This window comes from Sciurus carolinensis, chromosome 19 (assembly GCF_902686445.1).
Source record: "Sciurus carolinensis chromosome 19, mSciCar1.2, whole genome shotgun sequence".
Classification (NCBI taxonomy): Eukaryota; Metazoa; Chordata; class Mammalia; order Rodentia; family Sciuridae; genus Sciurus; species Sciurus carolinensis.
The window spans coordinates 5352347-5496525 of NC_062231.1; the positions used below are offsets into that span (position 1 = coordinate 5352347).

At 38.5% G+C, this 144179-nt stretch overlaps 2 protein-coding genes and 1 pseudogene across 2 annotated transcripts; 2 read left to right on the plus strand and 1 right to left on the minus strand.

The window, feature by feature from the left end:
* Window positions 1–23158: 23158 nt before the first annotated feature.
* On the plus strand, window positions 23159–24061 carry LOC124971154 (vomeronasal type-1 receptor 90-like). Its single transcript, XM_047534939.1, has one exon. The coding sequence runs from the start codon at window positions 23159–23161 to the stop codon at window positions 24059–24061; it is 903 nt and encodes a 300-aa protein (XP_047390895.1).
* An 11323-nt stretch (window positions 24062–35384) lies between these two features.
* On the plus strand, window positions 35385–107802 carry LOC124971155 (ankyrin repeat domain-containing protein 46-like; annotated as a pseudogene).
* A 6989-nt stretch (window positions 107803–114791) lies between these two features.
* On the minus strand, window positions 114792–121071 carry LOC124971156 (zinc finger protein 738-like). Its single transcript, XM_047534941.1, has 2 exons — window positions 121039–121071; window positions 114792–115014 (listed from the first exon to the last, which is right to left on the minus strand). The coding sequence occupies exons 1-2, from the start codon at window positions 121069–121071 to the stop codon at window positions 114880–114882; spliced, it is 168 nt and encodes a 55-aa protein (XP_047390897.1). The 3' UTR covers window positions 114792–114879.
* Between the last annotated feature and the right edge of the window lie 23108 nt (window positions 121072–144179).

Consider the following 144179-nt stretch of genomic DNA (forward strand, 5'->3'; position numbering starts at 1 on the left):
ATGTCCTCACACCCATGTTTAGTAGAGGTGGACATGACTGGGGATAGTCAGAAGCTTCCTTTACATTTCTCAACCTGATTTAGCAAGAAAGAAGTTCTCATTTTGGTTGCTAGGGTAGAATGGTGAGGGCCCTGCATGACTGAAATCCAAGGTTCTCACACTAACTGTGGTTAAGCTGGAATCTGCAGTAGGTGGAGAAGATACCTTCAAACACAAATGTGGCTCATGTACCTTCCATGATGGGTTTTGTCTTTAATGACAACAAACTGCTTCAGATTCAAGCATAATTTAGGAGAGAGACATGAAGACATGGACAATAATGGGGTCTAACTGAAGACCCACTGATTTTGATGGGGTAAAAGTTATGACAAAGAGAAATCTGCCTCCCTCAGGAAGAAGATTTTTAACCCATCATTATGACCAAACACACCAACTCCATTAGTCATGAATTATTCCATCCCTCCACATTTCCTTTCCTCCTTCTTTCTTACCTCCCACCATTGCTCCATGTGTGGATTTCTGCCTAGGAAAAGATGTCCCACATAATTTCTCCATATTTTCTTCTCAAAACCAAGCCTTTTAAAACTAAAAATGTGCTGTTAGGCATGTTCACTGATATTGGGGTATCATTACACAGAGTTCTTTCATTAGGCAGATTTGAAGATGTAAATATAACATTAGTTAGTTTTCTCAGTTTGCTTTATTTTATGATAGGCCATGATAATTTTGGGTCAATAGGAGGATACCTACATTAGTTTGCCTATGAATCCTATGCAAATAACAACCCAGGCTTCTCTGACTTTGGAAAATGAGAGCTGCACACAAAGAGTTTTCATCCAGATGCTTATTGTTTAGCATTGTCTGAGAAGGGATGAAGTACATTTCCTATATACCTCAAATAACCTTTCTTACTCTCCTTTGGGAGAACTCCCATCCCTGTCAAGGAGCCCTCCTATGCATGTCAGATGACCCTCTCTACAAACACCAGGGAACCCTAACTTCTCACTCAGAAAGCTCTTCCTATGTACCTCAAAGACCTCCTATGTACCTACAAACCTAAGAAAGCCCTCCCTCCATTCTCACATCAATTGCTCAACCTAAACACCTCTGAAACCCTTCCTACAAAGCTCAGAGAGTGATCACTACCTGAGAGATCCTACACTAAAAAACAGAGTTCTACCTACACACCACAGTACTCATTCCACACCTCAGAAAGTGCTCCCTTCAACACCAAGTTGTTCTCTCTACCCAACTCAGAGAAGTTCTCTACCTCAATGTCCATCCATATGCAACTCACTGAGCCCTCTCTACTCACCTCAAAGTGCCCTCCATAAATACCTCAATGAACCCTACCTAATTACCTCAGGTGGCCCAACCACAGACATCAAGGAGCCCTCTGAAACACCATATAGAACCCTTCTACACATGTCATAGAGACCTCACTACATGGCTCAGAGGCCTGTCCTTACAAAGCTCAGAGACCCCTCCCAATGCAACTACAGGGTGCCTTCCATACACATCTCAGTGATCACTAATTATCTCAAGATCAACTTTACACACCTTAGAAAGAAGTCCCTACAATATTCAGTGAATTCTCATTCTACTCTTTGTAAACCCTCACCAGACACCTCAGAGCAACCTATTGCTCACCTATAAAAACCCTCACTACACCTTACAGTGCCTTTCCTACTCAAAACAGAGTCCTTCACAATACACCTCAAATAGCCCTCCTAACTCCCCTTAAGGAGCACTCCTACTCACATCAAAGGGCCCTTCTACACACTTCAGATGGCCCAGCCTACATACCTCTGTGAGCCCTCACTACACACCTCAAGAAACACTCCCTTCACACCTCAGAGAGTCCTTCCTACATACCACAAAGTCATCTCCCTACATGCCTCAGAAAGTCCTCCCTAATCACATCAACTACTGTTCCCACACATCCCTGGAGTTCTGTCAACACACCTCAGAGAACCATCCCTACCCACATAAGAGATTCCACACGACAAAACAAAGAGGGAACACCCTACTCATCTCAATGAGTCCTACCGACACGCCACAGAGAGGAATCACACCTCAGAGAGCCATCCCTTTGACATCACTATCTTCCACATTCATCTCAGAGGATTCTCACTACTCACTGCAGATGTCCCTCCACCACCCAATCATTGAGCCCTTTCCTCTCTACTCAGATTGCCCTTCTATACACCTCAGGGGGTTCTCCCTAATAATTGCAATTGGCCCTCCCACACATTTCAGCCCTTTAACACACCTCATAGAATCCTTCTACACATATTATAGAGCCTTCCCTACTTAACCTAGAGCCTCTTCCCTACAAAGCAGAAATTCCTCCCAATATGCCTTAAAGTACCCTCCCTATGCATCTCTGAATGCCCTCCCTACTCACCCCAATGGCATGCCCTACACACCTCAGTGCATCCTCAACTCTTTGCAAGCACTCACTAAATATCTCAGAATGCCCTTCCACTCACCTCAGAGAACCATCACACACCTCAGAGTGCCCTTTCTACTCACCACAGGCCTTCTCTATACACCGCAAATAACCCTCCCTACACACCTCAGGGGGCATGTCCTCTCATCAAAGAGCCCTCCTACACACCTCATAAAGCCATCCTGCATACTTCAGATGGCTCTCACTACATACTTCAGTGAGCCCTCCATATACATCCCAGGAAACCCTACCTTCACAACTCAGAGAACATAGACCACAATCAACAGAGAGCCCAAACTGTTCATTGGAGTATCCTTCCTGAACACCACGGAGCACATTCACTTCAAACTTCAGAAATCCCAATCTTCACATTACAGGGAACACTCTCTACACACCTCAGAGATTCTATAATACAATGTACAGGGAGCCCTCCATACTCATCTCAGGGACTCCTACCTACACACCACAGATCCCTCCCTTCATATCTCAGAGAGGCCTTTCTAAACATCCCACAAGGCCATTCACACATATGCTAGAGATGCTTCCTCTGCACATCATTGTGCAATCCCTACACACCACAGAAAGCCCTTCCTACCCACTTCAGGAAGCCTAGCTCTACATCTAAAAGAACTCTTCTTTCACACCTCAGTTTTTCCTCTTTACTCATCTCAGAAATCTCTCCCTACTCACACTGGATGGTTGTATCTACACACTGTGCTGACCACAGAGGTCTTCCCCATAAAGCCCAAATAGTCCTCCTTAATCACCTTAGGGAACATTCCCACTCACATCATGGAGCCCTCCTACACATCTTAGATAGCACCCCATACACACCTCACAGCATCTCTAATACATATCTCCAACAAAACTCCCTACAACCCTCAAGAGCCCTTTCTATTATATACAGAGGACATCCTTATACACCTCATTTAACCATCCTTAATCACTTAAGGGTGCACTCCCACTTAGGTTCCCTCCTTCACACCTCATAAAGACCTCATACAGACCTCAGAGAACCCTCCATACACACCTCAGAGAGGCCTCCCTGCAACATCTGTGTGTCCTCCTTACTCATCTCAGAGAACCCTCACTACTCACCTCAGAAGTCCCTTTGAACACAAATCACTGAGCCATTTATACACACCTCAGTGCATCCTCCATATACTCCTCAGAGAACCATTCCTAATAAATTTTGGGGGCCCACCAACACATGTCAAGGAGCCCTGTGACACACCTCATAGAACCCTACTACATGTCATAAAGCCCTCCCTACACTGCTAAGAGACCACTCCCTTCAAACCTCAACAGTCCCTGCCTACACACCTCAGAGTGCTCTCCCTACACATTCCAGAAAGCCCTCACTACTCCCCTCAAGACCAGTCTATATGCACCTCACAAAGATGTCCCTACACACCTCAGTAAGTCCTCAATTGATTCATTTGCATCCCCTCCTGACACACCTCACAGAGCTCTCCCTTCACAACTCAAGAGTGCCCTTCCTACTTATTTTAAGGAAACTTACCTACACACCTTAGATAGACCTCTCTACTCACAAGTGCCCTCCCTTCACGCCTCAGAAAGCCTCTGCACTCTCACCAAGTACTCTTCCTCAGAGGATCTTAAAAAAGACACAGCAAACTTGCTTTACAACTCATTGAGCAATTCTAAACACCTTGAATTGCCCACCCAATACACACCAGCAAGTCCTTCTTTCACAATCTCAGAAAACCTTCCACAAAAACCTCAATGTCCTTCCTACAAAACTAAGGAAACACTAACTACATATCTCAGATAGACACTACTCACCACAAATCCCTTCCTGCACACCACCAAGGCACTTACTGACGCAGACCAGAGAGTGATTGCAATACCCCTTTGAGTGCCCTCCCTGTGCACCTCAGAGATTCCCTCTACTCTCTCCAAAGAACCCTCCCATCACACAGAGTGGGATCTACCTACTAATCTCAGAGAGATCTCACGACTGTATTCAGGGGCTCTTTTTACACAACTGACATGGCGGTCTTACTTAGTCAAAACACCCTCCTACACCCTCACAGATTTCTCCCACACACCACATAGAGACCTTCTTGAGTAACTTTGATACTCTAAACTACAAAACTCACAGTGCCCACCCTAACTTATCTTGGAGAGTCCTACTACACACCATAGAGTGTCCTCCATTCAACATCTGTGTCTTCCCTACTCATGTCAGAGAACTTTCTCTACTCACCTCAGAAGTCTCACACTGAGCACTTTCTTTTCACCTTAAACAACTCTTGCTATACACCTCAGTGAACACTCCTTAATCACAAAAGCCCACCCACGCACACCATAGAGCCATCCCTACACAACACAGAGGCTCCTCACTACAAACCTCAGAAATCCCTCAGTACTCACCCCACGAGCAGTCCATAAACACCTCAGAAATGTACTGACACACCTCAGTGAGTTCTACTTTTACTCCTTTGCCTGTCCCTGGAACACATCAGAGTGCCCTTCTCACCTCAGACAACACACACTACACCTCAGAGAGCCACAGAGGTCTTCCTTATGCACCTCAAATCCCTCCTTACTCACCTTAGAGAGCACTCCCTCTCACCTCATAAAGTGAAAACCCTCAGAACACACAACACACAGCCTCTCTACACACCTCAGGTGACCCTCCCACTCACTTGAAGAAGCCTCCAACACACCTTATAGAGCCATTGTAAGCACATCATTGAGCCCTCCCTCCACAGCTCAGAGAGTGCTTCTCCACATTGCATAGAGCCTTCTCTACCCAATTCATTGACCCTACACTACAAAGCTCAGAGAGCTCTCTATACTCATCTCAAAGACTCCCAACTATGAACTACAGAGCCCAATTCACACTTTAGAGAGCCCTTCCTATGCACTTCACAGGGCCATCCATATACACCCTAGAGAGGCTTTCTCTCTACCTCATTCAACAATCCATACACACTTCAGAACGTCCTTCATGAACACCTCAAATACACCTCCATATACACCTCAGAAATACCTGCCTACTCACTTCAGTCGCCATTGATACACACATCTGGAGACCTCATTTAACACCTTAGACAGCCCTTTTGTCTCACCACACAGGGCTTTCCTACATATTATGAAAACCTCCCTTACTCACTTTAGGGAACACTCCCACAGACTTTGAGAACTTCTCCTATACACTTCATAATGCCCTGAATCACACTTCAAAGTGCCCTCCCTACAGACCTCAGAGAGCCCCACTACACACCTCAGAAAACCCTAAATTCACATCTCAGATAATACTACTCAGCACAAATCCCTCTCTGTACCAAACAAGAGCTGTAGGCACAGCTCAAAGAACCCTCGTGATATTCTTTTGAGAGCCTTCCCTGAACACCTCAGAGATTTCTTCTACTATCCACAAAAAACCCTTCCATCAAAACTCAGTATATTCTCCCTACTCACCTCAGAGTGATCTCATTAATCACTTCACTGGGCCCTTTCTATACAACTCAGATAGCAATTTTAGTTAAAAAACCCTGACAACTCAAAACATGCCTCCCACACACCTCAGAAAACCTACACTACAAAGCTCACTCAGCCTTCCCTACTCAGCTCAGAGATTCCTAAAAACAAAAAACAGTGCCTTCCCTTCACATATCACAGAGCCCATCCTACACACCATGCACATCCATACACATCCTAGAGATTCTTCCTACACACCTCATTGAGCAATCCTTCCACTTCTCATAAGGTCATTCCTACACACCTCAGAAAGCCCTCACTGCAAGTCACCCACAGTGTCTCTACAAACCTCAAAATATCTTCCCTTCATATTTCAGATAGCCGTGTTACACACCTCATACAGCACTTTTTTTTTTACATCTCAGTATATCACATTTAATCATCTCATAAATCTCTCACTACTAACTTTAGAGGGCAGTACCTACATACGGGAATGAGTCCTTTCTACTACTGCAAAGTGTCCTCCCTACACACGTGAGAGAGCCCTTTCTACTCACCACTGAGGTCTTCCCAGTACACCTGAAATAGCACTCACCTAAAAGTGCACTCTCACTTACATCAATAAGTCCTCCTACACACCTCATAAAGCACTCCTAAGCACTTCAGTGAACTCTCCTTACATACTCAGTTTGCCCTAACTTTACACCTCATACAGTCATTCCTACACACCTCAAAGCCACCTCTGTACACACCTCAGAAAGCCCTCCCTATTCACATAAAGAATCTTCATACATACTGCAGAATGCCATCCATACACACGTTAGAGACAATACATCCACACCACAACCATCCCTCTAACCTGACAAAGCCCTCTCTACCTCAGAGAATCCTCACTACACGTCACACACAACCTCTCAACACAACTCAGAAAACACTCATTTCACACTTCAGAAATCCCTCTTATGTACCTCATAGAGTCCTCCTTTCACACTGAAGTGTGTTCTTTTGACTAATCTCAAAATTGTCTGTCTTCACATTAGATTATTGTCCCTACACACTTTGTATGTTCTTTATAGTCATCTTTCATTGCCCACACTATACAACATGAGTTCTCTTTTCACACCTCATATAACCTTCAATAGAAATCTCATGATGCCCTTTATACACACTTCAGAAAACCCTAAGTACACATTTAAGTTAGCCCTCACTACTCCCCAATAACACCACTCTGCCTATCACTGAGAGCTCTTTCTGTACTTCTCAGAGAGCACTTCTGATACTCCTTTGAATGCCCTTCTTGAACATCTAAAAGATTTCCTCTACTCTCCTCAAATTGTCCTCCCATCACAATTTAGGGTGTTCTTCATACTCATCTTAGAGATATCTCACTACTCACTTCAAATGATCCTTTCTGCAGTCTCACTTCTTCAAATACCCTCTGACACCCCTCAGATTCCCCTGTACACCTCATTCAGAACTCCATACAAACCTCAGAGAGCCACCCCTACCCACCTCAGAGAACCTACAGCACAAATCTCAGGGGGCCCTCCTTACTCAACTCAGAGGGGACTACCTACACACCACAGAAAGATCTCCCTCCACATCTTAGGGAGCTCTCCCATCAACATCTAAATGTCCTCCCTACTCATCTCAGAGAACTCACTACTCACTACTCACCTCAAATATCCCTCCATAAACAACTCACTGAGTCTTTTCTACCCTCCTAAGACAGCCATCAATACACACCTCAGTCAGTCCTCCTGAATAACACCAGGGAACCCTGCCACACACATCAAGGAGTCCTCTGACACACCTCATATAGACCTCTGACCCATGTCATAGAGTCCTCCCTACACACCTCAAAGGCCCATCCCTAGGAATCTCAGAGATGCCTCCTGACACACCTCAGACTGCCCTCCCTAAATATCTCAGAGAGCCCTCACTACTCACTCTAGAGCAGTACCTAAATACCTCAAGCTGATGTCCCTACATACCTTAATGAGTTCTCACTATTCTCTTTTACAAGTCTTCCTAAAAACCTCAGAGTACCCTACAAACACTCAATCTAAGAGAATCCTCACTACACCTCAGAGAGCCCTTTCTACTCACCAGAGGCATTTCCTATACACCACAAATACCCCTCTTTTCTCAACTTAGGGAGCACACCCACTCACATGAAGGAGCCTTTTACACACCTCATATAGCCCTCCTACACACTTCAGAGTGCTCTCCCTACATAACTAGGCAAGCCATCCCTACACACTTCAGGAGACTGTCCCTTCACACCTCAGATAGCCTTTCCTAGACACCCCAAAAACATCTCCCTACACATTTCAGAAAACCCTCCCTATTCACATCAATCACTATTTCTGCACACCTCTGAAGCCCTCCCTGCACACCTAAGAGAACCATCCCCACCCATCTCAGAGATCCTATACTACAAGACAGAACCAGACTATTAATCACACAGAGTCCTCCCCCCACACGTCAGAAAGCACCTTCTACAAAATTTGTGTGTCCTCCCTCCTGCTATCAAGAGACCTTCCTATACACACTGAAGACCTTCCATCTAATCTTTCAGATGCTTCCTCTGCAGCATATTGAGCCATCCCTACACACCTAAGAAGGCCTTTTCTACAGACCTCAGAGAATCCTAGGTATCCATCACACAGAACCTCTCTACACACCTCACAAACCTTCCCTTCAGACTTCAAAAAACTCTGTAACACAACTCATAGAACCTTTCTTGCAAACCTTAGTGTGTTCTCCATACACATCTCAGTTCTTTCACTATTCACATTAGTGGGTGATCCCTATGCAGCTCATTCTTCCTTTCTACCACCCTGCATGCATGCCCTTGGGAACTCTTTCTGCACACTTCACAGTGTGCACCTCAGAGACTTATCCCTACAAAAATATGTGAAAAAATTCAATATCATAAAAAAATTCAACTCAGGAAATTAAAATCAAAATGCCACCAAGATTTCATCTCCAATTATAATTCATTAATATAAATAATAATCAATGAGGGTGTATTATTCAGAGTTCTCTAGAGGAGCAAAATCAACAGGGAGTATGATTGTAAAAAGGATATTTATTAGATTGGCTTGCAGAACCAGAAGCTGGATAGTCCACAATGACCATCTTCAGGCTAGATAGCTGGAAGAATGAGTAACTGTGCTGTCTAAGATGCAGAAGTCCCAGAATAAGAAGGATCAACAGTGCTACTCTAGTCCAAGACCAAAGCTTCTGGAAACTCCCTGGAGAACCACTGACAGAGTCTGCTTTGGGAGAGTGAAGAAGCAAGAGTCCAAGATCCTCAGATGATTGAAGCAGAGTTGAGCTTGCATCTGCATCTGCTTCCTTGTTCTTCCAACTTTTATTCCATCCAAGCCACCATCTTTTGGGGCAGTTCTTCCCATGCTTCAGGAGGGTCTCCACTTTTGTTCACATCCCACACTCCAATCATTCCTAGACACACCCTCATTGACACACCCACAAGCTTCTTAATCATTGGTATCTCTTAATCCAACCAAGTTGACAATTCAAATTAACCATTACAGTGGGCAAACATACAGATAAAAGGGAATATAATATGCTCTTGTCAATAAGTATGTTCACTTATTGGAAATCAGTATAGTGATTTCTCAAAAGACTTGGAAAGGAATTACCACATGACCCCACTACATCCCTACTGGTATTTATCCAAAAGATCTAAAGTCAGCATACTGTAGCAGTGTGCCAGGAACCTCTCACCCCAAAGTAGAGGCAAATAGTTGTGGAATGGGTTTGGATAAATTTGATGTGAGGATCAGAATGAGAGTAACTGGAGCTGTCAACCTGATGGGGACATAATCCCAATCAAGATTACTCTCCAGATGTGTTCAGGGAACTTAGAGAAAGTTTGGAGTCCAGGTCTCTCAGGACTGCTCTTATCCACCAGACAAGAAAGTAAAATTAAGAGACAAGTGATGTGCTCCACTGGGGAACTAGAGTTCTCTGTTGTTCAGTGCGATCTTGTCATCTTTTCACAGACATTATAATTACAGGACTGCAGAGACAGGACTTAAAGACATCCTTTCCTTAAAACATATAGCAGTTTGGACTCCTCTCAATGCACAGAGTCCTCCCCTGCCGCAGCCATCTGGGTAAGTGTCTCTGTGTCTTCAGATGCTGAATTAGTATGTGGGTAGGTCCTAGAAAGGCTATGGAAGGAGGTAATTTGAGGATACTAGTAAGTTTTCCTATAGATGTGAAGGAGACATGAGATCCAACATCCTCCTCAGCCCAGAGGACTGTACTCTGTACAGTACAATGAGGACATATTCTCTAAGAATGTCTGCTTCTTTAATTTAGATTCTCCTAAAATTAGTCAATTTTTTCATAGTAAATATTAGTTTTATTTTTTCATTGTTTTAAATGTGATACTTCTACTGACATAACTTACATATGAAATGTCACTTACAGGTTTTAAACAATACTTATTTGTATATATATTGTCAGGGAAGAAATCAGTTTTAATGTTACCTAAAATTTTGCTTCTGTCAAATTCATAACCCAAATGGAACTATTATGTGGCTTCTATAGTTTGAGTGATTATAAGTTTTAAAATCTTTAGAAGGAAATGAAGTTCCATGTTCAAACCTCATTTTATAAAAGGGAATATCACTTTGCTATAAACTATCTACTTATATTTTCTTGTGAATTCTTAGGATTCAACTTAAATTTACAAATTAAAAATTCCCTGATCCTGTACTCTATCAGTTAGGAAATATCAAATGAGAGATTCATGATGACAGGCTTTTGAAGTACATTAATCATTTTTAAAAATCAAATGAACATGCTGCTAGTTTCTGATTCCTGGATCTAAAACACACAGGAATATAATTCCCAAGTTTGGAGAACATTTTCATTAGTCCTTTAACTTTTGGTTTCTAAAATAAATATATATACCCTTTCCAATTTCTGTCACAATGCCTGAATCTGATTTTGGTTAGACAAACATGTAAGTCAGTTGAATCCCTTCCTTCCCTGGTCATTGGACTTAACTTTCACATTTTTTTCCCAAACTCAAATTTTCAAATCTTTAGCATGAACAGATATGTGTGAACCTATCTCCTCTTCTTGTCACTAAAATACAAAGAACAAGATGACCACAGAAAAGCCAAAGCTGTTGAGCAGAAAAGCAGGACTTGAATTGTACATCACTACAACAATCAGGGAGATGGACATCCCTACAGGGTTTTTGGGGTTTCCCAGTAATGACAGCTTGGGGTCTTCAAAGCACCATCTCGGAGGTTTCCTGATTCTTTACTTTAAAAGAACACTTTCATTTCTAGTAGATTTTTCTCAGGAGAAATTTAAAATAGTGGTAATATATCATAGCTGTAAGTGTGAACCCAGAATTGTACCTTACAACACTGACAATTTACAAACACAACAGACAGTTCTCACCTCTACTTCTCACACATGGCTGCCATTCATTTGGCCAAATATTGTCCAGGGTTTTCCTCATGATATTGCTGGAGGTTTTGTACTTCACAGCAGATGTTCCACAGGACTGACAGCTGCTGGGTGATGGTTTTGCCTTCCCTAAGGTGCCATCCATTTCTCCCTAATGCTGTCCATAGACTCCCAGCATAAGTAGTGCCACAAGGTAGAGGGTGCTGCCTCCATGAACCTCAGACCCAAACTCATTTGCATGAACCTTGAGTCTTTCATAAAGACTCACAAGTTATAATAATTTAAATGGCCAGCAATTTCTAGCTTTACATTATTTTCCAACTTAGAATGTTTCAAAACATCCTTTGAATTCCTAAGCTCACAGACTCACCCAATAAAAGTCTACCTAATATTACCTTATTTTGAGTAGTAACTTCAAATATAATGTGTAGTTTGTATTTATATGAAAGTAAGGATATTACATTCTTTCAAACAATCCTTGGCACACTATATCAGGTTTACTTTATCTTCCTCTTTATTACAGCATAGATATTCAATGGAGATGCATTTATGCTTTTTAAAGTATCCTAAAGATGCAGGGAGACCAGAAACTAGTAGAAGAAACTTAAGTTTGTAGTAAAATAAAACATACTATTTTTCATTGGTTGGCATGGTGATATTAGAATACACAACCACAGGCTCATTTTTCTGGTGATGGTTTGTTACTCTTTATGTCAGAAAATATTGCTTCTTCATATCTGATGGATCTGGAATTTCAATATTCTCCTAGTTGATTTTGTACCTTTAGAATTCTTTAATCATAATCATTGATAAAGCACTACAGCACTAGAATTTTCCATAAGTAGTTTCTTCTTTTATGTAGATACATTGTTTTGCAATTTTAAAAATATATAACTGATGCAAAGAGACAGTGAACTAGTAGAATAAGTTTAAATTTGTGATCAAGTAAAAGATATTTTATGACAAGGCTGAGTCCTATTACAGACAACTGTAGACTCATTTAAATGGACACAGCTCACATCCACCTCTGTTATAAAACTTTGTTTTTGATACCTAAGAATTCTCTAGAACTCTGTATTTCTCTCACCTATTCTATGAGCATTACAATTATTTTTACTAATGAGTGATCATAGTGAAATTGAATAGAATTTAAGAATTTTCAGTAAGTAGAATGAATCTGACATAACTTTCCTCACACATATATGAAAACACCACAATAAATCTCACCATCAAGTACATCCAAAAGAATTGGTTCCTAATTACCATAAGTTATATTCCATGCTTGAATAACCATATCAAAATGGATTCTACTGTTATGTATATCTATAAAGAACTAATAATAAAAGTTTTTGCTTAAATATATTAATGTTCCTAAAGTGAAAAGTTCCTTTGTTATAAGTTCAGTGAATTTTCTGCAGTAAAGAAGAGCAGTTTACAATAGTCTAGAGAAAAAATGTGTTTGTTTTTTCATAAGAAATATATTCCAAAATATTTTCAACCACTCCTTTCACCCAAATCTTGAGTGATAATGTTATGAGTTGAAAACTTCCATCACAAACACATTTTGCAAGTAGTTTCAATCCAGTCAATGGATGATCACAGAGTTCTCATTTGCATGTTTTTTAAGGTAAATAAAGCAAGCTCCTCAGGAATCTGTGTGATTTAGAAGGAGGAGAAACTGGTAATTAGATATAATAGTGGAATGTTTTGTGACCTAGTTTGCAAATATCTAAATACAGCCATTGACAGGAAGATGACTTTAAGTTTGGAAGCATGAGGATATATCCTACAGGAAACTCAAAGACCTGGGTGTTTCTGGATCTGAGTGTATATACTGTAAGAGGAGTCACATAAGGAAAGTTATATGAAGACTATTCCAATATTCCCCAAACAGAAGTCTTCCACTTGTTCTTAACCTTGTTCATGGGGGACAAGTGTTGGGTCGTGGATATATTGTTGCAGTGTGACAGGTTGTATTTTACATGTCCTGATACCAAAATTTTGATTATAGGCTTATAATACTTAGTTAACCTCAAAGTAAATATTTCCTTGCACTTAACATAAGTGTGTGTGTGATCTTTTCCTTTGTGTGTCCCCTGAGAAGTCAAATGACTGGTTAGTTTCTAGCTAAACGCCCCACTTTCCTGCTTTCTGCATAATGTGACCTAGATTTCATATTAGTTTTCCAGCTAATTTCAGTCTGGTGTTTTCACAGTGCCCAACCTAGTTTTTCATCTTCTAACCCTGCAACACTGTTTTTTGGCATAATGATGCATGATTTTCTGATCAATATTATGTACTCCACAAAACACACAAGCTCCTTGGGTAGTAAATATCCAAATAGCAAAAAGTAATGTTAGCTCCACCTGTCTGTGGATTAAACTTTTCAATGAAAAGTATCTGAAGACCTCATCCTGATGATATACACTCCAAAATGGGATATTTGTATTCCCCTAACTGAAACTCTGTTTCTGGTTTTGGGAGGTTTTTTTTGTATTGTTCTGTTTTCTTGTGGTGCTGGGGATTGAACTCAGGGACTTGTACATGTAAGGCAAGAACTTTGCTAACTGAGCTATTTCCTCAAACCTATTGTGTTTCTCAGTATTAATGTTTATGACTTTGCCTTGGCTTTAAAAGCATGTTTATTATGGACTTAATAATTCTGCCTTTCATCAGAGGTACTTGGATAAAATTTGAGAGTATAATAAACCACTAAATCATTTATTATATCATTCTTAGCATTGATATGGAGATTCAGAAGGGATTTACAACCACACTCACAGTGTTGTACAGATCAAAAATTTCAAGTCTTGAGTTAAAGAGATTCAGCAAAATGCCAGGATTAGAGCCATGACCACGTTATTTAATGTGATGTTTATCAGGTACCCACAGAACTCTGGATCCATCAAAGATTAGCTGAAGGACACTTGATGTAAGTTCTCACTTCTGAGCAAATAAACTTATTTTATGGCATTACTACTACCAAGAGGTGGAAGAAATTTTTCATTTTCCACAAATAATGCATGTTGGCACTCATGCATTCAAACTGAAAATGTTGATCACACAGAAGTTGAGAGCAACTCATTAGAAAGGGAATGAGAAAAATGGTGGGTAAGGAGTGCCAAAAAGAGTGTAGAGGGGAATAAAACTCTTAGGTTTTATAGCATAATAGGATGATTACTGTGTATAAGAATTACTTACACAATTCATAATAACCACAGCAGAGTTTTCAGGTTTCAAATGTAAAAATGATAATATTTCAGAGGATGGGGATTGCTCTGATTTGATCACTACATATTGTTTTTTTTTAATTGTAAACAAATGGGATACATGTTGTTTCTCTGTCTGTACATGGCGTAAAGGCATACCATTTGTGCAATCATAAATTTACATAGGGTAATATTGTTTGATTCATTCTGCCATTTTTTCCCTTCCCCCCTCCCCTCCCACCCCTCCCCTTCATCTATACAGTCCTTCCTACCTCCATTCCTGCCCCCCTCCCTAAACCCAACTCCAACACCAACACTAACCCTTCCCACCCCCCATTATGTGTCATCATCCACTTATTAGCGATATCATTCTTCCTTTGGTTTTTTGAGATTGGCTTATCTCACTTAGCATGATATTCTCCAGTTTCATCCATTTGCCTGCAAATGCCGTAATTCTATCATTCTTTACGGCTGAGTAATATTCCATTGTATATATATACCACATTTTCTTTATCCATTCATCAATTGAAGGACATCTAGGTTGGTTCCACAATCTGGCTATTGTGAACTGAGCAACTATGAACATTGATGTGGCTGTATCTCTGTAATAGGCTGATTTTAAGTCCTTTGGGTATAGGCCAAGGAGTGGGATAGCTGGGTCAAATGGTGGTTCCATTCCAAGTTTTCTAAGGAGTCTCCATACTGCTTTCTAGAGTGGCTGCACTAATTTGCAGCCACACCAGCAATGTAAGAGTGTACATTTCTCCCCACATCCTCGCCAACACCTGTTGTTGCTTGTATTCTTGATAATCGCCATTCTAATTGGGGTGAGATGAAATCTTAGGGTGGTTTTGATTTGAATTTCTCTTATTACTAGAGATGTTGAACATTTTTCCATATGTTTGTTGATTGCTTGTATATGTTCTTCTGTGAAGTGTCTATTCATTTCTTTAGCCCATTTGTCAATTGGATTATTTACATTCTTGGTGTAGAGTTTTTTGAGTTCTTTATAGATTCTGGAGATTAGCGCTCTATCTGAAGTATGATTGGCAAAGATTTTCTCCCACTCTGTAGGCTCTTTCATCACATTGCTGATAGTTTCCTTTGCTGAGAGAAAGCTTTTTAGTTTGAATCTATCCCAGTTATTAATTGTTGCTTTTATTTCTTGTGCTATGGGAGTCCTGTTGAGGAAGTCTGGTCCTAAGCCGACATGTTGAAGCTCTGGACCTACTTTTTCTTCTATAAGATGCAAGGTCTCTGGTCTGATTCCGAGATCCTTAATCCATTTTGAGTTTAGTTTTGTGCATGGTGAGAGATATGGGTTTAGTTTCATTCTGTTGCATATGGATTTCCAATTCTCCCAGCACCATTTGTTGAAGAGGCTATCTTTTCTCCATTGCATATTGTTGGAACCTTTGTCTAGTATGAGAAAATTGTATTTATTTGGGTTTGTGTCCGTGTCCTCTATTCTGTACCATTGATCCACCTTTCTATTTTGGTACCAATACCATGCCGTTTTTGTTACTATTGCTTTGTAGTAGAGTTGAAGATCTGGTATTGCGATACCCCCTGCTTCACTCTTTCTGCCAAGGATTGCTTTAGCTATTCTGGGTTTTTTATTCTTCCAGATGAATTTCATAATTGCTTGCTCTATTTCTGTAAGGTACATCATTGTGATTTAATTGGAATTTCATTGAATTTGTATAGCACTTTTGGTAGTATGGCCATTTTGACAATATTAATTCTTCCTATCCAAGAAAATGGGAGATCTTTCCATCTTTTAAGGTTTTCTTGAATTTCTTTCTTTAGTGTTCTGTAGTTCTCATTGTAGAGGTCTTTCACCTCTTTTGTGAGATTGATTCCCAAATACTTTATTTTTTTCGAAGCTATTGTGAATGGGGTAGTTTTCCTAATTTCTCTTTCTGAAGATTCATCGCTCATGTATAGAAATGCCTTAGATTTATGTGCATTGATCTTATATCCTGCTACTTTACTGAATTCACTTATGAGATCTAACAGTTTTCTGGTGGAATTTCCTCTAAGTACACCATCATCATCAGCACATAGGGATAATTTGAGTACTTCTTTTCCTATTCGTATCCCTTTAATTTCTTTGGTCTGTCTAATTGCTCTGGCTAGAGTTTAAGGACAATATTGAATAGAAGTGGTGAAAGAGGGCATCCCTGCCTTGTTCCAGTTTTTAGAGGGAATGCTTTCAGTTTTTCACCATTTAGAATGATATTAGCCATGGGCTTAGCGTAGATGGCCTTTACAATGTTAAGGAATGTTCCCACTATCCCTATTTTTTCTAGTGTTTTGAGCATGAAGGGGTGCTGTATTTTATCAAATGCTTTTTCTGCATCTATCGAAATAATCATGTGATTCTTGACTTTAAGTCTATTGATATGGTGAATGACATTTATTGATTTCCTGATGTTGAACCAACCTTGCATCCCTGGGATGAAACCCACTTGATCATGGTGCACTATCTTTTTAATATGTTTTTGTATGCGATTTGCTAAAATTTTGTTTAGAATTTTTGTGTCGATGTTCATTAAGGATATTGGTCTGAAATTTTCTTTCCTTGATGTGTCTCTGTCTGGTTTAGTTATCAGGGTAATATTGGCTTCATAGAATGAGTTTGGGAGAGTTCCCTCCTCTTGTATTTTCTGGAATACTTTGAGAAGTATTGGAATGAGCTCTTCTTTAAAAGTTTTGTAGAACTTGGCTGAGAACCCATCTGGTCCCGAACTTTTCTTTGTTGGAAGGCTTTTGATGACTTCTTCTATTTCATTACTTGAAATTGGTCTATTTAAATTGTGTATGTCCTCCTCGTTCAGTTTAGGCAATTCATATGTCTCTAGAAACCTGTTGATGTCTTCGAAATTTTCTATTTTGTTGGAGTATAGATTTTCAAAATAGCTTCTAATTATGTTTTGTATTTCAGTCGTGTCTGTTGTGATATTTCCTGGTTCATTCCGAATTTTAGTGATTTGGGTTTTCTCTCATCTTCTCTTTGTTAGTGTGGCTAAAGGTTTATCAATTTTGTTTATTTTTTTGAAGAACCAACTATTTATTTTGTCAATTTTTTGTATTGTTTCTTTTGTTTCAATTTCGTTGATTTCAGCTCTGAGTTTAACTATTTCCTGTCTTCTACTACTTTTGGTGTTGGTCTGTTCTTCTTTTTCTAGGGCTTTGAGCTGTAGTGTTAGGTCATTTATTTTTTGAGTTTTACTTCTTTTATTAAATGCACTCCATGAAATAAATCTTCCTCTAAGTGCTGCTTTCATAGTGTCCCAGAGATTTTGATATGATGTTTCTTTATTCTCGTTTACCTCTAAGAATTTTTTAATTTCCTTCCTAATATCTTCTGTTATCCATTCATCATATAGTAGCATATTGTATAATCTCCAGGTGTTGGAGTAGTTTCTGTTTTTTACTCTTTCATTAATTTGTAACTTCAATCCATTATGATCTGATAGAATACAAGGTAGTGTCTCTATCTTCTTGTATTTGCTGACATTAGCTTTGTGGCATAATATATGGTCTATTTTAGAGAAGGATCCATGTGCTGCTGAGAAGAAAGTGTATTCGCTCTTGGTTGGATGGTATATTCTGTAAATGTCTGTTAAATCCAAATTATTGATTGTGATATTGAGATCTATGGTTTCTTTGTTTAATTTTTGTTTGGAAGATCTGTCCAGTGGTGAAAGAGGCGTGTTAAAATCACCTAGTATTATTGTGTTATGGTCTATTTGGTTTCTAAAATTGAGAAGGATTTGTTTAACATACATGGATGAGCCACTGTTTGGGGCATAGATGTTTATGATTGTTATATCTTGCTGATTTATGCTTCCCTTAAGCAGTATGAAATGTCCTTCCTTATCCCTTCTGACTAACATTGGCTTGAAGTCCACATTATCTGAAATGAGGATGGATACTCTAGCTTTTTTGCTGAGTCCATGTGCATGGCATGTTTTTCCCCATCCTTTCACCTTTAGTCTATGGGTATCTCTTTCTATGAGGTGAGTCTCTTGCAGGCAACATATTGTTGGATCTTTCTTTTTAATCCAATCTGCCAGTCTATGTCTTTTGATTGATGAATTCAGGCCATTAACATTCAGGGTTATTATTGAGATATGATTTTATTCCCATTCATTTGGTTCATATTTAAAATTTTTGACACATCTTGGTTCCTCCTTTATTTGACAGTTCCTTTAGGACAATTCCTCCCTTTGCTGATTTGCTTCTTTGTTTTTTATCTCTTCCTCATGAAATATTTTGCTGAGAATGTTCTGTAATGCTGGCTTTCTTTTTGTAAATTCTTTTAGCTTTTGTTTATCATGGAATGATTTTATTTCATCGTCAAATTTGAAGGTTAGTTTTGCTGGGTATAAGATTCTTGGTTGGCATCCATTTTCTTTCAGAGCTTGAAAAATGTTGTTCCAGGCCCTTCTAGCTTTTAAGGTCTGGATTGAAAAATCTGCTGATATCCGTATTGGCTTCCCCCTGAATGTAATTTGGTTCTTTTCTCTCACAGCCTTTAAAATTCTGCCTTTATTTTGTATGTTAGGTATTTTCATTATAATGTGCCTTGGTGTGGGTCTGTTGTAATTTTGTGTATTTGGAGTCCTATAAGCCTCTTGGACTTGATTTTCCATTTCATTCTTCAGATTTGGGAAATTTTCTGATATTATTTCTTCAAATAGATTGTTCATTCCTTTGGTTTGTTTCTCTAAGCCTTCCTCAATCCCAATAATTCTCAAATTTGGCCTTTTCATGATATCCTATAGTTCTTGGAGATTCTGTTCATGATTTCTTACCATCTGCTCTGTTTGTTCAACTTTGTTTTCGAGGTTAAATATTTTGTCTTCAATATCTGAAGTTCTGTCTTCCAGGTGTTCTATCCTATTGGTTATGCTTTCTATGGAGTTCTTAATTTGGTTTATTGTTTCCTTCATTTCAAGGATTTCTGTTTGTTTTTTTTTCAATATCTCTAACTCTTTATTGAAATGATCTTTTGCTTCCTGAATTTGCTCTGTTAACTATCGATTGGTGCATTCATTCAATGCCTGCATTTGCTCTTTCATCTCATCATTCAATGCCTGCATTTGCTCTTTCATCTCATCGTTTGCTTCCCTAATCATTTTAATTATGTACATTCTGAACTCCCTTTCTGTCATTTCTTCTGCCATGCTGTCGTTGGATTCTATTGATGTAACATCTAGATTTGTTTGGGGCATTTTCTTCCCTTGTTTTCTCATATTGTTCAGGAATCAGTGGGTCATTAAGATATTGCAGATTTCCTCTATCGACTTATAATGTCCCTGAAGATTGCTAGTATATCCCCTCTTATCCTTCAGTAGCCTGAAGTCTTGGAGGAGGTTGATAATGCAGAGCTCCACAAAGAAGCTGCCTCTCTAGGGGTGGTGACCCTCAGGTGGCGTATATTCACTGCTAGTGGGCAGAGGTGCCTCCACTTGTTGACCAATGTTCATCCAATGGGGAACTAGACTGCGGGCTGAGGCAAGGCCTGTTTGTGCCTGTGTCTCTGGTTTTACCGTCCCTGTGGGAAAACCTCCCCCGGCCAGGAAGACTCACTCGGTGGGGACGTCTCGCTGGTCAGTTCCCCTCCTAGAGGTTCCCCTCAATCTACAACTACCACCTGGGCTGGGCTTTCTTCCTCTGCAATGATCCCAGGGGCCCGGACCTATGTCCTGGGCCTGGGAGCCTCACCCTTCGCAGGGGAGTCTCCTTAGACTGCCTCTCCCAGAGAATCTGCCCGCTGCCCTGGAAACTTCGCTCCGCCCCTAGGCGTGTCTCTGTGCGGCTCTTCCAGCAAGAAGCCACCTAGCTCCTGGGACCCTGCTCTGCACCAATCACCTGGCTATGCAGCCCCTCCTCTGAGCCACCACCTGGAGCCCCGTACAATAGCTCTTAGACCCAGAGACCCGCCACACACCTCCTCCTCCGGACAGCCGCCCGGTTTCTGATGCAGTCACTAGGAGCCCAAGTGACTCACTTCGGGTCTCCTCCTCCCGCCAACCACCCGTAGCCCTAGGCAGTCACTCCAAGTCCAAGTGACCCGCCCTGTTCCTCCTCCTCCTCCTTGGGGTAGCCCCCCAGGTGTTCAGGAGTGGTGGCTCCGAGACCAAGTGACTCACCACACTCCTCCTCCAGGCAGGCCACCGGTGTTCAGGAGCTGTTGAGTGCAATCAACTCACCACTCGCCTCCTCCTCTGGCAACCACCTGTGGCTCTGATGCAGTCACTCCTAAACCAAGCATCCCACCGCTCTCCTCCTCCAGGCAGGCCACCAGTGTTCTGGAGCAGTTGTTCTGAGTTCAAACAGCTCACCACACAGCTCCTCCTCTGGCAACTGCCTGTGGCTCTGATGCAGTCACTCCTAGGTCAAGCAACACGCCGCGCTCCTCCTCTTCCTCCGGGCAACCCCCCGTTGTTCAGGAGCGCTCGTTCTGAGTTCAAACAGTTCACCACGCAGCTCCTCCTCTGGCAACCGCCTGTGGCTCTGATGCAGTCACTCCTAGGTCAAGCGACCCGCCGGGCTTCTCCTCTTCCTCCGGGCAACCCCCTGGTGTTCAGAAGTGGTCGTTCTGGGTCTAAACAGCTCACCACGCAGCTCCTCCTCAGGCAGCTGCCGGGAGCCCCAGTGGTTGCTCTGAGTCCAAGCGCTGTGCTGAGCCGTCTCCTCTACGATGATCCCAGTTGTCCGTGTTTACCGCTCCAGTGGGGGGAGGGGCGTCTTGCCGAGCAACTCCACTTCACAAATTCCCTGCATTCCGGGGCTACCGCCCCATCCGTGATGCCTCCCCAACAGGAGAGACTCACCCGGCGGCTTTGAGTTGGTCCCAAGTCTCTCACTATCTCCTCTTTTGAATCTTGCGTCTTGGAGCAACGTGAAATGCAGCCACCCTCTAGTCCGCCATCTTGGCCCGCCCCCGATCACTACATATTGTATACCCATGTTAAATTATAATGCTGGGTTCCATATCCAAGAACACTTAGTAAATTCCAAGTAAAAATTAAAAGAAACAAAATGAACAATTCAGTATTTTAATCAAGTATCTATATCACCTCCAATTTTTAAAACATATCTCATGTTCATGAATATTTAACTTTTCTGGTTTCTCTTAATAGCTTGCTTTAGAGATGTACATTTTCCAGAGAATCATGAAATGATTTAGCCTCACAAGCATGATTTTCTGATTACTATTGTGTTTTAATATGTAATTATAAGTGAATTAAAATGTGTCTACTCTTTCACCCACTTGAATTAAAGCATGAAAATGTCCCATTGAGGAAATATTTTATCAGTATATCAAAATCAAAGTTTCTGTATCAAGTTTGTTCTTGGGACACTAAACTGGAGAGCTGCTTATTTAGAAGAGGAGAAAATTGGGACTCCTTAGGAACTAAATCTTTTAGTCTTTGATCAAATGTTTTTTCTTTCATGAAAACCTTACAATAGAATGATTCTGAAGCTATTTGAACTGTGACTTTAATTACCACTCTCATTACAGATGACTGAGGAGAAAACATTAGGATATATTCCTAGGAATATTTGACAACTGGACTTGGCTCACTTAGGATAGTTATTGTGGTGATTATAATAACAGGAATCTAAGATGTAAAGCTGCAGTGATTTAAACACAGTCCTAAAATACCACCAAAGGCCTTTCTACACATGTTCCTAAGATGTTCTAACATGATGGAGATGAATTGAAGCAGCAACAGAAGAAGTAATTATTAAAATAATTAAATTAAATCTCCCAAGTCAAAGGTATGAACTGTATGATTTTAAACATAATGGCCAACCTGTCTATAGATGTTCTTATATGCCAAAAGCATTCATTATATCTTTCACACATAATAGGTCTAGAAGATAGGTAATATGACTGCCCATATTTCAGAGATGAGATAATAAGATTTATCATCACATTTGAACTCAAAGGAAGATCATGAAGGAAAATTCAAACAATGTCTTAGAGGGCATGCTTCTCAATGCTGGATCAGTTGATGTATTAAAGATATTACATCTGGTTATAAGCCAGAATAAAGAGATTACTAAAATAATACCCTTATGTGTACACCTATGTCATTGAGATCCATTTCTTGAGAGGGTTAGAATTGTCTGCATTTGTGCAATCCTCCCTATTACATTCACCAAAATTGTAGAGATTTCATTATGTACCTGGTGCTTAATCAAGAAGAGAAAGATGAAAACCGAGTAAGACACTACCCCAGAAAACCTCAAGATGAGATTATACCCCAGAACTGTTTTCAATGGAAAAAAGGTCATTCTGAGTGAACAAGAAAGCTGAGGCCCAGTGAGAGCCCAATAATCATTACATCTTCCAAAAATGATTTGGTGATAATAGGAAAGTAGTGCCTCAAGAGTGTCAGAGAGCCTTGAGTGCTGAAGTGAGGAAAGGTTGTGTGAGGGTGAATCCACACATTTCCTGTTGGTAAGACTAGAGACTGAGATTGATGAAGATGATACTATTTGAAATAAAGACTTTCTCTTTCTTTTCTCCTAAGATATAATGTGATTCTTTACCCAAAAGATGAAAAGGACCAAACAACTATATGATTTTATTAGCATAAGAAATGCATTTTTTTCTGAAGTGGGCATTGGGATCTCAGCCAACACCATCCTTCTTCTCTTCCACATCTTCACATTCCTTCTCCAGCACAGGTTCAAGCCCATTGACTTGATCATTGGTCTCTTGGCTCTAATCCACCTAGGGATGCTGATAATCATGGGGTTCATAGCTACAGATGTTTTTCTGTCTCACAATGTTTGGGATGGCATAAAATGTAAATCATTACTCTACTTGTACAAGTTTTTGAGGGGCCTCTCGATTTGTGCCACCTGCCTGCTGAGTGTCCTCCAGGCCATCACCCTCAGTCCTAGAAACTCCTGCTTGGCAAAGTTTAAACACAAATCTCCACATCAGATCCTGTGCTCCCTTTTGTTCCTGTGGGTCTTCTACATTTTCTTTAGTGCTCACTTCTCATTCTCTTCTACTGACATCCACAATGTGACTTCACATGGTCTTGAATTTATTACTGAATCCTGCATGATTTTACCAATGAGTTACTTCCTCAGGCATTTATCTTCCATATTAGGTGCATTGCGGGATGTCTTTCTTATAGGGCTCATGGGGCTCTCCAGTGGATACATGGTGACCCTCTTAACCAGGCATAAGAGGCAGTGCCAGCACCTTAACAGTACCTGCCTTTCTCCAAAAGCATCCCCTGTACAGAGGGCCACCTGGACCATCCTGCTTCTCATGTACTGTTTGGACTGCATCTTCTCATCCTCAAGATTTACATGGAACAACGACCCTGTTTGTAATTCTATCCAGATAATGGTTGCCAATGGCTATGCCATGACAAGTCCCTTCCTACTCCTCTTTAATGAAAAACATATTATTAACTTACTGAAACCTTTTAGGGGAAGATAGCACATATTTAACTGAGTGATGGATAAGATCTTTTAATGTGCCAATACACTGGCTTCTGAATCACAGCATAGAATATATGCTCTCTGGAAAGTCCATATGAAGATATGCATGTTTTCTTAAATCTGTTTACCTTGAGAAATGTGAATAATAAATATGTCAGAAAAATATCAACCATGTACCTTCTTATATAACACAAGGACACAACATATCTGCTTAGTGTCAGTGATTTCTTTGAAGTCAGTGTCACTTTTAAGGCATGGGTTAGCCACTTATAAACACATTGAGAGTATACAGCTCTTTTATATAAGTGCTTCAATGAGAAGTATTATATGCAGCTAAATATGTCAATTTTTATTGCCACCAATTGCCACCTGATACTTCAAATGTCCTTTATGTTGATCTGGTAAAAATAATCAAATGCAGGGACTCAAGTTATCTTATGTACACCAGTGCTTATAGTAGCATTACTAAAAATAGCCCATGTTGGAAACAGCTCAATACCCAAAAGCATATGAATGTGTATACAAAACATGGTCTGATCACACCATGGAATATTATTCACCCAGTAACAGAAAAATACATGACTGAAGGAGTAACTCCTGAACCTTGAAGACATTATTGCAACTAAACTGTCAGTCACAAAAGAACCAATGCTGGGGTTGTGATAGTGACTCAGTGGTCAAGCACTTGCCTACCACATGAAAATAAATAAAATAAAGGTATGTGTCCATCTACAACTAAAAATATTTTTAGGAAAGAACCCACATTGTAAGACTCTAATATAAAAGGTTAAAATTAGAGTAGAAACTTTTACAGACTGAAAATAAAATAGCAGTTACAAGGGGATGAGAAAGGGGATCAATGAGGAGTTCATATTTGAGAGATGCACAGGATTAGTTTGGGAAGAAGAAAAAGTATTGGAGATGGATGAAAATTGTTTTCATAATAGGATGAATGTGCTTTCTGCCTCTGACCTTTAGACTTAGAAATGATCAAAATGGTGAATTTTCAGTTCTGTGCACCTTGCCATAATAAAACATGCCCAGTCCTTCAATATATTAAAGAAAATATGATGATAGAAGGGGAATCACCACATGTTCTCATTCATTTATATAAAGCAATAAGTAAATCTAGTAGAACAAATGGAAGAGTGGTCACTAGGGAAGGTGAAGAGCAGGGACAGTATTGGAACAAAGAGTTCAGTGAGGGGGCCCCAAGAACAGAGCAGAGGGATCACTTCTGGTAATTCTTTAGCACATGAAGGGAACTATGGGTCAAAGTGACATAAAATGTGTTTCCAAATGAAACTCCTGATACTTAAGAATAATTAACATGGGATTGAATTGGTTGTAAAGTCTTGTACTCTGCAGCTAACATAGCTGTGGTAATTTGAATTAACCATTATCCTAATGATTTGTTCAAAGTTTTTAAATGGTATCCTTATAAGTGTGATTGTGATAATTTTGGAGTATTGCATCCGAAATAATTGTATCTTTAAAAATTTGTCACATTATTTCTTTTTTCTCTAAGCTTTTAAATTTTTGTGAAATGAATATTATTGTTTGTTTTGGTGCACTATATCATTTAATTGGACCAGCAAAATCTTTTCTTAAACTGAAAAACATAAAATAAAATAATTTTTAAAAATTTTAAAAAAGAATAATAGTTGAGATAGAAATACTTATTACTCTAATCTGATTACTGCAACATTTATGTGCACTGAATTACCATAATGTACCCCCTAAAAATGCTCATAAAAATAGAATGTAAATGATATTTTTTAAAGATAAAATAGAATATAAAGTCTTGAAAAAGTGTTTTCAATGGCCTTATAAACTACTCTGAAAACAAACTTGCTAAAATAAAAAGAAATACACATGTCCTGATTCCAGGATGCCAAAATACATTTTTCTAACAGTTTTAAGGCATTTCATTGAATTTTGTCCAAAACTTACTTTATTTATTCATTTTTTTGACCAGGGAAGGACTCAGCAGTGCTTAATGAATGAGTCACATTCCCAGCAGTTTTCATTATTCATTTTGAGACAGGGTCTCAATAACTTGCTTAGACTCTGGTTGAGTTTTTTGAGGTTGGTCTCAAGTTTGCAAACTTCTTGACCAGCCTCCTAATTCACTGGTAATACAGGTGTGTGTCACCTTGAAATCTACCCAAAAAAGGAGGAGAAATTCTTCTTATGGATTAACTTAAACAGCAGTCTGTGTGGCTCAGTCTTTCAAGGGTGTGTTACCTTAGGTGTAAGAGTGGTCCACTTTACCTTTGAAATATATGCCTTAATGCTTCTTTTTTTCTTTTTTTCTTTTAACTTATTTTTATTGTAAACAAATGGGATATATGTTGTTTCTATTTGTACATGGAGTAACAGCATACCATTTGAGTAGTCATACATACACATAGGATAATGATGTTTGATTCATTCTGTTATTTTTTCCTTTCCCCCATCCCTCCCACTGCTCTTCTCCCTCTATACATACCCTCCTTCCTCCATTCTTGCTCCCCTCCCACCCCCCATTATATGTCATCATCCGTTTATCAGTGAGATCATTCGCCTTTTGGATTTTTGAGATTGGCTTATCTCGCTTAGCATGATATTCTCCAATTTCATCCATTTGCCTGCAAATGCCATAATTTTATCATTCTTCATGGCTAAGTAATATTCCATTGTATATATATATACCACAGTTTCTTTATCCATTCATCAATTGAAGGTCATCTAGGTTGCTTCCACCATCTGGCTATTGTGAATTGAGCATCTATGAACATTGATGTAGCTGTATCTCTGTAGTATGCTGATTTTAAGTCCTTTGGGTATAGGCCAAGTAGTGGGATAGCTGAGTCAAATGGGGGGTCCATTCCAAGATTTCTAAGGAATCTCCACACTGCTTTCCAGAGTGACTGCACTAATTTGCAGCCCCACTAGCAATGTGTGAGTGTACCTTTTTCCCCACATCCTTGCTAACACCTATTGTTATTGTATCCTTGATAATCGCCATTCTAATTGCAGTGAGATGGAATCTTAGTGTAGTTTTGATTTGCATTTCTCTTATTACTAAAGATGGTGAACATTTTTTCATATGTTTGTTGATTGCTTGTAGATCCTCTGCGAAGCATCTGTTCATATCCTTAGACCATTTGTTGATTGGGTTATTTCTAGTCTTTGTAGAGTTTTTTGAGTTCTTTATATATTCTGGAAATTAGTGCTGTATCTGAAGTGTGCATGGCAAAGATATTCTCCCACTCTGTAGGCTCTCTCTTCGCATTGCTGATAGTTTCCTTTGCTGAGAGAAAAGTTTTTAGCTTGAATCTATCCCAGTTGTTGATTCTTGCTTTTATTTCTTGTGCTATGGGAGTCCTGTTAAGGAAGTCTGATCCTATGACAACAAGGTAAAGATCTCTCGCCCTATGTGCAGGGTGAGAGATATGGGTTTATTTTCATTCTGTTGCATATGGATTTCCAGTTTTCCCAGCACCATTTGTTGAAGAGGCTATATATTCTCCATTGCATATTTTTGGCACCTTTGTCTAGTATGAGAAAATTGTATTTATTTGGGTTTGTGACCATGTCCTCTATTCTGTACCATTGATCTACCTTTGTATTTTGGTGCCAATACCATGCCATTTTTTTTACTATTGCTTTGTAGTATAGTTGAAGTTCTGGTATTGCGATACCCCCTGCTTCATTCTTCCTGCTAAGGATTGCTTTAGCTATTCTGGGTTTCTTATTCTTCCAGATGAATTTCATGATTGCTTGCTCTATTTCTGTAAGGTACATCATTGGGATTTTAATTGGAATTGCATTGAATCTGTATAGCACTTTTGGTAGTATGGCCATTTTGACAATATTAATTCTGCCTATCCAAGAACTTGGGAGATCTTTCCATCTTCTAAGGTCTTCCTCAATTTCTTTCTTTAATGTTTTGTAGTTTTCATTGTAGAGATCTTTTACCTCTTTGGTTAGACTGATGCCCAAGTATTTTTTTTTTTGAGGCTGCTGCAAATGGAGTTGTTTTCCTCATTTCCCTTTCAGATTTTTCATCACTTCCATATAAAAAAATCTTTAGATTTATGCGTGTTGATTTTATAGCCTCCCATTTTTCTGAATTCATTGATGAGGTATAGAAGTTTTCTGGAGGAATTTTTTGGATCCTCTAAATATAGAATCATGTCATCAGCAAATAGTGACAGCTTAAGTTCCTATTTTCCTATTCATATCACTTTAATTTCTTTAGTCTGCCTAATTGCTCTGGTTAGAGTTTCGAGGACAATGTTGAATAGAAGTGGTGAAAGAGGACATCCCTGTCTCCTTCCCATTTTTAAAGGGAATGGTTTCAGTTTTTCTCCATTAAGAATGATGTTGGCCATGGGCTTAGTATAAATAACCTTTACAATGTTCAGGTATGTTCCTACTATCCCTATTTTTTCTAGAGTTTTGAGCATGAAGGGATGTTGTATTTTGTCGAATGCTTTTTCTGCATCAATTGAAATAACCATATGATTCTTATCCTTAAGTCTATTTACAGGATGGGTTACATTTATTGATTTACAGATGTTAAACCATCCTTGCATTCCAGGGATGAACCCCACTTGATCGTGGTGCATGATTTTTTTAATATGTTTTTGGATATGGTTTGCCAATATTTTGTTAAGGATCTTTGCACCTATATCATCAAGGATATTGGTCTAAAATTTTCTTTCCTTGATGTGTCTTTTCCTGGTTTGGATATAAGGGTGATATTAGCTTCATAGAATGAGTTTGGTAGGGTACCCTCCTTTTCTATTTCCTGGAATACTTTGAGTAGTATTGGAATGAGATCTTCTTTGAAGGTCTTATAGAACTTGGCTGAGAATCCGTCTGGTCCTGGGCTTTTCTTAGATGGTAGGTTTTTAATGGCTTCTTCTGTTTCATTGTTTGATATTGATCTGTTTAAATTGTGTATGTCCTTCTGGTTCACTTGGGAGGAGCATATGTCTCTAGAAATTTGTCAATGTCTTCGGTAGATTCTATTTTGTTGGAATACAGATTTTCAAAGTAGCTTCTAATTATTTTCTGTATCTCAGTGGTGTCTGTCGTGATATTTCCTTTTTCATCACGAATTTTAGTAATTTGAGTTTTCTCTCTCCTTCTCTTTGTTAGTGTGGCTAAGGGTTTGTCTATTTTGTCTACTTTCTCAAAGAACCAACTTTTTGTTTTGTCAATTTTTTGAATTGTTTATTTCAATTTCATTGATTTCAGCTCTGATTTCAATTATTTCCTGTTTTGTACTACTTTTGCTGTTTTTCTGATCTTCTTTTTCTAGGGCTTTGAGCTGTAATGTGAGGTCATTTAGTTGTTGACTTTTCATTCTTTTCTGGAATGCACTCCATGAAATGAATTTTCCTCTTAGTACCACTTTCATAGTGTCCCAGAGATTTTGATATGTTTTATCGTCATTCTGATTGACCTCTAAGAACTTTTTATCTCCTCCCTGATGCTTTCTGTTATTCATGTTTCATTCAATAGCATATTATTTAGTTTCCAGGTGTTGGAGTAATTTCTGTTTTTTATTTTGTCATTGATTTCTACTCTCAGTCCATTATGATCTGATAGAACACAAGGCAGTATCTCTATTTTTTTGCATTTCCTAAGGGCTGCTTTGTGGCATAACATGGGGTCTATTTTCGAGAAGGTTCCATGTGCTGCTGAGAAGAAAGTGAATCCACTCGTTGATGGATGGAATATTCTATATATGTCTATTAAGTCTATGTTATTGTTTTATTGAGTTCTATGGTTTCTTTGTTTGATTTTTGTTTGGAAGATCTATCTAGTGGTGACAGTGTTGCATTAAAGTCACCCAGAATTATTGTGTTGTGTTCTATGTGATTCCTGAAATTGAGAAGGATTTGTTTGATGTACAAGGATGCACCATTGTTTGGGGCATAAATATTTACTAACATTATGTCTTCCTCATTTATGGCTCCTTAAGCAGTATGAAATGTCCTTCTTTATTCCTTCTGGCTAACTTTGGCTTGAAGTCCACTTTATCTGATATAAGGATGGAAACCCCCACTTTTTTACTGAGTCCATGTGCATGGTAGGTTTTTATCCATCCTTTCACCTTTAGTCTGTGGATGTCTTTTTCTATGAGATGAGTCCCTTGCAGGCAGCATATTATTGGGTCTTTCTTTTAATCCATTCTGCCAGTCTATGTCTTTTGATTGATGAGTTTAGGCCATTCACAGTGAGATATGATTTGTATTCACAGTCATTGGGCTTATTTTTGGTTTTTAAGTTCACTTGGTTTCTACTTTGAGTGGTTTTTCTCTAAGGTAGTTCCCTCCATTTGCTGACCTCCATTGTTGTTTTACATTTCCTCCTCATGGAGTATTTTGTTGAGAACATTCTGTAGTGCAGGCTTTCTATTTGTAAATTCTTTTAACTTTTCTTTATCATGGAAGGATTTTATTTCATCTTCAAATCTGAAGGTTAGCTTTGCTGGGTATAGAATTCTTGGTTGGCAATCATGTTCTTTCAGAGCTTGAAATATTTTGCTACAGGCCCTTCTAGCTTTTAGAGTCTGGGTTGAGAAGTCAGCTGCTATCCATATTGGTCTCCTCCTATATGTAATCTGATGCTTTTCTCTCATGGCCTTCAAAATCCTATCTTTATTTTGAATGCTAGGCATTTTCATTATAATGTGCCTTGGTGTGGATCTGTTGTGATTCTGTGCATTTGGTGTTCTGTAAGCCTCTTGTATTTGATTTTCCATTTCATTCTTCAGGTTTGGGAAATTTTCTGATATTATTTCATTGACTAGGTTGTTCATTCCTTTGGTTTGTATCTCTGTTCCTTCCTCAATCCCAATAATTTTCAAATTTGGTCTTTTCATGAAGTCCCATAGTTCATGGAGATTCTGTTCATGATTTCTTACCATCTTCTCTATTTGGGAAACTTTATTTTCAAGATTAAGTATTTTGTCTTCATTGTCTGAGGTTCTGTCTTCCAAGTGGTCTAGCCTTTTGGTGACTTTCCATTGAGTTTTTTATTTGGTTTATTGTTTCCTTCATTTTAAGGATTTCCATTTAGTTTTTTTTTTTTTTTTGAGAATCTCTCTCTCTTTGTTGAAATGATCTTTTGCTTCCTGCAGGTCCTCTTTCAATTATTGGTATTATTATTCATTGCCTGCATTTCTCTCTTATCTCATCCTTTGTTTTGCAAATCATCTTAATCATGTATAATCTAAAGTCCTTTTCTGACATCTCTTCTAACATACTGTCATTGGATTGTATTAATATAGAATTTAGATTTATTTGGATCATTTTCTTCCCTTGTTTTTTCATGTTGTTCATGTATGTTCCCCTCTAGCAATGCAGATCTGGGGTATTGCAGATTTCCCCCTATAGGCTTATAATGGACCTATAGGTTTCCATAACCTTTCTTTAAGGGGACATCAATATTAGCAGTGCCCAATTCAGACACTATGCAATCCTAGACCAAATAGCCCCTAAGAGGACAATAACAAAATTGTCATGATAAACAGAATGAGTTCAAATATTATCTTCAATAAAACAAACAGATTTGCAATAAGGTCTGCAGTTTCAAATGGAGGACAAAGAGGATGCAGAGGGATGTAGAATGTGGCTGTTAATGGGATAAGAAAAGATTATACAGAAGTTCTAGATAATAGAAAGGGTGAGAGTGTAATCAAAATCAATTGAATGTTAGAATGCAAAAAAGGGAGAAAGAGACTATGAGGGAACAGGTAAACAAAAGGAAAAGTAAAGAAATAAAAACTTAAATTTTTTCTATAAGGAGAAAAAAAGAAAATCTACAGTATAACAGTCATATAGTAATGAAACCTCCCAGTGTTCAGTAGCCTGATGCCTGAGAGGTACGTGACAATGAGCCTCAAGTCTCCAGCAGGCATCTTCAGGATGGAATTTGCCCCACCTAAAGATCGGATCTCCGGCTTCCAGGATTATTCAAGATGGCCACTCTGGCTTCAAAATGTATTGCTAAATGTGGAGCTGCAGTTCAGGGTGTGGATGTGGTCAGTTGGAGGTCCTGGAAGTGGGATGTGGTTGGTCAGACAGGGGTCCTTGGAGGTCCGATGTGTTTGTGGGATCCTGGAGGCCAGGAGGAATCCGTTGGTCTGGGGTCCTGGTGAAAGGGTGCAGTCAATTGGTCTGGTGGTCCTGGTGGCAGGGAGCACTCAATGTGAGGGCCCCAGAGGCAGGGAGTGATCAGTCGGGCTGAGGAATCTGAAGATGGGACTCAGTCAGTCCGACTAGGGGTCCTACAGGGCCTGGCTGTTGTCTCAAAATGGTGGCAGCCACGTGTAATCAAACCTTCAGGTACTGTAACAGAGAACTTCCAGGCAATAGCTGGCAGATGGTGCTCCACTGGCAGTTGGCGATCAGTTTGCTGACTGTTGTCGGATGATCGGGAGGTGAATCTCCTGCGTTGGGTGATGGATAGGTGTAAGGTGGGCAATGGATCGACCAGAGACAGGCAAATGGCAGATGATAGGCCCCTGACAGTGAGCAATCTGCACTCAAAAAAGGCATCAATATGCTGGCAGACTGTAGGTCATAACAGCAGACAAATGGGGTAAACAGTTGGGGATCGATAAGCAGCAAAAACTGCCTCACCAAAAAACAGATATCCTCTGCTTGAAATCGGAGTTACAGAGCAACGAGGAATGCAGCCTCCCTCTAGTCTGCCATCTTGGATCCTGGAAGATTCTTAAAGGGTCCAGAACAATCTCTTTAGCCAGCAAAACGTTCTTGATTAAGAACTGACTTCCTGGATAAGATGACATCCAGGGTAGGGCTAAGATCTTTTGTGAAGACCTCATAAAAATTCAGACCATTTCAGACAGACCAAAGTTCTCCAAAGGATCATAACGGCATTCCTCACAGATACTTATAAACAATGGGGTGTGAATGATTTCCCTTACTGCTTATTTTTAAAGGGTCATGTTTTTCTTTTCCTCACCTTCTCTTCCCCTCCCTAACCTGGGTGTAGAGAACAACATTACCTTGAGTTGGCTGTGCTCCACAGGAAGATGTCACCAGAAGATCTAGGAAGTGACTATCACCCAAATTAAAAAGTTAATTTCAACATAAATTCAGAACACACCTGCAATCCCCTGTCAGGTCACACCTAGAATATAGTTTTTAAATATCTTCTTAAAAAGCCCGCTCTTTTCCCTGATGAGCAGAATCACAGCTCTGTGACAGGAGTCCCCTGTGTTTCTCCTTGGCTAGCAAAGCAATAAAACTTCATTTTCCTTTTCCTCATAACTGTGTCCTCATTATTAAATTGGCATAAATTGGCATCATGGAGATCTACTAAGCATTTGGTAATGAAATTGGTGACCACACAGGGACACAATAGCAGCACCCACTCTGGAATGTGCTGGCACTCCAAGCAATCTCATTTCCATGCTGAGGATGTAAGGCCAATATTTTTGGTAACTAACTGCTAGAAAGTTAGAAGCCAGGTGAGTGTGCCTCAGGTGTATCATAAGAAGCTACTTCTTCTCAGGGAGGGACTGAGGGCCTGTCTATGCTGTTGCCAAACCCTGTTTTGCTACAGGAAACTGCCACCTTTCTTCCATTAACTATATGACTTGCACCATCTTAGTCTACTTTGAGAAAAAGGAAATTGAAGGCAATAAATTCATGACAACTTGTCCATTTTGTATGTTTCCCAGGTGAGACCCTTGATTCCACATAGCTAGTTCCTCTTTGTGGGAACATCTGATCTCTCTTCATTGAGCATCTGTCAGTCACTCATATAGAAGTCAAGGGGAGTTGGGGACTTGGGGAGATTTCCCCCTCTGTGGTCAGCTTTAAATATTTCCATCTGTCACCCATGGTTTGGGAATCCTGGCTCTAGGTTTTTTGCTGGTATTTTTTCTGGCCCCTTAAGAAGGGCAATATTATGTCAATCCTAAAAGTTCTTTCTTGGGAAAGATCTTGGCTAAATGGGCTACCAACAGATGTAAACCTAAAAAAAAGAAGTTTTACTTTAGCAATCTGCTCCTTGAATGGCTTTCTCAATTCCTGCAAAATCTTGCTGTTCTGTGTTGATCTCTCAGAGTTTAATGAGTGAAAGATTCTGTATGTATATGCATGTACACAATTACAGAGTAAGGAGTCTAAAGAGTCAAAAACTAATTTGGATGCAAAAAGGAGATGCCATTAATCTGCAAGTATAGCATGACACCAAAAAAGGGATTTAAATTTTTTTTCCTTTGAAGCCAGTACTGACAGTCACAGTACTGCCTCTCTCTCAGCCCAAGGCAGCTGCAAATCATCCTGCTCTGAGTCAGGGAAACAAATACTGGCATGGAGGAAAAGCAATATCCCAAGAAAGTACCTTGATCTATAGAGCACTAGTCAAAGAGGACGTGAACTCTACTGTGTTGTATGGTCACTATTTGCCTTTGGGAATAAAAATCAGACTTTGTGAACAGGGTTCAGTTTGCCACTACTTCATACAAATGAAATCTCTGTGGGCTGTTGTCCTCCCTATTTTCTTGCTGGGTTCTTATCCCAAGGTTTCAAAGAATGAAATCCATGGATGGTGGCACAGGACAAAAAATGAAAGAAATAAAATTAGGTTTGAATCAGAGGAGAAAAGATGGAACTCCTGGTGATGTATGGGGGGAAATGGCAGAAAGATTTCTGCTTGAGTATACTAGTTTGGGAACTGAAGGCTTCAGGATAAAGGAATTCATCAGAATCCATGCTGAACAGACATTCAAAAGCACTGGGGTTAATTGTTAAAATCTATACTGTTCAGATGTTGGCAAGGTACCAATGAAATTGACATGGCCCATGACTTTCTATTTGGCTGTGCAATTTGAGTTCTTAAGTCTGAATTGTATGTATCCTCCATTTGTGTCCACCCCTTTTCCATTTTTCTGCCCCTCTAGGATTAATGAGTGGACAAGAATGCCTAATCACACAGGGATGCACTTACATTTGAAAAAATCTTATTTGGGTCCTATTACACACCTCGCCTGACAATTAACTAGCCTATCATAATGGGGGTGAGGCAGAAAACCTGTCAATCACAAAGAAAAGAGGAGTGGGTTCCAGTACTATTAATTTATCACCTGGCAATGAAATAGTTTCCCCTTTGAAGATCTGACAGAATGAGTTTCAAGAAGCTGAACAAGAGGGTTACTGCATTCCATGTTGCTTCAGGAATCAGAATTCAAGAAGAAGAGGACTGAGAGACTGGGGACCAGCTCAGAGTTGCTGGGAGAGGCTTCCCCAGTGATCGAGGTGTCCCAGTCAGGGCGGTAGTTCCAGATGGTAGGGAACTATGAGAAGCAGAGCTCCCCAGCAAGACTTCCCCGCCAGGGTGTTGGATCCAGAAACCCGGAAACTACAAGGAAGAGAACTGCTTGGTATGCATTCTCCACCAGGTAAGGCTTTCCTGCTGGGGTGGTAGAACCAGAGAACCAGGCCCAGACCAGCTGGGTCCCAGCCCACAGTCTAGTGCCCCTTCGGCGGACCATCAGTCAACACATGTAGGCACCTCTGCCCACTAGCAGGGAATAAAACAAACTGGAGGCCACCACTCCTAGAGGGGCATCTTCCTTTGTGGGTCACTGCATTATCAAGTTCTTCTAAGGCTTCAGGCTACTGAAGGCTAGGACATGAGTTACTGGAAAACTACAGGGACACCATAAGTCAACAGGGGGAAAACTGAAATATCTCAGATTTTTACTACTAGATGGGAAGATACCTGAGCAATATGAGAAAATGAGGGAAGAAAATCTCCCAAACAAACCTATATGCAATATCAATAAAATCCAAAGACAGCATGGCAGAAGAAATGTCAGAAATGGAGTTCATAATGTACATAATTTAAATGATCAGAGAAGCAAATGATGAGATGAAAGAGCAAAAGCAGGCACTGAATGATCACAAAACTCACAGTTAAAAGAGCAAATGAAGGAAACAAAGGATTATTTTAATAAAGAGATAGACATTCTGAAAAAAAAAACCAGAAATCCTTGAAGTAAAGAACAAACCAAATTAAAAACTCCATTGAAAGCATAACCAATAGGATATAACACCTAGAAGAGAGAACCTCAGATATTAAAGACAAAATATTTAATATTGAAAGCAAAGTTGACCAAGGAGAGAAGATGGTAAGAAATCATAAACAGAATCTATAAGAACTATGGGATATCATGAAAAGGCCAAAGGAAAGAATTATTGGGATTGAGGAAGGCACAGAAACAAACCAAAGGAATGAACAATCTATTCAATGAAATAATATCAGAAAATTTCCCAAATCTGAAGAATGAAATGGAAAATCAAATACAAGAGGCTTATAGGACTCCAAATATACAAAATTACAACAGACCCACACCAAGGCACATTATAATGAAAATACCTAACATACAAAATAAACATAGAATTTTAAAGGCTGGGAGAGAAAAAATCAAATTACGTCAGGGGGAAACCAGTATGGATATCAGCAGATTTCTCAAAATCCTTCCATGATAAACAAAAGCTAAACAAATTTACAAATAGAAGGCCAGCACTGCAGAACATTCTCAGCAAAATATTCCATGAGGAAGAGATGAAAAATCACGATGTAAATCAGCAAGGGAAGGAACTACCCTAAAGGAATAGTCAAATAAATGAGAAACCAATTCATGATAAAAACAAAAAAATAAACCAAATTACCAGGAATACAAATCATATCTCAATAATAATCCTGAATGTTAATGACCTGAACTCATCAATCTAAAGACGTAGACAGGAAGATTGGATTAAAGATACACCCAACGATATGCTGCCTCCAAGAGATTTATCTCATATAAAGAGATAACTACACACTAAAGGTGAAAGGATGGGGAAAAAACATACCATGCACATGGACTCAGCAAAAAAGCCAAATTATCCATCCTCATATCAGATAATGTGGACTTCAAGCCAAAGTTAGTCAGAAGGGATCAAGAAGAACATTTCATACTGCTTAGGGGAACCATAAATCAGCAAGACATAACAATCATAAATATCTGTTTCCCAAACAATGGCTCATGCATGTACATCCAACAAATACTTCTCAATTCCAGGAACAAAAGACACCATAACACCATAATACTAGGTCACATTAACACACCTTCTCATCACTGGGAAGATCTTCCAAACAAAAATTGAACAACAAACCATAGATCTCAATAACACAATCGATAATTTAGACTTAAGAGACATATAAAATATTCCATTAAATGAAGATCAAATAAGCTTTCTGCTCATAGGCATTCGCACCCTTCTTTCAAATAGGCCATATATTATGCCACAAAGCTACTCTTAGCAAATACAAGAAGATAGTGATACTACCTTGTATTCTATTGGATCATAATGAATTGAAAATAGAAATAAATTACAAATAAAATTACAAATAAATAAATTCCAAAACCTTTATAGCACCAGCCTTTCTACAAAAGCATCCTCAGAAACAAAGGACAGCAGGACTATCCTGCCATTTATGAGTTTCTTTATGCATGTGCTCTTTGAACTGCATCTTCTCCTCCTCAAGGACAATGTGAAACAATGACCCTGATTGTAATTCTATCCAGATGATCGTGGCCATTGGCTATGTCTTAAAAAGTACTTTGCTGATAACTGTACTGAAAAATGAATTATTAACTTCTTTGATCACTTTTGGGAATATAGCACATGTTTAACAACTGAGTGATGTATAAGTTCTTGGAACATACTCATACACTGTTTTCTGAACAATAAATTATGAGATAGAATATACACTCTCTGGGTTAAGTGAATAAGGAGATATGCATGTTTTGTTAAATCTATTTGTTAAGAATGTGAATAAAAATATGTTGTAGAAATTTTAATCATGTACCTTTTTGTGATAATACAAGGATCCAACATTTCTATTTGGTGGGAGCAAGTAATTCCTATTAAGTGCATCTCAACTTCATGGCCTGGATTAGCCACTTATTAACACTTTGAGAGTGCACAGCACTTTTTAGCAAGTGCTTTAATGAGATGTATTTTGCCCAACTAAATATGTCAATATTAATTGCCATGAATTACCACATGATCCATCAAATTGTCCTTTTACTGATGTACTAAAAAGAATTGAATGCAGGCACTCAAGTGATCATACGAACACCAGTGCTAACAGTAGCATTATTAACAACAGAATCCGGTGTTAAAAACTCAATGTACAAAAGCGTATGGATGTATAACCAAAATGTGTCCTGGGCACAGCATGGAATATTATTCAGCCTGGAACATAAAAAATATGAGAGAATAACTTGTAAACCTTGAAGATATTGTTCAAGTGAACTGTCATCACCAAACAATGTTTTGAGACTTGAAAGTAGAAGGTGAAGCTGAGAGTAGAAATAGACACAGACAGAAAATATGATGGCAGGGGCTGAGGAAGGGGGACAGTGAGGTTCATATTTGATATTCAGAAAGGAATAGATTAGGAAGAAGAAAAAGTGCTGGATATGGATGTTGACTGTTTTCACAATAATATGAACATACTTAATGCCTCTGACATGCAGTCTTAGAAAGAATCAAAGTGCTAAATTTTGTTGCATGAATCATAGCAAAATGAAAAGTCACCTGTGTGGAACTAATTCATCTTTCATGGGTACATTTGTGGTGTCACTGGTGTAGCAGTCAAATTTATTCAGCAGTTGGGAACTTGGGGAGATTTCCCCCTTATCTGGTCTATTTTAGAAGTTCCCATCTGTTGATCATGGTTGGGGAATCCTCTCAATCTCTATGTTTTTGTTTGTTTGTTTGTATCTGTTACTGGCCCTTTAAGACATGAGCAGTACTGTGTGATCCTATATACTGTTTTCCAGGAAAGATTTTGGCAGATAGTGATGGTTTGAGTTCTTCTTTACCTATTTGTATTCATGTAAGTTCTTTCTTTGATCTCATTGCTCTGGCTAGAGTTTCAGGGAAAATATTTAATAAAAGTCATGAAAGAGGGCATTCTTGACTTGTTCCAGTTTTTAGAGGAAATGCTTTCAATTTTTCTCTGTTTAGAATACTATTGGCCTTGGCTTTAGCACGTATAGCTTTTACAATGTTGACGTGTGTTCCTACTATCCCTAGTTTTTCTACTGGTTTGAATGTGAAGGGGTGCTGCATCTTATCAAATGCTTTCTGCATCTGTTGAGATGATCATATGGTTCTTGTTTTTAAGTCTATTGGTATGATTAATTAAATTTATTGAAGCAACCCTGTATCACTTGGATAAACCATATTTGATCATGGCTCACGCTTTTTAATACACATTTGTATCCCTGTTCGCTGATGACATGATTATATATTTAGAGGAACCTGGAAATTCCACCAGAAAACTTTTAGAACTCATAAGTGAATTCAGTAAAGTACTAGGTTACAAGATCAATGCTCATAAATCCAATGCATTTTTATACATAAGTGATGAATCTTCAGAAAGAGAAGTTAGGAAAACTACCCCATTCACAATAGCATCAAAAATAAAATAAAATACTCAGGAATCAATCTCACAAAAGACGTGAAAGACCTCTACAATGACACCTACAGAACACTAAAGAAAGAAATTAAAGAAAACCTTAGAAGATGGAAAGATCTCCCATGCTCTTGGATAGGCAGAATTAATATTGTCAAAATGGCCATAATACCTAAAGTGCTATACAGATTCAATGCAATTCCAATTAAAATCCCAATGATGTACCTTGCAGAAATAGAGCAAACAATTATGAAATTCATCTGGAAGAATAAAAATCCCAGAATAGCTAAAACAATCCTCAGTAGAAAGAGCGAAGCAGGGGTTTCGCAACACCAGAACTTCAACTCTATTACAAAGCAATAGTAACAAAAATGGCATGGTATTGGTACCAAAATAGACAGGTAGATCAATGGTACAGAATAGAGGACATGGACACAAACCCAAATAAATACAATTTTCTCATACTAGACAAAGGGGTCAAAAATATGCAATGGAGAAAAGATAGCCTCTTCAAAAAATGGTGCTGGTAAAAGTGGAAAACCATATACAACAGATTGAAATTAAACCCCTATCTCTCACCCTGCACAAAATTCAACTCAAAATGGATCAAGGACCTGGGAATCAGACCAGAGACCCTGCATCTTATAGAAGAAAAAGTAGGTCCAAATCTTCATCATGTTGGCTTAGGATCAAACCTCCTTAACAGGACTCTGATAGCACAAGAAATAAAAGCAAGAATCAACAACTGGGATAGATTCAAACTAAATAGCTTTCTCTCAGCAAAGGAAACTATCAGTAATGTGAAGAAAGAGCCTACAGAGTGGGAGAAAATCTTTGCCACTCATACTACAGAATCTATAAAGAACTCAAGAGGGAGTTTCAAGATGGCGGCCTAGAGGGCGGCTGCATTTCACATTGCTCCAGGATGCAGGATTCAAAAGAGGAGATAGTGAGAGACTTGGGACCAACTCAAAGCCGCCGGGGGAGTCTCTCCCCTTGGGGAGGCATCCCGGATGGGGCGGTAGCCCCGGAACGCAGGGAATTTGTGAAGTGGAGTTGCTCGGCGAGATGCCCCTCCCCCCGCTGGAGTGGTAAACACGGACAACTGGGATCATCATAGAGGAGGTGGCTCACCACAGTGCTTGGTCTCGGAGCAACCACTGGGGCTCCGGGCGGCTGCCTGAGGAGGAGCTGCATGGTGAGCTGTTTAGACTCAGAGTAATCGCTTCTGAACACCGGGGGGTTGCCCGGAAAAAGAGGAGAAGTGCAGCGGGTCTCTTGGTCTAGGAGTGACTGCATAAGAGCCACAGGTGGTTGCCAGAGGAGGAGCTGCATCGCGAGCTGTTTGGACTCAGAACAACCGCTTCTGAACACCTGGGGGGTTGCCCAGAGGAAGAGGAGAAGTGCGGTGGGTCGCTTGGTCTAGGAGTGACTGCATCAGAGCCACAGGCAGTTGCCAGAGGAGGAGGCGAGTGGTGAGTTGATTGCACTCAAAGCGACTGCTCCTGAACACCGGTGGCCTGCCTGGAGGAGGAGCGCAGTGGGTCACTTGGTCTCAGAGCCACTGCCCAGGAACACCCGGGGGGCTACCCCAAGGAGGAGGAGGAGGAACAGGGCAGGTCACTTGGGCTTGGAGTGACTGCCTAGGGCTATGGGCGGTTGGTGGGAGGAGGAGACACAAAGTGAGTTGCTTGGACTCCTAGTGACTGCGTCGGAAACCGGACTGCTGTCCGGTGGAGGAGGTGTGTGGTGGATCTCTGGGTATTGGAGCTATTGTAGAGGGCTCCAGGTGGTGGCTCAGAGGAGGGGCCACATAGCCAGGCAATTAGGTGCAGAGTAGGGTCCCAGGACCTAGGTGGCTTCTTGCTGGAAGAGCCACACAGAGACACGCCTAGGGGCGGAGCAAAGTTTCCAGGACTGCGGGCAGATTCTCTGGGAGAGGCAGCCTAAGGAGACTCGCCTGCAGAGGGTGAGGCTCCCAGACCCAGGAGGTAGGTCCGGGCCCCTGGGAACATTGCAGAGGAAGACACCCCAGCCCAGGCGGTAGTTGTAGATTGAGGGGAACCTCTAGGAGGGGAACTGACCAGCAAGACGTCCCCACCGAGTGAGTCTTCCCTACCGGGAGAGTTTTACCCACAGGGACGGTAAAACCAGAGACACAGGCACAAACAGGACTTGCCTCAGCCCGCAACCTAGTTCCCCGTTGGATGACCATTGGTCAACAAGTGGAGACACCTCTGACCACTAGCAAGGAATATACGCCACCTGAGGTCACCACCCTAGAGAGGCAGCTTCCTTGTGGAGCTCCGCATTATCAACTTCCTCCAAGACTGCAGGCTACTGAAGGATAAGAGGGGATATACTAGCAATCTTCAGGGACATTCTAAGTCAATGGAGGAAATCTGCAATATCTTAATGACCCACTGATTCCTGAACAATATGAGAAAACAAGGGAAGAAAATGCCCCAAAGAAATCTAGATGTTACATCAATAGAATCCAAAGACAGCTTGGCAGAAGAAATGACAGAAAGGGAGTTCAGAATGTACATAATTAAAATGATTAGGGAAGCAAACAATGAGATGAAAGAGCAAATGCAGGCATTGAATGATGAGATGAAAGAGCAAATGCAGGCATTGAATGATCGCACCAATCGAGAGTTAACAGAGCAAATTCAGGAAGCAAAAGATCATTTCAATAAAGAGTTAGAGATATTGAAAAAAAACAAACAGAAATCCTTGAAATGAAGGAAACAATAAACCAAATTAAGAACTCCATAGAAAGCATAACCAATAGGATAGAACAGCTGGAAGACAGAACTTCAGATATTGAAGACAAAATATTTAACCTCGAAAACAAAGTTGAACAAACAGAGAAGATGGTAAGAAATCATGAACAGAATCTGCAAGAACTATGGGATATCATGAAAAGGCCAAATTTGAGAATTATTGGGATTGAGGAAGGCTTAGAGAAACAAACCAAAGGAATAAAAAATCTATTCAATGAAATAATATCAGAAAATTTCCCAAATCTGAAGAATGAAATGGAAAATCAAGTCCAAGAGGCTTATAGGACTCCAAATACACAAAATTACAACAGACCCACACCAAGGCACATTATAATGAAAATACCTAACATACAAAATAAAGACAGAATTTTAAAGGCTGTGAGAGAAAAGAACCAAATTACATTCAGGGGGAAGCCAATACGAATATTAGCAGATTTTTCAACCCAGACCCTAAAAGCTAGAAGGGCCTGGAACAACATTTTTCAAGCTCTGAAAGAAAATGGATGCCAACCAAGAATCTTATACCAAGCAAAGCTTACCTTCAAATTAGATGATGAAATAAAATCTTTCCATGATAAACAAAAGCTAAAAGAATTTACAAAAAGAAAGCCAGCATTACAGAACATTCTAAGCAAAATATTTCATGAGGAAGAACAAAAAAAACAAAGAAGCAAATCAGCAAAGGGAGGAATTATCCTAAAGGAACTGTCAAATAAGGAGGAACCAAGATGTGTCAAAAAATAAATAAATAAAATTTTAAATATGAACCAAATGACCGGGGTTACAAATCATATCTCAATAATAACCCTGAATGTTAATGGCCTGAATTCATCAATCAAAAGACATAGACTGACGGATTGGATTAAAAAGAAAGATCCAACAATATGTTGCCTGCAAGAGAAGCACCTCATAGAAAGAGAAATCCATAGACTAAACGTGAAAGGATGGGGGAAAACATACCATGCACATGGACTCAGCAAAAAAGCTTGAGTATCCATCCTCATTTCAGATAATGTGGACTTCAAGCCAATGTTAGTCAGAAGGGATAAAGAAGGACATTTCATACTGCTTAAGGGAAGCATAAATCAGCAAGATATAACAATCATAAACATCTATGCCCCAAACTGTGGCTCATCCATGTATGTTAAACAAATCCTTCTCAATTTTAGAAACCAAATAGACCATAACACAATAGTACTAGGTGATTTTAACACGCCTCTCTCACCACTGGATAGATCTTCCAAACAAAAATTGAACAAAGAAACCATAGATCTCAATAACACAATCAATAATTTAGACTTAACAGACATTTATAGAATATACCATCCAACCAAGAGCGAATACACTTTCTTCTCAGCAGCACATGGATCCTTCTCTAAAATAGACCATATATTATGCCACAAAGCTAATGTGAGCAAATACAAGAAGATAGAGACACTACCTTGTATTCTATCAGATCATAATGGATTGAAGTTAGAAATCAATGAAAGAGTAAAAAACAGAAACTACTCCAACACCTGGAGATTAAAAAATATGCTATTATATGATGAATGGATAACAAAAGATATTAGGAAAAAAGTTAAAAAATTCTTCGAGGTAAACAAGAACAAAGAAACATCATATCAAAATCTCTGGGACACTATGAAAGCAGTACTTAGAGGAAGACTTATTTCATGGAGCGCATTTAATAAAAGAAGTAAAACTCAACAAATCAACGACCTAACACTACAGCTCAAAGCCCTAGAAATAGAAGAACAGACCAACACCAAAAGTAGTAGAAGACAGGAAATAGTTAAACTCAGAGCTGTAATCAATGAAATTGAAACAAAAGAAACAATACAAAAAACTGACAAAATAAATAGTTGGTTCTTCGAAAAAATAAACAAAATTGATAAACCTTTAGCCACACTAACAAAGAGAAGAGGAGAGAAAACCCAAATCACTAAAATTCGGAATGAACCAGGAAATATCACAACAGACACGACTGAAATACAAAACATAATTAGAAGCTATTTTGAAAATCTATACTCCAACAAAATAGAAAATTTCAAAGACATCAACAAGTTTCTAGAGACAAATGAATTGCCTAAACTGAACGAGGAGGACATACACAATTTAAATAGACCAATTTCAAGTAATGAAATAGAAGAAGTCATCAAAAGCCTACCAACAAAGAAAAGTCCAGGACCAGATGGGTTCTCAGCCGAGTTCTACAAAACTTTTAAAGAAGAGCTCATTCCAATACTTCTCAAAGTATTCCAGAAAATAGAAGAGGAGGGAACCCTCCCAAACTCATTCTATGAAGCCAATATTACCCTGATACCTAAACCAGACAGAGACACATCGAGGAAAGAAAATTTCAGACCAATATCCTTAATGAACATCGACGCAAAAATTCTCAACAAAATTTTAGCAAATCGCATACAAAAACATATTAAAAAGATAGTGCACCGTGATCAAGTGGGTTTCATCCCAGGGATGCAAGGTTGGTTCAACATCAGAAAATCAATAAATGTCATTCACCATATCAATAGACTTAAATTCAAGAATCACATGATTATTTCGATAGATGCAGAAAAAGCATTTGATAAAATACAGCATCCCTTCATGCTCAAAACACTAGAAAAAATAGGGATAGTGGGAACATTCCTTAACATTGTAAAGGCCACCTACGCTAAGCCCATGGCTAATATTATTCTAAATGGTGAAAAACTGAAAGCATTCCCTCTAAAAACTGGAACATGGCAGGGATGCCCTCTTTCACCACTTCTATTCAATATCGTCCTTAAACTCTAGCCAGAGCAATTAGACAGACAAAAGAAATTAAAGGGATACGAATAGGAAAGAAGAACTCAAACTTTCTCTATTTGCTGATGATATGATTGTATACTTAGAGGAACCAGGAAATTCCACCAGAAAACTGTTAGATCTCATAAGTGAATTCAGTAAAGTAGCGGGATATAAGATCAATGCACATAAATCTAAGGCATTTCTCTTCATAAGCGATGAATCTTCAGAAAGAGAAATTAGGAAAACTACCCCATTCACAATAGCATCGAAAAAAATAAAATACTTGGGAATCAATCTCAGAAAAGAGATGAAAGACCTCTACAATGAGAACTACAGAACACTAAAGAAAGAAATTCAAGAAAACCTTAGAAGATGGAAAGATCTCCCATGTTCTTGGATAGGAAGAATTAATATAGTCAAAATGGCCATACTACCAAAAGTGCTATACAGATTCAATGCAATTCCAATTAAAATACCAATGATGTACCTTACAGAAATAGAGCAAGAAATTATGAAATTCATCTGGAAGAATAAAAAAACCAGAATAGCTAAAGCAATCCTTGGCAGAAAGAGTGAAGCAGGGGGTATCGCAATACCAGATCTTCAACTCTACTACAAAGCAATAGTAACAAAAACGGCATGGTATTGGTACCAAAATAGAAAGGTGAATCAATGGTACAGAATAGAGGACATGGACACAAACCCAAATAAATACAATTTTCTCATACTAGACAAAGGAGCCAAAAATATGCAATGGAGAAAAGATAGCCTTTTCAACAAATGGTGCTGGGAGAATTGGAAATCCATACGCAACAGAATGAAACTAAACCCATATCTCTCACCATGCACGAAACTAAACTCAAAATGGATTAAGGATCTCGGAATCAGACCAGAGACCTTGCATCTTATAGAAGAAAAAGTAGGTCCAGAGCTTCAACATGTCGGCTTAGGACCAGACTTCCTCAACAGGACTCCCATAGCACAAGAAATAAAAGCAAGAATTAATAACTGGGATAGATTCAAACTAAAAAGCTTTCTCTCAGCAAAGGAAACTATCAGCAATGCGAAAAAAGAGCCTACAGAGTGGGAGAAAATCTTTGCCAATCATACTTCAGATAGAGCACTAATCTCCAGAATCTATAAAAAACTCAAAAAACTCTACACCAAGAATGCAAGTAATCCAATCGACAAATGTGCTAAGGAAATGAATAGACACTTCACAGAAGAAGATCTACAAGCAATCAACAAACATATGGAAAAATGTTCAACATCTCTAGTAATAAGAGAAATGCTAATCAAAACCACCCTAAGATTCCATCTCACCCCAATTAGAATGGTGATTATCAAGAATACAAGCAACAACAGGTGTTGGCGAGGATGTGGGGAGAAAGGTACACTCTTACATTGCTGGTGGGGCTTCAAATTAGTGCAGCCACTCTGGAAAGCAGTGTGGAGACTCCTTAGAAAACTTGGAATGGAACCACCATTTGACCCAGCTATCCCACTCCTTGGCCTATACCCAAAGGATTTAAAATCAGCATATTACAGAGATACAGCCACATCAATGTTCATAGCTGCTCAGTTCACAATAGCCAGATTGTGGAACCAACCTAGATGTCCTTCAATTGATGAATGGATAAAGAAACTGTGGTATATATATACAATGGAATATTACTCAGCCATAAAGAATGATAAAATTATGGCATTTGCAGGCAAATGGATGAAATTGGAGAATATCATGCTAAGTGAGATAAGCCAATCTCAAAAAACCAAAGGATGAATGATATCGCTAATAAATGAATGATGACACATAAAGGGGGGTGGGAGGGGTTAGTGTTAGGGTTAGAGTTAGGTTTAGGGAGGGTGGTAAGAATGGAGGAAGGAAGGACTGTTATAGAGGGAAAAGAGGGGTGGGAGGGGTGGGAGGGAAGGGAAAAAATAACAGAATGAATCAAACAGCATTACCCTATGTAAATTTATGATTACACAAATGGTGTGCCTTTACGCCATGTACCGAGAAACAACATGTATCCCATTTGTTTACAATAAAAAAATAATAATAAAAAAATAAATCCTAAAAAAAAACTTCAGAGATTGTTACCAATACAACAGAGAGTCTTCCCTGCACACCTCAGAGAGCCTGCCCTTCCTGCACACTTCAAATACACCACCATGCACACTCAAAATTCTCTCTCTATGCACATCAATACCCTTCCTACATACATATAGAGCCCTCTCTACACACCTCAGAGACAATGCTACCCAACAAATAGATCCTACACTGCAGAACATAGAAAGCCCACCCTACTCATCTCAAAGAGTCCTCCATACACATCACAGAGCATTCTTCCTCCACACCTCAGAGAGCCACACTTCAATTTCTGTTTGTCTTCCTTAATCTTCTCAAAAACTCTCACTACTCAGTATACCCTCCATACACAACTCACTGAGCCATTTCTACTCCCCATATACCTCAGTCATGTCTACCTAATAGTCTCAGGTATCCCTCCCACACACATCAAGAAGCCCTCTGACAAACCTCATAGAACCCTCCTACACAGGTCACATTCCTCCCTATGCAGGTCAGAAGTCCTTTCTGTAAGGAAGTCCTCAATTGATTCATTTGTATTCCCTCCTGACACACCTCACAGAGCTCTCCCTTCACAACTCAAGTGTGCCCTTTCTACATACTTTAAGGAAACCTGCCTATACAACTTAGGTACACCTCTCTACTCATGAGTGTCCTCCACACACACCTCAGAAAGCACTCCCCTCACACCAAGCACTCTTCCTCAGAGGGTCTTAAAAAATACACCACAGACAGACTTTCTTTACAACTCATTGAGCAATTCTGAACAACTTGAATTGCCCACCAAATACACATCGACAAGTCCTTCCTTCATAATCTCAGAGAGCCTTCCACAAAAACCTCAGAATGTCCTTCCTACAAAACTAAGAAAACACCATCTACATACCTCAGATAGACACCACTTCTCACCACAAATCCCTTCCTGCACACCACCAAGGCACTTACCAACACAGACCACAGAGTGATTGCAATACTCCTATGAGTGCCCTCCCTGTGCACCTCAGAGATTCCTTCTACTCTCTCCAAAGAACCCTCCCATCATGCCAGAGTGTGATCTACCTACTAATCTCACAGAGATCTCACAACTGTATTCAGGGGCTCTTTCTACACAACTGACTTGGCACTCTTAGTCAAAACACCCTCCTATACCCATTGTAGATTTCTCCTACACACATCATAGAGACTTTCCTGAGTACCTCAGAGAACCTACACTAAAAACTCACTGTGCCCACCCTAACTTATCTTGGAGAGTCCTACTACACACCATAGAGAGCCCTCCATTGAACATCATGTCTTCCCTACTCATCTCAGAGAACTTTCACTACTCACCTCAGAAGTCTCTGATTACACAACTCACTGAGTCCTTTCTTTTCACCTTAACCTTCACTGTAAACCTCAGTGAGCACTCTCTAATCATGAAAGCCCACCTATACACATCATAGAGCCCTTCCTACACAACTCAGATGCTACTCACTACAAACCACAGAAATCCCTCACTACTCACCCCAGAAGAAGTCCATAAACACCTCAGAAATGTCCTGACACACCTCAGTGAGTTCTAATTTTACTCCTTTGCATGTCCTTGGAACACCTCAGAGTGCCCTTCTCACCTCAGAGAACAAACACTACACCTCAGAGAGCCCCAGAAGCCTTTCTTATGCACCTCAAATCCCTCCTTACTCACCTTAGAGAACACACCCTCTCATCTCATAAAGTGGTGAAAACCCTCAGAACACACCACACACACCCTCACTGTGCACCTCAGTAAACCCTTCCATCACACTACAGAGAGCCCTGTTGCAAACCTCATAAAGCCATCCTTTTATCCCTCAAAGTGTTCTCCCTACTTATTCTTTCTACTCACCTGGGACTATCCATATTTTATAACAGAGTCCTTCCTGCACACCCCACAGTCCTCCCTTCACATCACAGGGAGCCTTCCATACAAACCTTAGAATACCCTTTTCACAAACCTCAGAAAACCCTACAAACACATCTCAGAAAGCCCTCTTTACTCACCACAAATCCTGCCCTGCACTCCACAAACTCCATACCTACACCCTTCAGAGAGCCGTCACAATACTTCAATCAGTACCCTCATTGAACAGCTCAGAGATTCTTTCTACTCTCCTTAAAGACCTCTCCAATAACACCTCAGTGTGTTCTCCCTACTCATCTCAGAGATCTTTCACTTCTCACTTCAGGGGCCTTTTCTACACAACTGAGATAGCACTCTGACAGGCAAAAACCCCTCCTGCATCCCTTATATATCCATCTTGCACACTTCATAGAGAACTCCTAAACACCTCAGAGCCAACTCTACATACCTCAGAGAACTACACTTCAAATCTCAGAGTGCTCTTCATACTAACCTCAGAGAGTCCTACCTACTAACAAGAGACCCCTCATTTCAACATTTTTATGTCTTCCCGACTCATCTTAGAGAACTCTACTCTTCACTTCAGAACTTCCTCCATACACAACATGCTGAGCTCATTCTCTAAACAAAGCCATCCATGCACACCTCAGGGGGCCCTCCCACTCACTTGAAGAAGCCCTCCAACACACCTTATAGGGCCCTTGTAAACACATCATTGAGCCCTCCCTACCCAGATCAGAGTTTCCTCCCTACAAGCATCAGAGAGCCTTCACTATTCATATGCAGAACAGTTCCTGTGCACCTCAAAAAATGTCCCTCCACAGCTCAGAGAGTGCTTCTCCACACTGCAGAGAGCCTTCTCTACCCAACTCATTGACCCTACACTACAAAGCACAGAGAGCTCTCTATACTCATCTCAAGACTCCCAACTATGCACCACAGAGCCCCCGTCACACTTTAGAGAGCCCTTCCTACGCACTTCACAGGGCCATCCATATACACACTAGAGAGGCTTTCTCTCCACTTCATTTAATGTTCCCTACACTTCAGAAAGTCCTTCATGAAGACCTCAAAGACACCTCCCTGAGGTGTCACTTCAGTCACCATTGTTACACACATCTGGAGGCCTCATCTCACACCTTAGAGTGCACTTTGGTCTCACCACACACGGCTTCCCTGCATATTATAAAAACCCTCCTTACTCACTTTAGGGAGCACTCCCACAGACTTTAAGAACTTCTCCTATACACTTCATAATGCCCTGCAACACACTTCAATGTGGCATCCCTACAGACCTCAGACAGCCCAGCTACACACCTCAGAAAGTTCTCCCTTCACAACTCAAAGAGTTCTTCCTTTGCACCTCAAAGACATCACCGTACATATCTAAGTAATTCCTCCCTACTCACTATGAGAGAACTTCCTTTGCACCTCAAAGTGCCATTCATGAACACCTTAGACACTCTTCCTCCACACCACATTGAGCAATCCTAAATAAATGGACACTACCACTGTATATGCCCCAGATAGTCCTCCCTAAACACCCAACAGTGTCCTCCTCTCACATTTGAGAGCCTTCCATACAAATTTAAGAATGCCCTTACTACACTCAGAAAAACCTAAATACACATCACTGATAACACTATTCAGTACAAATCCCACTCTGCATCCCACAAGAGCTCTGCCTACATACCTCAGACAGCCCTCGTGATATTCCTTGGATTGCCTTCCCTGAACACCTCAGAGATTTCTTGTACTCTCCACAAAAAAACCTCCCATCAAAACTCAGTATATTCTCCCTACTCACCTCAAAGTGATGTCATTAATCACATCAGTGGGCCCTTTCTATACAACTGAGACAGCACTTTAGTCAAAATACACTGACACCTCTAACACATCCCTCCTACACACCTCAGAGAACCTACACTACAAACTCACTCAGTCTTCCCTACTCAGTTCAGAGATTCCTAACCACACAAAACAGTGCCCTCCCTTTGCACATCAGAGAGCCCCTCCTACACACCATGCACATCCATACACATCCTAGGAATGCTTCCTACACACGCCTTTGAACAATCATTGACTCCTCATAAGGTCACTCCTACTTACCTCAGAAAGCCCTCACTGCAAGCCACACACAGCATCTCCACAAAGTTCAGAAAGTCCTTCCTTAACACTTTAGAGAACCCTGAAACACACTCATACAGGAATTTTTTTACACCTCAGTTTTTCTATTTAATCATCTCAGAAATTTCTCACTATTCACTTTAGAGGGCAGTACCTACATATGTGGATGAGTCCTTTATACTACTTCAAAGTGCCCTCCCTACACAACTCAGAGAGCCATTTCTACTCACCACTAAGGTCTTCCCAGTACACCTCAAATAGCACTCACCTAAAAGTGCACTCTCACTTACATCAATGAGTCCTCCTACACACCTCATAAAGCCCTCCTAAGCACTTCAGTGGGCCCTCCCTACATACTCAGTGAGCCCTAACTTTACACCTCATAGAGTCATTCCTACACACCTCAAAACTACCTCTATGTACACCTCAGAAAGCCCTCCCTATTCACATAAAGCACCTTCAAATACACTGAAGAAAGCCATCCATAACACTTTAGAGACAATTCATCCACACCACAACCATCCCTCTAACCTCACAAAGCCCTCCCTACTTCATGCTTTAGAAATCCCTGTTACACATAGATGAGTCTCCCCCACTGGGTAAAGCTCAGCCTGGGCAGCAGGTGCAGATAGAGGTGGCTTATCAGAGTAGGGCAGGGCAGCTAGAGTCTTCCCCTAGGCAGCCCTACACACTCCAGTGGTGGGCCCCTCCAACATGGCCAGTTCTCCAGCTTCTCGGAGCAGGCCCCCAGTGAGAGCCTTTCGGAACAGAAACAGCTCCAAGTCCCAGAGCCAGTGCGGCGAGCTCCGGCCCGCAGGCAGCTTCAGGGACCAGGACAGGGTAGCCAGGGACTTCCCCAAGCAGCACGGCCCCCTCCGGCAGGAGACACCTTTCAAAGCTAGCTTCTCAGAGCAGACCACCTGCCCAGTGAGAGCCTTTCTACACAGAGCCAGTCACAAGTCCCTGAGCCAACGGAGAGCTCTGACCTCCAGGCAGCCTCTGGGATCAGGGCAGGCAGCCAGAGGCTTCTCCAGGTGACCCTGCCCCCTCTGGCCACAAACTCTTTCCATGGGGCGATCCAAGATGGTGGACTAGAGGGTGACTGCATCTCCAGTCTCTCCAGAACCCAGAACTCAAGAAGGGGAGGCATTGAGAGACTTGGACTAAAATAGAGCCACAGGTGAGTCTCCCCCACCAGGTGAAGCTTGACCTGGGTGGCAGGCATGGATAGGGATGGCTTATCAGAGCAGGGCAGGGCAGTTAGAGTCTTCCCCAGGTAGCCTCACACACTCCTGTGGTTGATTCTTCCCACATGGCCAGCTGCACGGTGCAGGCCCCCCAGTGAGAGCCTTTCCACACAGAGCAAGCTCAAAGCCATGTAACCAGTAATGGGCTAGGGGCAGCTTTCTTCAGAAGCACTACATTATCAAGTTCCTCCAAGACTTCAGGCTACTGAAGGTTGGGAGGTGATACACTGGAAATCTACAGGGACACTAGAAGCCAATAGAGGAAATCTGCAATATCTCACAGACCCACTGACTTCTGACCAGTATGAGAAAACAAGGGAAGAAAATGTCCCAAACAGACCTAGATACAACATCAATAAAACCCAATGACAGCACAGCAGAAGAATTGTCAGAAAGGGAGTTCAGAATGTACATAATTAAAACAATCAGGGAAGCAAATGAGGAGATGAAAGAGCAAATGCAGGCATTGAAGGAGGAGATAAAAGAGCAAATGCAGGCATTAAATGATCGCACCATAGAACAGTTAAATTACCAAATACGGGAACCAAGAGATCATTTCAATAAAGAGTTAGAGATACTGAAAAAAAAAAAAACAAACAGAAATCCTTGAAATGAAGGAAAAAATAAACCAAGTTAAAAACTCCATAGAAAGCATAACCAATAGGATAGAACACCTGGAGGACAGAACCTCACATTGAAGAGAAAAAATTTAATCTTGAAAACAAAGTTGACCAAACAGAAAGATGGTAAGAAATCATGAACAGAATCTACAAGAATTATGGGATATCATGAAAAGGCCAAATTTAAGAATTATTGGGATTGAGGAAGGCTTAGAGAAACAAACCAAAGGAATGAACAATCTATTCAATGAAATAATATCAGAAAATTTCCCAAATCTGAAGAATGAACTGGAAAGCCAAGTACAAAGGCTTATAGGACTCCAAATATACAAAATTACAACAGACCCACACCAAGGCACATTATTATGAAAATACCTAACATACAAATTAAAGACAGAATTTAAAGGCTGTGAGAGAAAAGTATCAAATTACATTCAGGAGGAAATCAATAAGAATATCAGAAGATTTTTCAATCCAGACCCTCAAAGTTAGAAGGGCCTAGAACAGCAATTACCAAGCCCTGAAAGAAAATGGATGCCAACCAAGAATCTTATACCCAGCAAAACTTACTTTCAGATTTGATGATGAAGTAAGATCCTTCCATGATAAACAAAAGCTAAAGGAATTTACAAAAAGAAAGCTGGCATTACAGAACATTCCAAGCAAAATATTCCATGAGGAAGAGATGAAAAACAATGATGCAAATCAGCAATGAGAGGATCTATCCTAAAAATAGCCAAATAAAGGAGAAACAAAATCATGTCAAAAAACAAAAATGAGTCAAATGACTGGGAATACAAATCATATCACAATAATAACCCTGAATGTTAATGGCCTGAACTCATCAATCAAGAGACATAGACTGGAAGATTGAATTAAAAAGAAAAATCCAACAATATGCTGCCTGCAAGAGACTCATCTCATAGAAAGAGATACCCGTAGACTAAAGGTGAAAGGGTAAGAAAAAACATACCATGCACACAGGACACAGCAAAAAAGCTGAAGTATCCATCCTCATTTCAGATAATGTGGACTTCAAGCCAAAACTAGTCAGAAGGGATGAAGAAGGACATTTCATACTGCTTAAGGGAACCATAAATCAGCAAGACATAACAATCATAAATATCTATGCCCCGAATATTGGCTCATCCATGCATGTCAAACAAATCCTTCTCAATCCCAGAAATCAAATAGACTATAACACAAAAATACTAGACAATTTTAAAACACCTCTCTCACCACTGAATAGATCTTCCAAACAAAAATTAAATAAAGAAAACATAGATTTCAATAATACAATCAACAATTTAGACTTAACTGACATATATAGAATATACCATCCAACAAAGAACGAATACACTTTCTTCTCAGCAGCACATGGATCCTTCTCTAAAATAGACCATATTTTATGCCACAAAGCTACTGTTAGCAAATACAAGAAGATAGAGATACTACCTTGTACTCTATCAATTATAATGGATTGAAATTAGAAATAAATGACAGAATAAAAAACAGAAACTTCTCCAATACCTGGAGATTAAATAATACACTATTATATGATGAATGGATAACAGAAGACATCAGGAGGGAAATAAAAAAATTCTTAGAAGTAAACGAGAGCAAAGACACATCATACCAAAACTCTGGGACACTATGAAAGCAGTTACTTAGAGGAAGATTTATTTCATGGGGCGCCTTCAAAAAAGAAGTAGAAATCAACAAATAAATGACTTAACACTACAGCTCCAAAGCCCTAGAAAAAGAAGAGCAGACCAACACTGAAAGTAGTAGAAGACAGGAAATAGTTAAAATCAGAGCTGAAATCACCAAAATTGAAATGAAAGAAAAAATCGAAAATATTAAAAAATAAATAGTTGGTTCTTTGAAAAAATAAACAAAATTGATAAACCCTTAGCCACACTAACAAAGAGAAAGAGGGAGAAAACTCAAATTACTAAAATTCGGAATGAACAAGGAAATATCACAACAGACATGAGTGAAATACAAAACATAATTAGAAGCTATTTTGAAAATCTATACTCCAACAAAACAGAAAACCTCGAAGACATCAACAAGTTTCTAGAGACATATGAATTACCTAAACTGAATGAGGAGAACATACACAACTTAAATAAATCAATTTAAAGCAATGAAATAGAAGAGGTCATCAAAAGCCTACCAACAAAGAAAAGTCCGGGACCAGATGGGTTCTCAGCCGAGTTCTACAAAACATTTAAAGAAGAGCTCATTCCAACACTCCTCAAAGTATTCCATGAAATAGAAGAGGAGGGAACCCTCCCAAACTCATTCTATGAAGTCAATATCACCCTGATACCTAAACCAGACAAAGACACATCAAGAAAAGAAAATTTCAGACCAATATCCTTAATGAGCATCGATGCAAAAATTCTCAACAAAATTATACCAAATTGCATACAAAAATATATTAAAAAGATATTGCACCACGATCAAGTGGGTTTTATCCCAGGGATGCAAGGTTGGTTCAACATCTGGAAATTAATAAATGTCATTCACCATATCAACAGACTTAAAGTCAAGAATCACATGATTATTTCCATAGATGCAGAAAAAGCATTCGATAAAATACAGCATCACTTCATGCTCAAAACACTAGAAAAAATTGAGATAGTGGGAACTTTCCTTAACACTGTAAAGGTCATCTATGCTAAACCCATGGCCAATATCATTCTTAATGGTGAAAAACTGAAAGCATTCCTCCTAAAAACTGGAACAAGGTATGGATGTCCCCTTTCACCACTTCTATTCAATATTGTCCTTCAAACTCCAGCCAGAGCAATTAGACAAACCAAGGAAATTAAAGGGATACCAACTGGAAAAGAAGAACTCAAACTATTCCTGTTCACTGATGACATGATTATATATTTAGAGAAACATGGAAATTCCACCAGAAAACTTTTAGAACTCATAAGTGAATTCAGTAAAGTAGCAGGTTATGCTCATAAATCCAATGCATTTTTATACATAAGTAATGAATCTTCAGAAAGAGAAATTAGGAAAACTACCCCACTCACAATAGCTTCAAAAAAATAAAATACTTGGGAATCAATCTCACAAAAGAGATGAATGACCTCTACAATGAGAACTACAGAACACTAAAGAAAGAAATTAAAGAAAACCTTAGAAGATGGAAAGATCTCCCATGTTCTTGGATAGAAAGAATTAATATTGTCCAAATGCCATACTACTTAAAGTGCTATACAGATTCAATGCAATTCCAATTAAAATCCCAATGATGTGTCTTGCAGAAACAGAGCAAGCAATAATGAAATTCATCTGGAAGAATAAAAAACCCAGAATAGCTAAAGTAATCCTCAGTAGAAAGAGCAAAGCAGGGGATATTGCAATACCAGATCTTCAACACTATTACAAAGCAATAGTAACAAAAATGGCATGGTATCGGTACCAAAATAGACAGGTTAGATCAATGGTACAGGATAGAGGACATGGACACAAACCAAAATAAATACAATTTTCTCATACTAGACAATGGTGCCAAAAATATGCAATGGAGAAAAGATAGCCTCTTCAACAAATGGTGCTGGGAAAACTGGAAAACCATATGCAACAGAATGAAATTAAACCCCTATCTCTCACCCTACACAAAACTCAACTCAAAATGGATCAAAGACCTCGGAGTCAGACCAGAGACTCTGCATCTTATAGAAGAAAAAGTTGGTCCAAACCTTCAACTTGTTGACTTAGGATCAGACTTCCTTAACAGGACTCCCATATCACAAGAAATAAAAGCAAGAATCAACAACTGGAATAGATTCAAACTAAAAAGCTTTCTCTCAGCAAAGGAAACTATCAGTAATGTGAAGAAAGAGCCTACAGAGTGGGAGAATATCTTTGCCACTCATACTTCAGATAGAGTGCTAATTTCCAGAATATATAAAGAACTCAAAAAACTCTACACAAAGAATACAAGTAATGCAAACACCAAATGGTCTAAGGAAATGAACAGACACTTCAGAGAAGAGATCAATATTAGCATTGCCCAAATCAGACACTATGCAATCCTAGACCAAATAGCCCCTAGGGGGACAATAACAAAATTGTCATAATAAACAAAATGAGTTCAAATATTATTTTTGGTAAAACAAACAGGTTTGCATTAAGGTCTGCAGTTTCTAATGGAGGACAAAGAGGATGCAGAGGGATGTAGAATGTGGCTGTGAATGGGATAAGAAAAGAATATGCAGAAGTTCTAGAAAATAGAAAGGGTGAGAGTGTAATCAAAAGAAATTGGATGTTAGTATGCAAAAAAGGGGAGAAAGAGACTCTGAGGGAACAGGTGAACAAAAGGAAAAGAAAGCAAGAATAGTAAAGAAATAAAAACTTAAATTTTTTAAAAAGGAGAAAAAAGAAAATCTACTGTATAACAGTCATATAGTAATGAAACCTCCCAGTGTTCAGTAGCCTGATGCATGAGAGGTACCTGACAATGAACTTCAAGCCTCCAGCAGGCATCACAGGATGGGATTTGCCCCACCCAAAGATCAGAGCTACGGCTTCCAGGATTATCCAAATAGTTGCTCTGGATACGAAATGTGTTGGCAAATGGGGAGCTGCAGCTCAGGGGTGGACATAGTCAGCTGGAGGTCCTGGAGCTGGGATGCAATTGGTCCAGCATGGGTCCTGTAGGTCCGGTGTGTTTTGTGTGGTTGTGGGATCCTGGAGGCCAGGTGCAATCAGTCCATCTGGGGTCTCGTTGATAGGGCACAGTCAGTTGGTCTGGGGGTTCTGGTGGCAGGGAGCAATAAGTCGATGTGAGGGCCCCAGAGGCAGGGAGTGATCAGTCAGGCTGAGGGATCCTGGAGACGGGGCTCAGTCGGTCTGGCCAGACATACTACAGGACCTGGCTGTTGTCTCAAAATGGCCAAGAGCACTGTTTTTTATGTTTAATTTAGTTACCATATGATCCAGCAATCACACTTCCAGATTTTGCCCACATTGTTTGTAAATTTATGCCCACAGAAATGGTGTATGTTATTAAAAGCTCAGTCCATGTCCCTAATGCCAATATAATAATGAGGACATATTTTTAAATATATATATATATATATATATATATATATATATATATTGTTGTGAATGAAACTTTTTATTTATTTATTTTTTTATTTTTATGTGGTGCTGAGAATAAAAGCCAGTGCCTCACACATGCTAGGCAAGCCCTCTACCACTGAATCAAACCCCAGCCCAGGGGACATAGTTTTGGGAATAATGAAAAGCAGGTATATTGTTGCTTTACTAAGAAAGTAGAAGCACAGGGGACTCTAGTACCAGAGGCTGTGATTCTACTCATCAAGAGGGAAAAGGTTTTTGTTTTTGTTTTTGCTTCTTTTGCTTTTCACTTTTTTTGTTTGTTTCCTTTGGTACTGGGTATTGAACTTAGAGGCACTCAACCACTGAATTATATCCCTAGCCCTATTTTTCATTTTTATTTAGAAAGAGTTTAGAAAAGTCTGAATGGCTTAGCACCTTGCTTTTGCTGAGGCTGCTTTTGAATTCAGGGACCTTCTGCCTCAGTCTTCCAAATCTCTGGGATCACAGGCATGTGTCACTAAACCTTGCAGAACAAGGGTTTCTGTAAGAAGCTATTCAAAGGCTGCCTGCCAGATACCCCTTGTAGGGGAATTTTGATTCACCTATTAATTTTGGAGACAGCCATTCCATAGATCTACTGGTACCATCTCAGAAGTCTGAATTATTTGGTTCCTGTGGTGAGTGTGTGCTCAAAACTGTCTGAGTCTGGATGGGAAAAGGTAATCCTGTTCCCTGCCCAAGATTAAGGAGTGGAGAGGGAGAAGAAGAAAACAAAATATATCCATTTTAATAGAAGCCTCAGTTGCACAGTGGCATGGGCTATATTCAAAGCATGAGGTGGACCACTGCTACATGCGCAGGTGTTGAGCGCAGCTTCATTAGCTGACACTGTAAGTTGGAAGGAATACAGACATTCTTTTGGAAATTAATGGAGAAGCATATGCACTTCCAAGAAATTTTCATTCAACAAAAGAAGAGTAACATTTTGATTACCTCAACAACAAAAATGAAACAAACGCATCATACTAAGTGAAAGCATTCAGGATGCAAAATGTACTTTTTTATTCCAAATAAGAGAAATTCCTGAAGAGAAAATATAGAATAGGTGTGAGACTACTTGTTTTCAGTGTTGGACAGAACAGCAGATCTTGGATAAGAAGTGGATGTGGCATGGCATTCTGTGGCTGCAGTCCCAGTTTCCCAGGAAGCTGAGGAATGAAGCATAAGCCCACAAGTGTGAGACCAGACTGGATATCTCAGCAAGACTGTGTCTCAAAAACAAACAAAAAACACCCAACAACAACAAACAAAAAATACTGAGGGCACTTTCAAGGTGAAGGAACTTTTCTGTATTGTGCTGGAATGACCATCAATGAAAGCCTGCTGTTTTTCAAAACCTTGGAATTCGTTTTACAAAGACTGACCTCTAACATGGGGAAATGAAAAGCTTTAAAAAGGAAGTGATGTGAGTAACTTTGGCACTTGGACAAATGCAGTTTGAAGTGGAAATTAGAAGAGTACAGATAGTATCTGAGGTAAAGCATGCCAACACTGTATTCTAATCGGTAAGCAAGTTTGTCCCAGAAGTATTGATTAAGAATTCATAAACTGCTATTAAAATGAAATAAATATGTATCTGGTGTGTAGTGGGCACTGGGCTGTGTGCTATTGGACAGCAAAAACATGTCAAGAAAGGAAGTCTAGACTGAGCCAGCTGCACTGTGTCATGGTCAGAAACAGGAACAATGTGAACTTGTATAGCTTGATAATGATATACAGAAAAAAAGATGCAAGTATCTAAATGCCACAGCTAGTAATTATACAGATATGGCACGCAGTTTTGTTTAGATGATCCAGAGCAGTGACACCTAGTGCTTACATGTTCCTGCATTATATTGAGAATCTTTTAGTGAAAATCTATTTCATCTAAATTGTCAGAATTTAGATGAAAATTTAACATACTGGAATTGCATGTTTTCCCTTATGGTCCTGGAAACTTTTTTGACCTAGTTGGCCCAATTCCATCGACACCAGTGAAATACCAAAAGTTCTGCTTTTCTCCATCAGTCTGGCTGTCCAGTCAAGCTCACAGGGACACCTGCCACTCCCTTGGCCCCCTGGTGGACACACTGTATTTGAGAATTTTGTTGGAAATGAATAAAAAGGGTCTTGTGGAGTTCCCTGTAGTCCTGGACACCACTCAGGTTGAGGGAAAATTGGAGTTGGGGTCTGTTAGTGTTGACTCCCCACATAAAAAGTGGATGGCTTTGGACCACTCTACTCACCTCTGAATCAGTCTCTCCATTTACACAGTGTAGATGATAATGATTTTTAGCATGCCAGCAAGCATGTTTTGAACATCATCTGTGTCAACCCTATCATGGAAGCAGAAAGACTGATGAGCAAGAGAGCAAGGTTCCTGTACTGCATGTGGAGGAGCCCAGCCAGGATTAAAGGAGCACATGTTTGCACAGGACCTAGTCCTCTGCTTTTCTGTAGCTCTGTAGCCTTCTGCACCTTCTCTGAGTCTTTGAATGCAGATGGGCACACTTCCTTGGCAAACAAGAATCATCTGTGCTATCCTCGCTGCTCCAGGCACCCCACAATGATGTAGCACAGGTGTCTGACCATGGGCAATTTTTCTGAAGGTTGGATCTTGGGAGGAGATCCTCTTTATAATGACCTCTGTCAATATCATTCATTCTGACAACCTGACTCATTGCTGGAGAGACAGGACAGCAGCTGGGGATTTTGGCTACAAGGTGCAGAAAAAGATCTGGGTGTTTTAAATAAAAACATGTGTTAGAGGACATGGGAGAAGTCAAGGGAACCTGACAGCAAAGTTCAACAGAGGAGGAGCTGGACTCTGCCAGGTGATTTCAGCATCCCAAACCCCTGCACACTCCTCCATGGACACTGCTTCTGGGTGAGCACACTATAAACCTTTCTGCTGTCCCTTTGTCACTGCTCTGATTCAAAGTCTCTAGAAAAAAGGATCAGATTGGCTGGGTGTATATATCTGAAAATTCTTCACATTCAACTAGGTATTGAAGGATGAGTAGAAATTCATTAAAGGGAAAAGGGAAGGACATTCCAGTTAAGAACAGCATGTATGCCCCCACAAAGGAATCAGGGGTCTCTCAGAGTCATGCAGCCACACTATGACAGGTGCTTTCTTCATCATGTATTCAATGCCCCCAAACCCTGCTAAAATAGTGCTAATTTTGGGGAAAACTGATTACATTATTTTATAAAAATGCTAAAGGCTCTTATAAAGAATTGAAAGTATACAGCAGAATACTGCAAAACTGGAAAGAAGATGGCAACCACAACACACCTGCTGCCCCAGACACCAGCATTAGCATTAGGTCACATCAACCCAGATGCTTCTCTCATCTCCTAGATGGGAAGGAGGGAGGGAGAAAGGGAGGGAGTGTGTTAGAAAGAAGAAAAAGGATTTGACTAAAATGAAATCAAATGTATATTGTAATTTTTTAAAATACAGCAGTTCCACTTGAATTTAAGAAAAGAAAAACAAATTCAGGTGAAAGAGAAGTGCTTACTAACTTTATATATTTCTTTTGTGACCAAAATGCCTATTTAATATGAGATCACTTTGATATTGTGATTAAATTTTTTTCCTCAAAATATATTCTAAATATATTTTTTTAAAAAGGACTGATATTGGTCAAAAGTGAGATGGTGGTTCTCTTGAAGCTGGTGTCTTCTGAGGTGTTCATGGAGTGCGAGCTCTGTTTCTCTGAACCTCAGTGGTGAGACCTGCTCTCATCTCAGTGTTTCTCAAGGACTGACCTACCCCAGGATGGATTGGAACACAGCATATTCACCTGTCCCCAAACCGCCTTTCTAGTTCCAAGGCTGCATCTCTTCACTGGACTAGTGAGAGGGTTGTCAGTGTCTTGCTCCTGGGCCTACATCCAGCTGCATTTTTGAATCCTGACTATGCAATGGACTACTCCTTGGCTGCCGTCCTCACTCTCCATAGTCACTGAGGCCTTGGACAAGTTGTTACTATGTTCATGAGGATGCATTGCAGAAACCTGCCAAGGCAGGCCTTTTGGCACTCTCAGCTTTAGCCCTTTATGGGCTTTGTTATTTCCACTATCATGATGTGGACATCTGCAAAGCTGTTGCCCTGATGTGGAAGCTTTGACCTTTTTGACTTAATATCTAAAGAATTGATTACATGCCTATTTGCCTCTCTCTGTCATGCCATTCAACTCACAATAAGGAGAAAATAATAGATAAGTTCATTGGTGGACAGACCTTCTCCTAATCACAGTTATTTTAGAATTCAATTGTTGAGGAAAAGCTTTGAGAGGAAATTTGCCCAAGAAATTTTGAGACCCCGTTCTGCATTCTAGTGAGTTAATGGCTTGTTTTCAAACTCATGAGACTCACAATATAACTAAACTTTACATATGAGCTTTTGCATTTTGTCAGTCTCTTAAAGAGAACTCAGCTTTATTATTATCAATATATGGTCATATTTCTGCATTTGTCTTGGAAAAAATGTACAAAGGGAAAGACTGTTAATTCATGAGTAAAGACTTTGCAAAAAATTAGATAGTGTTTAATTTCAGAAATTTTCCTGTCTGTTCAGTTGATACCAGCTACTGATGATTTTATGCTTAGGTGAACTTTAAAATTAGGAGATGCTAAAAATCTCAGATTATAGATTTCTAAGTCCTAGGAAGAAAGATTGGAGAGCTTCTGAATTTAGAGATGCTCCAGTTAGAGAACATGTCTTCCTGGTAGGCATATCAGAATATTACAAATTCTAAACAGATTTAATCCTCAAATGTGTTTTACTTGTTATAAAATAATCTGGCCACAAATATAAAATTAAAAATAACAAATTATTTTCCCACTGTGGGAATTGGTAATAAGAAAAATATAACATGAAAAGAAAATTTAAAAAAAATACAATGTTATATAATAAAAAATTTCTTCTACTCATTTATGTAAAAAAAGAAAAAAAGGACTCAGATTGTAACTCAGTGGTTAAGCACCACTGAGCTCAATCCCTGGTAAATAAATAAATAAATAAATAAATAAATAAATAAAATGTGCATCACTTTTCTTTAATTTCATATTTCAAATTCAGCATTTACCTTTCTCCATTGTGACTGATGAGAAAAGTAATTTTCTCACATTCATCCATGCCAATGCCCAATAGTGTGCTTTCAGGCTATTGTTTTATGTCAAGGCCTATAAATTACCTCCCTGTCACCTCACTTCCCTTGGATATTTCATCTACATCTTAGTTTTCTCAGGAGACATCACTCACCTCAAATCATGGTACCCTCACTTCTTCCTTTCGTTCTTAGATTTAAGTTTTTAATTGGTGCAGCCTCACTTTACTGATGAGAATGAGACTTGCTCAAAGTCCTTTTTCAAGGCCATTCAGTACATGAATTGAGATTCTGACCAGTGGTTTCCTGCTGTAGAAACAATGCTCAGGAGAGCCATGGGGGCTCTGAGATTTTGGGCTAGAGTTTTGGCATCAAAAGGATAGAGATTCACTCTCTGAACCTTCTGGGGAGGGAGAGGGATACTGGACAGGACTCAGGGCTAACTCTGCCCCAAGGGCTCAGATTAGGGACTGGAAAGGTTTCCTCTGGTACCTCCATAACATCCCCAGAACTCTGATAAAGGAATGGGTGACAAAATTTGCTGGTACTCTTGGCCTCAATTTTATCCAGACCTGAGGACTCACTACAAAAAGTAGAATGAGGTGGAAATTCAATGCACGTGTTCCTCCTCTACTAGTTAAAATACACCTTCCAAATACTGAAAATGTTTCCGCTCACTTGGTTGCCAGGGAACAGGGTTAGGCTGAAATGGGATGTTGCTCTTTGATGGATAGAAACTTTCTCTTAATTACAATATATAACTTCTAAGTATTTGCAAAATAATTTGCTCTTAGTTTACAATACTATACTGTGCACTTATACATTTTTTTAACAATATAAATATCCTACTGTTCTTACTACCAAGAACAGAAGGGAGGGAGGGAAGAAAATCAAGAAAGAGAAGAGGAAGAGAGGAGGTAGCAGGCAGGCAAAAGAGGTCTAGTCCTATGATGTTCCTCCTACACAAAGTGATCCTGTCCATGCTGGAATACTATGCTGTTGCTATTGTAAATTTTTATTAATTATATCCTAGTACTTAAGTTTCATAAGTGAATTCTAAAAAGACAATGGACCACATGTATGAACACAGCACATACATGTAACTACTTGTATACTGTGTCTGGCCACCTCATGCATATTAAGGAGTTTTAATTTTCATCAGCACAGATGTCCACTGGGTCAACACACTATGGGGGATTGCAGGGACTAGGGCATGAAGTGAGTGTGTCCTATTTATGAAAACACACAGAGGGAGGGCACTGAAGCTCAGAAAGGCCACACTGTGGGGTCCAATGAGAACTCAATTCAAATGCAGAAAGAAGGCCCTGAATTCTTCACCAAGACCAAGGATCCCTGTTTTCTCCTTTATCACTCATGGTACTTCACTGTGTTAGCCCAACTCTTCAGCTGAGGATGTGAAGTGAAAAGGAAACCAGGGCAATCTACAGTCACATTCTTTACAGTTCTAAGTCATTAACAAACAAATTGGAGAAACTGTTACTGGTTATTAAGTTGTAATAAGAACAATTGCATGGGTTGGTTTTGTGTAACATTTTCACTGCTCTGGTATGGATGGACTCAATGTGGGAGTGCAGGCTACAAAATATGACTTCCTTGTAAGTTTGCATTTAGAATTGACATTGCATAAATAAAGATGAATGTTGAAAGTCTTGAAAATAATTTACAATGCTGGATTTTAGGTAATGCAAAGGACAATATAGGACAAAATTCACAAGACATATGACTTGAACACAGAGAAAGAAATAGATTACTGTTGCATGATGTTAATGTCACAGGTTACCTGCTATTTGATCAAGGACTCTCTTTTCATTTAGCCTTGGGCCTGACAAATAGTTGATGCTAATAACTACCCATGAAAAGGAGTCTATTTCCTTCCAAAAATGGCTGATTCTAGGATCTCATAATCTAAATGAAAATTGAGCCTGGAAGAATAAGAAGGAGGAAAAGGAAAAAAAGGAGGAGAAAGAGGAGTAAATGGAAGAGGAAGAAGGAAGACCATGATAAATAAGAAAAGACTGAGATACAGTTCTCCACACAGGTGACTGGCAATGAGCATTTTCACAAGCAGGAAGCAAATCAGAAAGAGGAGGAGAAGGAAGAGAAAGAGGAGGAGAAGTAGAAGGGGTGAAGAAGAGGAGGAGGGGAGGAGGAGGAGGAGGAAATTTTCCCAAATGTGGACAGATGACAAAGGACTTAGGAACAAAGATACAAGATGAACCGCAGCTGTAATAATTTGAATAGGAAAATAAATAGCTTTAATAATTAAATATAATCTAAAGCAAAAATGAATGTTTACTAACATGAACAATTACTTTCCTAGATAATAAGTGAAGGAAACAGACAAATATTCCTTACAGAAGAGTTCAAAACAATGCAAGTGGACAGTATCCCCACCAGTAGGTGGAGCTTACTACTCTTCTCATTTTCAGGGTGTGCTGAGTCCTTTATCCTACACAGATAAAGGGGAAAGCAGTAACTCCCAATGATGAGCCTGGCAAAAACAACCTTGACCATGGATGGATGGTAGCACCTCAAGGATTTCAGTGAACATCATATAACTCTGTCCTGCTGTGACAAGGAAGCACTTCATCTCTGTCCTATTCCTTACTGAATTATGTAACTACCTATCTGAACACACACACACACTCACACACACAAATACCACCAAAAAACATGTAAGGCACATGCTACAAAATGTGTGGCCAGTATTTGTCATTATTGTGAAGACCATGATAAATAAGAAAAGACTGAGATACAGTTCTCCTCACAGGTGACTGACAATGATCATTTTCACATGCAGGAAGCAAACCAGGATATAAACTCCCTCCTCCACTTTTGAGGGCATACCTCTCAATGATCAAACAGAATGATTAGTTCTACGTGCTTTTATTAACTGAATATTAATTGCACATGTTAATGGGATTAAGTGTGATATTTCCAAGTGCATGGTAAGCAGTGAACATTTCTCATGACCTGTCATTCATTCTCTTCCTCATTGCCTGTCCCAGCACCCTTCCCAGTCCCCAGTAATCATGATTATGCCACCAGATTTAAAAAACAAAAAATCCACTCTAGTGTATAGGTGGCAAACATGGTAATAGAACAGAGATCTCTGAAGACACAAACAAGCAATTTTTGGAAAGACTACCTCACCACTTGTCAGGTGCAATATTAATGCCTGGCCGGGGTCTCCTCATCACATCATCTGCAATCAGAAAAATCTCCACCTGTTGCCTTCACTGTGCCAACTTCTATTCTTCCATACATCACCCAGTTGCCTTCAGTTACCCCTATGTGAGGACAGGAGTTCCACGGTCAGCATCAGAAACCTCTAGGGCACCAAATCTAATGGTCCCTCCTTGGTCACTCTCTACTTTACTTCTGAGTGGTCTTCAGGACAACAGGTCTTCCCATTCTTTTAAAAATCATCCCTACCCAGAAATCCATGTCATTACATTTCCCTTATTGTCCATCTTCCTAACTGGATGTTCTTGCTCCCTATCTCCTTGACAGACTTTTCTTCTCCATCAATAAACAGGTGTGTCCGCAGATCAGAGCAAGTCTCTCTGTACTTTTCTATCATTGCCCTCACCCTAGGTCATCTTCAGTATCAGGACATTTTTTGCACATCACCCTACCTCCCAATTGTCCATCTCCTTCCCAGCCCTCTCCCCTCACCTTCAGACCTGTCCATGTGGATATCTAGTAGGCATCATAAACAACAATGGAAATTCCTTCCTCAAAACCAGTGCTCTTTTTTCTGCCTCATGTGGTCTTTCTGCCCCACCCAGTATTGGGTGTCAGTAAGCCCCTAGGTTGCTCAAGCCAAATATCCAGCAATCGTCACTGTTGTTTTGGCACTTACCTCCACCTGAATCCATGTCCAATGCTGCTAATTCCAGAGACAAAATTATAAACATACACACTTATGTGTGTACATATACATATATACACACAAAGTTACAAATATATAAATTATGTAATTACATATATGATTATGTATCTAAAATATCTATAATAAACAAATCAATGAATCATATTCAACCATATTTATCCCCATTACCTAATCATGCCATTATGTTATATGATATTCTTTTGATACACATGCCCTTGGTGGCAAGTTCTGCTAAATAGCCATGAGTCTTCCCCATAACAATGGAACTTAAAGACTGCTTTTGACTGAAAGCACTGATTCTTCACCAAGTTTTACAGATGCCCAATGGGTAAATACAAGTAAAACAACTCCTGGCATCTCTGAAATATATTTACACACATATACACTCTATTTATAGGCTTATAGTATTCAAAGCCTAGCAAAGAACACAAAATGCCTGCAATGGAAAGATTCCTGCAGCCTCCTAGGATCAACAGCTCTAGAAGAGGTCATGACTGTTAGGTATAAAGCAACCTTTCTCTCCCGCTACAGGAATCCAGCCTCCCAAACCACCTGTCAATCTGCCATTAAGCCCGCCTCTCCCATTACAGAAATTTCCACCTTACGTGGCCATAACCTTCCTGCCTCCCACATTACGGTCCAGTATGTCATTGGTCCATTAGTCAGTCTGTAATAATTCTCCTCCGCGATTGGTTCCTCCCAGCCCTGCGAAATTCCAGTATCTGAGAAGGAACCCTGAGCCATCCTTCTTCTTTCCCTTTCCCCTTTCCCCCGAGCAGGCACGTTTTGTCCGCATAAAATAAAGTTCCTCGTGTGGGACCTGTATCTGTGGAGCGTTTTTCTGGGAGTTATCGACGAACCAAAACTGCCCCCTTACATCTAACTAACATCTGGTGCCGAAAGACCCGGGATGGGTTTTTTTTTCCACTAACTAAGCAAGTGGAATCCCATCTGATTTCTCCTGCGCCCGCAGATTCAGGCTCACCTTCCATTTACCTGGATGCCCAGTTTTCTGCATACAACACCGGACTCCAAAATTGGTGAGTTCCCCTTAGGCAGGCCCCTGACCATTTAAACACATCTCGACCACCTGCAGCCCCCTCAGTCCCCTCCTTATTTAAGAAGCAGCTGCCCCCAGTTCCCTCCGCCGGCTCGCAGCCTTTCGCTGTTCACCCTGCGGCTTCATCTCTCGCTGCCCTGCAGCTTCACCCCTCACGGCTCCTGCCGCTCAACCACTGAGGTGTGGGGGTACCTCCTTGGTCCTCATAATTGGTCTTAGTTGTTGGGTGGATGTCTGAACTTTATGGTGCTGAGATTCTTAGGGTTTGAAGCTCGCTCTCTTCTGCCACTGCTCGTCCCTCTCACCGCCCTGTGGCTTTTTCCCCCTTCCCCTTGCGGCTCTCATTCAAAATCCTGGCCAGGTCTTCAAACCCTCTCTCGGCTTTTTGCCCGGTTAAGCATTGATTTCAGGTGACGACTGAATCATTGTTTTTAACCTCTCGTTGCCTGGCACTGTGGATTCTGAGACACCAAATCCACTACCTCAGGTGGGTCTCAGATTACCATGGAATTCAAAACATCCAACCCAGCAAACTCACCCCTGAGATGCTTATTAAATCATCTCAAACCCCTTCACCTATTCCCTGAATCAGAGCTAAATTGTCCTTTAGATAGTAAGTCAGAATGGTCTATTTATGACACCCTAAATTCTAGCTTTATACTAGGTAAAATTGTATGCCTAATTATGCTAGTTATAATTAAGTACATATGTGGGCAACCTGGTGAATGGAAAGGAACTTTTCCCCTTCTTGTTTTTCCTTTCTTTCTTGCTAAAGCTCTCTTGGCTTCTCCCCCACCTTTTAACCCTTCTTTCCCTTCTGAGTTCACCTCATTCTGTTTCTCCTTCCGCTTCTCCATTCAGCCCACCAAGTCTCCCAACCACGCGTTCTCATACACACATTCTAGCTCCTTTACTGGAGGTGGCTGACATGGAGGGAGTAAAACCTGAACACGTTCTCTTGGCTAATTCCTTATTTTCAAATCTTTTCTTTCTTATCTTAGCTCTCCATGCAAGTTCAAGAAATTTAAAGGACCTAAGCATCAAGTCTCTGCTATAACATATTAGCCCTTTTCAGATTCAGATCTCAGTCAAGGGTTACATTGAAATGTAAATGAAGAAAGACTCAGTAGGAGACCAGTTTCAAACCCAAGAAAAAAAAGTGTCCATTTTAAATTTCTCCTGGGCTACAACTCAGAATACTTTTCTCCCTTTCAACTTTTCTCTCCTTCTCATTTTCTCATGCTTTAATTAATAACCATTATCATTTTTCTTCCAGGACTTTGTTTTGCTTAAATGCTGTATTTTTGAGCTCACAATTTTGATCCTACAGACCTAGGTTAATGATTTTTGATCAGTTCTTTTTATCCAACTCTAGAGTTATTTTTGAACATCCATTACATTGCAATGGAGATAAATATTACAAGGCCTTTGCTTTTGTGTTAAATATAAGCACACATAAAATTTTTTAAAAATGGATCCAAATATTTTTTAATTCACGTGATTTAATGAGGTTCAATTTAAATTGGGTATACTAATAAAAGTAAAATGTCATTAAAATTAACTCACAAGTCTCTAAATGGTCAAACTAATAAAATATTAATGTTTATAAAATGTCTAACATCAATTTTTCTAGGAATTGACAGGAAAGAGACAGCTAATACCAAATACTGTTGGTACACTTGTCTGATATCTTGGTTTTTCTACAATAAGATGAGTGAATTGGATTCAACATGTATGGGATTATTCAAATGTATTTGTTAGAGATATCTGATTAATTTATAAGGTTATTCCATGGAGTAACATACTTAAAAACATTATTCTTTGTATATTAAATGTGTTCATATTTTCCAGGTATACAAGTCTTTAAAGCAGAAAATTTATCAAGCTGCTGTTCTTCAAATTAAACTTGTCTGTAATGGTAACCCTATCATTTAATATTCTATTATAGGACCTGTCATCAATAGGGTATATGTAAAATAACATTTAAGAAAGAGTGTAATATGCAGTAGCAAAAATGGAACTCAGCCAAAATTCAAGATAGCTATTGCACAAACTGAATGTTTTACTGTTGCTAATTCCATTTTGTATTTTCCTTGTAAACTCTAATTGTTGCCTGATCAATATTTTGCAGAAGTACTGCTTCAAGAGCAAACACCATAAATTAACTTGGAATAGTAAGCCATCACCTATAGAACAGATAATGTAAACACCAATTAAATAAAAGGGGGTAAATAACTGTAAAGTTATAGACATTAAAGCTAAAGCCCAGTACTCTTACTTTATGACTGGTGAGACTGACTTGCTTGATGGTTAAGATCAAACTTAGAGATAGAGATTAAATACAGAGGCCAAGAAAAACTCCATATTTGGGTCTTGCCCTCAAAGTCAGCCTGAACCCAGGGAACAAGAGGACTTCTCCAATGAGCTTTGCAACTCTGGGTCACACCACCTCCTGAGCAAGGAGATTGATGAGACTGCTAGAGAAAAAGCCACTCAGTGCATCTGCTGCAGAAGAGGGTCACAGAAAAAGGGAGACATCCCTAGCACTTTCAAGGAAAGCCACGTCATCGAAAAGACCCTGCCTAACCAAATGGCACTAATGAAGCTAAGAAGCTGCTCTTAAGTTCTCTATGAGTGACCCCTGTGGAAACTTAGCTGACTCTTTAACAGACAGGAACAGGTCACTTTGACCAGTTTGATCTTAAACACCTAGCAAATCAGTTAAAACCAAAGTATAGCCATTCTTGGGCATTTAAAAATAATAGTAACTATCAAGAGAAACTGCTAGAGTCAGAATTTCTGTTTTTAGTCAGTTTAAGGCCTACAGACACAAATAGGCTTAATCTATGTTTGCTAGTACTAAATGTTGTGTTCACATTCCTGATGACCTAGACAATGTTGAAACTCCCAAATGAAGGCCTGTCCTCTCCAGCCTTTGCTAGGCCTTGTTATGGGAACAACTTCTCAGTTCTTCCACCCCCTGTCTTTTACTTCCATGTCAATTAATCAACTTGTATTGCAGAAATATCAGGATCTCACAAAAATTGGAGCCTGGCTGCAGATGTGCCTCCAGGATTGGAGCCTGGCTGCAGATGTGCCTCCAGAGAAACTATCAAGTCTCCAGTTCTTCCTGTCACAATGATACCAGCTCTACATCCACACCCAGCAGGAAGTAATTACAGAAGACTGACCTTCAAACTTCATCCATGTACCCAAAAAAAAAATTATTTTTTTATAAAAAAGGAAATGGGGAAATGTTAGGTATAAAGCAAACTTTCTCTCCCGCTACAGGAACCCAGCCTCCCAACCCACCTGTCAATCTGCCATTAAGCCCGCCTATCCCGTTACAGAAATTTTCACCTTACGTGGCCATAACCTTCCTGCCTCCCACATTACGGTCCAATATGTCATTGGTCCATCAGTCAGTCTGTAATAATTCTCCTCGGCGATTGGTTCCTCCCAGCCTGTGAAATTCCAATATCTGAGAAGGAACCCTGCGCCATCTTTCTTCTTTTCCCTTTCCCTTTTCCCCCAAGCGGGCACATTTTGTCCGCTTAGAATAAAAGTTCCTCATGTGGGACCTGTATCTGTGGAGCATTTTTTCTGGGAGTTATCGACGAACCAAAACTGCCCCTAACATCTCCCTAACAATGACCAAATTGAGACACTTACCCCACATCTGAAAATTTTGAGAAAAAATATGTATGAATATCTATCTGTTTGTCTCTCTGCCTGCCTCTGTGACTGTCTGTCTGTCTTTCTGTCTGTCTATCTATCTATCTACTATCTGCATCATCTTCTCCATGATGACAATGAACACTGGGCAGTGAGTGAAATCCTGCATTTCACAGCTGGACAATTAACTCTCTATATAAATTTCATTAAGAGATGTACAAAAGAAGCCTGCTTCTAAAACAGCAGCTTTGAAGAGCTTTCTAAATCATCCAGTAACCAAGCCAATGAATCAATAGGCACATACTCTGATAGGCTCTAGCAAACAATCTGTCACCATCTAGCACCTAATCAGGAGAGAGCATTCTAACAAGGGAAAAACCCACATCAAGGAGAGTGGTATGTTCTGGTAGGGGTGAGACAGGTGTTCTTGAAACCTTGAGGAGGGATGGCAAAATGCAACTGGAGAAGCAAGTAAGGGACAGCTCCTAAGGAGGCCTTTCTCTTATAGGTATGAAAGGACTGGGGACAGATCAGTGTCATAACAAGAGGTGAGTTATAGAAAAACTGGGCAGGTGAAACACTGCTGTGGATGGTGACATTAGATCAGAGGTCTAAAGGAGTGAGTACTCCATGTCGGTTTAGTGCCTGAAACTTGAACCAGACCAGGGGAACAGCAGTCCCCAACAGAATGGAAGCAGGGACTCCTGTTGTTCATGCCTATGCCCTCTCTGCCCAATACAGAGCCTTGTACAAAATAGTTCTATTTTAAAATACAAGGGTATTAGGCTTCCATATATAAAACTAAATAGCACTGTTCAAACCCAGATCCCCTACTCCTTCCATGATAAAGTACCTTTTGGAGAATCACAAAGCTGTGACTTAGCTTCACAATAGCTGGAGAAGTAGGTGTCTGTCTTTGTTCTGCTTTACAGATCTAGTTAGTCCCCTAAGGTTGCTTCTGACAAGGGTCAATCTGCCTCTCCATCTAGGCATCTCTCACTGCCCAGGTGCCAGGAAGTCCCTGCCTGTGGGTGAGTGTGTTAGACTGGGATCCAGAAAAGGCTCCAGAGAGTCACAGCTGCACCACTTGCTTACCATCTATGGGTCTGCAGGTCTATCTACTCAGCAGCACCAGGAGAAGTCTCTGTGAACATGCCAGGACAGTGGCTGCACTCCAAGAAAACAAATTCTCTAAGGCTGATACCCCCAGGCCCCTTCCCAGAAACCCCATGGGCCCCGAAACCATCTGAATACACAGAGAGCCCACAGAATCCCATGAGATGGAGGGAGTGAGGAAGGCTACACCCTGGAAACATCAGCCTCCCTCTGTTGTCTAATTGTATAAGGGGGAAACTGAGGCCCCAATGGAACAGCCTGAGGTAACATTCAGATATATGGGTCCTGCTTCCCCACTAGGTCTACGGTGACTTCTGACAGAATTTCCAGACACACGCTCCTCCTTTCCCATGGACACATGTCACTCACCTGTGGGACTCCTGGTTCCTACACTGCATTCATTACTAAATACCATTAAATGTCATTAAAAACACTCTTAAGAATACCTGAACATAGCAATGTTTTGTCAACTTCAAATGAATTAAAGTCATATATTGTGTTGCATGAAAACAAAAAGCAGAAAAGATAGAAAAAACATGAGGAGAATTTTAAGAAGGAATCACACTTTTTGGAAAAATATAAATTCAGTATACCTAAAACAGTTATTTTAAACATTTGTACCTCATGCACAATATTGAAATTCTCTTTCAGTTAAATAAGTGAACATATTCTCCCTCTCTCTTACACATACACACACACTATTAATGCTTCCATGATTCTTTTACTACTAAAATCAACCATGAGATTGTAACATTTGTATGTTCAAGTCAATTTAAATCAAAACCAATGTGTGAATATGTTGTTGACACAGGGCAGGCACATGGAAAGATACTTAAAACTTTTAAGTATTTACAAGGGACAGAAGTCTGGAATTACTCTCATATTTCTATGTCTTTGACTGTCTTAATTTACATATGATTACAACAAGGAGAAATAGTGAAAATATCATTTAGAGGACTCATTATCTCTAAATTACTTGAAGATTATTACACTGCCTAAAACAACTGAGAGATGTCTATACACTTTTTAACCAATGGTTCCATCTTACTTTATGTTACCTACAAATTTTAATATGATTAAATACATGACTTTGTTAAAATTTGAGAAACATTTGCTTTTATTTAATAAAATATATTCATGATAAAAATAAAGCATTTCAAATTCCATTGTAAATCACCAGAGAAATACAAAATAAAAATGTTCATTGATGAGAGTTTTCCTCTCCTATAATTATTGGAAAATTATAGTTTCTCCAACATTGAAGACTGAGCATGTTTAGTAATTTTGACTTATAATAAATCAGCAGCACTTCAGGAATGAGCTATCTGCACTACATTGATATAGGAGGATTTCCTTATTTATATCACATAAACTTATGATGTCCAGAACATTTTAATTAACAGTTAAAGACAATGTCACATTCTCTATATTCATAGTATTTCTCACTCAAAATTGTTATACATATCAAGATAGGTGGTGTAAACTTTTTGGTATACATTTCTCATTTGTGAATATTGGCTCTCAATTGAAACTATTTTGCTGTTACCAAAAGCATGTATTTTTGATCAGGGATTTCTGCATTTAGAACAGGCATGAGGATCTGAAAAGCATCTGATGCTCTGATGTTGAAGATAGTTTGAAATTACAATAAAGATTTGACAAATTATAGTTTTAGGGTTTGTCTCTTTAATGAATTCTCTGGTGTTTCATAATAGTGTGAGCAATTACTAAAGGCTCTGCCACATTCTTCATATTTGTAGAATCTATCATAGGAATTCTTTAGAATTTAGTAAGAGATGAAGATCTATTAGAGATTTAGTCACTTTCCTACCTTTGTATGGTCTTTCTCCAGGGTGAATCCTCTAATGTTGAGGAAGAGTTGGGTTCAATTGTAAGCTTTGCTACATTCTTTACATTTGTATGACTTCTCTGAATATGAGTCCTGTGGTGGCAAGTAAGAATTGGAGAATAATCAAAGACATTGTGACATTCTAGGGGTTCTCTCCATTGTAAATTTCCTGGTGCTTAATAAGAGATGAACTCTCATTAAGAGCTTTGCTTCATTGTTTACATTCATATGACTTGTCTACAATATGAATTCTCTGGCATTGAATAAGGGTTGAAGTGAAATCTTTGCCACAGTCCATACATTTGTATGATCTCTTATCACTATAAATCTTGTGATGTTTAGTAAGGGTTGGATGATCCTTAAAGTCTTTTCCACATTCCTTACATTCGTAGAGTTTATCACAATAAATTCTCTGATATTGAATAAGATGTGAGATTTGAATAAATGCTATTTCACATTATTTACATTTACAGGGTTTCCCTCCAGTATGAATAGTCTGGTGTTAAGAGTTGAAAGGAGCTTGAAAGCTTTGCCTCATTCCTTATGTTTGTATGGTTTCTGATCTCTATGAATCCTCTGGTGTCTAATAAGGGTGGTACCATACTTAAAGCCTTTGCCACATTCCTTACATTCATATGGTCTCTCATCCCTATGAACTCTCTGGTGCTTACTAAGATTTGAGATTTGAGTAAATGCTTTCCCACATTCTTTACATGGGTAGGGCTTCTCTCCAGTGTGAATCTTCTGGTGTAGAGTAAGGATCGACATATATTTAAAATCTCTTCCACATTCCTTACATTTGTATGGTCTCTCATCACTATGAATCCTCTGGTGTCTAAAAAGGGTGGCACTACACTTAAAGACTTTCCCACATTGCTTACATTCATATGGTCTCTCATCACTATGAATCTTCTGGTGTTGAGAAAGGTATGAAATTCACATAAATGCTTTCCCACATTCTGTACATTTGTAGTGCTTTGCTCCAGTATGAATCTTCTTGTGCTCAGTAAGGACTGAGTTGTATTTAAAATCTCTTCCACATTCCATACATTTGTATGGTCTATCATCCCTATGAACCCTCCAGTATACACTAAGGGTTGTACTACACTTAAAGCCTTTGCCACACTCTTTACATTCATGTGATCTCTCATTCCTATGAATCCTCTTGTGTCCAGTAAGAACTGTACTATACTTAAAACCTTTGCCACATTCCTTACATTCATATGGTCTCTCATCCCCATGAATCCTCTGGTGTTGACTAATGGCTGTACTATACTTAAAGCCTTTGCCACAGTCCTTACATTCATATGGTCTCTCATCCCTATGAATGCTCTGATGTCTAATAAGGACTGTACTACACTTAAAGCCTTTTCCACATTCCTTACATTCATATGGTCTCTCATCACTATGAATTTTCTGGTGTTGAATAAGGGCTCTACTACACTTAAAGCCTTTGCCACATTTCTTACATTCATATGGTCTCTCATCACTATGAACACTCTGGTGTTCTCTCTTATCATTATAAACCCTCTGATGGTGAGTAAAGTGTGAAATTTGAATAAATGTTTTCCCACAGTCTGTGCTTTTGAAGGGCTTTTCTCCAGAATGAATCTTCTTGTGTTTAGAAAGTGCTGACCTTTGATTAAAAGCTTCACCACAATCTTCACATCTATAGGGTTTATCACTACTGTGATAAAGGGTTGAGAATTCCTTAAATGCATTAACAGATTTCTTAAATTTGAAGGGCATTCTTCCCATATGAATTTTCTTGCACTGAATAGTGCTTGCGATTTTATTTAAAGCTCTTCCACGTTGTTTATATTTGCAATTCTTTCCTTGAGTATGGATGCTTGGAATGATAAATTTTGAGCACTGATGAAATGCTTTTTTGCATTTGTTACATTTGTAAAGCTTCTTTGTAAAATGAAAACACTGATATTTTCTAGGATTTGAAAAAAAAAGAATTAAATATTTGTGAGTTTCACTGCATTTGTTACATTTTTCTCCAATAAAAATACACTCATAATTACTTATGGTAGAGAATTGGCTAAAAGGTCTTGAAAGTTTTATTAAAAATGTAGAACTCTCACCAAATATCTATGGCTAATTTTTGATCAAGTAACAATCGGTAAGTACAGATCTTCCTGCATTCATTAAAATATTATGTTTTGACACAAGGAAGAACTGTATGTTGAATGCAGAATAGACTTTTGTTAAGTACAACAAAGCTGATCTTACTTAGTAATTTATTGTTTTTTTCTTCTCCATACAAATGTTTGAAAGAAAATTTAACCAAATACTACATCTCAAATTTTTCTTGTTATTAAGTTTATCATATAATAGATTCCATTTTATATTTTCTAAATTTCCTTTCAGAGGAAAGTTATATTATCAAAAACTCAGTGGAGATGCATTTTCAAGACACCCAAAACCCTCCTCATAACTGACTGGCATAAATTGAGATGTTTTCTGAGATTGTATATATCTTGATATCTATTTATGTGAAAATTGCTATTATATAGTCATCTTATGCTTATTATATTTATCATGGCAAAATTTCTGATCTTTACTCTCCCCACACTCCCCACTTTTTCCTCAAGTGTAAATTTTCAATGCCATAGTTTTCATACCTTCCCTTTATCACCTTTTGGAATGAACATTTTACTGCTGGCTCTGATGGAAATTCTTGGGTTTGATGAGAATACTTAACTGAAAGAAATCAAAGGAACAAATTATTTCACTTGCTACACTCTTGTGAATATACTTTTCATACACAAAAAAATGAAGTTATTACCAAGGTGAGGATGTCAGAAGGGGAGCAGCAAAGCAAATCCAATATCCTCATTACTCCACAGGTAAACAAGAAAAAAACAACCTAATCAATAAATAGGCAAAGGACCTTAACAGGTCCTTCTCAAAAGAAGAAATGGAAAAGATCAACAAATATATTAAAAATGTGTTCAAATCTTTAGCAATTAGAATAATACAAATTAAATCTATACTAAGAATTAACCTCATTCCAGTCAGAATGGCAATTATCAAAAATATGTGTAACAACAAATGTTGACCAAAATTGGATAAAAGGGAATTCCCATACATTGTAGAACTGTAAATTGGTACAAAACCGCTGGAAAGAAGTATGGTGATTCCTCAAAAACTAGAAATCAGCTTGGGAGGCTGAGACAGGAGGCTTGTGAGTTCAAAGCCAGTCTCAGCTACTTAGTGAGGCCCTAAGCAACTCAGTGAGATCCTGTCCCTAAATAAAACATAAAAAGGGTTGAGAATGTGACTCAGTGATTAAGTGCTCTGGATTCAATTTCCAATACAAAAAAAAAAATTAGGAATGGAACCACCATTTCACCTAGTTATCACACATCAGCATACATCCAAAGTATTTAAAATAAGCACAGTACAGTGACACGACCTCATTAACATTTACAGTACCACAATTCACAATAGCTAAGACATGGAACCAACCTAGAAGCCAATCAACAAATGAATAAATAAAGAAATCATAGAACAGGGAGGGTTGGAATGGGAAAGGCAGTACAATAAATCCAACATAATTTTCCTATGTACACATACAAAAATACCTAGGTGAATCCTGCCAGCAGGTTCACCCACAAGGATTGGGTTTTAATCAGAATGAAAACATCCCCTGCTTGTAGAATTTGGATTAACAGAACAAAAGATATTTATCAGAGATTTAAGAAACTGTGCATTCTTAAGAAGAGATATGGACAAACATTTACAGAGGGAGAAATGTACACACACATCTAAAAGATATAGCATGAAAGCAGGTTTGAGAGGTAGCAAGTCTATCACAGCTGATGTCAGTATTGCCTGAATGAAGTCAAACCATAGAGAGCAACAAAATGACTCACTTTTTAATGATCACACTTTCTGCTATTTATTAACAGATAACACGAACAACTTCTTATGTATGTCATGATGTTTCAAAGCATACAAATGACTAAATCTAATAATTAATACATGCATTGTTTCACATAATTACCATGTTTATTTTTAGTAAACTTTACATATATTGTGGTATCATTTATTAAGAATACAATATATGAGTCAAGCATGGTGGCACACAGTTAAAATCCCGTGACTCAGGAGTCTGAGAGAAAAGGAGTGCCTATTCAACACCCACCTCAGCAATTTAGCAAGACACTAACTAAAAAAAAAAAAAAAAAAAAAAAACAACAACAGGAAAAGATCTGGTGACATCAACTAGTGGTTTCCAAATACAAAAGAAAAAGAATAATATAATACACTACACCCACCATGTTGTACAGAACACTTGACTTTCCCCATCAAAATGTAAATTTGCAGACTTTGACTGTTATAACTCCTAATATCCCCCAAATCATAGCTCCTAAATACAACTTTTTAAGTTTTCACATGTGAGTTAAGTGATGTAACAATTGATTTTTGCCTTTTTATTTTTCTCTTCTTTTATGAAAGGAGGGTATTTGGGATTGGAAACAGGGGCACTTTTCCACTGAGTTACTTCCCCAGTCACTTTTAATCTTTTCTTTTTAAATTTTTCTTTTTAGTTGTAGATGGACACAATACCTTTATTTTATTTTTGTGGGGTGCTGAGGATTGAAGCCAGTACCTCTCACATGCGAGGTAAGTGCTCTACCACTGAGCTATAACCACAGTGCCTCCACCAGATGCTTTCTATGCTGTTTATTTTTGAGACAGGTTGTCACTAAGAAACTCATCTCAAACTTGCAGTCCCTCTGCCTCAGCCTCCCAATTATCTGGGATTACAGGCATGTGTCTTTTTACCTGGCCTCTTTTTTTGATTTATGTAGTAATTTCCAAACATGCCCAAAATAATTATACTCTTCTACTAAAAATTTTTTTTTAGGTAGAAAAATCTCAATGGAAATAACATCACAGAAAAAAGGGAAACTTGGTTCAATTGAATCAACAATAAAAAACTGGGAAAAGACCATAAGAATTTGAAGGTTATGAACTTACTAAGAGTAAATAACCATTTCAGTGATGTTTAATGTGCTGATCAAAAATGAAAGTAAATGAAATTGAGAGAAAAAAATTACAGAAATTAGTAGAAATGTATACTTGAAATGTTTTTTAAGAACTAAGGTCTGAGAACTTGAAAGTGAAAGAAAAGATATCAAACTTCAAGAAGCAGAACCAGGATAAACACAAAAAGACTCAAAATGAAGTACGTGAAGTTTCAAAATTCAAAAAGAAAAACATTTGAGAGGACCAAAAGATAAAAGATGTATCACTTAAAAGGATGTTTCTATATAATTAGTAGTTGACTTTTTACCAGAAGAATCCTAGAGAACTGGAAAATACAATTAAATAAAGCAAAGAAAAAATAAACTAACAACCATCAATGCTATATCTAAAACCACTATTTTTTAAAAGTAAAGAAAAAGAAGAGACTGGGGATATAGCTCAGTAATTCAGTTGGTAGAGTGCTTGCCTAGCACACACAAGGCCCTGGGTTCAAAACCAAGCACCACCAAAAGAAAAAGTTATTATGTCAAGATATAAAAATGCTAAAAAAGTTTCTGACTTCTAGACCTATCCTATAAGAAAGACTACAGAGAATCCTTTCAATTGAAAATAAATCTGCAGAGGACAAATCATTTAAAATCTTAAAACTTTCTTTCAAAAGCAAAAATATCCATAAATATGAATTCTATTAGAATGTATTGATGGTTCATAAAATAATTTTTCCCATAGAGTTTGAAAGACAAAAACATAAAGATTATCATAAACCTGTCAATTGGTATACAATATGAAAATATTTGTACAACAATATAAAGAGGACTTGCAAACATGTTGATTTTTATATGGACTTTAACTTAATTTACTACCAGTAGATGAAATAGTTTAAGACTAAAATGTTTTATATAATCCAATTTTAGTGACATAATAACTATTAAATGTATGAATAGAATAAGGTGAGATGTGTCACTATAACAATCTATGAACCAAAAATTAAACTAGGGAAAACAATCCTAAGAAATAGAGAAAATAACTTACAAAATAACAGCAATAAGTTCTTTATTTTCAGTAATTCATCTAAGTAAAATGGATTATTATTAAACACCAGTCAGAACACAAAATGTGACTAACAGGATTAAATCTGAAAATTCCTGTGTGCTATTTAAATCTATGTTCACTTTTAGTAAAAGTGAAATGATGAAAAGGAAATTACATGCAAGATGATAAAAGTAAATCAGAGATGGCAATAATAATGTTATGTAAAATGATTAAAAGTTATGTGAGATAAAATGCTTTCTAAGTGAAAATACTTTGAAAAGTGACAAACTAGAATATTTTATAAAGACATAGAAGAGACCACCCTCTAAAACTCTACAATAATACATGTGTAACTACATCATACTTCCAAATATAGAAAGGCATCCCTGAGAAAATTGTTAAAAATAATAACACAGAAATATTTGAAGACACTAAACTCCAATGAATGTAACAGAAAATAGAACAAGCAGAATGGTAAACACAAACTAGAAGACTTTAAAAATGATTTTAAACCAACTAGACTTGTGGACTCAGGCTCCTCAATAACTCATGAAATATTCTGTATTGACCAACTTGCAAACAGAGCATATGTTAATAAATGACAATACTTAAATAACTTTCTAAACAAAGTAATTAGAAAACAATAGGGAAGTGACATTCAAAATCCCCAAAATATGTGACAATGGTGTACTCTTAAACATGGTCTCATTCAAGAAATGAAAGATAACATTTAAGTTGTCTATATTATCCAAATGATCTATAGATGCCAGGTAATAGCTATCAAATTTTCAATATTAATTTTTCAAAAAAAGGCTATTTAAAAAATCCTGTGGAATTCCAAGTGCTTATAAATAATTCAAAAATATTCAAAATAGAAACAAATTTGAGTAATGTTTTCTGATTTCAAACATAATAAAAGCTACAGTATTCACTGGATTAATACTGACAAACTTAGACAAGCAGACATATGAGACAGAAAGTAAATCCTCACTTAGATGGGTGAATAAAGACATAGTTACACACTTGTGATCATTATGTCATTCAATAGGGCCAACAGGGGAAGCTAAAATGATGTCCTTCCATATGCATGGATGAAGGCAATCTGGAAATCCTGAGCACTACTTCCTACTATCAACAGTAAGGTGAACAAACCAAAGATAAGGAAATACATTGGACTTTAAGGCATAGGTCACAATAGTTTATCCTGTTGAATTACTATGACAAATATGAAGTGAGGGGTGTGTATCATATCAAGAAAGAATGAGGGGGGCAAGAATGGAGGAAGGAAGGACTGTATAGAGGGAAAAGAGGGGTGGGAGGGAAGGGAAAAAATAACAGAATGAATCAAACAACATTACCCTATGTAAATTTATGATTACACAAATGGTATGACTTTACGACATGTACAAACAGAGAAACAACATGTATCCCATTTGTTTACAATAAAACAAAAAAAAAGATTCAGACCTAGACAGTTACTTATCAGTTTCCATCTTCTATCACCATCTTTGTCCTAGGCAGTATATCAATGATCCTGATTCACTGAATATATATATATATATATATATAATTTATATATGTAAATATATATAAATATATAAATATATATATATATAAATGGTTCACAATTATACTTCTAATCCAGACCTCTTCTTTTAGATCTAAACTTATAATATAGTAGTTTATTTGACATCCCCATTTGGGTATTTAACAAGCACTTGAAACTCAGCATATCTTAAACCCAACTCCTAAAATGTTTCCCTCTTAAAAAAAAAAAAAGAAAAAAAAAAGAAAGAATGAGGTCAAACATAAATAGAAATGCAATAAATATCTTCTCTATATTGACAATTTCCTAATGTATTTTGATGAAAGTAAGTATATGAAACTCATTCATGCACAGCAGAAGCTACCAAGAGATATTCTTCAAAGGAAGGACATTCAATATTGGTAGTGAATTAAGAATTCTGAAGGGAAGCTCACTCACCCAGAAAGATCAAGTTTCTGTAGTTCTCCAACATCACATCTCTGTATAAATTCTGCTGAGCAGGGTCCAGGCAGTCCCATTCCTCTTGAGAGAAATCAATGGCCACATCCCTGAATGTCAATGGTTCCTGAAAGAAGAATAAGTGTATAAATGGCATATTGACCATTTGATCATTGACAGAGTTTTTCATTTGACCCAATGAGAGGTAGGAGACCTGGCTCTCACATAAGTATGGAACCTCAATCATTCAATAAGCTACTTCTTAACAAGGTGTGCTTGTCTAATGTATTAGAGAACTATGAGAAAAGAAGATGACAGAAGTCCAAAAACCTCTATGTGCTACACTTTTGCAAAATAAAGTGTAAAATGAAGATGAACATCATAATTTACATTTGGGGGCTATGTTTATATTTTTAAAAATATATTATGCATATTTCTCAGATGGAAAATTTATAGTGAGTTAGAAGATTGCTTTCTAAATTGTAATAAACACAAACATGGACTGGATATGCATTGTTAATACATAGATGGAGTCAGTAGTCCTGGGATGAGATCTGGGTTTCTGAATATGTAGCAAGCTCTCTAGTGATCACAATTCCACTGGTCCAAGAGAAGCTTTTGAATATTTGTGAGGTAGAACACTAAAAAAAGAGTTCATTGATGAATTGCAATTCAAATATTTTAAGCATTTTGTGCAGTTTGCTATAATAGCAAGTAGCAACAAGAATCCTTTCTGATCATTTCAAATATATATGTCACTCCAAGAGTATCTCATCTTAATGCATATACCCAAAACAATCTATTGAGGGTGGTAATACTAAATTTTGAGGATATTATGTCAACCATCCAATTAATGCTCTTCCTGGATTTTTTGCAAGTCTACCTTGTTTATACTTCATAAAAAGGTATTTAAAATCTGAAATTAAAAGAATTTTCAGAACAGTCATTGACAGTTATGATAACTGAGAAGAGTAATGGAAACCTGTTATAAAGGCAATAAAATTAAATTTATCAAATGATACATTTTAGCACATATGTGAAAATGGCAACCTGTTATGCATTAGAACAACAGGCAAAATTTCAAGTAAATGAAATACATGTAATTGTGTGAAATTATACATCAATTTCTGGTTGATGCTTTGATATATTATGAAAATACTAAGATACACACACACATTGAAGAACAGAATATAAAAGGCTATGAATTCTGAGTCTTGTATTTTCTTTCATATCTTCCAGTTATGACTTCTGAACTCTATTTTAGAATTTTAATGCACTTAGAAAGAGGATTTTTTAACTGTTTTTTTACTGAAATTGTAGGAAGATTGGAATGGGTATGCCTTTGACCTTGAGATGGAATAAAATGAAAACATACAAACAAAGCTATGGTTTCCTTCAAGAATCTAGTTACAAAGCCAACCTGTCTAGTAAAGAAACATGAGAATTTTTGTTCTCCAAAGCAAATCACTAATAAAGAGAAATTCAAAAGTTTGAAGATTCTCTGTATAAAATATTGTGGCTTATACAGGTTATTGAGAAAATTTCTGAGGTGATACTTAATGATAAAAAGAAATCTATTATTATTGGGAAAAATTTGGCAGATATTTTTGGTATAAAATGTCAATTCACATAAAAGGACACCATCATTGCTGTGATGTGAGTGGCCAAACTGAAAGAAAAAGACAAAAAGATAAAAGATAAGGCATGATTTCAATTGTCTTCTGATAAACATTTTACTTGAAGTTTGTTCTGTGTATGTGTTCCATGCTATAGAAATGCTAAAAGGGTAGTTCAAGGACACTTTACTATTCTAGAGAGTGAGTCTCTTCTTTTTTTCTTTTTCCTGTTTTGCTTTAGTATAATGGACATCTTTCTAATATAATCTATGAGAAAGCAATACTGATTTAATGGAAGAGATTCAAAAAGATTCAAGATTAATGTCATCCATTATGAGCATGTATAACTTAGGAAAAGATCAGTGAATTGGGTTTGAATAATTTTGCCCCATGGAAGATGTAAGGGTCAAGTCCAAAGCCATTCATGGGAAAGATGGAGAATGAAGGACTCTCAGAGCATGGGTTTCCAGCTAGAATCTGTTCCTTGCTCACTATGTCAATTTTTTCTCCCAGTCCCCTCAGATTGATTCTCTAGGTTAATATGGTACAGATCATGATTGCTGGAGTAAAGGAAGTGACAGGCTAAACCCAGTGGCAGTTTTGACAAGCTTTCCAAGTCACACTTGGGCAAGGCTTCTCCAGGGAAGATGGACAGAGGGAAAGGAGGTGCAGGCACCATGTGAGGGCTTGGCACAGGATGCTGGAAAGTTCACAGGATCTAGAGGCCCAGGTGGAAGGGCTGGCTGGAATACCAATGAACTCCTATGGTCATGAGAGTCTGCAATGGTCACACAAGGGACAGTAGTTCCAAAACTATCACACATGAGCCAGAGGAGCCATATGGGAAAGGACAAAGATTTTTCCTAACCTGTCTCCATGTGGGACTGACCCAGCCCCAGCAAGCCTATGGTGAGCAGTTTGGAAAAGCGGTGGTCAGGGTAGCCCAGTTTTCCACAGGACGGCATGGCACACAGAACCCATCTTGTTTTGGAGGTGAACTGGTTCATCTCCCTCAATGACTTTGGACATGTACAGAGCTGCAGGACATCTTGCTGGCTAAGAACTTTGGAAAGCTCCCATTAGTGAGACTGGGCAGGGGTGGCAAGTTGGGAGTTGGGACTCTTGAGAAAGCAGGTGAGGAATGGACACACTGGGATTTACAGAGACTTCAGAGTTGATGCCTGCTCTAATAGGAACCTTGATTCAAAGCTCTGACTTCAGTCTAATTTGACCAATGAGGTAGTCTATCCTGACCTCCCTAGGCAGGAAAGACAGAAAACAGACCTTCCCAAGACTCATGGAGCTGAAAACTGGCCAAGAAAAGACAGACTTGGACTCCATGTATGCAATGGAGACTGTGTCAATACTAACTATTCTCTTTCAAAATTTTATGTTAAAAATTTATATTATAGGCAATGAATGGAATCCTCTTTTAATGTGCAATTTATTAATTCTTGAAGCTGATGGAGAATCCAGAATGGGATGCAAACAAAAAAGTATATTTTAATTCTTTGGCAATCTCTAATGACTCAACAATAGCACCAATGCAAATCTATGGTACCAACACATTTATGTGTTGAAAAGAAAATATGTTCAACATTGCAAGTCATGAATCCATCACATGAATAAAACTGAAGTGTAAAAGTCCAGGGGAAGCTACTACTATAAAGGACTACATGTTAACTATTCTGAAAAGGAAATAAAGTAGTTTAAGACATGTTAACACAAAAATTAAAAGTAGGGAAGGAAAAGTTTGCAACTTCAAAATACATACTATTTTGAAAGGAATAAGCAGTCCCAGACCTGGAACACACCTGAAAACCAGCTACATCTGCTTTCTTCTCCTCTGTGCTTCTATCTCAGGAGTGATTATCTACAATAAAAATGTAACTCTTGAAAATCTCCCTCTACATGCATCAGAACACATAGACCTTCATGGAACTCCTTTTGTAGTTTTAGCTGGAAGTCATGGAACTCAGGTCTTTCCTCTACAATTTTATTGATACAGTTTGACTGAGAAAATAATCACTGTAATGTGAGTAAAAATCTTCACATTCCATGGGGTTTTGTTTATGTTGTTCTGTACTAGGTATTGAATCCAGGGAAAATTTACTGATTTACCACTAAGCTACATCAATAGCACTCCTTATTTCTTTGTTTATTATTCTGAGACAGAGTCTCACTAAATTTAGCCAAGGCTAAATTCAAACTTTGACTTCTCCTGCATTAGTCTCCTAAGTAGCTGGGACTACAGGTGGACATTACCATGTCTCCCCAAACTGAATGTTTATGTGTGTAAGAGGAAACAAATGTGTAGGGTGCTTACAATATATACCTGGGGGAAAAGCACAAGTATCTATTTTTTAAGAAAATGTGTATGTCATTTTGTTGCTATCTCCATAATAATAAATTACTTAGTAAATAATCAATCTTATATCAGCAATTATAGGATTTGTCAAGTACCATAGCACATGATATAGTCAGCTATTTGGCTCCTGTGACAAAAAAATCTGACACGAAAAACTGAAGAGAAAGAAAAGCTTCTTTGAGGGCTCATGGTTTAAGGGGTTTCAGTCTGTAGAAGGCTGGCCTCATTCCTCAGGGTTTGAGGAGAGTTGAACATCATGGTGGAAGAGTGTGGCAGAGGAAAACAGTTCACATTTCAATCAGGAAGAAAAAAGAGAGAATTTCCATCCTCCAGATACAAAATATATGCCTCAAAGCCATGCCCCATGCCAGTCTCCTCCAGTCACACCCTACCACTTCAGTTACCACAGTTAACTTGAATCAAGGCATTAAGTCATTGATTGAGTTAAGAATCTCACAACCCAAACACTTCTCCTCTGAACCTTCTTGCATTGTCTCACAGGTGAGTATTCTGAAGACACCTCACATACAAACTATAACAACAATTTATTATTATACTGAAATATTCATAAAATAGGCTATATGATTGACAGTCACAATTCTTTAGGAAAGAAAATCTGATACCCTAAAGCCATAATTCACCAATTCATCTGCCATAAAATCTTGAGGAAATGTACTGATTTTTATGCACCCACAATGAAAGATTTTTTTCTATGTATTTTTTCTGAAAGGTTTTACAAAGGAATTTCATTTGAAATCATCCCCCAAAATGGAAAATATGTGATAAACTTAGTATCAGCATTCAGGGAAAGGAAAATGGTGAACAAAAATTTTAATTAATTCAAGAAAGGTGTGAAACACCTGTAAGACAGGGACTTACAGGGACTGTCATAGTGGCTTACAGATTAAGTTCACCACACCAAGGTTCCCCTTCTTCAGATGTTCAGTCTTCCCATTTTCCCTGAATCTCCAGCAAACTTTAATGTTTTCATGGTCTATTATTTCTCATTTATTCCTGGATTCAGTGATGTGGCACTTTAGTCCAGCTGTTTCCCATAGCAACATGTTTATGTGCTTACATGTTTATTAGCTGCTTTCCTTTTATTGCTGGACTTAATCCTGTCCCTCTTCCCCCAGAACTGAGGCCCAAATGGGCAATGCCATGGTGATGGATTGCCCATTATTCTTATGGTGCAGCTCATTGTGAATACATCTATTCACAGATTGGTGGACACCTCATTGCTAACCAGCATTACTGGTACCTCCCTACCTTCCATGAGATCTCTGTCCTCAGTGATTAGAGCTTGAGTAGCTCCCTAATGCCCATGCCACCAAGACATGGCCCTGCATACCAGATTCCCCTGAGCAACCTAGCCAACAATTTTTGACAACAAATATGCCATGTACTTCCTAATTCATCTGACAGCCATCTTGAGATTTTTCTTAACAAACCACACCAAGAAACAAAATAGGAAGTCAGAATTCTCCCTCTGTAGTAATGACCTTTTATTGCAACTGCTGTTACTTTACATTTTAATTTTTATTTGTTCCTTTTAGATATACATGACAGTAGAATATATTTTGACATATCATGCATACATGGATTATGACTTTCCATTCTTGTGGTTGTACCTGTTAAGTTTCTCTGGTCATGTATTCAAATATGAACATAGGAAGTTATTTCCATTCATTTCCATTCATTCTTTTGTCTTTATGGTTTCCATTCCCCTACTTTCCCTTCATTTTCCTTTGTCTAATCCAATGAACTTACATTGGATGAACTAATCTCCCCAACCCATTAGTTACTTTAAATAGTGCTACCCTTCCTAGTGACTCGACAAACTCAACAAGTCCAGAGGTGAACTTTCTCCTCATAGCATAAAGTAACCCATGGTACCTAAAAAGCAAAAGAGATCAGGGAGCTCAAAGTAAAAGAGTAAAGCTTCAGACCTGAGGTGAATGCACCCATCTCCAGGGTTCTGCAAAGATGACAAAGGACACCCCAAAAAGGAGAATTAATTCCGTTCTGTGTTCCTCCAGGATGTCCAGTGTTGCTACAAGTATCCCTTCAGTCTCTTCCTGTGATAGCCAGAACTCTGATGTTTTCTGTTAGTTTTTTTTTTTTTCATTCATTGATCTGAAGGACTTGACATGAAATTTTACATTATCCTCAGCAAATGAGGTCACCAAGAAAGGAAGCAGACAGGGATCAGACAACATGTTAGCTTAACAAAAAATTAATGACTTTTATTGAATATGAATCAAAATTTTAAATCAGTTAGGTGTGTGTGCATGAGTGTATCTGTGTGTGTGTGTGTGTGTGTGTGTGTGTGTGTGTGTGTGTGTGTTTGTGTGTTTTAGATAGGGTTTGGGTACATTTTCTGGGATTCAAGTGATTCTCTAACCTTAGCCTCCTGAGAAACTAGATTTATCAGTGTGGGCCATCATGCTGCCTAACCAGAGCCACATTTAACAAGTAACTCAATACTAAATAAGTCCTGTTAGTCAGTTTTGAGTCTGTATAACAAATAACTGAGATAAAAACTTACAGATATACTAAGGTTTATTTTGATTCACAGCTTTGGTTGTTTTGGTTTATCAATTGTTGATCATGTTGTTTTGGGGTGGTGGAAGTGTACAATGGAGAAAAATTTCAGAGAATAACAGATAAAAGGGTGGTACTCTAATGATTCCACTAGTATGCTCCCAATAATGTACTGGGTTTCATCTCTCCCCTTCTCTGTTTTTCTTTCTATGGTAGTCAGGATAGAATCCAGGTCTTTGAACATGCTAGGCAAGCACTGTACCACTGAGCCAAATCCTCAGGTCCTAGGTCTCACCACTTATAGTCTCCCTCACATCCCAGTAGCTCCATATTAGAATCCAAGCCTTGACTATATAAACATTTGGGGCTGATGAAGATCCAAACTATCAACAACTTCCTTATACCTGTAGCCAAAGACAACAAATAGAGAAACAGAACACCCAATCTCCGGACCACTCTCATGTGGCAGCCAAAAGAGCTCTGATGTATATTGAGAAATTACAGGAAATAAATTCAGTAATAACTCCAAACTGTAGGAGTATTTTTGGTAGTTTTCAATAGAGTGTATATGCAACAGAATCATGTGAAAAGGGAAGCATAGATTACTTCAAATATATAAACAATATGAACTATTACCAATTACAGTTTGCATTAAAAATTTAAAAACTAAATTATGAAGAATTTTTTTCAACAATAAAAAACATTTGTGATAAACATCTTTTCAGCTTTTATGTAAGTTCATGAAAGTTTATGTAAGTTCTCTACTTGGCTGTACTGCAGAATCAGCTTCTAGGTGGCAGAATAAACCACCACCTGTGGCTACTGTGTGATGTCATCCTGTGGGACTAGATGCCTGCAGAGCTGACATCATGCTTCTCTTTGCTGCTTATGATGGTAATAAACTGTCAGATTCCCATCTAGGCTTGTTGTATCCTCCGCAGTGGTAGGAAAGCTGCAATTGTGAACTTTCTGGTCCTGTCAGTGAACATATTGCAGCTTGGGGACTGCTTGACAGTGACTTGTAGATAATGGTAGTTAATTGTGAATAATCATGGTTGAAGTGATTTGTAGGATCAATTTCATGCACCTGGAATGTTACTTACTAATATCTCAAATACTTTTCCATACCCCTTGGTAATCAGATTAAAGCTAGTTTTTATTTTATGACAGGTGCTAGAATTGCTTTGACTATCTTAGTCTACTGCTATTCGAATTATCTTACTCTTTATAATGACAAAGTGTCTCAGTAGACTGGTAATCTTGTTATTGTATCTAATGTTTGACAAGACCTGTCTTGCTGTAGGTGGAAAGGAATTCCCCATTGGAAAAGAGGAAAGTTTTCCATTTTCAGAATATAATAAACAAGCACCATCTGGTAAAAAAAACTTTTTGATTATGCTTCTCATTTTCCAACATAATGACCCTGTAGTTTTCATTGGCTACCCATCAAAACAAATGAATTGATGGCCTCACATGTACCCAAATGGGAGGGACATATCATAAAGTGTACTAAGAACATTATTTAATACTTTTATTGGAAATATATTTAGATGATATATTTGTAAGATATATCTACTAAAAACAGAGAAGAGTAATGGCACCCATGAACAATTTACGTAGCTCACAGTAAGATTTTAGTTCTAAATACCTTGGTCAAGAGAAGAAAATATGGAGATTGAACTGGAAAATCTAGTTCTAGAATAAAAGGTAGGGAGTGAACAGGGTGGGAGAAGAGACAGAAGGGGGAAAGAAAATCAGGAAGTAAAGAAATAATTCATGACTAATGGAATTTCTATAATTGGGCATGAGACATGTTAAAGAGGCCTCCTTCTTGAGTGAGCCAGATTTCTGTGCATTCAGATGATTGTACCTTCCCTCAGTAACTGTGGATCCTCACTTAATCTCCCATTTTAGTTCATTCCTCCACTTCTCTCATTCAAGTCAAGCTTGAATTTGCAGATATGTTTTCATTATTGAGCACAAATCCACCAAGGAAGATTTATGGGCCATGACTTCTCATAGAAGTATTTTCTGCAGCTTCTGTAGTTTGTAGCTTAGCCAAGAGTAGGTGGAAACCATGCATGCCATCCTCCCAGGACTCTCATTTCTACCTCAAAAATGGAACATCTTTGCTGTGTTTAGTTGCTCTGGTTGTGTCCACCTATGGTGAAGACCCAGAGGAGCTGAGCTGGCCAGAACTGATTCACAGACCCTGATTTCTGTCTCTGGTTGATAGTGTTAGTAACCACTGAAATTCAGAAATGGATAAAGCACAGGGAGAAGGGTTATATTGCTAAGAAAATAGAGAAATATATGGGGCTATGCCAAAAGCCAAATACTAGTTATTCTTAATATCAACAAATGTTTATGGTATCAAACACAATTACTTATTTTAAATGCATTCCTCAAATACCTTAAGTGTCCTGCTGAATTACCATAAATTTTGTCAGATATCTGGAACATTATTTTTATTCTATTGGTTACAAGGTGTAATTGAGATGGATATTTCTCTCTCTCTCTCTCTCTCTCTCTCTCTCTCTCTCTCTCTCTCTCTCTCTCTCTGTGTGTGTGTGTGTGTGTGTATCAGAAATTTAGCCCAGTTGTGCTTATCATCTTCCAGCCAGTTTTTATACTGTATTTAGGGACAGGGTTTGGCTAAGTTGCTTAGAGCCTCTCTATATTCCTGAGATAGGCATAGACTTACAATCCTCCTGCCTCAGCCTCCCAAGCCACTGGGATTAGAGGCATGTACCACCACACCCTGCTCTGAAATAGATTTTTTTCCACTTTAGAGTATCTTTTTTATTGTATGCTCTATTGAGTTATACATGACAGAATAACAAATTTTGACTCATTGTACACAAGTGGAGTATAACTATTTATTTCTCTGGTTGTACATGATGAAGAATCACAACATTCATGTAATCATATATGTACATAGGTAATGATGTTCATCTCTTTCCAACATCTTTCCTTTCCACTGCCCCTCCTCTCTCCTCATTTTCCCCTACACAATCCAAAGATTTTCCATTCATCTCTTGTCCTCCCCCATTATACAACTGCAGTGTCATATCAGAGATAACAATTGGTCTTTGCTTTTGGGGATTGGCTTTCTTCACTTAGGATGGTATTCTCCAATTCCATCCAATTACCCATCAATGCCATACTTTTAGTCTTCTTCATGACTGAGTAATACTCCATTGTGTATATATACCACAGTTTCTTTATCAATTCATCTAGGTTGGTTCCATAACTTAGCTATTGGAAATTGAGCTGCTATAAACAATGATGTGGCTGCATCACTGCAGTGTGCTGATTTTAAGTCCTTTGGGTATAGGCCAAGAAGTGGGATATGAGGGTAAAATTGTGCTTTCATTCCAAGTTTTCTGAGAAATCTCCATAATGTTTTCCAGAGTGGTTGCACTAATTTGCAATCCCACCAGAAATATATGAATGTACCTTTTTCCCCACCTCCTAACCAACATTGATTGTTGCTTGTATTCTTGATAATAGCCATTCTAATTGGAGAGAGATAAATTCTTAGGGTAGTTTTGATTTGCATTTCTCTAATTACTGTAGAAGTTGAACTTTTTTAATGCTAACTGATCGCTTATCTAACATCTTCTTGAAGTTTTTGCTCAGTTCTTTACCCATTTATTGATTGGGCTAGGTATCATTTTGGTGTTGAGATTTTTTAGTTCTTTATAGATTCTGGAGATTATTGCTCTAGCTGAAGTGTGTGTGGTGAAGATTTTCTTTCACTGTGTAGGCTCTCTCTTCACACTTTTGTTTCCTTTGCAGACAAGAGGCTTTTAGTTTGAATCGATCACACTGATTCTGGTTTTTGTTTGTTACAATTTGGGTGCATTGTTAAGGAATACTTGTCCTAAGCTATCGTGATGAATATCTGAGCCTCCTTTTTTTTCTGTTTGGTGCAGCATCTCTGGTACAATTCCTAGGTCCTTCATCCACTTTGAGTTTTGTGCAGGGCAAGAGTAGTTTAATTTTATGTTGTTGTATAAAATAATAAAAATTGATTTAGTTTTCCCAGCACCATTTGTTGATGAGGATATCTATTCTCCAATGTATGTTTTGGTGCTTTTGTCTAGTATGAGATAACTGTATTTATGTGGATTTGGCTTTGTTTTCTCTATTCAGTACCATTGGTCTACTTGCCTGTTTTGGTAACCAATGCATGTAAATTTTTTACTCTTGGTAATTTAACTGAAATCACATTGAATCTGTATAGCACTTTTGGTAGTATGACCATTTTGACACTATAGATTCTGTCTATCCAAGAACATGGTAGGTTTTACCATCTTCAAAGCATTGCTTTAATTTCTTTTTTAGTGTTCTGTAGTTCTCATTGTCTCATCTCTTTTGTTAGATTGTTTCCCATGTATTTCATTTTATTTTTTCAAGGCTATTGTAAATGGGGTAGTTATTCTAATTTCTCTTTCTGAAGATTCATCACTTATGAATACAAATGAATTAGATTTGATTTTTTGATTTTATATCCTACTTTTCTGAATTCATTTATGAGTTCTAGAAGTATTCTGAGGGAAATTTTTGGATCCTTTAGATATAGAACTATGTCATTGGCAAATTGTAATTATTTGAGTTTTTCTCTTCCTATTCATATCTCTTTAATTTCTTTGGAGAGAGTTTCAAGGATGATGTTGAGTACAAGTAGTGAAAGAGGGCATCCCTGTCTTGTTCCAGTGTTTTGAGGGAATGCTTTCAATTTCTATCCATTTAAAATGATAATGTATTTGTATTTGGTATGTGTACTTCATCTTCTGTCATATATAATGCCTCTAGAATATAGATAATATGATTGTCCCTATTCTATAGATAAGTCAACCAGTTTACCATTGTAGACTGTTCATATTCACACTTTTACTAAATGGAAGATCATAAAGTCAAACAATGTGTCCTTAGAAAGCACAATTATCAACATTTACTCAATTACTATATAAAGGTACTTGCTCTGGTAATAAAGTTGAATGAACAAAGCTCTGAAATCACACATCTATGCTTTGTCTACTTCATTGAGACTCATTGGTTGGGAAGTGTATTAGTCAGGGATCTCTACAGAAACAGAATCAACAGAAAGTACAAGTGTAAAATGTGATTGACTTATGTGCTGAATAGTCCACAATGGCTGTCTGCAGTTTGGAGAGCTGGAAGAACCTGTAGCTGTGCAGTTCAGGAAGTGGAGTCACAGAACATGAGGGAGCAACAGTGCTACCCTAGTGTGATACCAAGGCTTCTAGAAACTACCTGGAGAAATACTGGCAGAGTCCACTTTGGAAGAGTGAAGAAGAAAGTGTCCAATATCCTCAGACAACTGAAGCAGCAATCAAGAATTCATTCAGGATGAGTCAAACTTGTATCTGCATCTGCTTCCTTGTTCTTCCAACTTTTATTCCATCCAAACTACCATCCCTGGGTGGTTCTGCCCATGCTAAGGGAGCATCTCCACTTCAGTTAACTATCCCACATTCCAATCATTCTTAGACATGCCCTCATGGACACAGCCAAATCCTCTTAATCATCTGTATCTTTTAATCTAATTAAGGTGACAATTCAAGTTAAACATTACAGGAAGGTTGGAATTGTTTACAGTTATGCAATCCTCCCATTTGAATTTACCAAAAATTGTAGAGTATTGAATATGTATCTGATTATTCACAAGATGAAAAAATGAAAATCAATTAAGAAAAAGCCTTTGAAAACTGCAAGATGAGGTAAAACAGGAAAATATTACTACGACACATGATAAATTGTTTGTACCAAGGAGTAAACCTAGGTATGCTTAACCTCTGAGTCACATTTCCAGCACTTTTTATATTTTATTTTGAGACAGGGTTTCAGTAAGTTGCTTGGGTCACTCAATAAGTTGTTAAGGCTGGATTAGAAATTGTGATATTTTTGAGGTAGAGGAAATCTGATACAATGTGGCAAACCAGGAATGGAGAAAAAAATTCATTCCCTAATGGGTAAAATGAGGTGATGCCTTCTGGAGGGTGTCAGAAAGAATAAAGCAAGAGGGATCCACATGTGTTGTTTGTAGCTATGTGTATGCGAGATTGATAGATGTGTCCAGTTCTGTGATAAATAATTTTTCTTGCTTTTCTCCTCAGTTACCATTTGATTCTTGACCAAAAAGATACCATTGTTAAGATATGCATTTTTCTCTGATGTTGTCCCTCAGATCTCAGGCAACACCATTCTTCTTGTCTTCCACACCTTCCCATTCCTTCTACAGCACAGGCTCAAGCCCACATATCTGACCATTGGTCTCATGGCTCCATTTAACCTAGAGATGCTGCTCATCATAGAACTCATAGCTACAGATGTTCTTTTGTCTCAGGATTTGGGGGATAACATCAAATGTAAATCACTAATCTACTTGCACAGGTTGTTGAGGGGATTCTCCATTTGTGCCACCTGCCAGCAGATTGTAACCCAGATGATCAACCTCTATCCCAGAAGCTCCTGCCAGGCAAAGCTCAAACATAAGTCCACATCAGAGATCATGTACCTTCTTTTCCTGTGGGTCTTCTACATGTCATTCAGTGCTCACTTCTCAGTCTCTGCTGTTATAAACTCCATGGTCAATATGCATGGTCTTTTATTTGTTACTGAATCCTACACAATTTTATACATGTTACTTTCTTCAGCACTTATTTTCTACATTGGGAATATTCAGTGATGTGCATTAAGGGGCTCAAGGCCCTCTCCAGTGGGTACACTGTGACTCTCTTGTGCAAGTGTAACAGGTATTCCCAGCACCTTCACAGTACCAACCTGTTTTAAATGCATCCCCAGAATAAATAGCTACACAGTCCATTCTGTTGTTCATGGGTTTATGTTCATGTATAGTTTGGACTGCATCAACTCCTCTTCAAGAATTATGCAAAACAATGACATAGTACATCATTCTACCTCATCATGGTGGTTAGCAGCTATACACAATTAGTTCTTTGTTGTTAATCACTACTGAGAAATGATTTATGAATTTTTGAAATCCTTATAGCATATACTCCCTTAGAAAGAGTATGGTAAATGTTTTATTATTAAAGATTGATGAGTTCTGTTAATGAGCCACTGAACAGTTTTATAATCATTACATAGTCTGTGTGTATTCTAGGTTAAATAAATACATGGTTTTATAATTTCTAGATAAATTGTTTTACTTTGGTACATGTGGGTTGCAAATATGTAATAGATAATTGCATCATTTACCTCTGAGTTGACACAAAATTCTAAATTTCTTCTTGATATCAGGAAGGGATAATTGGGAGCTGAATCTAAATTTCATGACTTAATTTAGCCCATACTGATACATACATAAAAATGTACAGCACTTTTATAACTCAATAGTCTGATTAGTCTTTTTTTTAACTAATATGTTGACATTTATCACTATAAATTAATATATGGTCCATTAACTGTACTTCTATGTGCTCAGTCAAAAAAAATAAATTCAGGGATTGAAACCAGTATTTGCATCATTTACAGTTGCCCATGTTAAAAACAACATAATGTGCCAAGTAGATAAATCTACGATCAAAGTCTGGCCTGGAATTATTTGGATTTCAACAGGAAGGAAATTATGGCATATGGTTCACCACAGATGAAACTTCAAGACCCTGTGCCAAGTTAAATGTATTACAAAAGAAAAAAAATTGTAATATTTCACATGTAGAAAGTAGAGTTAGATTCTTCTAATTTATAGGGTCAGAAAACAGAGTGGCAGGTTTTAGAGGCTCAGAAAGAAGGGCAATAGGAAATTCTGGCTTGATTGACATAGAGTTAGATTTGGAAAGAAAAAAGGTACTGGGGATTGCTGGTAATTGCAGTTCTACAATAATATGAATGCAGTTAATAGCACTAAAAATTAAAAGGATTACTCTTACACCATATATACTTTCTGTAATAAACATAGAAATAATAAAATGACACTGGATGTACCTCAGTGATAAAGCTTCCCAGTAGTGAATCTTTTAAGTATGAAAAAGAATTTAAGCTTAAAATATAATCAAATGCATGGAAATAAACATAACAAGGGAAGTGGAAGACATTAACACTGAAAATCTTACTATGTTGAGAGAAATTAAATCAGTTACAAATAGTTGGAAAGACATCCTATGTTTATGGACTGAGAGAAATAATATTGTTAAAATGTCCATATTATTGAAAGCAATCTACAGAAGGAGGCCATGAGGACTTCTATAGGACAAAGAAGAAGGCATCAAATTCCCTCGGTATTACATACATGTAGTAATTAGAACATTGTGATTCTGGAATAAGAGTAAACAAACAGACAAATGAAACAGGAAGGAAAACCCAGAAAGAAGTCCACACATACACAATCACTCTTTCACTATTTTAATTTACTTTACCCAGAAATGCATCCATACATACACCATCACCCTTTCATTATATGTGACAAGAATCTGTAATGGGAAAGGTGATCCTCTTACACCTTTTATGATCTACTCAACAAATGGTGCTTGTGAAACTTCATATCCACATACAGAAGAAATTAGAACTTTATCTTACATCATACTAAAGAAGAAATCAAAACAAATTAAGGACTGACATGTGGTAGCTGAATCTACAATACTCCTATAATAATATGTGGGATACATTTATCAATCTCTAACCATCTTCTCACACCTAAGGTGTTAGATGTACTAATTACTCTGGTTTTATAATTACACAAAGTTTAAATGTATGAAAATATCATACTGCATACTATAAATAGGTGCTATTATTATGGGTCAATCCACAATATATTTTCAATTTTTATTCTAATTAGGTATGCATGACAGCAGCACACATTTATGCATTTTGATAAATCATAAGTAATGGAATATAATTTCTCATTTTCTCAGAGGTAATGTCTGTTTCACTCTACTATTATTTCTACCCCCATACCTCTTCCCCTTCTTACAGTCACCTCTACCTAATCTAAAGAAACTGTTTTTCCCTGGCACACCCCTTTATTGTGAATTACCATTCACATATTCAAACAAACATTCAACCTTTGGTTTTTTGGGTTTGACTCATTATGCTTAGCCTGATATTTTCCATTCCCATCTATTTGCCACAAAATGCCATAATTTCATTGTTCCTTAATGCTGAGTAATATTCCATCACATACACACACACACACATGTATACACACACACACACACACACACATACACACATTTTCTTTATTCATGTGTTGAATGACACCAAGCATAGTTATATAGTGCAGCTATTGTGAGTTGAGCTGCTATAACTATTGATGTGGCTGCATCACTAAAAAAACTTAACAATAAAAAAAAAGACCCAATTAATATATGGGCTAAGGAACTGAAGACAATTCTCAGAAAAAGAAATACAATTGATCAACATGTATAAGAAAAAATGTTCAACATCTTAGGAAGTAGAGAAATGCAAATCAAAATTACTCTAAGATTTCATCTCACTTCAATCACAATGGCAATTATCAAGAATACAAGCAACAATAAACACTGGTGAAAATGAGGGGTAAAAGCTACACTCATACATCTGCTGGTAGGAATGCAAATTGGTGTAATCACTATGGAAAGAAATTTGAAGATTCCCCAGAAAACTTGGAATGGAACCACCAATTGACTCAATTGTTCAATTCCTCAGTTTATATCAAAAGGACTTAAAATCAGAATACTACAGTGATGCAATCACATCAATGATTATTTTTTATCTTATATTGCATTTATTGATTTGTTTTTGTGATGCTGGGGCTGAAACCAAGGGCTATGCAAATGCTGGGCAATGCCTCTAACACTGACCTACATACCCACCCCCAAAAAAATTTAAGTCTGAGAAAAAATTTTAAAAGAAATAAAATAGGTGTGGTGGTATATACCTGTAATCCCTGTGACTTCAGAGGATGTGGCTGCTTCCATCTGGGGATAACAGGGTCTGATATAATATCACCAAGGTCCCTGGAAGTCTTGTTACATATGAGAGATCTCTGCTAGGTGTACCAATAGCCACCATCTAGTTGCAGAGGCAGGAGAGAACCTTGCAAGGGGTCAGTAGGCTGGAAGAGGGTATGAGGGCAACTTGATTCCAGCTCACCCAACCAACCTGCCCAGCACCCACTGGGCTTCCAGACAATATGGGAGAGCACTTGCTGGGATCTGACATGAACCTGCTCCACAACTTCTTCCCCAGTAGAGTATCCACTGATTTCCTGGTCCCACTGGTTTGCCTATCAACAGGGCCCCCCAGCTCCTCAATCCCCAGGCTCCAATCCACCCTCTAGACACTAAATTGGCCCAGCACTTGCAGCTATGTGGCTGACCCACAGCTCTCAATAACTGGTTTTGATCTGCCCAAGACAGAAAAATTTCCCTGTACAGGCACCCAGATCCCAGCAGTCAGGCCCCAGGATGTCTAGAGAGAGAAGTTTCTGGTTAGTAAGTCAAAAGGGTGGAGGCAGGAGAGATACAATTTAGAGACTGAATTAGAGATCAGAAACTGTGAAGCCTACAAGTGAGGTAAAGGGCTAAGACCAGGGTCCTGCATCACATGAGTTGGCCCCAAAGGAGAGTCCTTGGGTGAAGTCTTCCAGTGGGACAGGCAATTGCTATATCCCACCTCCAGGTGTCCAACCTCCAAGTCTAGTCCTCCCACTGTAGTAACTCTTACAATCCTGAGGGTGGAGTTACCAACAAACTCCAGAGAACCACACTACTAAGATGACAAGGAAAACAGAGAAGATATTGATTTCCAATGGAAATAACTGTTCAATCTTCCTTCAAGGCTCCTTAATTACCCCTAATTTATTTCTCATTGCCTGTTCTCACATCCCCAACATTTATGAAAACAAGTACTTTTCATGCATGGGGACTGGAGATTGGAATAGTGTATTATAATTTGGTTGTATATTCTTTGATTTTTATCACATTTTTCTTTTTTTCCTTTTTTTTTCCACTTATTTATGTTTCCTTGGAGACTCTTTCTCTTTTCTCCTACTAACAACCAACTTCTTTTGATTCCTCCTTCACACTTTCTATGATCAAACACCACTATAATCTCACCTCCTACCTCATTAACATCACATCCTACACCCCTCACCTGATCTCTACCCACCATTAGAAACTGTAGACCTTATTCCAAACCTCATATTTATGTTCTAGATGATAAATGAACACATCATCTCTCCTTATTGTGACAAAACTCTTAACATTTTAAGAAGGGATATTTTGTTTAAGATTCCTACTATTCGCATTGGGTAATGTCACTATTGATCTCTCCCTTAAAGGTCAAGTATTGGAAACCTACAGGGATACTTTAAATCTCTAGGGTGGAAATATAATACCTGAGATATGCACTGCAAGAGGGGAAGACACATGAACAACATGAGAAAAAAAGGGAAGAATACACCCAAACAAATCAAGATGCTGTATTAATAGAATATATTGACAGCACTGTAGAAGAAATGTTAGAAATGGAGTTCAGAATGTACTAATTAAAATGATCTGTGAAATAAAGGAGAATGTAAGAGAGCATACTCAAGCAATGAGCCATCACTTTAATAAACAGTTAAAAGACCAATTCAAGAAAGAAAATATTATTTCAATACAGAGATGGAGATTCTAAAAAAAATGAAGCAGAAATCCTTGAAATAAAGGAAACAACAAACCAAATGAAAATCTCAATGGAAAGTCTCACAACACACTAGATCACTTGGAAGACAGAACCTCAGACAATGAAGACAAAATATCTTTTCTTGAAAATAATGTTCATTACAAAGAGAAGATTGGAAGAAATCATGACCAGAACCTCCAAGAATTATGAGATAACATAAAAATACCAAATTTAAGATTTGGAATGAGAAGACACAGACATACAAACCAAATGAATGAAAAATCTGTTCAATGAAATAATGTCAGAAAATTTTCCAAACCTCAAGAATGAAATGGAAAATCAATTACAAGAGGCTTACAGGACACCAAATGTATAAAATCACAACAGATCCAAGCTAAGGCACATTATAATGAAAATGACTAACATACAAAATAAAGATAGAATTTTCAATGGCTGTCAGAGAAAACCATCAGATTACATATAGGGGGCATCCAATATGAACATCAGCCGATTTCTCAGTCCTGACACTAAAGATTAGGAGGTTCTGGAACAACATATTTCAAACTCTAAAATAACATGGAAGCCAACCAAGAATCTTATACCCAGCAAAACTAACATTCAGATATGATGATGAAATAAAATCCTTCCATGATAAACAAACGTTAAGAGAATTTACATATTGAAAGAATGACTAGCAACAATAGGTGTTGGTGAGGATGTGGGGAAAAAGGTACACTCATACATTGCTGGTGGGGCTGCAAATCAGTGCAGCCACTCTGGAAAGCAGTATGGAGATTCCTTAGAAAACTTGGAATGGACCCACCATTTGACCCAACTATCCCACTTCTTGGCCTATACCCAAAGGACTTAAAATCAGCATACTACAGAGATACAGCCACAACAATGTTCATAGCTGCTCAATTTACAATAGCCAGATTGTGGAACCAACCTAGATGCCCTTGGATTGATGAATACATAAAGAGTCTATGGTATACATATACAATGGAATATTACTTGGCCACAAAAATAATAAAATTATGGCATTTGCAGGCAAATGGATAAAATTGAAGAATATCATGCTAAGTGTGATAAGCCAATCTCAAAAAACTAAAGGATGAATAATCTCGCTGACAAGTGGATGATGACACGTAATGGGGGTGGGAGGGGGGCAAGAATGGAGGAAGGATGGACTGTATAGAGGGATAAGAGGGGTTGTAGTGGGGGAAGAAAAAAATAACAATGAATCAAAAACTATTACCCTAGGTAAATGTATGATTACACAAATGGTATGCCTCTATTTGAGTAGAAACAGAGAAACAAGACGTATCCCATTTGTTTACTTCAAAAATGAATTAAAATAACATTAAAATCAGTGATATGCAAAAAATTTTAAAAAAATAAGCATGGACTACCGAACATTCCAAGAAAAATATTCCATGAGGAGGAAATGAAAAACAATAAAATTCAGCAGAGGGAGAAACTACACTAGAGAAAAAGTCAATCAAAGAGGAAACCAGGTCAAGTTAAAAGCCAAAAATGAACTCCTATTAAGAGCTTTGCCTCCTTCTTTACATTCATATAAATTTTCTTTAATATAAATTCTCCGGCAGTGAGAAAGTGTTCTCTTGAAAATTGTTGCCACAATGTGTACATTGGTATGATCTTTCATCAATATTGTGATGTTTAATAAGGGTTGGACAATCCTTACAGCATTTGCAACATTCTTTACATTCACCATTAAGAATCCTCTGGTGTTGAACAAGATGTGAGCCTTGAATAAATGCTTTTACACATATTTGCATTTATATGTCTTCCCTCTAGTATGAATAGTCTGGTGTTGAGTAAGATTTGAGATGAGTTTAAAATATTTGCCTCATTCTTTACACTTGTATGGTCTCTCATCCCTATGAATCCGCTGGTGTCTAACAAGGACTGCAGTATACTTAAAACATTTGCCACATTTCTTACATTCATATGGTCTCTCATCCCTATGAATCTTCTGGTGTTGAATAAGGGCTCCACTACACTTAAAGCCTTTGCCACTTTTGTTACATTCATATGGTCTCTCATCCCTATGAATCTTCTGGTGTTGAATAAGAACTGTACTATACTTAAAGCCTTTGCCACATTCCTTACATTCATATAGTCTCTCATCACTATGAGTCTTCTGGTGTCTAAAAAGAATGGTCCTATCCTTAAAGCTTTTGCCACATTCCTTACATTCATATGGTCTCTCATCACTATGAATCTTCTGGTGTTGAATAAGGGCTCTATTATACTTAAAGCCTTTGCCACATTCCTTACATTTATATGGTCTCTCATCACTATGAATCCTCTGATGTTGACTAAGAGTTGCATTACGCTTAAAGCCTTTGCCACATTTGTTATATTCATATGGTCTCTCATCACTATGAACCCTCTGGTGTTAAATAAGGACTGCATTATACTTAAAGCCTTTGCCACATTCCTTACATTCATATGGTCTCTCATCCCTATGAATCTTCTGGTGTTGAAAAGGGCTCTACTATACTTAAAGTCTTTGCCACATTCCTTACATTCATATGGTCTCTCATCACTATGAACACTCTGGTGTCTAAAAAGGGTGGCACTATCCTTAAAGCCTTTGTTACATTCCTTACATTTATATGGTCTCTCATCACTATGAATATTCTGGTGTTGAGTAAAGATTCTACTACACTTAAAGCCTTTGCCACATTCCTTACATTCATATGGTCTCTCATCACTATGAATCTTCTGGTGCTCAGTGAAATTTGAAATTCGTGTAAATGCTTTCCCACATTCTGTACATTTGTAGGGCTTCTCTCCAGTATGAATCCTCTGGTGTTGAGTAAGGCTTGAGGTATATTTGAAATCTTTTTCACATTCTATACATTTGTATGGTCTCTCTTCAGTATGAATGCTCTGGTGCTCAGTAAGTTTTGAGATGTAAGTTAATGCTTCTCCACATTGTTTACAAATATAGGGCTTCTCTCCAGCATGATTCTTCTTGTGTTTAGTAAGGACTGACCTTTGATTAAAAGCCTTACCACAATCTTCACATCTGTAGGGTGTATCAGTACTATGAAAAAGGGTTGAGAAATCCTTAAATGCTTTAATACATTTCTTAAATCTGTATAGCATTCTTCCCACATGAGTTTTCTTGCACTGAATAATTCTTGTGATTTTATTTAAAGTTCTTCCACATTGTTTATAGTTGCTATTCTTTCCTTGAATAAGGATGCTTGGAATGATAAATTTTGAGCACTGATGAAAATACTTGTTCGCATTTGTTGCCTTTGTAAAGCTTCTTTGTAAAATGATCACAATGATATTCTCTAGGATTTGAAAAAAATATTAAATATTTGTGAGTTTCACTGCATTTCTTACATTTTTCACCAATAAAAATGCACTCATTTATTTAGGGTACAGACCTGGACAAAAGATCTTGAAAGTTTTATGATAAATGTAGAATTCTCACCAAATATCTATACCTGATTTTTGATTAAGTAACAATGGATAAGTACAGATTCTCCTACATTCATTAAAATGTTACATTTGGACCCAAGGAAAGGAGTGTTTGTTGAATGTAGAACAACAGATGCTTCATTAAGTTAAAAAAAACTGATCATAGTTAGTAATTTATTTTATATTATTAAATCTCTTGTCTACAAATATATTTGAGTAAGAATTTAACCAAATTCTACATTTCAAATATTTGTTGTTATGAACTGAATCATGCAATAGATTTTATTTCATATTTTCCAATTTTATTTCACAGCAAGGTTATGTTAGCAAAAATTCAGTGGAGATAAATTTTCAAGACACTCAAAACCTTTCTCAAAACTGACTAGCAAAATTAAGGTGTTTTCTGAGACTTCATATATTTTTGATAACCATTCATGATAAAAAATTTTATTGTGTAGTTATCTCACATTTATTATATTCATCATGACAATTGTCCCGAACAATACTCTCCCCACACATTTCCATTCTTTCCTTAAGCATACATTTTCATGCCACAGTTTCCATACCTTCCCTTTATCACCTGATGGAATGAACATTTTATTCCCAGCTCTGATGAAAATTCTTGGGTTTGATGAGAATACAAAACTGAAAGAAATCAAAGAAATAAATTATTTTACTTGCTGCACTCTTGTGAATATTCTTTGCAAAAAATGAAGTTATTATCAATGTGAGCACATCAAAAAGGGAACAGCAAAGCAAATCTAAGATAGTAATTAATCCATAGATAAAAAAAACTAATCAATAAATGGGCAAGAAATCTTAACATGTCCTTCTCAAAATAAGAAATAGGAAGGATCATCAAGTATATAAAAATGAGGCCAATATCTCTAGCAATTAGAGAAATGCAAAATACAACTATACTGAGATTCCCCCACACTCCAATCTGAATGGCAATTACCAAGAATACATGTAACAACAAATGTTGGCATGGATGAGGGGAAAAGGGGATGCACTTATATTGTGGAACTGATAATTGGAGCAAGCTGTATGGAGATTCCTCAAAAATTAGGAATGAGCATTGGAGGCTGAGGCACGAGGTTTATGAGTTCAAAACCAGTCTCAGCAACATAGTGAGGCCCTTAGCAACTCAGCGATATCCTGTCCCTATATTAAAAAGAAAATCATTAAAAGGACTGGAGGTGTGACTCAGTGGTTAAGCACCTCCGAGTTCAATTCCCAGTGAAAAACAAACTAGGAATGGAACCACCATTTGAACCAGTTATGCCATGTCAACATATCCAAAGTATTTAAAATGAGCATGGTGCAATGACACAGTTGCTTTAATGTTTACAACAGCACAATTCACAATAGCTTAGGTATGGAACAAAGCTAGAAGCACATCAACAAATGAATGAATAAAGAAATCATGGTATAGGGAGTGTAGGAATTGAAAAGACAGTAGAGTAAATCTAACATAATTTTCCTATGTACACATATGAAAATCCCTAAGTGAATTCCACCAGCATGACCACCCACAAGAATTGGCCCTAACTACAATAAGATATATTCCATACTTGTATAATTTTATCAAAATGGATTTGAATGTCATATAAGAACAAATAGAAATGTAAAATAAACTTCATAAAAATGTACTGAAAAAATTGACTTGTGAGAACTTCCAAAACCATCTTAGATTTTACAGAACCTCAGATGAGCACACTAGAGTGAGTCACATAGTAGAGAAAAGGAAAATGTTTTACTTTGATCAACACAGTCATTCCTAAACCACAGTAGGTCATTATGTAATAAGAAAAAACTATCAACCCCTTTATTCTCCCAAGAGCAAAAGGGAAGTGTGAAAAAAACAAACAGCTATGACTTTCCTGACAACTTTATGCAAACTAGTTTTTTTCTCCACAGGGACCTGGAGATAATGGGTAGATTTTGAACAACAGTGCCAAAGACATTGATCATGGGTTTAAAAAAGTATTGCTTCTTAAGAAGAAATATGGGCATTTACAGTGGGAGAAATGCACACATACATCTAGAGAAGATACAGCATAAAAACTGGCTTGAGGGGCAACAAAAGCCTATCACAACTGATGTCAGCATGACCGGAATGAAGTCAAACCATACAAATCACCAAAAAGGACTGACTTTTTAATGTTCATACTTTTTGTTATTTATTAACTGATTACACATAACTTTTATGTACATCATGTTTTATGGCACACAAATGACAAAATATAGCTAATTAATGCATGTATTATTTTATGTAATTAGATTTATTTTTAGTAAACTTTACATACACTCTATTAGCACTCATTAAAAGCAATATACGAGTGGCTGGGCCCTCCTCCCTCTGCAACCTGCAGACAGGTGCTTTTGCTATCACTGCTGCTTGTCTTGCAGATCCTTCCCAGCATTTTACTGAGTATTTTTGTTGAACCTGCTTAAGAATTCAGAAAAACTGCTGAGTGACTACTGGAGGAAAGATCTATTCTGACAGCTGATGCATATTCCATCCACATTAGAACAAGGTCCTACATTTTTGTAAATATTCTTCTCAAACTAATGTGCCCTTGCTACAAGCCTCTATTGATGGAGACTTTAACTACTCTAAGAGGCTTCAGGAAAGTGGCTTTGACTCAAATATCTGTGACAGCAGAGGCAGGACAGGCCTTCACCTTGCAGCAGCCCAAGGGAATGTATCCATCAGCCAGCTGTTGCATAAATTTGCTGCTGATCTGCTGGCCACAGATTATCAAGGAAACACAGCTCTTCACCTCTGTGGCATGTGGATTCCATTCAATTCTTAGCTTTCAATGTACTCAAAATCGATATATACAATGATCAAGGTGTGACTCCTTTAGTTCTGGTACAGTGCAGGGGAGTGAATAAGGATGTCATCTGATTGCTAGAATCTTTGGAAGAACAGGAGATAAAAGGATTTCACAGAGGAACCCACTCAAAACTGGAGACCATGCAGATGGCTTAGAGTGAAAGTACCATGGAAAGCCATTATCTCCTCAAACCCACCCTACAGAAAGGTGAAGGGATCCTGTCCAGCTTTTGAACCACTTGGCAGGAATTTGTAGAGGATCTGGGCTTCTGGAGGGTCCTACTCCTGATCTTTGCCATGGCTTTGCTGTCTCTTGGCATTGCCTACTAGGTGAGTGGAGTGCTGCCCTTCATGGAAAACCAGCCTGAACTGGTGCATTAAAGGAGCTCAAAGAGGTAAGGCAAATGTCTATTTCTTGGCTCCCAACATTGATTCCCACTTTCTCAAAATTTTTCTTAGTGCAAGGCACTGAGGGCTGAACATTTTTCTTTATGCACTTTTACTTATTGTAATCCTTTTAGAAGAATAATGTGTTCATTTGAACTCATACTGTAGTCAACTATAGTGCATCCTAATGCTACCTCTGACTCAACCTGACTTCTTAAGAAAAATCTGCCCATACCCTTGTGTAATAAAAACATGGAAATGACTAGAGAATAGAAGCTAAAGGAAGAGAGTAGAAGTTCTTAGAATGGAAACCTTACACTGATCTTGGACCAATTGAAGTATTCAAAAGGAAAAAGCTTTCCATTTATGAATGTTTTGGGTGGTGGGTTTAGTTTTGTTTATTTTTGCAAGAGCTCCTTTTTTCTTTTTATTTAATTTCTCTGGGGAGAGGACAAAACCTTTGAACTTAGAGTACATTTTTAAAATCCTGTATAGCACATTAATATTGCTAGATTCTGTTTGGTTTATTTTAACATTTTATAGTCTGATCACAAACCAAACAAAACTTTCAAAATGAGCTATATTTTCTTCAGAACTGATTGACTTAATCTTTGCTTTAGGGTGATTTTGATTTATTGCAAACTGCTTTGCTTGTTAGTGTCTGTGAAAAATCAGCTTCAGAAGTTCACTTTGCTCACTTTCTACTTTCCCCTTGTGTATATTTTAGAGGTGTCCTTTCCTCTAAAATGTAGTCAGAAAACTCTTTTTCTGCTGAATAGTTAGCAGGGAGAATAAATTCTAATATTTAATGTCACTAGAATTCTCTAGTGCTATTACAGTGGAAACGTCATTTCTATAAGCTAGCTGTGCATCACAGTTGTATCATAATTATTTAATGTGCAGTCCTGTTTAGAGGCCTGTCAGACTTGCCATTGTAGCCCCATCCACATCGGTGACTCTTGGATGGTAGGAACAGGTGGAGTACTCAGTCAACAGACCTAAGCTGTACTGTACTGTCATAAGCTCTTTATCACTCATAATATTATGATCAGTAAAATCTGGTTCGCAAACTATATTGCGGGTTTCAGCAGTGTGTTTGAAGAACTCTTTTGTTAGTGTTTCTATATGTATAAATCTTTTCTTCTGTAATTTTCTTCTGTAATTCTTCTGTAATCTGAATGCTTAATAAGTGTTCATTGAGTGAAATTTGAAAATTGTAGTGAAAGAATTAATGGTTTTATTTTCTAAGACAACAGGATCTAAGTTACTGTTAGTTGAATTGTTGCTAGAATTAGAAATCACTGTTAGAGTAAAATTGGTACTTGTGATTCTTTTTGCTCCTTGATATTTCCTCCCACTTATCTGGAATTATAGGCATGTGTCTGTTTATATTACCTATTGTTTATTTCTTTAGTAATTTCCAAACATTTTCAAAACAACTATAATCATCTACTGTAAGCTTGTTTTTAAGTAGAAAAATCCCAGTGGAAATAATAGCACACAAAGAAAAAAAGGGAAACTTGGATGAATCAAAGGAACAATATAAAACTAAAAATTTTTCTAAACAAGACTAAATAACCATATCTGTGATATTCAATGTGCTGATCAAGAATTAAGGTGAATAAAAATTAAAACAACTTTATGATTTCATCATAGTCCAATTAGAATGGCTACTACCAGAAATACAAATAACAATACAAGTTGGCCTGGATTCAAGGAAAAAAGCACACTTTTATATTGCTGGTGGAATTTCAAATTGAAATGGACTTATGTTTTGACCCAGGTGTCTCACTCCTTGGTTTATACCCAAAGGATTTAAAATTATCATACTACAGTAACACAGTGACATCAATATTTATAGCAGGTCGGTTCCCAATTGCTAGATTGTGGAACCAACCTAAATGCCCTTCAAAAGATAAACAAATAAAGAAACTGGTATATATAGACCATGGAATTTTTTCAGTCATAAAGAAGAAGAATATTATGACATTTGCAGATAAATGTATGGAATTGGAGAATATTATGCTAAGTGAAATAAGCCAATCCCCCAAAACCAAAGGCTGAATGTTTTCCCTGATAAAGGATGATGACATATAATGGGGGTAGGGAGATTATGGGTGATAGGTGAATGGAGGAACATTAGATTATGTAGAAAAAAATGAGAGGAAGGGGGTATGAAAAATGGTTGAATGAGACAGACGTCACCACCCTATGTACAGATATGATTACACAAATGGTATAAATATACATTGTGCACAAATAGAAAGAAAAAGATGTACATCATTTGTGTACAATGAATCAAATGCAGCCTGCAAAATTTTAAAAAATGGATAAAAATTAAAAATTAAAATTAAAACAGAAGTAAAGTAAATGAAATTGAGAGAAAAAAGTTAGCAATAGAAATCAGCAGAAATTATGTACATGAAATATTTCTTAAGAAATCAGGTCAGAGAAATTGAAATGTGAGGAAGAAAAGATATCAAACATTAAGAAGCACAAAGATTTCCAATAAGGATAAACACAAAAAATTCAATATAAAGCACATATTATCAAAGTTTCAAAATTCACATACAAATTTTGAAAGGATCAAAAGATAAGAGATGTATCACTTACAAGGACATCTACATTATTATTAGTGATTTTTTTAGTGGAAGACTTCCTGAAAAGAATTGGAACATATACTTCAGTGAACGAAAAACAAGAAAAAGAAAAAAACTAACATCCATAAATAGCATATCCAAAATCACTACTATTCAATAGTAAAGAAAAAGAAAATATATCAAGATACACAAATTCTGAAAAAGTTTCTGACTTCTAGACCTGTGCTACAAGAAATTCTATAGAGAATCCTTTCAATTGAAAGTAAAATAAATCTTCACAAAACAAATCATTTAAAATCTGAAAACTTACTGGAAAAACAGCAAATACACACAAATAAGAATTCTATTACACTCTAATGATGATACAAAATACAAATTTGCTATAGAATTTCACAGACAAAAGCAAGGCTATCATAAACCTGTTAATTAGTGTACAATATGAAAATAGCTGTGAAATCAATAACAGCATTATGAGGACATGCAAAGATGTTGATTTTTATATGGAATTTTAGTAAATTAAGTATGAATACATAATGTAGTTATATAATCCCAATTTAATGGCAAAATAACTATAAAATATATAGAGAGAATATGGTGAGACTTCAAAGAATGTCACAAAAATAATCTATGTACCAAAAATTAACACAAATAAAAAAGTAAAAAAAAATTTATAAGAAATAGAGAAAACAACTTACAAAGTAACAGTAATAAGTTCATTGTTTTCAGTAATTTATCTAAGTATAAATGGATTAATATTAAACACCAATCAGAACACAAAACATGACAAATGGGATTAAATCTCAAAATTCCTGTTTGGTCTCTACATGAGATTTTATTTAAATTTATGATCAATTTTTGTAAAAGGGAAATGATGAAAAGGATATTGCATGCAAAGATGAAAAAAAGAAATCAGAGATGGCCATAATTATGTAAAACAAGCAAAAAGTTATGTGACATAAAAGGCTTTCTAAGTGCAAATATTGAAAAAAGAGAAAACTAGAATATTATATAAAGAAAGAAAACATCACTCTCTAAAAACTTAAAATAATAGTAAATACATGTTTAACTTGCATCATACTTCCAAATATAGAGAGGCCACCTTGAGAGAATTGATAGAAATAGTGACACAGTAATATTTGGAGACACCAATCTCCAATGACTGAAACGGAGAATGAAACCAGGCAGAATGGTAAACTGGGACTAGAAGACTTCAGGAACTAGTATAAATCAACTAGACTTTCAGACCCAATCTTCTCAATAGCTCATGAAATATTCTGGATTGACCAGCTTAAAAGCAGAAAGTACCTTAAGAAATGACAGTATTTAAATGACTTTATAAACAAACTACAGTAAATTAGAAATCAAAAGCAGAAGTGACATTTAAAATTCCAAAAATGTGTGGAAATGGTGCACTCTTAAACATAGGCTCATTTAAGAAATGAAAGATAATATTAGATATTGTCTGTATTACTGAAATGATCTAGAGACTCCTGGTATAAGCTATCAAAATTCCAACATTATTTTTTCAAACACAGAAAGACTGTGTTTAAAATCCTGTGAAATTACAAGTGCTTATAAATAATTCAAAATTATTCAAAATAGAAACAAATTTGAATAATGCTTTCTGATTTAACAGGGAATAAAAGCTACAGTATTCAATAGATTCATATGGACAAGGACTCAGAAAAGTAGCCATATGGAACAAAACAGAGTAAATCCTCACTTATATTTGTGATTTAAGACATAGTTACACACTTGCAATCATTAAATCATTTAAGAGGGCCAACAGGGGTAGCAAAAAATAAATGTCCTTTCATATGCATGAATGAGGGCAATATGGAAAAAAAAAACTATAAAATGTTTTTCAACTTTAGAAGATGAGAAACTGCATACCATCTATCATAAATATTCATCTTAAAGACATCATGCTTACTGAAATAACCATTCATCAAAAGCCAAATCTTGTGTGATTCTATTGATATGAGACATCTAAAGGAATCCAACCCTTTGCACAGAAAGAATGGTGTTTGTGATGGGAGACAAAGGAGCCCTTTTTTGTTGTGAAAATCCAACTTTATTGTGGGAGATGTAAACTTCCAAGAAAGATGTTGGAAAACAACTTGAATTAAAACTACCACACAATATTTGAAATATTGAAACAGTCAGTTTAGTTTTATGTGGTTTGATTGATTTAAATTTTAAAAATACATAAAAGATAAACAGAAATGTAAAAATATTTGAAAGACCTACTTTAAAATGCTAAAATCTTTATCCTGGACAAAAGAAGAGTTTTATCAATAAATAGATGATAGGCATGCTAGCTGACAGAAAGCTTGAGGAAGAATTACAAATTTGAAATCAGTTTGAACACCTTAGCAAGAATCTATTTCAAAATAAAAATAAAATGGGGCTACAAATGTAATTAAGGATTATAGTACCCCCGAGTACAAACCTCAGTACATGCACATATATCCATATATTTTAATTAGATAAACTATACAAATACCAAGATGGAGAAAATAAACAAAATGTAGTATGCAATCATAAACAAAAGAGGAGCAATATTTATAAAAGCAAGTAAAATGTGTAATTCTAAGAGAACAGGCACATGCTTCATGCATATTTCAACTTACATTGTTCAAAAATGTGAAGTAGGCAATTTACATTCAATCATAATGTATACATTACAAAAATAAACACATTATTCATTGATGGGAGGAAACCTACATCTCAACCTATTCTAAACAATGGAACACAAATGGGCACCAGAATAATAGAAAATTTAATCCATAAAATCATCAATAACCATATTATTTTAAAAATCTTGTTTACAATACTAATTTTCAGTCATAACTATGCACTCACAAAGAACTGGAATTGTGAGAAGGAAACATTCATTACATGGCAGAGAATATTAACAGAAAACCCAGATTAATAAAGAGTCCTGAGGTGAAAATTTAAGTGAATAAATATTTAAATCATATTAGAGAAACTGTTTTAGGATATTAATATATTGCAATGATTTAACCTAGAGACATTCACAAATGTAAACAGGTATTCTAGTGGCCTTCAAAATCAATAGAGATGTCAGACGATGCAGCTCCTAATAGACAAATGGGTACTTTGGCTGTTGCTTTGAATATACTCAGGGATCACTAAGGGAAAGAAGAACCCTAAAAGGATTTGAAATTATGATAAGCATAGGGAGGGGCATGCCCTTTTATGACTGCAAGACAGATAAAACTAGGTTTCTGAAATTCATTTCTGTTGGATTAGTTTCTCAATTAACATATTGAAGTGTGGTTTCCTCCTTCACCTTGGGACCTATCTTCAGTAATCTTTGGTTTTATTCATATCTACCTGCCTGTCTATATGGCTGCTCTTATATTTTGGATGTGAAGTATCCCCACATGCTCATGTGTGAGATGATGTGAAAAGGTTGGGGGTTAAGAGATTGGGTTATGAGAGCATTAACCCAACCAGAGAATTGATCCTTGGATAAAATTAACTGAGCTCTAGGTAGCTGTGGTCTGGTAGGGTTGGCTGGAGGAGGTGGGTCATTGGAGGCACACCTCTAGGGTATATATTTTGTCTCTGTATCTTGTCTCTGGAGTCTGTACCTCTCAGCTTGCTATCATCATGTGAACCATGTTCCTCCACCAAACCCTTTCAGCATGATGTTCAGTCTCCTGTGAAGCCCCAAGAAATGGAGCTGGCTGCTTATGTACAAGGACCTTTGAAACCATGAGCCACAAGTAATCTTTTTCTCCTTAAAATGATCTTTTCACATCTTTTGGTCACAGCAGCAGAAAAAAATAAAAACCTGTTTAAAACAGCTACTGTCTCTTGTCTCTTTAGATTCCATGGATCTTTCCTTTGGTTCATATAGGTGACTAGGAATGGCTTGGAGACAGTGAGGATTGTTTACAGGAAAATGGAATGACTGATGGGAATCCTCCGTGTAGTTACTGACATTTATGTCCTACTACTGTGTTCATTAGAATAAGACCAGATGCTGGAAAATTATTTCTCCAAATATTGTTTCCTGACAGACTCATTAGAATATATAAAAAAAAATTTCACTCTTCAAAACCAGAGCACAATTTCCAACTATCAACAGTAAAGGGAATGAATCAAATATAAGAAAATACATTGGACTTAAGGGGTATGTCACAATATATTATACTGTAAAATTACTTTTACAAATCTGAGGTGAGGGGTGTACATCATATCAAGAAGGAATGAGGTTAAACATAAAAGAAATATAATTAATATTTTCATGTCCATATCAACAATTTCTGAATATATTCCCATGAAAGTATATATCTGAAACTGATTTGTGCATGTGGACCTACCAAGAGATACTCTACAAAGGAAGGACATTCAATACTGTTAGTGAATCAAGATTCTGAAGGGAAGCTCACTCACTCAGAAAGACCAGGTTTCTGTAGTTCTCCAACATCACATCTCTGTATAATTTCTGCTGAGCCTGGTCCAGGCATCCCCATTCCTCTTGAGAGAAATCAATAGCCACATCCATGAATGTCAATGGTTTCTAAAATAAGAATAAGCATATAAATGACACTTTGACCATATGATCACACACAGAGGTTTTAACTTAACCCAATGAGTATTAAGAGAACTGGTTCTGAAAAAGGTGAGAAACCTCAATGATTCAATAAGATACTTTTTAACAAAGCTTGTCTAATGTATTATGTAACTCTGAGGAAAGAGGAAGACATAAGTCCAAAAGAAGTGTATATCCTATACTTTTGTGAACTAAAATGTAAAATTAAAATAAAAGAATATATTTGTATATTTTGTGTATTTCTCAGATGAGAAAGTTATACTGAGTTAGATGATTGCTTCCCAAATTGAAATGAGCACAAACATGGATTGGATGTGTTGCTAATGCATAGATGGTGTCACTAGTCCTGGGACAGGATCTGGGTTTCTGAGTATGTAGCAAGCTCTCTATTGATGCCAGTTGCACTGGTCCAAGAATAACAATGAGGTAGAACACTAAAGAAGAGTTCACTATTGAATCTGAATTCAAATATTTTAAGCAGTTTGTACATTTTGCTACAATATCAAATAGCAACAAGAATCCTTTTATATCATTTCAAATATACACCTATCACTCCAAGAATTTGTCATATCTTAATGCATACACCCAAAAGAATCTATTGACAGTGGTAATAGTTTTTTTTGTTTTTTGGTAATCTTTGAGGACATATTGTCATACATCCAATTAATGCTTTTCCTGGGTTTTTTGCAAGTTGACCTGGCCTGCAATTCATAAAAAGGAACATAAATATCAAAATAAAGGCTGAAATTAAAAGAATTTTCAGAGCAGTTATTGACAGTTATTATAACTGAGGAGAGTAATGCAAATATATTAAGAAGGCAATAAAATCAAATTGATTAAATTTTACATTTTAGTACATATGGGAAAAGAGCAACTTTTCATGCACTAAAACAAGACAACTGGGCTGGGGAGACAGCTCAGCTGGTAGAGTGCTCGCCTTGCAAGCACAAGGCCCTGAGTTAGATCCCTAGTACTGCAAAAAAAAAAAAAAAAACAAAAAAAACAAAAAAAAACTCAACCTATCATGTAAATGAAAGTAAAAATATTCAGTTGTTTAAAATTATAATTCAACTTGGCATTGATCCTTTGTTTGTTTAACACACTACCTGAGATATAACATTGAAGAAAAGAAAAAGTTAGAATTTCTGAGTCTTTTTTTATAGCTTTCACTTATCATCTATGACCTATATTTTAGAATATTAATGTACTGAGAAATAGGCTTCTTTAAGCTCTTTCTTTTACTGAAAGTGTAAGGAGATTTGAATGTGTATGCCTTTGACCTTGAGGTAGAATAAAATGAAAACATACAAAGCTATGGTTTCCTTCAAGCCTCCAATTACAAAGCCAACATGTATTAAACAAACATGAGAGTTTTTGTTCTCCAAAGCAAGTCACAAGCAAAGAAAAATAAAAAAAATAATTTCTGTATAAAATATGGTGGTTTACATAGAGCATTTAAAAAATTCTAAGGAGATACTTAATAAAGTAAATTTATTATCATTATTGGGAAAAATCTGGCAGATAGATTTTATATAAAGTGCCAATGCACATAAAAGGACAGCATCATGGTTTCGATATGAGTGGCCACAAGGAAGCAAAATGAAATTAAAAGTAGAGCATAATCACAATCTTCTTCTGATAAAAGTTTTACTTGATATTTGATACGTGTTCCATGCTATAGAAGTGCTAAAGGGTAGTTGAATAGACACTTTAATATTCTAGTGAGTGTCTTCATTTCCTGGTTTGCTTTAGCATAATGAACATCTTTCTAATATGAACTATGAGAAAGCAATTCTGATTTAATGGAAGGGATGCCAAAAGATTCAATATTAATGTCATCCATTATGAGCATGTAAAACTGAGAGAAAGATCACTGAATTGGTCTCAATTTTTCCTCCATGGGAGATGTAAGGGTCAAGTCTACAGACATTGATGGGAAAGATGAAGAAAGATGGACTCTTAGAGCATGGGTTCCAGGTGGAAACTGTTCCTTGCTCACTATGTCAACTTTTTCTCCCAGTCCTCTCAGGCTGATTGTCTAGGTTAGTATGGTACACATCATGCTTGTCATAGTAAAGGAAGTGATGGGTTGACCCAGTGGCAGTGTTGGAAATCTTCCCATGTCACACTTGGACAGGGCTCCTCCAAGGAAGATGGACAGAGGGAAAGAGGTGCTGGCACCAAGTGAGGACTTGGCACAGGGTGCTGGAAAGTTCAGAGGAGCTAGAGGCCCAGGTGGCAGGACAAGCCTGGAGAGCAATAAACTCATATGGCCATGACAGTCTCCATGCCCACACAAGGGACAGCAGTCCAAACCTCATTATGCCTGAGTGAGTGGAAGCAGAAAGACAAGGACATGCCTAACCTGTCTCCCACGTGGGACTGACGCATTAAGCAAATGGTGGGCAGTTTGGGAGAGGGGTGGATAAAGTAGCCCAGTTTTGTTCAGGACAGCATGACAGACAGGACCCTTTTGTTTCTGAGGTGAGCTGGTTCATCTCCATCCCTCAAAGTCTTCAGACATGCACAAAGCTGCAGGACATCCTGCTGGTTGAGAACTTTGGAAATCTTCCTCTAGTGAGACTAGGCAGTTGTGGTAGGGTAGGGGAGGGGGCTTCCTTCAGAAATCAGCTGAGGAGTGGATGGATAGGGATTTCCAGAGACTTCAGAGCCCATGCCTGGTCTGATAGGAACCATGATTCAATGCTCCAAATTTGGCCTGATTTGCCAAATGAGGAAGTTCCTTCCTGACTCCTCTAGGCAAGGAAGACAAAATAACAGGCCTTGCCAAGACTCATGCAGATGAAAAGTGACCAAGAAAAGACAGATTTGGGCTCCCTGAATGCAATGGGGAGTGATTATCTTCTAATTATTCTTTCAAAACTTCATTACCACAGGCAATGAATGGAATCCTCTCTTAATGTGCATTTTGTTAATTCTTAAAGTTGATGGAGCATCCAGATGGAATGTAAAAATAATAAGTATGGTTTACTTCCTTAGCAATATCTAATGACTCTATAATAGCAAATGCAAATCTATGGCACTAACACATTTAAATGTCAAAAAGAAAATATGTTCAACACTACAGGTCATGAACCTATCACATCAATAAAAATGAAGTGTGCAAATTGAGGAGATGCTCCTATAATAAAGGGCTACAAATTAACTTCTGTAATGGAAATAAAGTAGTTTAAGACATGTTACCAAAAAAATAAATAGTAGGAAAGGAAGTTTGCAAATTGAAACTACATGATATTTTGGAAGAAAAATGCAGCCCCCGACCTGGAACACACCTGAAAACCAGCTACATCTGCTTTCTTCTCCTTCCCTAGACTTCTTTCTCAGGAGTGGTTACCTACAATTCAAATCTATCTCTTAAAAATCAGACTCTACATGCATCAGAACACATGGACCTTCATAGAACACCTTTTGTAGGGTCAAGACTAGCTTTTTTTTTATTGTAAACAAATTGGATACATGTTGTTTCTCAGTTTGTACATGGAGTAAAGGCATACCATTTGTGTAATCATAAATTTACATAGGGTAATATTGTTTGATTCATTCTGTTATTTTTCCCTTCCCCCCACCCCTATCACCCCTTTTTCCCCTGTATACAGTCCTCCCTTCCTCCATTCTTCCCCCCTCCCTAACCTTTACCCTAACCCTAACACTAACCACTCCCACTGCCCATTATGTGTCATCAGCTGCTTTTCAGCGAGATCATTCATCCTTTGGCTTATTGACATTGGCTTATCTCACTTAGCATGATATTTTCCAATTTCATCATTTGCCTGCAAATGCCATCATTTTATCATTCTTTATGGCTGAGTAATATTCCATTGTATATATATATAGATACCACAGTTTCTTTATCCATTCATCAATTGAAGGACATCTAGGTGGTTTCCACAATCTGGCTATTGTGAATTGAGCAGCTATGAACATTGATGTGACTATATCTCTGTAGCATGCTGATTTAGAGTCCTTTGGGTATAGGCCAAGGAGTTGGAGAGCTGGGTCAAATGGTGGTTCCATTCCAAGCTTTCTGAGGAATCTCCACATTGCTTACCAGAGTGGCTGCACTAATTTGCAACCCCACAAGCAATGTATGAGTGTACCTTTCTCCCCACATCCTTGCCAACACCTACTGTTGCTTGTGTTCTTGATAGTCGCCATTCCAATTGGGGTGAGATGGAATCTTAGCGTAGTTTTGATTTGCATTTCTCTTATTACTAGAGATGTTGAACATTTTTTTCATATATCTTTTGATTGCTTGTACATCTTTTTCTGTGAAGTGTCTGTTCAATGCCTTAGCCCATTTTTTGATTGGGTTATTTGTATTCTTGGTGTAGAGTTTTTTGAGTTCTTTATAGATTCTGGAAATTAGTGTTCTATCTGAAGTATGAGTGTGAGAGATATTCTCCCACTCTGTAGGCTCTCTCTTCACATTACTGAGAGTTTCCTTTGCTGAGAGAAAGCTATTTAGTTTGAATCTATCCCAGTTGTTGAGTCTTGCTTTTATTTCTTGTGCTACGTGAGTCCTGTTGAGGAAGTCTGATCCTAAGATGACATGTTGAATATTTGGACCTACTTTTTCTTCTATAAGATGCGGGGTCTCTGGTCTGATTCCAAAGTCCTTGATTCATTTTGAGTTGAGTTTTGTGCAGGGTGAGACATAGGGGTTTAATTGCATTCTGTTGCATGTGGATTTCCAATTTTCCCAGCACCATTTGTTGAAGGTGTTATCTTTTCTCCATTGCATATTTCTGGCACCTTTGTCTAGTAAGAGAAAATTGTATTTGTTTGGGTTTGTGTCCATGTCTTCTATTCTGTACCATTGATCTGCCTGTCTATTTTGGTACCAATATCATGCCATTTTTGTTACTATTGCTTTGTAGTAGAGTTGAAGATCTGGTATTGCGATATCTCATGCTTTGCTCTTTCTGCTAAGGGTTGCTTTAGCTATTCTGGGTTTCTTATTCTTCCAGATAAATTTCATAATTGCTTGCTCTATTTCTGTAAGGTACATCATTGGGATTTTAATTGGAATTGCATTGGATCTGTATAGCACTTTTGGTAGTAAGGCCATTTTGACAATATTAATTCTGCCTACCCAAGTTTTCTGATGACATGATTATATATTTAGAGGAACCCAGAAATTCCACCAGAAATTTTTAGAACTCATACATGAATTCAGTAAAGTGGTAGGTTAAAGATCAATGCTCATAAATCCAATGCATTTTTATACATAAGTGATAAATCTTCAGAAAGAGAAGTTAGAAAAACTACCCCATTCACAATAGCCTCGAAAAAAATAAAATACTTGGTAATCAATCTAACAAAGGAGGTGAAAGATCTCTACAATGAGCACTACAGAACACTAAAGTGAGAAATTAAAGAAAATCTTATAAGATGGAAAGATCTCCCATGTTCTTTGATAGGCAGAGTTAATGTTGTCAAGTCTAGTTTTAGCTGGAAGTCATGGAGGCTTGTCTTCCCTCTACCCAATTGTATTGATAGAGCTTGAATGAGAAACTGCCCACCCTGATGTGAGTAAAAATATTCAAGTTCAGTGGGTTTTGCTTATGTTCCTTTGTACTAGGTATTGAACCCAGGGAAAATTGACTGATTTCTCATTGATACCTCTACTTATATTTTTGTTTTTTTATTCTGAGACTGGGTCTCACTAAATTGTGAAAGCTAAGATGAAACTTTAATTCTCCTGCATTAGTCTCCTGAGTAGCTGGGATTACAGGGTGCATGACCATGCCTGCCCAAATTCAATGCTTATGTGTACAAGAGAAAAAATATGTGTAGGTTGCTTACAATATATTCCTCAAGAGCAAAAGCACAAGCATCAACATTTTTCAGAAAACATATATGTAATTTTGTTACATATAGGCTGCATCTATATCCTGCCACTCTGACACTTGACATGGTCTTTTGGAATAAAGGACTCAACACTTGACACCGTTCTGTTTATCATCCTACCTCTTCAACACCATAGGTGTGGCATGTCTCCATGTGTACTTGCTTTTTAATATTAATATTTGATATATTATTTAGAAACTTATTGGGAAAACATTGGGAAGGTTTTACTGTATTGAGACACAAAATAGTGCACAATAAAAAATTGGCAGTAGTACATAGATAAAATATATAAAAATAAACAATTGTAGCTGTGCTCAAGTTAAAAGGAGGCTGTGATTGCTTTAGTATAATAATAGATGGATAAAGAGGCATTCCTCTGAGCTTCGATGTGGTGTTTAGCCTTTGTTGCTTTCTTAGTTTCAATACTTGATTCTAGAGATACTTTACATAATAAAAACATTTAAGTTAGTCATAAATATTATTTGTGCTTTTCCTATGTTTAGTGTAATTCATTAAGAATCAGAATAAGGGGGGTTTTCAAGATGGCAGACTAGAGGGCGGCTGCATTACATGTTGCTCCAGGATGCAGGATTCAAAAAGAGGAGATAGCAAGAGACTTGGGACCAACTCAAAGCCACCAGGTGAATCTCTCCCATTGGGGAGGCATCCTGGATGGGGCGGTAGCCCCTGGAACGCAGGGAACCTTGTGAAGTAGAATTGTCTGGTGAGACGCCCCTCCCCCGACTGGAGCGGTAAACACGGACAACTGGGATCATCGTAGAGGAGGCGACTCAGCACAGTGCTTGGACTCGGAGCAACCACTGGGCCTCTGGGTGTCTGCCTGAGGAGGAGCTGCTTGGTGAGCTGTTTGGACTCAGAGCGACCACTTCTGAACACCAGGGGGTTGCCCGGAGGAAGAGGAGAAGCGCAGCAGCTCGCTTGGTCTAGGAGTGACTGCATCAGAGTTACAGGCAGTTGCCAGAGGAGGAGGCGAGTGGTGAGTTGTTTGGACTCAAAGCGACCGCACCTGAACACCGGTGGCCTGCCTGGAGGAGGAGTATGGTGGGTCGCTTGGACTCCAAGCAACCACTCCTGAACACCCTGGGGGCTACCCCAAGGAGGAGGAGGAACAGGGCGTGTCACTTGGACTCGGAGTGACTGCCTAGGGCTATGGGCAGTTGGCGGGAGAAGGAGACGCAAAGTGAATTGCTTGGACTCCTACTGACTGTGTCGGAAACTGAGCGGCTGTCTGGAGGAAGAGGTGTGTGGCGGGTCTTTGGATCTTGGAGCTATTCTACAGGGCTCTAGGTGGTGGCTCAGAGAAGGGGCCACATAGCCAGGCGATTAGGTGCAGAGCAGGGTCCCAGGACCTAGGTGGCTTCTTGCTGGAAGAGACGCACAGAGACACGCCTAGGGGTGGAGCGAAGTTTCCAGGACTGTGGGGAGATTCTCTGAGGAGAGGCACCTAAGAAGACTCATATGTGAAGGGTGAGGCTCCCAGGCCCAGGAGGCAGGTCCGGGTCCCTGGGATCATTGCAGAGGAAGACAGCCCAGCCCAGGTGGTAGTTGTAGATTGAGGGGAACCTCTAGGAGGGGAACTGACCAGCGAGACCTCCCCACCAGCTGAGTCTTCCCTGCCAGGTGAAGTTTAGCCACAAGGATGGTAAAACCAGAGACACAGGCTCAAACAGACCCTGCCTCAGCACGCAGCCTAGTTCTACTTTGGATGACCATTGGTCAACAAGTGGAGGCACCTCTGCCCAATATCAGGGAATATACCCCACCTGAGGGTCAACAACCCTAGAGAGGCAGCTTCCTTATAGAGCACTGCATTATCAACTTCCTCCAAGACTTCAGGCTACTGAAGGAAAACAGGGGATATACTAGCAATCTTCAGGGACATTATAAGTCAATTGAGGAAATCGGAAATATCTTAATGACCCACTGATTCCTGAACAATATGAGAAAACAAGGGAAGAAAATGCCCAAATAAATCTAGATGTTACATCAGTAAAATCCAATGACATCATGCCAGAAGAAATGACAGAAAAGGAGTTCAGAATGTACATAATTAAAATGATCAGGGAAGCAAACAATGAGATGAAAGAGCAAATGCAGGCATTGAATGATGAGATGAAAGAGCAAATGCAGGCATTGAATGATCACACCAATCGACAGTTAAAAGAGCAAATACAGGAAGCAAAAGATCATTTCAATAAAGAGTTAGAGATATTGAAAAAAAAACCAAAAAGAAATCCTTGAAATGAAGGAAACAATAAACCAAATTAAGAACTCCATAGACAGCATAACCAATAGGATAGAACACCTGGAAGACAGAACCTCAGATATTGAGGACAATATATTTAACCTTGAAAACAAAGTTGAACAAACAGAGAAGATGGTAAGAAATCATGAACAGAATCTCCAAGAGCAATGGGATATCATAAAAAGGCCAAATTTGAAAATTATTGGGATTGAGAAAGGCTTAGAGAAACAAACCAAAGGAATGAACAATCTATTCAATGAAATAATATCAGAAAATTTCTCAAATCTGAAGATGAAATGGAAAATCAAGTTCAAGAGGCTTATACGACTCCAAATACACAAAATTACAACAGACACACACCAAGGCACATTATAATGACAATACCAAACATACAAAATAAAGAAAGAATTTTAAAGGCTGTGAGAGAAAAGAACCAAATTACATTCAGGGGGAAACCAATACGAATATCAGCAGATTTTTCAATCCAGACCCTAAAAGCTAGAAGGGCCTGGAACAACATTTTTCAAGCTCTGAAAGAAAATGGTGTCAACCAAAAATCTTATACCCAGCAAAACTTACCTTCAAATTTGATGATGAAATAAAATCATTCCTTGATAAACACAAGCTAAAAGAATTTACAAAAAGAAAGCCAGCATTACAGAACATTCTCAGCAAAATATTCCATGAGGAAAAGATAAAAAACAAAGAAACAAATCAGTAAAGGGAGGAATTATCCTAAAGGAACTGTCAAATCATATCTCAATAATAACCCTGAATGTTAATGGCCTGAATTCATCAATCAAAAGACATAGACTGGCGGATTGGATTAAAAAGAAAGATACAAAAATATGTTGCCTGCAAGAGACTCACCTCATAGAAAGAGATACCCATAGACAAAAGGTGAAAGGATGGGGAAAAATATACCATGCACATGGACTCAGCAAAAAAACTGGAGTATCCATTCTCATTTTAGATAATGTGGAATTGAAGCCAAGGTTAGTCAGAAGGGATAAAGAAGGAAATTTCATACTGCTTAAGGGAAGCATAAATCAGCAAGATATAATAATCATAAACATCTATGCCCCAAACGGTGGCTCATCCACGTATGTCAAACAAATCCTTCTCAATTTTAGAAACCAAATAGACCATAACACAATAATACTAGGTGATTTTAACAAGCCTCTCTCACCACTGGATAGATCTTTCAAACAAAAATTGAACAAAGAAACCATAGATCTCAATAACACAATCAATAATTTAGCATACATTTATAGAATATACCATCCAACCAAGAGCAAATACACTTTCTTCTCAGCAGCACATGGATCCTTCTCTAAAATAGACCATATATTATGCCACAAAGCTAATGTTAGCAAATACAAGAAGATAGAGACACTACTTTGTATTCTATCAGATCATAATGGATTGAAGTTACAAATAAATGAAAGAGTAAAAAACAGAAACTTCTCCAACACCTGGAGATTAAACAATATGCTACTATATGATGAATGGATAACAGAAGATATTAGGAAGAAAATTAAAAATTCTTAGAAGTAAATGAGAAAAAAGAAACATCATATCAAAATCTCTGGGACACTATGAAAGCGGTACTTAGAGGAAAATTTATTTCATGCAGCACATTTAATAAAAGAAGTAAAACTCAAAAAATAAATGACCTAACACTACAGCTCAAAGCCCTAGAAAAAGAAGAACAGACCAACACCAAAAGTAGTAGAAGACAGGAAATAGTTAAACTCAGAGCTGAAATCAATGAAATTGAAACAAAAGAAACAATACAAAAAATTGACAAAATAAATAGTTGGTTCTTCGAAAAAATAAACAAAATTGATAAACCTTTAGCCACACTAACAAAGAGAAGACGAGAGAAAACCCAGATCACTAAAATTCGGAATGAACCAGGAAATATCACAACAGACACGACTGAAATACAAAACATAATTAGAAGCTATTTTGAAAATCTATACTCCAACAAAATAGAAAATTTCAAAGATATCAACAGGTTTCTAGAGACATATGAATTGTCTAAACTGAATGAGTAGGACATACACAATTTAAATAGACCAATTACAAGTAATGAAATAGAAGTCACCAAAAGCCTACCAACAAAGAAAAGTCCGGACCAGATGGGTTCTCAGCTGAGTTCTACAAAACCTTTAAAGAAGAGCTTATTACAATACTTCTCAAAGTATTCCATAAAATAGAAGAGGAGGAAACCCTCCCAAACTCATTCTATGAAGCCAATATTGCCCTGATACCTAAACCAGAAAGAGACACATCGAGGAAAGAAAATTTCAAACCAATATCCTTAATGAATATCGACGCAAAAATTCTCAACAAAATTTTAGCAAATCGCACACAAAAACATATTAAAAAGATTGTGCACCATGATCAAGTGGGTTTCATCCCAGGGATGCAAGGTTGGTTCAACATCAGGAAATCAATAAATGTAATTCAACATATCAATAGACTTAAAGTCAAGAATCACATGATTATTTCAATAGATGCGAAAAAAGCATTTGATAAAATACAGCACCCCTTCATGCTCAAAACACTAGAAAAAATAGGGATAGTGGGAACATTCCTTAACATTGTAAAGGCCATCTATGCTAAGCCCATGGCTAATATCATTCTAAATGGTGAAAAACTGAAAGCATTCCCCCTAAAAACTAGAAGAAGGCAGGGATGACCTCTTTCACCACTTCTTTTCAATATCGTTCTTGAAACTCTAGCCAGAGCAATTACACAGACTAAAGAAATGAAAGGGATACAATAAGAAAAGAAGAACTCAAACTAACCCTATTTGCTGATGATATGATTATATACTTAGAGGAACCAGGAAATTCCACCAGAAAACTTTTAGATCTCATAAGTGAATTCAGTAAAGTAGCGGGATATAAAATCAATGCACATAAATCTAAGGCATTTTTATACATAAGCGATGAATCTTCAAAAAGGGAAATTAGGAAAACTACCCCATTCACAATAGCATCAAAAAAAAAATACTTGGGAATCAATCTCAGAAAAGAGGTGAAAGACCTCTACAATGAGAACTACAGAACACTAAAGAAAGAAACTAAAGAAAACCTTAAAAGATGGAAAGATTTCCCATGTTCTTGGATAGGAAGAATTAATATTGTCAAAATGGCCATACTACTAAAAGTGCTATACAGATTCAATGCAATTCCAATTAAAATCCCAATGATGTACCTTACAGTAATAGAGCAAGGAATTTTGAAATTCATCTGGAAGAATAAAAAACCCAGAATATCTAAAGCAAACCTTGGCAGAAAGAGTGAAGCAGGGGGTATCGCAATACCATATCTTCAACTCTACTACAAAGTAATAGTAACAAAAACAGCATGGTATTGGTACCAAAATAGAAAGGTGGATCAATGGTACAGAATAGAGGACACGGACACAAACCCAAATAAATACAATTTTCTCATACTACACAAAGGTGCCAAAAATATGCAATGGAGAAAAGATAGCCTCTTCAACAAATGGTGCTGGGAGAATTGGAAATCCATATGCAACAGAATGAAACTATACCCATATCTCTCACCATGCACAAAACTAAACTCAAAATGGATTAAAGGCCTTGGAATCAGACCAGAGATCCTGCATCTTATAGAAGAAAATGTAGGTCCAGAGCTTCAACATGTCAGCTTAGGACCAGACTTCCTCAACAGGACTCCCATAGCACAAGAAATAAAAACAAGAATCAATAACTGGGATAGATTCAAACTAAAAAGCTTTCTCTCAGCAAAGGAAACTATCAGCAATGCGAAGAAAGAGCCTACAGAGTGGGAGAAAGTCTTTGCCAATCATACTTCAGATAGAGCACTAATCTGCAGAATCTATAAAGAACTCAAAAAGCTCTACACCAAGAATGCAAATAATCCAATCAACAAATGGGCTAAGGAAATGAATAGACATTGCACAGAAGAAGATCTACAAGCAATCACAAACATATGGAAAAATATTCAACATCTCTAGTAGTAAGAGAAATGCAAATCAAAACCACACTGATTCCATCTCACCCCAATAAGAATGGCGATTATCAAGAATACAAGCAACGACAGGTGTTGGCGAATATGTGGGGAGAAAGGTACACTCATACATTGCTGGTGCCTGCAAATTAGTGCAGCCCCTTTGGAAAGTAGTGTGGAGACTCCTTAGAAAACTTGGAATGGAAACACCATTTGACCCAGCTATCCCACTCCTTGGCCTATACCCAAAGGACTTAAAATCAGCATATTACAGAGATACAGCCACATCAATTTTCATAGCTGCTCAGTTCACAATAGCCAGATTGTGGAACCAACCTAGATGTCCTTCAATTGATGAATGGATAAAGAAACTGTGGTATATATATACAATGGAATATTACTCAACCATAAAGAATGATAAAATTATGGCATTTGCAGGCAAATGGATGAAACTGGAGAATATCATGCTAAGTGAGATAAGCCAATCTCAAAAAACCAAAGGACGAATGATATCGCTAATAAGTGGATGATGACACATAATGGGGTGGGAGGGGTTAGTGTTAGGGTTAGAGTTAGGGTTATGGAGGTGGGCAAGAATGGAGGAAGGAAGGACTGTAGAGAGGGAAAAGAAGGGTGGGAGGAGTGGGGGGAAGTGAAAAAATAACAGAATAAATTAAACAACATTACCCTATGTAAGTTTATGATTACACAAATGGTATGCCTTTACACCATGTACAGAGAAACAACATGTATCCCATTTGTAAAAAAAAAAAAAAGAATCAGAATAAGATTGTAGTCTGCTATTATATAAAATTAGAATAGACTAAATAATAACTATAAGTTGATTTCTTTGACCTTTAATAATAGTAAAATTTTCTCACTGTTAAACACTGGATTTCGTGGTGGGAGTAGTTTTTTAGAAAATCTAGTGATGTGTTTGTTCTGAAGTTTGAAGGCTGGCCGATCATGGTGCCCTCAGTTTAGCTGGGAGAAGGGGTTGTTTTAGTCTATCTGGGAGATGAGGTTGTTTTGGTCTAGGCTGTCATACAGAGAGAATGTATACCTTGAGAAGAAGCATACATTATACTTTTGAAGGTTTTTCTTATTTTAAACTAACCATAAAATTATATGATCATCAGTAAAGAAAAATATCTATAAAAAGGCTGGCAGAAAAAATAAAGACAGATTCAGCCTCCAAATGCCCGGTGTCTGTATGCTGCTTCTCCACCTTGCTGAAGCCTCCCATCCACCTAGGACCCCCAATGGTTAGGGCTGAAACCCGGCATATCTCCAGAGTAATAATTACTTAGTAGACAATGAATCTTATGTGAGCAATCCAGAATTTGCAAAGCACTATGATATATATGATTGTTCTAGTCACCTATTTTACTGCTGTGACTAAAGAGCTGAGTATAAAATTGTAGAGGAAGAACAGTTTATTTAAGGGCTGATGGTTTCAGAGGTCTTAGTCCATAGAAGGCTGGCTCCACTCCTCAGGGATTGAGGTGAGCCTGAACATCACAGTGGAAGAGTGTGGCTGTGGGAAATAGCTCACAGTGCAATCAGAAAGAAAAAAAAGAGTCTCCACTCTCCAGATAAAAATACATACCCCAAAGCCATGCCCCAATTCCAATCTCCTCCAGCCACACCCTACTACCCCTTTAGTTACTGCAGTTAATTCCAATCAGGGCATTAAATACCTGAGGGAGTTAGGACTCTCACAACCCAATCACTTCTTCTCTTAACCCTCTTGCATTTTCTCAAAAATGGGCTTTTGGGGGTCACCTTACATACAAAATATAACAAAAATTTAACATTAAACTGCAATATACAGAGAATAGGATATATGATTGACAGTCACAATACCTTAGGAGAGAAAATCTGATGTGGTAAAGCCATAATTCACCAACTTATCTGACACACAAACTTGAGGAAATGTATTGATTTTTATGCAGTCACAATGGAGGAAAATTTTGTTTTCTTTTTATTTTTCTGATAGATTTTACAAAGTTCAGCTCTGGAATTTGATTTAAAATCACCTTCCACACTGGAAAAGATGTGATAAACTTACTATCAGCATTCAGGGAAAAGAAAATAGTGAAGAAAAATTTTGATTAATGTAAAGTAAGGACAATAATTTTTCTGAAATCCAACTCTATCCTTCTTTGGATACATTTTCTAGTGTTTGAAGCTCTACTAGTAAAATTATTTTGCAATTATTAAAAATGAAACTTGTAATAAGTGAACAAATCTTGAATTACAAACCAAGAAATGAACATACTAATTATTAGGCCTACTCTTCAAGTCCACTCTTTGTGTCAACTGTGGTATTCTCCAATACCTCTTTTTACTTACTGAAGGACATTGTGTATTCTGAAACACATGAACATGTATGAGTTTTCCGTACAGTTTGTTCTAATTTACCTTCTTTTACATATCAGAGGGAAAAATAAATTCTGTATTTTCCCTTTAAAACCAGTGTCCAATTTATAGGTTACCAAAAATCTCCATAAAATGGAAGAAGTGGTAAAAAATCTTTATATATTCATTTCCCAAAAGTTTTCCTATGTAGATCAAAGGGATAATAGGCAATGCTTCTAAGCCACAGACAACCAGCTTATCTCCTGATAATCATCTCCCCATTCCTCTGACTGTCATTTAAGAAGAGATGACCAGACACCAATAAGGCTCTACAAAAGCCAAGAGAAATCACCCCTGTGGGCATCAAGTTTAATGCCCTGGCAGCTGTGATATTTATTACTTGGAAAAAAGGATGACAGTAGGTGAGGAAACTACTTTATGTCCATTCAGTATTAGTTAACTTTTCATCTATGTGACCAAAAATACCTGACAAAAATAATTTAAAACAGAATTTATTCATTTTGAATTGCAATTTCAAAGAATTCAGTTCATGCTAGGCTGTCTCCAAGGCATCAACATGATGGAAGAAAGACATGGAGAAAATCTGCTGAGCTCATGGAGTCTAAGAAGCAGAGAGAGGCAGGAAGAGGTTGGGAAGAAGGTAAACCTGTGCAGTGCACCTGTCAGTGACCATTTCCTCTAAGTAATGTTCCAGCTCCTAGGACGACAGGGAGATACTGACACACTCATCCACTGAAGAGGCAGAACCTTTTTGATTCTATATTAGCCTAAAAGCCCCATCTCTGAGTCTTGCTGCACTGCTGACTAGACTACCAACACATTATTTGGGGGATAGTCCAGTTTCAAATAAGAACAGTTTCCAAAACAAACTGATAATATGAATGTGCCTACAGAAGACAGAAAGAAGAAAGGTACAAAATCTTTTGCCAGCAGAGTCAGGAAATTATTATCTGCTAAACTCCCATGTGGAGTGTTAATCACCTGAACATAAATATTTTTTAAACTACCATTCATTACTTGGAGATAAATGGGAATATGCTGTGTCTGATTCAGTGTTGCATGGGAAAAATACTTGATAATCCTGTGAATTGGAGAGGGAAAACAGACAATTGGAAATGTGGTGAGGGAACTCAAAATGTGAGAATTTATCACACCCATGAGCAGCTAGAATGAGGAAAGAGTATCTTAGATTTGAGACCCTTCTTACACTGTGAAGACTCAGAAGGGGTGATACCTCAGGAGAAAGAACAAACTGAGATCCTATGGGAAAACACATCCTCCCACACAGGAAACACATGTCTATCCGGGGTCTTGTCTCATGACCATTTTAGTCACTCTACACAAACTGTGGAGATACAGAGATGCACAGTGATGGATGGCATTATGAGGAAACTGCAGTTTAGGATCACAATTTATTCAGAGTTCACACTGAAAAATTTGCGTGGCCAGGTGTTGCTATTTCTGACAGTAAGGAGTCACCTGACCATCATGATGACCAAATCTTTACACAATCTGGACAACTATGGCTTATCTTTGACATTTACTACATTAACAGGATTCAATCTGGTCACATAGTCTAAGGTGCAGAAAACCCTTTATTCTTATTTTTGCTGAAAGGAAACACCAAAAATATCAGAGCTTAAAGTAACAGAAGCTTATTCTTTTACACAAATGTATGTTTTCAGTGTCATAGACCAATGTCAAAGGGTTAGCAGATCCACACTGCCTTCAGAGAGTCAGGGGAGAATCATTCAACTTTCTGGTTGCTACTAGCACTCCTTGACTTATGTTCATAAATCCTTCTCTTCCCTTTGTGTTGATGTAGCCATGAAAACTTGAAGATACATAATCTACCCTTACAAAGATCATAGTAGTACCACAACATGTTACAACCCTTAAACTGCACAGGGACTGGGCACCATCAAACCAGAGATGGAAGATCCTGCAATAAATTTATCCAAGAAATTTTAAATTCTAAGGAAAAAAAGTCATTATCCTTTCCTGACACCAATGTGTATTATTAAAGTATAAATTTGCAATAATATAAACCAAGCAATCATGAAACAAAGAAATCCATTAATGAATCCATAGGTATATAAAAACTATTTGTATTTTAAATAGAAATAGAAGGGACTATGTAAATCCAATGACACTGAGACTAACATTAAATGTGGAGGCATGATACAACCAAATCTAAAGAAAGATGTTTGTGCTTGGGGCACAGTTCACTGAAAGTGTGCATACAGAATTTGCAAGGCCCTGGGCTTAAACTTCAGCACAAAAATAAAAGGCTTATGCTCAGAGTAGAGGGAGATAATATTGGAAATATAACACCATATGGTGCTGCTTACCATTCCTCCTACAGGAACACATAGTATAATCATACTGTTTCAAGTCCTTCTTGGCAAATAATAAATGAGTTAATAGACTTATGTACATTGGACCACAGAGAAAATATCTGCCATCATATGTGGAAGAAAACCTAGGGTCAAATTGGTCATCAGATGACAATTGGGCCGCTCTCTATCCTCTCCTGCATCAATGAGTTCAAAGGGGAAAATACATGGTTCACTTTCAGCCTTAGTGGGTGGCACTTACTGAGCTGCCTCTCCAAGCTCTAATCTACAGTAACTGCAGCCCTGCCAATTCCCCCAGGAAGAAGGTTTTCTATTCACTGGATAGCTCATCTCTAACATCTTTCATTCTGTGGACTACATGCTGAACTCCCAAGCTCTGGGGTCAAAGTTCACTGAGCATGTTCAAATCTAGATCCAAATAAGGGGTTTTGAAGATAGAAAATAAAAGAGGTTAAGACAGTCATCTGTGCCTTACTTTGACCAACAAACCATGAACAGATGCTCCATGCCACTGCCCATAATATCAAGATAGAATAGATCATTCCATACAGTATATATTCTGCCTCCGTGTTGGAAACATCTATGCTAAGGTGGAGTTCTCTCACATTGGGTGCCTGAGTGACCACAATAAGTAGAGCCTGAATAATTAGTGTGAACAAGAAATCGACCTTGGTTTAACTAAGTCATTGGGGGTATTTTCTAAAGAAACTTGGATGTATCCTGATTTCTGAATTGTTGCCAAATGCTGCTATTTTCTTTTTCCTCTCAAGTTTCAACAATTCTTTATCTTTGTTTTCCCCTTCTCAGCTTTAGTATAGAAACTTTGACCCTTTATCAGAAGAAAAGAGAAACAACTAGTATACACAATATCAAACCACAAAAAATGCAGATTTTCTATGAGTATTCAAGTATATCCATGGAGTTCATCAACAGGGATCAGGGAAGAGGAGTTATATGTCAAAGGTGTGAGTTTTTCCTTAGAAGAAATTTGACAGAATATTCTGCCATCTACTCTTGCTGATACCAGAGTTTCTATCTAGATTGATTCATGCATTTAATAGGGGGAAATACAGTATGCCACTGATAGCCTGAGTGACAGTTCACTTCCTGATTACTGTCCTTCCACTACTCACCCCAGGAATACCTCCAGGTCCAACAATTACTCCTAGAATTTATACAGGAACTGACTGTTTAACTAATACTTTTCCTTCAAAAGACTACAACCTTAAACTCCAATCTCTGGAGTAAATGTGACTGAACATGTTCAAATCTCCAGAGATTACAATCAAATCAATTGGCTTTGCCTTGCAAGCATATACGTGGATGAAAATCCCCAACAGCAGTTGCAGAAGAAAAGGTTGAATATCACAGATTGCTGTTTATTTACAGCGTACAATGGCATCTTGGAAGCCTGGGATCTAACAAACTTGCATCAGGGATTAAAGATAACAGGGAAACAGATTTCCTGCAGCTTGAACAGAGCTGTAGGAATGGATATTATAAAATGCATGAAAATTAAAACAAACTCTAGATTATAAGGAAATGGATAAAAAAAAAAACCCTTTGTACAGCTGTTGATGAGAGTATAAATTTGGTTGCATTTTTTTCAAAAATAGTTTGCAGAATCATTTTAAAAACAACTGAATCAGAAATACGTGATTCAGTTTTAATTCTGAGTATACATCTAAAAGACTTGGAATCATTCTGTCAAAGAAATAGCTGAACTCCATTTCAATGCATCACTATTCATAGTAGCAAAAATTAAAAAGAAAAAAAAAGTCTTTTAGAAAAATGTTTTTCCTTGATACAGAGGAATAACCCCAAGGACATTTAACCACTAAGCCACATCTCCAGCACATTTTTCTGTTTCATTTGGAGACAGGGTCTTGCTGAGTTGCTCAGTGCCTGGTTAAGTTGCTGCAGATGGCTTTAAATTGTGATCCTCCTGCCTCAGCCTCCTGGGTCACTGGAATAATATTTAGAGTCACTTAATGTTAAGAGATTCCTCCAGGCTCTAGGGCATCCAGCTACTCTCTTGAGAGACTCCACCCAACAATTCAAACTGCTCTCCAAGAGGACAAGACTCAGAGGCTGATATTCACTACATACCCCATGGAGTTATGGACACAGCAGATGTGGGCATCTTATATCGATTATTTCTGAAGGACAGGACTAGGAAGACTTGACAGGTTGAGATAACAAGAATCACACAGTCAATTCTTCACTGGTGAATCTTAACACAAAATATTGTGATAATGTGTCTGTGCCTTCGAAGACAGAGGGACGAGAGGCACACACAGTTTGTCCAAATGCTCAAGTGATACTTCCCTGCTTCCTTCTCACATAAATTGTTCACAAACATGAAACAAAAATTTCAACATGTGCCATTCAGTATTTGAAGAAGTAACAATATATTTTGTCAAACTGAAATATAGCCTGGGAAAAAAATTGATAATGTTGAGAGGGAAAATTGGCATTGGGAATGTGAACTGTAGCTGAAAATTTAGAAAATTTTCCTGTATATACTCATGAATACACCATAGTATTTTCACAATCATAAACATCTACAAGAAATGGGACCTCATTAGAGATATATTCCATTCTTCAATAATCATACCAAAATGAATTGTCATGTGCAACTGAAAAGAACCAATCAAAAAAGAAAATTTAGTAATTCATGCATAGACCAAAGACTAGCAGGGATGGAGCACATGGTTCCACATTTGATATGCTGCTTCCTGAATATTTAGCTAGCTCAGCAGGAAGGAGGAACCCAGGCCTCTAGAGACCACAGTTCCTTTCATGCAGGAACCCCAAGGAGTCGGGGTCCTCCTCTCATCATCCTCTCAGTCTACAGCACACAGCCTGTGAAGATGCTGGGCTGCCAGCACAGGGACACCCTCGACCTCCTCCAATAATACTCTGCAAGTTCTGCTCTCAACCCCAGGAACTCTGGGCTGCCAGCACCCTGATGTCCTCATGGGGCTTCAGGCAGAGGATGAGAACACCGTGCACTCATGTGACTAGTGCACAGAGTCCAGCTACTGGACTGACTAGATGTAGATGTGGGAACTGAGGGTTGAGCCCCACAGAGGAAGAAGTTGGTGGCAGACTGAGAGGACCAGGAGCAGCCCCGCCGCCATTTCCACTCCCGCCACCACCTGTACCAAGGGCTTGGGCTTCGCCCCATCTCCAGCTGCCTGAAGCACACTCACCATTTCCTGCTCTTCACTCTGCCCCTTGTTGTCCCTCAGAGTCTCTCCTTCCCTGTGCCGCAGAGAAACCTGGGGCTCCTGAGCACAGGAGGAAAAGCCAGAAGTGGATCCGGAGAATGGCGGCTCTGAGACCAAGGTCAGCGCTAGGTTTCAGAAGCCCGCCCTCCTTGTTGGCTGCATGCGGATTGGGCAGTTCTCACCCCGGTGCCTCTGATTGCACAGGTATTTAGGCCCCGCCCCCTTACTCTGAGTCTAGAGAACCACTTCTGAGTGACAGTCCAATGTGACCAATCCAGGAATTAATGAGAACAGATCACAGACTTTGGGCTGTTGCTTTTGGTTTTTGCGATACTAGAGACTCAACCCAAGGGCACTTTACACTGAAGCAAATTCCCACTCCTTTCTAATGTTTTAGACAGGGTCTCATGAATTTACTTAGGCTGGCCTCAGGATCAGAGGCATGTGCCACCACACCTGGCTTTAGTTTTTGTGTTTGACTTGCTGCGAATTGATCCCAGAGTTTCAGCTTCAGTGACTTTAAGGCAGGGTTTTCTTGCAGTAATGGAAATTTGTATTTATCATTTTATATATGGTCATAATGACTTATGAATTATATATGTACATATGTTTCATGAATGGAAATGATATAATGGAAAATTACTTTAAATTTCAAATACTGTCTCTGATCTCTGGTCTTATGGGAATGCTGCAGTTTTTTATTTGGGGGGCCGGGTGCGGCGCCCAGGGAGTAGTCCCAGGGGTGCTAAACCACTAAACCACATCCCCAATTCTTTTTATATTTTATTTAGAGACAAGGTGTCAGCTAAGTTGCCTAGGACCTTGCTCAGTTGCTGCGATGGCTTTGAACTTGCAATTCTCCTATCTCAGTAACCAAGTGACTGGAATTATAGGAGTGCGTCACCACAGTGGTCTCCTGTCTCAATCTTTTCAGTCACTGAGAGAGCAGGCACACCCCCCACACCTGGATATTATTTCTTTGTGTGTTTCACTTTTGAGTTGCTAAGAATTGAACCCAGAGCTTCAGACTGCAGCTATTTTAATGTTGGGTTTCCTTGCAGTAGTAGGATTTAGACTACCCAGGATGGTTATTGCTTTTAATTTTGATGATAAGGCCATATTAATTTATTGTGTGTTGTTCATGAATAAAATTTTCTGAAATTACTTTAAATTTCCATTGAAATTTTTGCTCCCTTGTGTTCCCGTATGAGAGGTAGGACCCTGACTCCCTTGCATCTTCAAATCTCTCACACATTGGGATAGTGCTGCTGAGAACATTTGACCCCAAAATTTATTATATGTAATGCCAGAACAGGAAAATCTATAGAGAGTGAGAGTAACTGATTTCCACGGTGCATACTGTTAGAGAAACATGAACAAAGGACATGTTTTTTGAAATAATGAATTAATTCATAAATTGATATGTGATGGTTTCAAAAATCTGTGAATATACAAGTTGAACTGTACAACATTATCTGCTGAGTTTTAGAATAATTGAATTATGTCACAATGAAGCTCTTTCAGATGTTTATACTCAGTCAAGTTCTGCATGTAACATTTTAGATTCTGTGTTCAAAACTCGTCAAATGTGACTTTTGTCATGCATGATGTGGTCTGAAATGCATATATGTATATAAATGGAGGAAAATATCTGAAGCATATTAACTGGATGAATAAGGGTGGTTAACTCACAGGTATGGACTTCAGATGTAATGGAAAAAGGTGAAAATGAATTTATCTGAAAATCATTTTGAAGGCTATTCAATAAATACAAAATCATTAGATATCACAATACTCAATTACATATTTTATTTTATTGACTAGAATACTAACCTTGAGTCCTAAACCTTGCTCTCTAAAGAGAGACCTACAAGACATAGGGAATTCTGGGGAGTAGGACAGGTCGTATATTCCCTGGTAATTAACATAAGAAGTTGCTGGTTGGTTGTAATGAATGACTGCATTAAGGGCACAGTAACCCCTAAAGTCAAATGAATGTACTTGCTATCTGTGTCCCAGGCATGTGGTTAGGTGGTGGGCATAGAGGAAACTAGTCCCAGTGGACCCTGCTCTGCTTCCTGTGCAGGTCATTTTGCCTTCTCATTCACAATGAAGATTGAAGTATGAAAATGTCATGAGAAATGAGGATCAGAACACCAAGATGTGGAAGCAAGTTTACTAGTGGTGCCAGAGCTCAGAGAGGTAATTCCCACAGCATGAGCCCCATACACAGCAGGGTTTTTAGTGTTACAATAAGAAATTTTGGAGCACACCAAGGCAAGGGACATGGTGCTGTTCAGTTGGAGGGTACAATTTATATTCCTTATACAGGTAGAAGAGTGTCAACAGCCTAGAAAATTCAACTCATATACAGTAGGGACTTTTACTGCACTGAGCCTAAAGAGGGATTGCTCTGTCCCTTCTATTTAGCTCCTGCTTCTTCTACTGTAATTCACTTCCTCCATGTACCTGCATCCACTGCAAGCCTCTATGCTCAATAGCCATAAGAAGCACTCCTGTGTCAGGCTGCAAAACCACAACCTGTCAACTCTTAAACTGCTCATTTCCATTCTGTTCTACCCCAAAACAACAGCTGGATTTATGCATCACACTGCAGTTCCAAATTCAAAGATATCCATGTGGCTTCTTCCCATCTCCCTCAGAGTGGACGGATGTCAGCTTGCTATTGAGCTGTTGCTGTTCACTGTACATAGGTCCTAGTAGTTGGACCACACTGTCCTTAACCCTGCTTGTCCCTCTGGCCAGGAATCTTGTGCCTCTCCTCCTCCCTGCTCATCCAGTTCATCTTCACAGTCCTGCTAAGCCTCAGCCCCTACTGTGCTTCTATTTCTTCTCTGCTTCCAGAATCCACGTGAGTCCTGTTCACTGTCTTCTCAGACCACTCTGGCTGAAACTTAGTTTGTTCTCTGACCAGAGTTGTCTTCCCCATGTCACCAGTGACACCCAGCTCACCAATTCCAGTGATTGGAATTAATTGGTGTTTATGTCTATCTGCTGTGAGGTCACTGTTGGCCACACGTTCTTCCTTAAAATACCTTCCTCTTGACTTGGGAAAGTCAAAATGCTTGTTTCTTTTTTCTCCTCTAAGTGTCCTAGGTGAGACTTATGCCTTTACCCCAACCAAGAGGCTTAATCTCCATTAAATTTCTATCCCAGGGGTGAGTTATGAACTCCAGTCCTGTGCATACAGCTGAGAGATGACACCTGTAGTGTCTCCCAGTTCACATGAACTCACCACATCCACAACTAGTCCCTTCTGCATCCATCCGCCCTTCACCCCACAACTGCTCAGAAACTGGTGGCACCAGCAATCCAGTGGTCCTGGGAGAAATGTGGGAATCATCTGTGTGTCCCTGTCACCCACTGTCCCATGTCTGACCCTCGCCAGACATAAATGCCTTGAATATGCATTTGAGACTGAGTGTGGCCATTGCTCACCACCACATGACCCTCACCAGCCCTGCCTGCCCCGGCTCTACTTCTCACCAACCACCTTCTGGCTGAGCACTGCTCATCTCTGAGAGCCAAGTGGGAGTTCACCTTTGTGCCTGGCTCTGTGCTTGGACCATTCACCTCTTCATCATTCAAGAATCATCACCCAGTGAGTGGGGTTATCTCACTTTGTCCCAGAGCCTGATGCACATAAAAAGAATTAAAAGTTTTGTATTGAGGTAACTGAGATGGACACTGAGTCAGAAATGGTGAAGTGAAACCCAGTGTTCTGTATCCAATGTTCCCAAGTGTCCTTGTCTTGAAAACCCGTGTTGTGGCCTCATCGGGTGATGACAGCAGCACAGTCAGGATGCAGAAGGCCTGCAGTGCTGAGGGCCCCTCCTGTCTCACTCTTGTCACCTCTGCCCCTCTCCAGCTCTGTCACATCCTTAACCCCTGAAGGTCTGGAAGCTGTTCATCCTGGGTACAACCTGGCATGATCACCAGTGTGCCTTGAGTGGACTCAGCTGTGTGCCAGCTTTTGGATTTTTAGTGTGATTTTCTAGGGATTTGTCCAAGCTGCTGTGTGTCAACACTTTATTTTCTCTTTGATAAGTGTGTTCCTGGGTCTTGGATGTAAGTCTCTTGGCTTGACCCTTCACCCACCATCTTACTTCACAAATTCCTCAGGATAAGGACATTGACTGACTGCCCTTTAATTATAGTTTCTTTGATTTACTTCACTTGAAGTCTTTTGCCATTTTCTCTAAAGATTTCCTGACTTCCTACTGTTGTGTTTTGAGAATACCTTACTCATAAAAGATAGAAGTTCCTTGCTCAAAGTGTGGCTTGAATTTTGTCTTTGGAGTTTGAATCCAGAATGTGTCCCATTCACAGGGCTCCTGGCTATCTCTAGTGTGTACATGGTGACCACTTTGTGCAGACATAAGAGGCAGTGCCAGCACTGTCACAGCACCAGCCTTTGTCTGAAAGCATCCCCAGAAGGGAGGGCCCCCAGGATCATGATGCTGTTAATGTGTTTCATTGTTGTCTGGCACCTGGTGGACTGCATTGTACCTAGATGTCTGTGGCCAATGGCTTTGCCACCATCAGCTTTTTGGTCTTTATCAGTACTGAAAAACATATCACTAACTTTTTGAAATCTGTGTTGGGGAGGACAGGAAATGTGTAATATTGCTCTGATGCCTAAGTTCCCTTCACATGAGCCGATGCACAGTGGTACTGTGTGACCTGGCAGAACTTCTCTCTGGATGACATGACCACGTAGAGATAGATAGGTTTTCTCTGTTAAACCTCCTTATTTGATACCCAGATGTTGCCTTCACTGTGCCACCTTCTATTCTTCCATAAGTCATCCAGGTGGCTTGAGTTCCCATCACCTGTTGATACTGGTACCACTGAGAGCATCAGAAACATCTATGGCACCAAATCTAATGGTCCCTCCTTGGTCACCCTCTAGTTCACTTTTGAGCAGTCTTCAGTACAAGAGGCCTGCCTTTTTTTTTTACAATTCTCTCTTCCCAGAAATCCATGTTGTTCCATTTCCCTGGTTTTTTTATCCCCTTAACTGAATGACCCTGCCCTCTGTCTTCTTCATGGTCTTCTTCACCTTTGCTAAATATGGGCATGTCCCCGGGTCAGAGCAAGGTTCTTGTGCTTCTCCATCTTCACTTCACACTAGGTCACCTCAGTCTCATGGCAGGAAGCATTCTCCACCTCCCCTGCCTCCCAAGTGTCCGTCTTCTTCCCAGCCCTCTGCTCTCACCTGCAGACCTGTCCATGTGGATATCTAGGAGGCATAGCAAACAACACAAGAGCTGTCCTCAAAACCAGCATACTTTTTCCTGCTCATAGCCAGCATGTTCTTGTCAGCCAGAGGAAGAGGTGGCCAGAAGCAGAGTCCCAACACTCTCTCCTGTCCTGGTCCAGCCAGTGTGAGCAGCCTCAGACCTTCACATAGGATCAGCTTTGCTATGACACCCTCTGGCACTGCAGGGCTGTATTGACTTGCTGTGTAGCTGGAAGGCAGTCTCCAATGAGTAAGAGCTTTGTAGCAGAACTGGAGGAGGCTTGACTCATGTCCACCTGAAACATTAATTTTTTGGGAAGTCATCTGCCAGGAGTGTTTCTGGTTCATGAGCTGCATGACATTCCAACTCTGCAGTACACACCAGCTCAACCACAGGGGCCTCAGGCTGGAACCCACAGAGGGAGGCCTGGGAGGGGCAGCAGCTGACTCTCATGGGGGTGCCCCTTCCCTCTTGGGAGGGTTTCCCTTTCATCACAGGAAGCTGTCACATCTTTGTCTCCTGTGACACTAATTTTCCATAAAGGGAAGAAAGTTTGACCTGCCATACATTTCTTCTGCCTTCAGGTCAGATGGACTTTCTCAATTCCAGGCCCTTCTGATTGGGACCACCTTTGCCACAAGCACTGTGCCAAGTTGTGATTGTGGCCAACTGAAGTCCTGGTCTTGACCAAGATGGGGGACAGCTATGACCTGGTGGGTGGAACATCAGGAGTGTGTGCATGGGAGGTGGCCTTGGGCACTACCATGACCAGTTTTGTGACTCAGGTGGAGACCCAAGGCCTCAGGAGTCTCATCTGAGGACACAACTCTTTGGAACCAGGGTTTGTAGGTGGGTCTGCAGGCTCTAGCAATCATTTCAGGTTTCAAATCCTATATTTGTAGTCCTCTGTCACAGCCACAAGTCTTCTGAGGAGTATGCAAACCAAAATCAACTGTGTCAGTCATGCGGAGCCATTAAAATGGGTCCTGTGGAAGGCAGGGCTCTGGCCTGTGACTCTGCAGTGTTCTGTGTGCCCCTTAATGTTTCTAGGTGATGAGAAAGTGAGTTTAAAGTATGTAATTCAAAATAAGTTATTTATTTGTATATGTTCAGTGAATACAGTTGCAACATACCTGTGCACACCAGTGACTCGAGGCACATTTCAGAGGTGACTGATCACCTTGCCTCATCTTCCCAGATGCATGCTGAGGCCAGCCAGCCTCTGGAACAGTCAAGGACTCCATAACGTCTGTCCTCAGGCCCAGTGTGCAAAGGTTGGGTAGCCTCTAATGAAGTCAGGGCTCTTCCAATGTTCAACTATCAGTTCAGCAGGTGGGCCTGTTCACAATGGGGTTGCAGGAGGTCAGCCAGCATAGAGTGTTGGCTAGAACAGAGGCACAGCAGCCCCTCTGTGGGCTCAGGCCGCATTCTGAGTCACTTGTCATTCCTGTGGTTCTCCTTGGATCACAACTTGGCATTATGTCACCAGCCTGCACCCCACTGTTAGGTTTATGTATGTTGTCTTGTTCCCTGTCCAGTCATTCACACAGGAGCAGCATGCTGGCCAGGGCTGTGGACCCTTGGTGTGGTTGGCCACCTGGCCTAGATGTGAGAGTGCCCATCCAGGTGAGTGTGGGCCTGCATGCATGGAGCCTTCTGGAAACCTTCCCTCTTCACTTGCAATGATGCTCACTAGTTGCACATATGTCTCTTTCCTGTTTCTCCTGTGTGTACCTAGGTGTTGTCCAGCCTGGTGTCCACTTTGTTTGCTTGTCCCCAGATTTCTTTGGCTGTTTCTAAATAGACAGATCTGTGCTGGTGGGTTAGTGGTCATACCAACACCACGTGTCAGCCTTGGGCACCAGAGGGCTTCAGAGGTGCTGCCTGGTGCCATCTGGTGCACAAGATCCCAAGGGTGGGCCCCCAGGACCCAGAAGAGGCCCTTCCAACACAGCTCCTTTGCAAAGAAGAACACTGAAGCCCCTACAGGGACAGTAGGTTCACACAGCCCTGCACATGCCCTGCACAGAACATCCCAAGGTGTGCAGAAGCAAGGGGCCAGTAGCCTCCACCCAGTCAGAGGGGTGACCTCCTCTGCCACCAACATCTGCCTCCTGCATGCTGCAGGGTCCCCCACTGGGGCCAGGCAACCCCTGCTGGTCATGCAGTTGTCAAGCAAGCTTCTGCCAAAAATCACTGCAGGCAGGATGCCCTAAGGTTCACACTGTCATGCAGCATCCAGAGGATCACTTACCATCTTTCTCCTCTTGTTTTTCCATTTCCTAAAATGATTTTTAAGGGGTACAACACTTTTAGCTCATGACTTGGTTTTAAAGAGACAACTGAATTTAGTCCTGCTCTTACTGTCTTCTCATCGACCTGTGGGCTGGGTTCATACTGTGAAGCTGGGAAGGAAAAATAGAAAGCACCCCTGGAGGCCCAGGGACCACAGTGAGCAGCCACCCTACTGGGCTGTGACTGCCAAGGCCACCTCAGACACCAGGTCACTGGCTTCCCAGCACACAGGGACCCAGGCCCTGCTGTCCTGTGGGGCTCTCCCAGAGGTACCTACAAGACCGTCATCTGTAGGAACCAAAGGTGCTTGAACAAGATCATCTTCCTAGCTGATTTTCTAATGAGAAAGGAAATACTCTACATTTTGACTTTAATTTTTACACTCTCGATATTCAGAATTGATTGACTCTGGCTATAAGTTGCAAGATGTTTTCATACTAAGAATGCAATTATTTCCTTATTGTATTTTTTAAAAACTAAAGTCATAATTAAGTGTTTCTTTGAAAGAAGCAGGCAAAGAAACATTTTTTTTAATTAAATGTGTTGGTAGTTTCCACATGAAATGACTGTGAATATATTTTCACTGTTTCTCAGTGTATTTACTTCATAAAGTAAAAGATTTATACAAAGAATCTTGGAATGAACATTCTAGTTTTTAGCCTATTTGCCCCCATTTTCTAGCTACTCCCTTTAATTTCCTGCTCTACTAATAGAGCTTTCTACTGTTTACATGGTGCAGTCACTGACTGGTGCCTTTTGGTGCGACCACTGTCTATTACTAATAAACTGCTCTGAAGACCAGGAAAAAAGAAAGAAGAAAAAAAATGCCCAAAGAAAATCCTCATCTTACCCTATTAGGACACAGAGAGATGGTGCACTGCTTTAGTCTGATCATGGGAACACCTGTAGATAGTGAGTTTTCACCTTCAGGCTAACTTCTTCCTCTCAAGAACAAAACTATCATGGAAACCTGTGCCACAGACATAGATTTGCTGTCAATGCAGACAATGAAGGACCCTCTGGATGTGCCCAGCCTGCTCATTGGATATACAAATAGTCAAAACCACAGCCAGGAGGCCATTATATGCTTCAGACATTATGTTCTCTTTCCTGGGTCTGTTTTCTGGTTCACATGACATCCACCTGGGAATAAACATGGGAGGTCCTGTGTGCTGATAGGTGACATTCCCAGGAAATAGCATCTACACATCTCTTCAAGAGTGTACTCATTGTACTCAGCTGTAAAGAAGAATGGAATTATGTCAATTGTGGAAAATGAATGAAAGTGGAGGACATTATGCTAAGCGAAATAAGCCTGACTCAGAATGTAAAAAATCAAGTGTTTTCTCTCTTATGTGTAATGTAGAAACAAAAATGGAATGAAGAAAAGAGAGCGGATCTTACAAAAACTGTAAGAAGAGCACAATAGAGGCTTGCAGGGAGGGGGGATGAAA

Bases quoted from the DNA above. Each gene is read 5' to 3' on its own strand.
- LOC124971154 (XM_047534939.1), top strand. From the start codon at position 23,159: ATGAAAAGGACCAAACAACTATATGATTTTATTAGCATAAGAAATGCA.
- LOC124971156 (XM_047534941.1), bottom strand. From the start codon at position 121,071: ATGGAGACATGCCACACCTATGGTGTTGAAGAG. The intron at 115,015-121,038 runs GTAGGATGATAA...TTCTTATTTTAG, and splicing joins ACACCTATGGTGTTGAAGAG to AAACCATTGACATTCATGGA.